The sequence below is a fragment of the Stegastes partitus genome, unplaced genomic scaffold, assembly GCF_000690725.1.
Source record: "Stegastes partitus isolate 25-593 unplaced genomic scaffold, Stegastes_partitus-1.0.2 Scaffold933, whole genome shotgun sequence".
In the NCBI taxonomy this organism is placed as follows: domain Eukaryota; kingdom Metazoa; phylum Chordata; class Actinopteri; family Pomacentridae; genus Stegastes; species Stegastes partitus.
Window position 1 is genome coordinate 1 of NW_007578664.1, and position 102,335 is coordinate 102,335.

Sequence of the window (102,335 nt, forward strand, 5' to 3'; positions counted from 1 at the left end):
CCAAGTTTTGGCCTTGTGAGCAAAAAGAACTAAAAGATTGATCCATGCAGAGGTGATGTAAATTAATGAAAAGTTTTAGTCTGGGCAAAGCTGAGGCTTGTAATGTAATGTAGTAGAGATAAGCAATTTTTATTCTCATGTCCTGTGAACTTACAGGGAGCACAAAGCCTGCAGTATGGATGTGTATACAACTACAGCATGTTTCATAGTCAAGGCTCTTGTATCAAAATATACTTATTGTAAAACATAAACTAAGTGTTACTATCAGCAGCATCGCAATGCTTTACAGAAAGTAATTGGGATTTTTACGGTGACTTCATGTAATGTGTTTGCACAAAATTCTCTCGTTCTGTTACAATAAGTCCACAACAAACTGGCACAAACATTGAATGGAAACAAAGAGGAAACTCAAGGATACGCAAAGGAATTGATATAAAGCAGCCTGCTGAACTTCATGTTAGATTCAGATCAGAACTTTGAAAGGTATTTTGCACGTAACGTAGACTGTGGATTGTCATCTCTGTTATATTTCATGGTTTCTACCTGTAGTCAGTATAAACAGGGGGAATGAATACTGAATACTGAAACGGACATTTTGTCTATACCTGTGCACCCTCCTTTCATCACTCCACAATGCTGTTCCTTCTTCGTCAGTGATGCTGTTAACTATTAGTTCCTCCTACACCTCTTTCTCTGCTCTCCTGCCTCCTCACCTCAGCTCGAAGTTCAGCTAGTTTCTTGTCCATACTAGTTCGAGCTCCCAGTTCATCCTCCAAATCTTCAGAAATGCGGCCGAGTTCATCCTGGTGCATCTCTTTCAGCAGGTTCAGCTAAATGGTGTCAGAGAGAGGGGGAGACAAAACGTGAAAGGCCTGGGTTTTCTCAATGTCTTTTATGTTTAGTGTTTCTGATTTTAAAAAAAAGGATACAGGAAAAAAATAACATTTACTAAGAAATAAGTTATACTTTAATGGGTGCAATAAACATACAAAATTTGATCACTTGATGTCCTAACAACAGCTACACTTTAAAGAGCTTGACATTTGGTGTTATCGATCACTTTGAAGGACAAAAAAGCCATTTCTGGATCAAACACCTCCTGTGATCTCGAGGCATCTGAAACAACAAGCATGTAGGTAAGAGTGACCCAATCTCCTTCACCATACCTCTTAATCCCTCCTCATTCTTATCTGATCATTGCATTTCTACCTGTGTCTCATCTGCCTCCTCTCAATCTTCAGCACTTCACAGTATCCTGCTTTCATCTAAATCCCTTCTTTCCTGCTTATCTTTAAAACATCCACCATCACCATCTACAAATTTCTCATATCTTCTGACCCACCTACCCCTCCTTTCTTTCCCTTTGCTGGCTTAAGCAGACTGATTTTGTCACCCAGTGAGTTTTTCCATGAGACGTGTGTTTACTGCATGCATCTCTTCCTTAACACTCTCCTCTCTGCAGGCCTGGACTGCCCCCGAGTGGTGTAACACTGTCATTAGCCATGTTTCAGTGCAGCTTTATGGGCTTATGCCTGAGCTCTACTCTTGGGATGCACTGCTTTGTTTGTCTAACACCCCGAAAACGTAGTGGTGCATTGAGATATTAAGAAGATTTATGATGATCTCCTCTTCCTCTCTCCATCTCTAAAAGGCAGATACCAAAGACTACAACAAAAGCAAACAGAAAATGAAAAGACGGGACACATGTTTCATATTTCATATGTCTATGTATGTTATGTCACAGATTTTTATAATAATGTATCACCAGACACAGATGCATTATACTACCCTGCATTCATTGTAATATCTTTCTGCATGCTATTATATTCTGTTGTAGTCCATTATCTCACATGCATTAGACATGTCTGAACTTACCACAAACATCTACAAACATCTTGACTTTGGACATTATTTGTAGACATCCCCAGACTACTTGATATTTTGTGCAGTTCACTAATTAATTGTCTGTTGTTGCTACTGAGCAGGTTATGTACCATGAGAGTGGTGAGACTGAACAGCTAAACGATCAGCTGCAACTCCCCACCTTACCAGTGCTTTCACACTATAGTTTCATATTATGTTACGATAAAATACCAGCTGTAGACAAAGAACAGAGGGCTTTGTTGTTGACAAATGTTTCACTATTGCAATTACTGGTATGTTTTTTTTCATCTTATAAAGTTCATGTGGGCTGGTCAGTTGAATGTCCATGACACATTAAACAACTATTTCATATTTATTCTTTTTTACTTTATGCTTATGCATTATGCCTTAGCCTAAATATATGTTAGCTATACTATGATCTGCACTTCTATGATGCCTTTCTAACTTAGTGGTACTTAAAGCGCTTTACAATGGGTTTCTCATTTAGCCATTCACACACACATTCACACATTGATGGCTGCAGAGCTGCAAGGTGCCTGTCTGCCATCAGGGGCAACTTGGAGTTCAGTGTCTTGCCCAAGGACACTTCGACATGTGGAGGGGCGGGGGAGCAAACCACTAACCTTGCAATCAGTGGACCACCCGCTCTCCCACCTGAGCCACAGCTGCCCACACACACACACACACATATATATACATATATGCTGCACTATTGGTTTTAAACATGTCTTGAATAATGTGTTGCATATTGTATTGATTATATTGCTTTCTAACTCGGTTTGGTTTGTTGTACTTATCCAAATCCAAATGAATGAAATGTATGCTGCAACCACCACTCCTCACACCACCTCTACCTCACTGGAAGATTGAAAGGGTTGAAATTCCTACAGCAAATCCAACACAGTGTATGTCCCTCAACAGCAAACCTGCATACTTTTACACAGACTGTGCTATTAATGATGATCACATTTAGCTGTGGAACATAAGTTGAAACTTTTTGATAATGAGCCATAATCTCTAATACACTCTAAATTTGACTGTATCAAATACTGGTAACTCAATAAAGCAAATAGAAAATCAAATCACTTTAATAACCAGTTGGTTGCACTTAATTTAACTAAAGCTAAAGTAAAAGATGAGAATTTGCAGTTAGGTTTGATTGAAAGTTCTCAGACATCAACCTGCCATCAATCCAACAATGGATTCAGTGATCCTCACAGACCCATGGAAAGCTGGATCATGTCTTTCTGTGCTGTATCATTCTTGAAGCAGAGAAAAGGAGGCTGACAGACAGCCTTCTGGGTTGAATAAGCTGCCTCCCTGCTGCCAGCTACAGTTTTAGGCTGAGACATGCAAGCACTAAAATCTGAAAAAAAAAAAAAGAAAAAAGAATCAAACCAAAGTTCAGCTGCTGATGGATGAAAACCATTTCCGTCCAACATCAAAGGTTTCAGTGCCTTTTTCCACAAATCACAAACAAAAGCACTGAGTGACATAGCATATGGCCAGAGTTGTACTCTGTGTTATATAAACATCTGATTTAGGCTGACTGAGCTCTGTTGCAGATTCTCTGTTCTCTGATTAAGGCTGATTACCGTAAATTCCGGACTACACGCTGCTATTTTTTTCACATGCTTTGAACACTGCGGCTCAAACAATGATGCGGCTAATTTATGGATCACTATGAGTTTTACAAATTTGCCTCGAGACGAAAGTGACATTGAGCGCGACAACGCAAGAGAGACTGAGGAAGTGTGTGACGAAGTAATTCTGAGGCTGTTCGATTCCTACACTGAAGAAGATGACTTTAGTGGTTTTAGTACGCAGGAGGAAGATGAAGATATGACTTTTCCTGGTAGGCTACTGTATTTTTAATTTTCTTAACCAGCTGTGTTACAGGCACTGCTCAGAAAAAAACATTTACGGTACGTATTTGTGTATGTTACTGGTACGTATTTTATTAAAAGTTTAAAAAATCTTTCTGTGTAGCATCTTTCTTTGTAAATATCTCATGTTACAACGTGGACACCTGCGGCTTATAGACAAGTGTGGCCTATATATGTACAAAATGTGTTTTCTTTTTAAGGTTAGTGGGTGCAGCTTATCTTCAGGTGTGCTCAATAGTCCGGAATTTACGGTAGACAGTTCCACATACTTTTAAAAATTTTGCAAACTTTGGGTACCACAAATTAACAAACTGCTTTTGATTCCTCTGAAACTCAACCGCTAACAATGGGAGTAAAGCTACCCAGGGTAATGAAACCTCTGTAATGAAGCTATTGGTCACTACTCACAGGAAATCTACCATGTGACAGTTCTGCTTTACATAATACTGTCAGTGCTCTCTCTTTAGATTTTGAATAAATATCTTCCTGTGAGATACCGGTGTAGCAGATTTGCGCTTTCAAAGAATGTTTATTAAAAATTTGTTTTATTCTGCTCTGGGTATGTTTAATTATTCATTTAAATCATGAATTGTGTTTCTATTGTTTGTGTTTTACAGTGACTGTTCATTGTGTTTGTCTTATGCTGTCCTTTTTTTGGTTTTGTTTGTAGGATTTGTTGTAGTTAGTCCACTCTGCCTTACAGGGCCCGTAGATGAAAAGATCTGGGGGTGCATCGTATGAGACTGGACTAACTCCTTTCATTTTTGTTACTTGTTTTGTTTGTTTTATTCAGCTCTCTGTTTTTGATCCATGGTGGGTAACTATCAGTCTTCAATCGCTGGAAGTACTGAGGCCCGACTTATGTGTGATGCTTAAAATCACGTGTGAAATGATTGTGGTGTCATTTTGATGTGCAGTGGAGTTTCAAGCATGCAGTGATTTTCACCTCTGGCTCACAGGTATCTTTAGGTATTAATAGTATATATGATTAGACCCCTTTTGGAAGAATAAGATGGTGATTTTATGATATGCACTGTGAATAATAAATATGAACATTTTTACGCATTCTTTGCCTGTCCTACGATTTATGCAGTGCTTGGCCTGTGGTGCCTGGTTCTACACACTACTGCTCTTTAGTCTCTGTGTGGCTGTACAGAAGATTCTTGAGGAGATTACAAAATGTTCATAGCATACAAATGTATTTATTTTATATATAAATGTATATGGACAAAGTTTACCCACGTGAGGCCAGTTCATGATTTATTAATTATGACTTACGATTTCAAAATCTATGTGCACAGACTGATGCAGACTTTGAAGTCAGCAGACTTTAAAGAGCAGACATGGTTCGATTCATACTTCAATAGATACGCGTCCGCCTGCAGACAGTTGCATTGCCTCTCATGTTGGAAATAAAAAGGAGAAAGAAAATTACAATAGGCTCCCGTGGATGTTTCTGGAAGGCTGGGACTCTGCCCTTTTTACAGGACATAACAGAAGGTTAATGATTTGTTTGTAGTACGCCTATATGGCCGTGCCCTCCGCATCGATCCCCTCTTCACTCGAAGCCAGCCATGAGTCAAGAACCTTACTGAGCCACATCACGCTGCCCTCCTCCGCCCACTGACTCCCTGATCACTCTTCCTCTTCCCACTGCCAGCTAAGTAGAGTAGCTCGTTCTCGAGCTTGTATTCCTGTTAGTATTAATGATAGAAAATGTGTGTTTGTGTTCTGGGTCTTTTCTGTGTTGCCACGTTGGCGTGTCGTAGTAGCGTGCTTTGTACTTCAGGTTACGCGTTCTTGTGTATACAGTGTGTGGTAGTTTACTCTATCTGTAAATCCCCTACTGTGCCTTGCCCTGAAGTACTCGGTTTTGGTCAATAATCCCCTTCCTCTGATATATTCTGGTGGTACTCAGTACTAGGGCTGGGCCATATCATACCATGCTTTGTAATACCAGTGTAATGTTAGGGGATAATATGAAATTGAAATATCGCAATAAAATTTAAGTGAAACATGCATGTGCAGTGCCGTTGTTTTCGTCCGGTCTAATGCACATAGAGCGAGAAGCATGGTGGCGACCGAGGAGGAGGGCGAATGCAGTGCATCGACTGACACAGTCAGGCTGGACCTGCATATCGGAATATTCAGTCGTTGTGGTGGCATCCGCATAGCATTTTGAGATCCGGATAGTCGCCCGCCACCACCGTCACCACCGCCACCACCACCACCAACTGTGACCGCTATCCTAAACTGGCATGAGAAGCCAAGTACTGCCTGTGCGTCCCGCCCACTTTTTTAAAAAGAATTTGCACCAATGAAGTTGTGCAGTTTTTAAGTATTCTGTCTAGCGTCAACTATATCGTCAGTTATATCGTTATCGCAAATTTTCTCATTTGTATCGTGATAAATATTTTTGGCCATATCACCCTGCCCTACTCAGTACTACCTAAAACTGGATCATTTTTGTAGACTCCGAGTTAGTTGGCTCACTTTGTCCACCTCTGTTGACGTTGTCATTTCAGACTTTCTTCTGTAGTCTAATTTCCCGTTTAGCAGTACTTAGTTCCCCTCCGGAGGTCGCTAAAGCCTGTCTTGTGCTACCATGACTAGTTGCCTTAGTCGTTATCCCCAATTTAGTCCTATTACCGTCCAACCACCCTATCCCTTCTCAATTCCCTCATCCAGTTCCCTGCACATTTCTTTGAGTTAAATAAAATAACAAATGAAACTCCAGAAATACACTGCTTACTTAACACAACATTAAATCCTTTACACAAGCAAAAAGCAACTTAAATCTGTAATCCTGGTCTGTTGTATCCTGTCTGAGCTTGGTCTTTGATACTCTGTGACACTCCTTTGTTTGGGCTCTGACTGAAAGCGTGTAGAAATCAAAGACCAGCAGCGACTACTATTACAACTCTGTTAATGATGATTTATAAGGGTGTGGATGACAGAATCTCTTCATGCAGGCTCTCCTCATAAGCACTTATTTAAAGTGGCATTTGTATTCCTGGTGCCTGTGCAGTCAGCATGCTTACAGTGCAGTCAGTCCACATGATCACACATTTTTGCCTGCATGCACAAGGGTTACACAGACCTTTTGTGGGCTTCAGTGGATGACAAAATTTATGTGACGCAAAATGCAGGGTTGGCCTCAACACAGGCCTTATACTTTCTGCATTTGCAAGTATGGGTCCAAGTGAATGTGCATGTGTGGAATATGTAAACACTGATCTACTCTGCATGTATGGAATGCATCTTTCGAACAAACGAGAAAGTCATATAATGGCAGCCATGCTAGGTCTGAGTCTGAACTGACACACAGCAATTATTTGGGCTAACTGCATTCAGCTCGTCACTGTCGGTATGCTATTACATAATGCTGAGTAGGTATATTGCTAACATTCACTGTCTTACTTTAGAGCAATAATAAGCTAACGTTTACCATTTCACGCTGGACACCAAACGCAGCTGAAATTACAAATAATACTGAAGTATTAGCAAAGTCAGTACAGAAACGTTAGAACATTTCATCCTGAAAGGGAACGTAAACGTCTGAACTGACTGTTATGGCAGTCTGCCTAAAAGTTTTTGAGAAATTTTACTCAGGATGACAAATGTCCACTACAATATAGCATCTGAGAATGAATGCCTCTCCCAAATGTCATGGTAATGCAATCAATACTGAGTTATTTCAGACTGGATCGGTGGTGGGCTGACCAACTAATGTACCATTGTCAGAGCTAAGGCCCAAACACCTTTCTCATATATTAGCCTGTTTCTCTAGTTAAAGTACATGCAGTCCCTGCCCACGATTGGACAATTTCCACTTGTCTATTACTATAAACTTGAAAGCACACTTACGTCATCAGACACTACTGATTTAAGTTGTATGTGAACCTTTTGTCAAGACACAAAGTAGAACCTTGACTGTCATGCAACCATGGTGACCAGATGCATTCACTAAAACAAGAGACCCATACAGATAGGCTGATGCAGCATGTGAGAATGCATAACTAAGAGGGTGTCTCACCTGTTTGAGGGCCTCCTGTTTGCTTTTGCTGAGCTCTTCATATTTAAGTTTCCATTGACTGAGTTCGGCCTCCAGCCTCTCAATGCTCTTACTCAGAGCAAGCTTGTCTCTAGAAAAGACACAACACGTATTAGTGATTTTCAACACTCAGACTTACTGCTTTGATGCCTGGGTGGGTTATGTGATTCAGAAAAATTGAATTTTCACATTTTACATTTCCACATTAACTCTTTTAACCCCCAAAACCTGGCAACAGGGTGGGAAGGCATATTGTATTGTCCTGTAAAATACCAATATTACACCATTTATCAGAGCCAGAAATTGCGAAAACAGATGATTGGATTTTCAACTTTCTGATGGTCCTCAAAATACTCATCTGTAAAAAAAATAAAAATAAAATTTCTGTGCTACTTGGTGAACCATAAGGCAACAAACTGTGACATGACAAAAATTCAGGAACTTTTTGGCTGAAGTGGGGTGAGCTGCAGATTGTGTTTACACATAGCACATATGAGACGAGTGTGGAAACAAATAAAAAATGTAAGTAATAAATTGCATGTAGCACGTACAGTCACCAGTTTTCAGTACTGGTGACACTAGTGGGCACTTATAAAAATAATCTACATGTTAATTCCAGGTTTAACTTTTTTTTTTTTTTGTAAAATAAATATTTAGAAATTCACGTCTGCCTTTTCTTTTCTACAATTAAAAACATTATCACTTTATTTTACAAAAAAAAAAATAGACATTGAGTTCTCTTTATGTCTAGCAATGGTTGTGCTGTTCACTAGAGGTACATGACTTTATATTGCAGTGAAAAATGAGCCCACAGTAAAGAAAAATAAGTTTATGGCAAAAATTTCCCAGAACCTGTTTGTACTTTAGAGGGTAAGAACTTTGAACTTCAAAAGAAAAGAAAGTCACTGGTCACCACAGAGTCTTCCTTTATGATTGTACTACATCACACTGCATAATGACAGCAATTGAAAAACACATTTTAACTCAAATGTCTCATTTTCACACTAAGAATATAAAAAAGTTAAGGATGTGTTTCGGGCCTTTGGTGCTGTGAAAGGTAAAAAAGTTGCCACCATGTAGGAGGTAAAGAAGTGCAAAAAATTATGTGCAAATTTGGTGGAGTGTTAGTAATATGTTCTTCAAAGTAAAACTACTTATCACGCAGATTTACATAATTTTTCATGCTATTAGATGTTGAGTCATTTTTACCAATGCCTGGGACGGAAAACAGCAGTTTAACATTATAGCAGGTAGCGGTGAAGCTAATTTCAACTATTAACACACTGTTGGGTGGTTTAAATTGTCAGAATATATTGCATTTTACATGACCTATAACAGGTTTTATTAGTAAATTACAGATTTGCAGAATAACCAGTAACTTTATGTTAGACTGTTTTACCAAAAGAAGCAAGTACTGTTTTCCCATAAAATGTGGCAGAATAAAAAGTAAACAGAATCCTCTAAAAGAAGTTACAAGTTCCTTCAGACTGTACTACAGACAGTTTGGGATTTTGTGACTCTTACTCTCTTTCTTTCAGCAGGACTTTCTGGGACTCATCCAGGCGAAGCTGCAGGGCATTGAGTTTGCTGGAGTCTTCTTCCACCGTGCTCATGTCTTCCCACAGTTGTCTGCTTCGTTCCTGCCGGCTCATAGCAGTGGATGAGCGAGAGCCAGCTGGGTTAACACCACCACTACCACTGCGACTGTCCCAGCTCTCTTGAGTGTCTGTGCCTGGGGTCCTGGAACGCAGGACGGATTCTAGCAGCTCCAGGTCCTGACAGAGCAGAAGAAAAAGACAAGGAAGAGAAAATGAGACTGCTTTGCTCATCAAAAGGAAATTCTGTACACTGGAATATTACTGAAGACCAGATATGCTGATGACGCAACAACAACAAAACAAGGACAAGACGAGAATCTTTTAATCATTTGATTTAACAGTTTCTGCTTTGAAATATAGGCACATCTTGGCACCTAAAGTGGTGATAGTTACATAAATATTGAACAATGAGCAAATAAAAGAGGAGAGACAATTCAAATAGGAAAATAAGCAAGACCTTAATGTACGATGCCTTGGAAAAGCTAATATATGGAATGGTTCAAATCCCGTGAAATTCATTGTCTCACTGCAATAAAGATGGTTATGTATGGGTCATTACTCTGATGTCAAAGCAATCAAAGTAAGTTTTGCATATCCACATATCCAACAATGTCTAATGTTTTGAAAGTTTGTGTGACTTTATTTAATCTGTTTGTTCCAAACTCCTGCCAAAGATTTCCAGCAGTTTTTGACACAAAGAGACATGTACAGTCAATGTGGATAAACAATGAGGGTCTGTGGGTGAAGTTTTCACTCTCAGCTGTATTTATCAGCAGTTTCCAACTGCATGTCCCCGCTTGAGAAACATTTATCCTCCATTCCATGACTCTCGACAAACATTAGCAGGGTTTCAGGCTTCCTTTCATTGTCAGTCCCAACACAAACTGCCCACACCTCTTGTATGTATTCATGCAAAGCAAAGCTGCCCTTTTTGTGAAGGGGGTTGTCAGGGTTCCAGGACTCTTTCGCAATATTTTGCTCTTCTGTCACTATTTTCCACTCCACCCTGTGTTCCACCCTAGCAAAGATGCAAATCATACTGTTTCATTCAACCGATTATCTGAGTTGCTGCCAACGTGCTCTCACAGCAGAACTTGGAGTAGTTTCTCATAACCAAACATTTTCATTTCATCTCATCTCATTTTATTTAATGGCTTTAACAGAAATTAAACTGGATATGTAGAGCTTTTCCTCCTCCCAACATAGTAAATCTGTCTGCTTTGGCACTAAAACAGTAAAACTTTGAATGTTTCTCCACCCTTTATCTTTCACAGCATCTGCCAGAAGTAAAATATTAGTGCTCTGTCTCCCACAGGCGTCATAACTCTGCATATTTCTCAAAGATATTCATCATGCTGCTTTTGAGTCTCTATAAAAAGTAATGCCATTCTAGTGAGAATGTCATGAGTTTTACAGGTAATTGTTCACAGAGTAATGTACTGAAAAGTTATGGGAATAACAAAGTCCTAAGCATTCAGTGTTTGGTAGCACCGTGTGTGTGTGTGTGTGTCTGCTGGTTGCATAAATGAAAAGGTAGGGAAATTGCCAAAATCTGTGGGATACATTTTCTGGAGAAAATTAATGTGAAAATTACATGGCAATCCTTCTTATAGTTTGTAAGATATTTCAGTCTGGATTTAAGTGCTGGATGAACCACCATACAGCAAAAATTTATATCACTTCAGAAAAAAACCTCCCACAATCTTTTTTTTTTTTTCTACATTTTTTCATTTAATCACTGCTGTTTTGTTGAGCTTACATACTTAGCTCAACAGCAGAAACCCCTTTCTGACATGCCTAATTACTTTCTAGAAGCAAGCAAAATGTGTCAAACCAGTTCAGCATCAGTTCTTAAGCAGCACCTTAAACGAAGCAGATGAACTGTGGCTGGCCTGGTTTACATCTGAGAACCAAAAGTGAAAAACTGGTGATGTTTCTATCCAAAATTTGACGGACACAAATCTGAATATGAACACTAAGTTTGGTAGTAGCATGATGATCGAACATTTAATAAAGAAAATACATATACAACACTATTGATAAATTTTAATTTAATATTTTGCTATAAATAGACAAAAGATTCTGAACTATTTCATATTTGTGATTCAAAGTCCAATAAATCACTTGACAATGACAATTTAACAACACACTTTTTGTTTTCCTCAAAGGCTGCTGATTTCTGGAAGATAATGCTTCCTTCAATAAATATGACGTCTGACGTACTGACACACAAATCTCAGACCAATTGAAATATGTTAGAAGCCAACCTGACACAATCAGACTTGGTTGGGTTTTTGTTTCTCAGGACTAAGAGGACCTGCGGCAACCTGTACTGTGGGGAGCACAACATCAGTAAAATACCTAGGACAAAGATAAATGAAAACCAGAGAGAGGCAACATCAGCTGTCCACAAACACCAGACCAAAACCGCTCACAGCATTGGCTTGTTAACAGGTGGACAGAGAAAGGTCGAAGAAGATATTCACAGTATGACACTGATGGACATGATCAGGCTGTTGGCCTAAAGCATGCTGGGCATCAATAATAAAATGAATGAAAACATTTAGCCATCCAAATTTTTGTGATTATTAGGTATCTTTAACACTACGGTATCATAGTAATACTAAACTACATCCTTTACCATTTGCAATATATAAAGTCGAGATGTGCCAAATGGAAAACAGAGATGTTATGCCGTCATTACAGGCAATTCCCAACAGAGGGACCTGGTGTGCAACAGATGTCTGTAAAATGAACCACACTGTTCCACATGTGGAAGTACTCAGTGCCTGTTAGAAGCAGAACAATGGAGGGAGACAGGAAACGGCACTGTGTTGTGTGTGAGAAACAGCTAGCCACCGTTCCGAGACCACCTCTGCTGCCACCACTGACAGAAACATAATCATGGCTGACTTGGAACTCTACAGGCCAAATGTATCTCTGTGTATGTTATCATGAAACACTGCTTAATCAAGATGAGTGTCTGATAGGAAACATGAGGGATCTTTCGCCACACCTATTTTAACACAGATGCCTTCATCAGGAGAATACAGCACATGTTCATTATGCATCTGTGTATACATAGGTCTATTTGCATGTATGTGTGCAGTGAAACAGATTACAATTGCTGAAACACAGAGGAACCCCCCCACTGCTAAAAAAACACATGCTGGAAGTCCAGTAAGATCCAGAGTAAGTGATGAACACAGGATGTCAAAGCAGTGCTATCAAATGTGACAAGAGGGCCAGTGTTAGTATGACTATAGCGACTGCTGACAGCTGGTAGTGGGACCACTACTACTCATGTCTGACACTATAGAGCCGAACATCTTTAAAGAAGTGAGCCTCCACTGGATTTACTACTACAGGTTGTATCCCATTTATGGCAATAGATGTTAAAAATGGGACCTGTATTACAAAACAGAACAAAGGAAAAGAGTTACATTGTCAGCTCCTGGATAAATCCTGACACATAGAGGGAGAACTAAGCAGGGCAAGGTCCCAGATTTCATTAAGACTGATATGAATAAAAGAGAAATAATGAATCTTGATTACAACGTATATACTCTGACTGCACATAAAATATTACAAATTTATGTATTTCCATATCTAATTATTATTGCACTTGCTGGTATTACACTCATTCATGGAAACAATACCAGCCGAGTGAACTGGTGCAGAAAGAAAGAGAGAGACAGAAGGACAGCTAGAGAAAGAGAAATCAGGTGTTCGTACAAAATTAAATGCACTCAAACCTACGCTGCAACAAAATTATTTAATTGTAGCCTGTCGTGACAATACATTTTTCAATGGTCAAGTCAAATTCAAGCTTAATGAACAAAAACCGAAGGTCTTTAGAAACTTAGAAAAAGTTATTTTTCTTTACTGCAGTCGGTGTTGATAGCAGACCAACAGGATACCTGGAGACACCTGGACATGGTGTTTCTCTACTATAAAGTCCTGCCCTTCCTTTGTCTGAGAAGAGCTCTCCTCTCCTTGGCATTTTTTTTTTTTTAAACTTAGTGAAATCAACATATCTACCACCAGAACTTAACTGATCCACACACACATGCATCCTCACTACTAATTACTCTGATTGCAACATGCCATGACATTTGTCATTTGTTTTGCTAAATTTATGTTGCTTTGGTAAGATGAATTTGTTATTTATCGATCTTCACCCCACGCCTCACTCTTTTGTCATGCTGCCTGAGTCAGGTCAGGACACAAAAGACAACCATGAAGCAGTAGGTTTAGGGCATGTAGAAGGTATGTGCAGCAAACCAGAGTGCTAAAGGGCTGGCAAAAGGTGACAATAAATCAGACAGTGTGATGAATATATATATGTTTACTGAAACTACCAAGTTGCATAGAATATTACTTAAATTATTGCAGTGTTGTAGTTATAGTAGTTATAGGCATGTTAGCATTAGCAAAAGCATATGTCAAAGTCAGCCCTTAACTCTGAAAAAAGATGCCAGAAATAGCCACTGCTCAGCCAAACTTCCTTGGGTACCCAGCAACAATTGCCAGGTTGGAAGCAGATTGGGGCAACACGTTCTCACTCCTCACTCATCACACATGGATACTTGGCCAGGCTCCCTCTGCGTCACATATTCACTCTCTCACTCATATTCACTCTCCATAACAGTTGGTCCCATGTCTTTAGCCCCTTTCATTCACAAAAGGAACCATGTAGAATGTTCATATTGACATATGTTATTCTCCAGACAAAGACCTTTGTATTTGGTTTGGTGAAAGCCAAAGTTTTTATATTTATCATTTCACTAACACAGATCTTTAAAGGCTCCGTTTGACAGAGGACATGCAAGACCCAGTAAACAGAGTTAAGCTTTTTGTTTTTTCCCTTGAATTTTTTGGTATCTTCCATAATGAGTAACCTATAGAGAGCGCTTGACCTTAGCTGTCATCTAATAACTCATATGTTATACCCACCAACTGGAGGTGCTGTCAAACATGGATTAAATATATAATCACACATTTAACAATTAGATTATTAAGATCTGAATCCCCAATTGCGTTCAGTGTCTCTTTAAACCCCCCAGTGTGTTGCTAATTCAATTCTCTGAATAATTCAGTAAGTCTATTGAAATGCATGCTATAAATGGCTACATCATGTTTTAATGTGCGGCAAACAGCCTTTACATAGAACATGAAACAACGCTTTTTCTGAAAAGGAAGGAGGCAGTTCCACACAGGGTTGATGAGATGCCATTATCTGATGTCTCCCATATGAAATATCAAGCTACAACAGACAAGTCTGATGTCTGATATAGCCATTGACAAAACCCAGGGTAAAAGGTCAGGACATTTGCATCATCCTATGACAATAAATTTGTTGTAATTAAAACTCTTAAACTACAGAACCTTCTGGACACATTAAAGTCACATTTGATTTTTCAGAAAATCTGCCATTGTTATTATAAACCTTGGTGGGCTAAAAACTACTGCTGCAGCATGTACAGGGACTGCTTAAAATAGCGTGGCTGGGGCATGAATAAAATGAGCAGCACGTTTCATAAATCAGCCCTGCAGCTGAAAGTTTGTAAACTAGGAAGAAGCCCCGCTTGAAATCTCTCTCTCGCTCTCTCTCTCTCTCTCGCTCTGTACTGTCCCCTCAAAATAACCCAATACACAGCCATTAATGTCTAAACCGCTGGCAACAAAAGTGAGTATACCCTAAATGAAAATGTCCAAATTGGGCCCAATTAGCCATTTTCCCTCCTCAGTGTCATGTGACTCTTTAGTGTTACAAGATCTCAGGGCTGAATGGGGAGCAGGTCTGTTAAATTTGGTGTTATCGCTCTCACTCTCTCTCATACTGGTCCCTGGAAGTTTAACATGGCACCTCATGGCAAAGAACTCTGAGGATTAAAAAAAAAAAAGAATTGTTGCTCTATATAAGATGGCCTAGGCTATAAGAAGATTGCCAACACCCTGTCAGACCCCTCTCTGATGGATCAAGTCCACTGTCACGGTGGAACTCCTCTGGAGACTTAAATCTCCATAACGGAAGATTATTTCTCTGGTGATAGAAGTACCAAGGAGTCCGCATCCCTCTGTCCAGAATGTCATCTGGTGGCTGACCTTGGGTGTCTACGATGTAACTAATGACATCGTAGTCTATGTGTGCCGGGTAAAGCATGCACCCCATGGCCAACTCTGCCGCTATGAGCCCAAGAGACCACATGTCAAAGGTCTCATTGAACGGGGCAGCGAGCATCATCTCTGGTGCCATGTACGAGGTGGTTCCTCTATGCTGACCCACTTGGATCTCTGACAGCAGACCTGCCTGACCAAAGTCAGTAATTTTGACCCTGACTGGCTACTGAGTTCTCAGGTTTAAGGTCCAAGTGTACAGCACTGACAGAGTGCAGGTGAGACAGAGCTGTAGCCAGCTGGTGTAACACTGGCCTAATCTCTGCGACAGGAAGACCTGGGTTTCCTCTCTCCTCCACGTATGTTTTCATTTTTGTTCATTTTATTTTGTCTTTACTTTATTTCAGTGTTGTTTATTTAATTTCATGTAATTGTTTCTTTTATTTCAGTGTTGTTTATTTTATTTCATTTTGTTTATTTGACTTCATTTTGTTGTTTATCTTATTTCATTTTTGCTTATTTTACTTTATTTTGTGGCTTATTTAATGTTAGTGCTGTTTATTTCATTTCATTTTGTTGTTTGCTTGATTTCAGTGTTTTTTGTTTTATTTCATGTCCTTGTTTATTTCATTTTTGTTTATTATTGTTTTCTATTCTATTGCATTTTATTCTATTCTTTTTTATTGTTCATTTAATTTCATTCAGTTGTTTAGCTTATTTCATTGTTATTTTTTTATTTCATTTTTTAAAATGTTGTTTTGTAATTTACTTGATTTCAGTGTTGTTTATGTTATTTCACTTCATTTACTTTATTTTTGTTTATTATACTTCATTGTTTACTTTATTTCAGTGTTTTTTATGTCATTTGATTTTGTTTACTTTATTTCATTTGGTTGTTCAGTTCATTTCATTTTTGTTTATTTTTGATTTTGTTGTTTACTTTGTTTCAGTGTTGCTTATTTTATTTCATTTTTTTAATTTTGTATTCTATTCTTTTCTACTATATTGTATCACATTCTTTTCTTTTCTATTCTATTATTTTCTATTCTATTATAAATATTAGCTGTTTATTCTATTCTATTGCATTGCATTATCTTCTTTTGTATTCTATTCTATTATAATATATTCTAATATATTATATTAGAATTATTAGTTGTTTTTTCGATTCTATTGTTTTGCATTCTATTCTATTCTATTCTATTCTATTCTATTCTATTCTATTCTATTCTATTCTATTCTATTCTAATATGATATGATATGCATGGTCTTCACAAGTGTATTTAAACTTTTGCTCACAACTACATGCTATGCCACCAGCAAGTTCTGGGTCTACCCCAGGGACTTCTTCCAGTTGATTCTGCCCAGAAAATTTCCAATGGAACACTATTAGGAGGTATCCTGATCAGATCCCTCAACCGTCTTAACTGGCTCCTTTAAACGCGAAAGAGCAGCAATTCTACTCTGAGCTCCCTCTGGTTGTCCGAAGTCCTCACCTAATTTTTAAGGCTGAGCCCAGCCACCTAATTGAGGATATCTATTTTTGGCTGCTTGTATTGGCAATGTCATTGTTTCGGTCACTTCCCAGAGTCCATAACCACAGGCAAGGGTGAGAACAAACATTGATTGCTCAAGCTTTTGAATGCAGAGTTTGGCCTTGTGGCTCAACCCCCCTTCACCACAGCGGCCCGGTGCAAAGCCCATACCACTGCTGACATTGCACCAATCTCACACTCAAATTTCCAGTCACTCGTTCACAAGCTCCTTAGATACTTCACTAACTCCGAACTTCTGAGATCCTTCACTTGGAGCAGCACCTCACCAAGAGGAAGCAGTCCATTAGAAACATCTGTGACGTTGGGCTACAAACAAATGCAAACATTGTAGTACTGTACATAGTGACAATGGCCCTGTCCATGTGCATCACATGGCATGCTGAAGACAAGGGTCATGTTGAGTACAATTTCAGTGATTTGAGTTCCACATGTTTTAGCTTCACTTTGGCTCTATTTTTTCCATCCAAAATGGCCTCCACGGAGCACTTTAGAGTGACTGAGAGTATGACACTTGACTTGCGATAGTAATTAATGCTAAAATTCCACACAAGTTTGAATTCCTAATGAGTGTCTTGTGTGCCAGTATGGGCAAGCAGAGGCAGAGGGAGGCATGGTCAGGTGTTAGCTATAGATTTAGTATAGTCTGCACAGAACAGGTTGATAGAGAAGAAGTACTGCAGTATCTGCAAGATCACTGAGCCCCTGGGGATAAACACGCATGATGAGTGTGTGCATGCCTGGGTAGTGGGTACCCAGAACTGATGGTGTTTCCCTAAATAGGACACCTCCTATGACACACACACACTTCTTGCAGCAAACTAACGGGGCTGTATTTTATAATCTTGGTGGGGAGATAGTGGCCAGTGTGACCTACATACACTGAGGCTCAGGTCATAGCAGCAGAGGACCTCAGGCAGCACATCAATATCAGGGAGACAACCACACTTTTCATGTCTACATGTCTCGATCTATCATGAGGCTGTTCTCATTGTGCACAATGCAATCCCGATTACAATTGCAAAAGTGAGTACTTTTGCTCAACTGTTCACTAATGTGGCGCACAACACCATGCAAATAAAAATGACCATATTACACATGCAAATAACAGGGCAACTAAAAGGGCAGTTAGATCTGATATTCATGGAATCCACAGCACCAACTTTTTTGTTATTAATTAATCTTTCAATGAAGACAACCTTGTTAGCTCTCTGATGTTTAGCATGTTCACCACCGTGGTTTAGCATGGTGGCTAGCATTTACTTAAGAACCCTAAATACATGCTGAAGAGAACTTTCACGTACGTACCAAATTTATTTGAAATTCCATAGTTGTTAAGAGTAGCCCTGCGATAGACTGGCGACCTGTCCAGGGTGTCTCCTGCCTTCACCCTAAGTCGGCTGGGATAGACTCCAGCCCCCCCACGACTCTAGTGAGGATTAAGCGGTGTATAGATAATGGATGGATGGATGGATAGTTGTTAAGACATTTCACTTAAAATCCCAAATATCAACCCAATTTTGGCACTAGAGGAAAAGTCAAGAGCTCTCCAAAGTATGAAGATTTGTTGGTAATCCATGATAAAAGCACGGACCATCCTCCAAAAGACAGATGTTACTTTTAGCACAATTTATAGTAAAACCAATTTATTTTCCATCATCTAATCAAATTTGTAAGCATCTTCTTTTCCTGTGGGCTACATGGTGGCTCAGTGGTTAGCACGGTCGCCTCACAGCTAGAAGATCCCTGGTGTGTCCTGGCCTAGGCCTGGGATCTTGCATTTGCCTGAATTTGCATGTTCATCTTGGGTAAACTGATTAAATCTGTGCCTGCGAGGGTTCCCAGTGGCTGCTCTGGCGTCCTCACACAGTCTAAAAACATGTTGAGGTTAATTGTTGATTCTAAATTGTCCATAGGTGTGAATGTGAGTGTGCTTGGTTGTCTGTCTCTAAGTGTAGCCCTGCAATGGACTGGCAACCTGCTCAGGGTATATATATATAGAGAGAGAGATTATGGACAGATGGATCTATGGATGTTTTGTCATCTGATCTGTGTAACCAACATTACATCTCAAAGAATTCAGCTGATGAAATGAAAAAAGTTATGGAATTATTTAAATGCACCTTTTGTTGACCCATCTTTTGTCCGTCCAAGTCCACGTCCCTCACTGGTTCTGGTTCTGGTTCTGGTTCTGGAGATCCTGGTGGTCCCTCCCCCACCATATCCAACTTGCCACCTGTGTGGACCTGAGAGGAGGAGGAGGAAGCAGGAGAGGAGGGAGGGATGGAGGGAGAGGAGGAGGAGGAAGCACCCCGAGGGTGTGCAGGGGAGGAAGAAGAAGAAGTGGCGGATGGAGGAAGAGCCGTGTGGTCACTGTGGAGACGTAGTGTCTCTTGCCGAAGCATCTCGTTCTCTGAGGCAAGTTCCTGCCGCTCTCGCCGAACACTGGTTAGCTCCTTGGTGAGTGTGTCCAGTCGCTGCCTCAGCTGACGGACCTCATCACGAGCTCGGTTACGCTCAGCACGGACCTGCGAAACAAACAATACTGACTGATACAAGACAACTTATCAGCCATAAGCCGAGTGAAGATGTAAATGTTCAAGTCATGACTCAACCCAGTTTCATGGCAATTAGTGAATCAGTCACGAAACTTAATCTATTGCCCAACTTTTTGTGTCCCCCACCACAAATTTCAAACCGATACATTTCAAATGGAATTATCTTTCATGTATGGGCCATGTTTTTTTCCCTATCAGACAGCACACATGCTGTGATGTTTTTGTCGTTCTTTTCTTCCGACAGTCAGGCATTAACCAGTTTTATTGTTATGGCCCGGCCACACTAATAACTATAGAGATCTCTATAAAGATGTGTGTGCTCATACTGATGAACGTTAACATTCTGTAAACACCGGCGCTGAGCAGCTACCATGTGTTCCAGCTGCGTACAAGCTCCGTAGCCATTCAAATAGAAAAGGCAGAAAATATCCAGGCAGAGAGAAGCTGTTCTGAGATCGCTCTGAGATCACGCTTACATCTTTATAGTGATCTCTATAGTTATTAGTGTGGCCGGGCCATAACAGTAAAATTGGTTAATGCCTGACTGTCGGAAGAAAAGAACAACAAAAACATCACAGTATATGCACTGTCTAATTGGAAAAAAAACGTGGCCCAGACATGAAAGATAAGTACAATTGAAATGCATTGGTTTGAAATTCATGGTGGGGGACACAAAAACAGTCCAATAAACCAAACTAAGTCATTCAGAATATCAATATAAACTCTGCCACTGCTAGATGTTTTCAGGAATTTTATGCACATTTTGTGGACATTTTGAGAAAGAGAATTGAGTCAGTGTTAGAGTAATTCTTTGTTTCCCAGCATGTTTTCTGGATTCAGTGAACAGCTGCTGCCCACCTTGCTCCACTTCTCTCTCCAGTTAGCTGTGCAGTCTGACCACCACCTCATGGTCTTCTCCATCTGAGCTGCTCTGGCCCGAGCCTCCTCCAGCTCTCTGAGCCTCAGCTCCTCCCTGCTCTCCCAATCGCCTCCAGCTCCCTCACTCATGGCCCCCAGAGAGCCCAGCCCGAGGCCTCCCAGCCCGGGCGACAGCAGCAGCGGGGGGCTGGAGCTGGGTGTTCCTCCGGTTGGGCTGGGAGTGTGGGTAAGGCTGTCTGGGGAACGGATCCCCCGATCAGATCCCAGACCCAGGCTGCATAGCAGGCCACCTCCAGCTGACTTAGCGCCTTCGGACAGGTGGGGGCTGGGAGTATGATTCATGGTCGAGACGATTGTGTAAACAAGAACAGAGAATGAAGGGGTGGAGGGTTGTGAGCAGACTCAAGAGAGCATCGTCCTCTTCAGTCACTGATCAGCCTGGAAACAGAAAGACAGCAACAAGATAAAGTATAAAGGAAACAACAAATGCATGTACATCTATTATTGGAATGTGTCTTGAAAATCAGACCTGTCTGAGAAGAAAACTATTTAAGATTGATCAGCAAAAAATAAAGAAAATAGCTTTAAAATACAGAAACAGTCCAGAGAAATTACTGGATGGATAGTTGGTACTGGCTAAATTTGAACATGACTGGCAAGAATCCTATGTTTGGATACTAGTGTCTGTTAAATTCACATGAAACTGTTTATTTCCATAAGCATGCTCAGAACACCAGTCTGTAAGGAGCACAGATTAATGACTGAGGACAAGACACCTGTGGGAAAACGATGACACTGTTTCTCCGTTAGTATATATACGTGTAAAAGAGCAATCGAATTAATTAGAAGCTTAGTAATTAATCTTGATTAATTGCATTTTTGTCAAATAGCATTATTTGACACAATAAGCAAAGTTTTTCAATTTAAACAAATTTGAGTTGAATAAAGTTGAATAAAAAAGTAGACATATATGTGAACTTAAACAACAAAAATGTTTATTTTTCAATATGTATCTGCATTTTTTTGTCTGTCTACTACAATCACAGATTAGTGCAAACTCAAAGTGTAATTCTAGCGATTATATTCCAACATTTTGAGACTTTTTGTCTTGAAACTCTCTGTTGCATGATTTGCACATAACCATGCTGTTATCCAGCTGCAGTCTGGAAGTTGAAAAAAAAGAAGAAAAAAGAACTTTCAGTCCAACAAGCCAAGCAATGCACTCTCCTCTTCTATTACTGTTCACCAACCTGGTGAAATAAAGGTCAAATAAAATAAATAAAATAAAAAGTAAACACGGATGTAACGGTGGAGCGTATCTGCCACTGTAGCTAGCTTTACAAAATGTGACATGCAGTCACATACTGACTTTCTATTCTACCTAATAAATCACATTTTTTTATTTGTAGTAGTTTATCAGCAGTTTAAAGTTGCTATATTACCTGTGGATTAGATGTGTAATCTGAAAATGTTCCCCCATAAAGCCAAACCCACAGAGAATTATCACTAATTCTGCAGTTCCTCTCAGCTCTACTTTGCAATTTTATGTCTCATTGTTTAGGTTTTGTGCCCATGCCTTTACTGTTTTGTTGAACCTCAGCACTCTGTCAACCTTGTCCCCAAGAAGATCCCCACAGCTGTCTCCAATACCTGCAATCAGGCAGGCTGAGCAGGGCTGGAGTGACAGAGGGTGAGCGAGGAGGAGAGAGAGAGGCAGAGAGGAGGGAGAAGAGAGGGAGACAGGCAAGGGCTGGTGCTGAGGCTGGGCGGTCATGACAGCTCTGCTGGCAGCGTCTCACAATCATTGTTAGTACACGAGTCAACACAACTAATTGTTTTTACATTAAATATGCATCATAATGCTCTGTATAACGAGTGCAAAGCCAGATCTGAATGCCATTCAATGAAAAAAAAAAAAAAAAAATCAGTTACTGTTTCATCATCGGAGAAATTTTCCAAAATTCAGAGTGAATTTGGCAGATAGTTTTAAAAAGCATGATAAATGTGCTGGATAAATGATAAGTAAAATCATTACACACCTATTTTTCTCTATTTTCCATCCTAAAACTGTTTGGAAAGATGCAAGGCTCAAGTTGAAACAGAGCTGTCACAAGTGGAATATTACGCTACAAAAAACTGGTAGTCCAGCTGAATAACAGAGCCCTACACGAGTCTGATCGTCCAAGAGGACTGAAAACTCGCTGTGAGCAAAATGGCATTTTTCCTGGTAATCACACAAGTGAGGACATGGCAGGGGAGCAAGACAGGCATAGGCTGTTTGGGGCCTAAATGAAAGCTGTCAAGTCTGTATAATAACAGACATCATAAAGGCTGCCACCCTGAACAAGAGACTAGACTGCAGTGCTTTGGCCTCAGACTGCATGTTGCAGTTAGTAAGTTATATGCATGCAAAATGTGCTAAGCTGGTTGTTTTTTTTTTGCACTACAATGTGTAGAAAAAATATTGCAATGTCCATTTTTTTTCCAATATAGTGCCCTTCCCCCCTTTCAGCCCTAATTTGCATTATTTATGACCAAGAATGTAATTGAAGTAATTAAGAAGCACCACTACAAAGCATCTGCAAGTTGATTTTTCAACTGTAAAGCATTTTGCTCAGCACCTTGCTCACTCTTTGAAAGCCTAAATTTGGTCTTAGCCATCACTGCTGATAGTGCACTATTCATTACATTATGTCCAAATACAAGTAAAACAGAGAAAAAACAAAAACAGTTACAGTTGCCAGCACACTGGCAAAAGTTAAATCAAATATTTCTATTTGAACCACAAAATAAACAAACAGCAAGGAGGCAGGAAAGCTGATCTGTGTTGTGTATCTTTATTCCACGAAAGCTCCATTTCAAACAAAATCCATTTGAAAAGCCAAAATCCCATAATGCGACTAATCCAACTATTTCAGTTCCAAATCTCATCCCCTAGTTTATCTCCCAGTCAAACACCAGGACAGCAACACGCATGCGCACACACACAAGAAAAATCCCAAATCTGGGTCAAAGCAGGCAGAAGAAAGAAAAATGAATTAAAAAAAAAAAAAAGAAAGAAAGAAAAGAAAAAAAGGAAAGTGAAAAACTGATTCATTTATCCTTTAACCCAATCAAGGCCAAGACAGCAGTGATATGGATGGCAAAGCAGAAATTACTCTAAAAGTAACATCAAAAGGACGCCTTAAGAAAACTTCCTCTTAAATCAGGAGAAAAACACATCATGTCAACATTGGTTTAAATCAAATGATGCTTCATGTGGAGAAACTGAAATAGAAAATGATACAAGTTGCCTTCCAAAGAGTAACAGTTTAAAAATCCTTGGCAGGAGCAGATTTGTTTGGCAGAAATTAAACCTTACGTTGTTTCTCTTTGTCAGTTTGTGTCTTTCAATGTCAGAATGAAACTGTGACTAGGAGTGGAGGTATACAAGTCAGATTTTCCCCAAACCACCATTAATCAGTTTCAGGAGATGACCTTCTCTACAAGATAAATTAGAACACAGACATCTCCAATCAAACACCCAACAAACGTGGTTGGGTTTAAAACCCAAGGACCTTTCATCAGTGTAACCGCTGCAACCACTGCACAAATATAATGGACACCAAGACATTTATGGATTTTACATTCAAAAATCACAACATTTTGTTTTCACCCATGGGCCTGAATGCCCCAGCAGAACAAAACGACAGCAGGAAAGGTTAGCAGAATACAAATGTGCTGTTTACATAAGGAATGTCAACCACCCTATGGCTAGACTATTTCGGGAGCCTTGTGGATTTATAAATTACAGGCTTCTTAACACCCATGTTAAAGTGAGGACCTAGATTTTAGTGCTTTTACTGCTGTCAAAATCATATGACTCACATATCAAAATAACATGACTTTATTTGTCCATGATGCTGTCTGAAATTGGGCCAGACTGGCAAGCCACGGTTTGTCTGGTCAGTGCCCAGAGCAACTAATTTGTACAACAAAGCAGCCAGTCCCCTGCTTCCTGTTTTCACTGATGCATGCTTGGCTATTGTGCACAAATGGTTATGGTCATTTGCTTTTACATGTGTTATTTCTGTAACTGTGCTGAAATGCCTGTCTGGATGGAGAGATTGTTTTTGTTACATTTACAACTGAAACATTAAGTGTGAATGTAGCCTCTGGCCACAACCCTTATGTTAATGGTCAAAAGAGCAGCTTCTGTTTTTTAACACCCATTGTCTCCAGCAATCATATTTATAGTTCCCCTGCAGAGCTTTTTCTCAAGTGGGGTTAACTTAGAAGATACCCATCACATGGTATCACAACATCTCAGCATAATTTCAATTTTTATCAAATCCCTGCAGCATTTGGTCTATTATGTCTGTTTAAGAGTTTAACTAAGGTCATCAGTATCAACCATGTAGAGCAAATCCAATGGGTGGCATTTGTTTTTAGGAAGTCAGAGTTCTAAAGTGAGAAATTCAGCTGCAGCCAAGGTCTTCTGTGGCTAAAGTACAAATGTCATGTTATAGTGAAAATGGCATAAGCACAGGAGTAATGCAAACTAACAACTATGAAGACGTAAAAAGAAGATAAAACCCGATCCCCAACCCTAAAGATCCGATAGCTTTGATAAGAGATTTGGGGAAAAATAATGTGTTTGGTGTGCACTGAAAAAAGACGGTAGTTATCAATGGTAAACATGGTGATTTCCTTCAGGAGGGAAGTCACGGACATGGTTTCTAAATGCTAAAGAGGCACTAAACTGAAATTCTATTTTAAATAACTAACCATATAATCAATTATGTCAATTATGTGCTGTAAGGGTTTATATAGCGCCAAAACAGTGTCTCACACACACACACACGCATGCACATGCACCTGACACACCTGATCTACAGTTAACTCCTCAGTCAAGGCAGTGGCAGATGAAGGGAGGAGAGCACAGGGAGAGTGTGCTTACACAGTTGTGTGTATAATTGACAGGAATGAGCACAGACAGATCCATTTACATCCACGTAGGAATGTGTATAACAGTGTCATTTACAGGTAGCCTGTAATAACTTGCACTGGAACACAATCTTTTCACCATCCTGCTACAAAAATTCACTAGCTGTGTGTGGTATGCTGTAGCAACAACCAACACTGAACTGAAGATGTGACAATCCTGATCTTCTTTTTGTCCGTCATATTTCAGTTCCAGGGCTGCCGGTGACTTAGTGGTTAGCACCGTTGCCTCGCAGCTGGAAGATCCCCGGTTTGCGTCCCGTCTACGAAGCCCGGGATATTTCTGCGTGGAGTTTGCATGGTCTCCCTCCCATGTCTCCCAGCGTGGTTCTTAACGAGTTCTCTGGCTTCCTCCCACAAGTCCAAAAACATACTGGTGATTCTAAATTGTCGGTAGGTGTAAATGTGAGTGTGCTTGGTTGTCTGTCTCTAAGTGTAGCCCTGTGATGGACTGGTGACCTGTCCAGGGTGTCGCCTGCCTTTGTCCTGAGTCGGGTGGGATAGGCTCCAGCCTCCCGCGACCGTAGAGAGGATTAGGCAGCAGTGTTGAGTTCAGTGAACGATCGTTCATGAATTCATTCATATCTTGCGTGAACGTGAACTGAACGTACTGCATTTCTGCCTGATGAACATTGTGAGCGCATTCATTCTGGTGATTGTGAATGGTGCTCACTCATAGTTTGACTTTGTTCAAGAGAGTGCCAGATTTCCATCGAGCCTTCCAGGTGAAAATCTTGCGGAAAACACACCGTAAACGGGCTTTAATATGTAGGGGGATAAAAACCCAATCTGGCAACAGCAGCTACCACAGATTTGCGCCGCCTCATGTGTCATCAACACGCAAAGCACTGAGGCAAAAACAAATGAAGGCAGCAGCACCACCTCAGACACTGCCTCTACAATTAATAGGGCATCTTTGTATGCTTACTTTACCTTTTTGTGTAAACTTTGCCCGCCGGGTTTCAAGAAGCAACTCCATACATCAACAACGTCAACAGCAAACCTAAAACGGCACATTGAACTAAAGCATCTGGCTAGCCTTTCAAGATTTGTGCGAGTGACGAAAAAAATCAAAAGACACAGCAACGACGAACCAAAACAGATCCTTTACCACCCAAATCGCTTAATTTGGCGTACATGAGTGGCTCTGTTGTCTTCCTCTCCCAGCTGCAGCTGAACAACCTGATTTTGCAGTATATTCTCAGAGACCTGCAGCCTTTGAGGAAAGTGGAAACCCCAGCTTCCATAAACTTAATTAACTTGATTAATTAACTTTTCTTTTTCTTTGGGCAAACAAATCAGGAAAAAAAACATTCACAAAAAATTGAAAAGTGACATAATGAAAAGACAAATGTTGTAAATGTTTTTCACTTTGAATATTGCACTTTGAGGTACATCCTTAGATTCCTGCCTCAGCCTGGTTCATACCTCAGACTGTGTTTGCATTCGTACAAGAATTTTGTCGACACGTCTTCTGGACTTTGTTGTCATCAGTATACCGCAGTTTAGAATGTACTCCTTCATGGTTTTACTATTTTTTACTAATTTGTATTTTTTTTGTAGAATCTGCCTGGTGTATTTTTCCAGTATTGCTTTCTTTAGGTTCCTTTCTAGTATGGACTGAAATGGAATTTGATGTAAAGTTTTTCCAGGTTTGGAAAATTATTGAAATGGAAAAACATTTGCACATTACGGACCACTGTCCTGTTTTTGTTTTAATAATTCCTCATTAAAAAAGACCATTCAAGCAGCAAGTTTTCCTCATGTTTTTGAGAGTATACTATAAGGATGAAAGCTGCAGCTGGCTACTAGTGTGGACTGAATGGGTGGCAACAATGGGGAAATGCCAGTATTCTCTTTTCCCCTTCGAAGTAATCCCCCTGGAGTCTAATGTAGCCTGTGCATGGCTACTATTTAGCACAGTAACATTTTAGGCTTGAATCAGAAGAGCCAAGTTCAGCTCTAGGAGAGGAGAGTAAGAGACTGTACACCAGAAGTTTAGGTTCAAGTGGCACCATATACCACAATACCACAATATATATATATATATATTGTGATGAAAGACAACAAACAAACATTACATAGAGCTCAATATACAATCATTTATAGTGCAATATCTAAATAAATCTATGCGTATTCAATGTGTTTCAAAACGCAAAGAGTACAACTTTTGCCCGTACTAAAAAAGTCACAAGAAGATAAATTTAGAAGAGACGCAGCTGCAAAAAGGAGCTTCCTACCAGCCCGACCAGAGCGGAGGAAGTTCAGTTCAGTTTGATCCCTAGGCAAGTCTTCAGGCTGGTAGCCCAGAATTCATAGGCTCTCTAGCTCACCATCACCTGGCCTGTACAAAGAACAGGACCAGTCAAGTTTCTAGTGCGCACAGGAAAATTCATACACAAAATACATCCAAAATATCAGTACTAAATAACACGGACTGCTTTATTAAGTAGCAGTATCAAATTCACATATTATACATTCATACGTTCATAATCAAAATGATTTCACTATCAAAAATAGAAACATCCATTGATAAAGTGCATAGCAGCCACTCTGCTTAAATGGACTGCATAAAGTGCATTGAGCTGCATAGCCAACAAACCATCAAAATTTTGCCTAAAAAGTGGCTTACATCACATCCAACAGCATAATCGATCAATACACAAGTAAACAAATTGTACACATTAATTATGCTGCATTAAATTAGTTATATTCAGAGAAAGACATGAAAGACAATGCTAAGTACTCCATGTAAATCATAGAAATGCATAGAGGCTGAACTAATGTTAGCGCAACTCAAATGTATAATCAAAACACACAGCTCCGTATGACGCTCGGTGGCTCCGGCTTTCAGCTCCTATAGTTTGAAATTTGTTGCAATCAGTTTTAGGAGTTTATACAATACAATAACTGACGCAAACCATAACCGTGCCTGCAGCAATGACTCCCCATGCATGACCCGCTTGCAGTTGCTGGTAACAAGCCACTACAGGTTTTATTGCCAACCTGATTGGCTGCGCTCAGTCACGTGACGCGATGACATAGTGATGCAGAGGCAACCTATGTAAGCACGCAAGGACAGCTTGGGACTGACGTGCGTGGAAGGATCCTGATATTAAACAGGGTTTTATCACCTGGGTTATCAACAGGCTACATATGTCAGGATGACATCAATCATTTCGAAGCCATTTCATGAAAATTAACGTGTAAAGTGCAATAGAACACCGAATTATAGAAGTGTACAGCTTCCCTGACAGTGCTAACATTACCTGTAACCCTTTTTCAAAACCACAAAGACACACAAAACAAGAAGCCTACCGCTTTAGTAAACCTAATCATTTATTAAGACAACAGCAGCACACACTAGCATCATTAAAATGTAAAATGTCAGTCGGCTTAAAAATGGTTGCAGTTAAGCCCAAGGTATCTGATTTTTCCTTAACTTTGCCTACCTAGCCTAGGTTTTTAGCTCTGTGGGTTGAAGCATCAGACTAGGCCTATATACTGTTTGGTAAGAAAAAATAAATACATAGCATGAATAAATAACATCATTCATTTGTAACATTGAAACCGTTAAATGGATTAATTCATTGAGGATGTACGTGCTGTGGTGTGGCAGCCTACATTTTGTGAGAACTAATTTAGCCCCATTTTCTGTTTGATTTTGCCATTTTAAAAATTCAAAGCAAAGACGAGTCGATGACTTTGTCCTGCAGAGAGGCGTGTGCACCCCTCTGCACTTTATTTTGTACAATGAAATTATTTTATTTATTTTGCTTTCTTTTTGAGCCAAATTCTGTATTGTTTGGATATGACAATACAGCAGACTTTGAATGTGTTAGAATAAACAAGAGAAAGCTGTTCAGCTTAAATTTCATATTCAACTGGTTCAGGAGTCATTCTTTTATTTTACTTAAGGACTTTATGTTGTGTTGTGACTGACTGGAAATCAGGGTGACATTCATGGGATGCAAATTTAGAGAGTGGGGTAAAGCTTGCACTGAAGCCTGTAAAAAAGAGCTGCGTCAACAGGAAGCACAGATGGTGGGCGTGACAGAAATAATCGTGACTAATCGACTAATCAAAAAAATAATGGACAGATTAGTCGACGACTAAAACAATCGTTAGTTGCAGTCCTTGATGATAGTAAAATTAGTGTCATTTTACTAATAGATAATAGAATAATAGAAGATAAACAGATAAACAACACAGTTGTGATTCAAATGAAATTAACTGTATGAAAAATCACAAAATTGAAAATTGGTAAAACATACATGTTAGCTACTCCTTTAGGTATTGTTGGTGATACAGGCATTGTGTCATCTGTATTTTTTAATTCCCTTTAGGTCTGTGATACCATACTGGGGCACACCAAGGAGTGCTTATCCTTCACTGACCATCTTGTCAGTGCCACCCGGCTGCAACGAGACAACTTTGAGGAATACAAGGCTGTGTTTCCTGAGGAAGCCCTGAGCAACGCTTTGTCTCATTTATAGCAAGGAGGAATTCAAAGCCTGTCGTGGTGCAGTGGATTTATTCCACCTGTTTATGGAGAACTGGAAGAGGTCTTTTCAGAGAGTTCATGGTTACTCTCCGAAAAATTTTGATCACCACCCCAATGACCACTGCAGTTGATAGGTGCTTCTCCACCCTAAAAAGAATAAAAACTTTCCTCCACAACACCATGACACAGAAGAGACTTAATGCATTGGCCATGCTGTCAATGAACAAAAGGCTGGTCACAGAGATGAGTGACTTCAACAAAAAGTGATAGAGAAGTTTGCAGAGCAGACTGTTTATGTCGTGTGTTTTCAGTTTGTACAGATCCTGTAAATACTGATGAAAGTTTGCAGAATAGTTTTGAAATGTAGTTCTGGTAAGTCTTAATAATGTTAAATTAGATGATGATTAGAACACCCTCCAAAGGTAGAAAATTAGCATTCCTGTAAATAGTTGTGCCTGATATTATTCATATTCTAATATCTGCCACCAGCTGAAACAGCCAAGGACACAAAGTTGTTCATTTTATACTACTTTCTAATTAATTTGAAGGCTGCTTAAGGACATACTCCACAGGTTTGGATTCTGCGTTTTTGCACTTTGAATGTAATTAAAATAACCCATTTTAGTTTTCCAGGATATGCACACTTGGTGCCCTGTAGCACAGTGGCCATGCAAAAATATTGGAGGGCATCTATGTCTGTACAGAGCCTTGCAAACACCCTTTGATGACTGATTGAATAATTATGATGACAAATGTATTTTTAAAAAAGGAAAAAGGGAGGTAGCAAAAGGGTAACATTTCCCCTCTTAACTGAATAATGGGAATGCATATGCTGCATTTCCTTCCTTGCTCAGGCTCCTGTGGTCAGAAAAATCAGTCAACATGTTCACAAATACATCAGAAAATGTGTGAACTGATTCAGTACAAAGATGAATTTGTCATTTTCTGTTGTTAGAAAACTTCAACAAAGATTAATATTGTACTAATACTTCTTTTGATACACCAAACAAAGCTTCAGCATTATATTAAAATTGGGTGTCACAGGAATTTTGTAGATTTAATGTAAGCCTAATCATTTTAGTTTTGGCTCCAAACTTCTACATAACTTCTACAAACATCTCTATCCAAGCTGCACAGGGTTTTTTTTTTCTTTTTTTCTGTTTTTTTTTTTTTTTTGGATGCTCCAGAATGCTGGGTGCAAGTAACAGCAGGTTGTTTTTGCAATCTGACCTCGTAATAATCAGACACAGTGATAAAGAAGCTTGTTATATTAGCTCTTTCTCACAGTAACATGATGGAGCTTCAGCTGGTTACAACAGCAGCTCTGCAGATGAAAATGAACCTGAGGCTGCTCATAATAATGGTGGATGGAGGATGTTTATTTTTATGTCATTCACCTATCGGATCATTTAAAAAAACAACAACAAAAAAAATAAACTGACAAAGTAAGTTTAGAAGATAAGTCCTTTGACTGGGGCAGCAGTCCAAGGTCCCAAGAGAGGTCACATGAGAAGAATTTCCTGATGAGGGAATCTCAGCTGCCCTGATCCTGGACATAGCTTTCTGGCCGGATTTCCAACTTGGGAACTTGGGAGACTAGACGATTTCACAAGTGACAGACTGTCCTATGCAACTCAACAATGACCCATCATACCATAAATATGATAAACCGACTCAGAAATAAAGACCCATCTTTGTGTCATGCTATATTATACAATTAAATATGATGTTATTTTTATTTTTACTTTATATACTTCAATAATGGTAGTAAGTCCACATGAGAGATAACAGTTGAAGTAGCTCTACTTTAAAAACAGACAATGACCTGACCGTTTCTTCTTACAGAAATACATTTTAATGCTTGATGGTTTGTTATCCACTACAGTGGATGTAGACAACAGTTGTGAAATCGTGCACTGTAAATAGTAAATGGTCTGCACTTACATTGGGCTTTTCTACCTCAGTGGTACTCAAAGCACTTCACAGTGTTTTCTCATTCACCCATTCACACCAACACGTTCTCACTCCGTACTCGTCATATATGGAAGCTTGGTCAGGCTCCCTCTGCTTCACATATTCATGCATCGGGTACCCCCCTCTCATCATTAATTGACTTCCAGGGTGCTCTCACTGAATGTAATAGAGCTCCCTAAATGTTGGTCATTGACGACATGAGAACGTGGAGGAGAGGAGCCTGTTATAGTGTTTTGGAACAGAATACAAAATGTGCTACGATCCTTTCACAGCTGATGTATTTATACATTTTTAACCTTTTTGTTTATTGGACTTCAGCCTTGACATATTTTGTCCTGCTTCTCCAAATACACGCAGTGATTTCACCATCCAGTTTGGACCACCAAGGTCTTTCTTCATATGCATTCATATAAAAAAAGATAATTCATAAAGGCATACAAACGCATACTGTATTATTCATTTATTAACATAAAGGCATCTAGTCTACGTCTACTGGATGCTTCGTTTTGTTTTTGTTGTTTTTTAATATCAAGTCAGTGTCACTGACGTCATCATACACAACTGCACCCACCCGATTCGGTCATTATCACTTGATTGAACTGACATTATCAGTTATGAGCCCACTCATATGGGACAATAGAACCCTACTCTGTCTCCTCGAAGGTCCAGTAGGTCGTTATCATCTTTTTACATCACTGATCAACAGCACTGATACATGAAGACTCCCGATCTAGTCCAACAGGAATCCACAGAATTTTTCTTTCTTTCTTTCTCCTGCTCTCTACGTGAATCTGACAAATCCTGTGGAAGCTGCAATTTACGAAATGCTGTGACTACAATATCTTAATCAAACCCACATATTTACTTTTTCTCACCACAGATGATTTAGTTAGTCCTCTCAAACGGAGCCTTTAAAGATCTGTGTCGATGCAATGAGAAATATAAAAACTTTGACTTTCACGAAACCAAACATCATTTAAAAGGTCTTCTGGAGAATAACATATGTCAATATGAACACTCTACATGGTTCCTTCTATGAAAAACTGACCTTTGAACCTTGACCTCAGTTCATATTAGAAGGTCTATAATTTAACAATGAAAGGGGCTAAAGACATGGGGCCAACTGTTATTGAGTTTACATGTAGTTTGATTGTACGTTCAGAGTTTTATGAGGGTAACTTGCCTACCTGAAAGACTGAAAACTACCAATGTTGACTTTTTAACTTTTTTTTTTTTTTACCTCTACATAGTGGTCAAAAAATGAAGGGAATCACCAAAGACAGTATCCTTTGCACTTTGGAGATCAAAATTCCATTTGTGTGCATTCAAACAACACAGGAGTAGGAGCTACATGTCATTTATTCCTTATCCATCCATCCATTATCTATACACCGCTTAATCCTCACTAGGGTCGTGGGGGAGCTGGAGCCTATCCCAGCCGACTGAGGGTGAAGGCAGGGGACACCCTGGACAGGTCACCAGTCTATCACAGGGCTACACTTAAAGACAAACAAACAAACACACTCACATTCACACCTACAGACAATTTAGAATCACCAATTTTTGGACCGTGGGAGGAAGCCGGAGAACCCGGAGAGAACCCATGCTACATATAACATAGACAGACTCTACACAGAAGGATCCCAGGCTCAGGTCAGATGTGAAGTAGCTAAGAGGTAACTGTGCCACCGTGCAGCCCTCATCTATTACACTTTAGACTAAAAGCATGTTTACTGCAACAGCACAATGGCTGAGATCAAGCCAGAAAAGGTGGGCTATTTGCCTGTGGCGCCATGTTTTGCTTTAGCTGGGAGCTCATTCCCCCACTGTGGAGTCAGAACAGAGAAGAGCCCTGACAGAGTGGAGTGACCACAGGGTCGCTGGAGTGATGAAAAGCCACCCCATCATTCATGAACCCTGTGGTCAATTGTTCAAGGAACACTGTGTTGGATTATTGGGGGCGTACAATGTGACCTTAGAGACCTTAAGAAGGGGCACCTCCCTTCACTGTTCACAGCCCTGGAATTTTTAACTGGATGTGAACAGCAACAAGAGGCTAGGTAGTGAGTAGAGATGTGGTGTTAGAAAAAGTTAGGATGGTGAAGTACCAAATAGGTAGTACAATTCTGGATTAGCAATGCAGAGACCTGGTGGCAGATACAGCAGCTACTGCATGGAAGGAGCTGCAGTAATCTAGATAGAACACAACAAGAAACAGAGAGAGCACCGAGGTCATTTGGACCAGTTTTGATGGAGCCAAAAACCAGACCTTTTACATACATAAAAAAGCTGCTATAGAATACACAGGAAAAAAAAGGAAAAACACAATAGCAGACTATAGGCTCCTCAATGCCCACTATGTCTGCACACTTTGTGGATAAAACAGCCATTCCATCTTTCTTGTGTCTGGGTAAAACTATCAGCCAAGAGAACTTCATGTCCATGGGGTCCCAGGTGTTACTGCAAAGGAGGCTCTACTTTAACAAATTATACAGTACATTCCCGAACCATGACTCAGCCCCTTTCTCCAGCGCACACACACACACACACACACACACAACCTGTGGTTCCACACAGTATACGCCCTACATGCCAACAGAAACAAACACAATCTCAAACATGAACTGTTCACATACAGACCATGCAGCTTGCCCCCAGCTTCACACAGGGTCAGCTTACAAATGCTACAAAGTTAGTGAATACACTCAGAGTAAAAGGCAACAAACACAAGTGCGTAAATGACTTCAAGGACAAGAGACAGAGTGGGAAAAAAAGTAAGTGTGTGTGTTGTCATTGTGCTTGGGTGTCCAGCTCAGCACAGTCTAGTGCATAAGTATCACATTGCCATCATTTTTTCAGCAGGACTGAGAAAGACATGATGAATGGAGCTGATGCGGGCTGATGGAGGAGGAGGATGATAGATATGAACACAAAAACAGGGAGACACGTTCTCTATGCCTGCTTCACAGTTCAGGGTAAGAGGCTTCAGGATTAGTTGCCATCAATAGCACTGTAGTCATCTATAACGTTTTAACCAGTAATTACATGGCAAAATGCATGAAAATAAACAAAATAGTAAAACAGTCGAAAGTAAACACCAAAAACAGTTAAGAGTAGGGATAAGGTCCAAATCTTAAAGCATTATTATTTATTGTTTTCCGGACTCTGCTTCAGGATAATTTGTGGCTACCTTCAAAATTAGCCGCGAGCCATTAGCATAGCCTTAGAAAGTGTGAAAACAGCTACTTTCCAGGTTTGTGGCATTGGTCATAAAAGATTCTAATCAAAAGCCAAATAAATCAACACATCATCAGTTCTCAGGTCCTTAGACAGATTGCACAAACGGCTAGAAGCAATAGAAACTAAAATCTGCGTCAGAGTTTTATTTTTTTTTAGAACTGTAAGACCCAACATGAGGACATGTGAGGGTCATTCTGGTTTGTACAGAGCAAAAGATAATGAAGTATTTAAGATGTCTACAATCATTGTGAAATGACTAGAGAGACAGACAACCAATGTAAGGACTGTAAAATAGGAGCATGTTCTGTTTTTTCTGGTCCTAGTCAGCATGCAGGGAGCAAGGTTGTCAATAAACTGGAACTGATTCACAAGGTTTTTGAGTTTGCTAGTAAACCTCCCCTGGTGGTGATGGTAAATGGTCTGTATTTATATAGCACTGTTCTATCTTAGTGGTATTCAAAGTGTTTTACAATGTTTCCCAATGACACAACAATGGCAACAAAGCTGCCATGCGAGGTACTTGCTTGCCCCAGTGCCGCCGCTCTCCCCCCCCTTTATTGTTGAAGACCTATAATAAGTCTATGAAAGAACCAAAATTCCTGATTGCTTTTTATGACAAAGCCTTGGAAAAACAATGATGGGTTTCAATTCCCAGGATTGGTCAAACCTTTATCTGTATACCACAAGTGTTACTAGAATTTTGACCTCTTACCAAAACTCCCACAGAAAACTGCTGCAGACAAAAGATGTTACAGTGGACTGAGTTGAATCGTCTTCAGAGGTATAAGCGCATTCTGTTGTGTGCCAGGTATGCAGTGTGTAAGGGCCCCCAGAAGTGCCATTAATTACATTCAGTGGCAACGGTCATTAGGTATTCAAGGCAGAAAGGTCAGATCTGAGTTGAACGTCCCAGGAAAGAACGCTTCTCCATTCCACCTACTGTTAACATCCACACTACATTCAGACCGTCAGCCAAATATGATTAAAGCTGGATATTCTGATCACAAATGTATACAAATATTTGCTTGCACACTAAACTATAATTTTGTTCCTTCACAAAATGCAGATCTCAGTACAGGTCACATTATGTCATACTACACTCTTGTAAAAGGGTCAGTAAGCACCTTGTCGAGCTTATTCCCTATCCACAGGGTTTCTCTGTAGTTTTTATTTTTTCTAATAAAATATTTCCACCTCTGAAACTCTCAGTTATTGCATAAAACCCTGTAAGTTCCATCTCTGCCTTTAGCGCCTATCTGTTTTGTTCATCACTGAAGAGAAAGAAAGTGAAGCATACATCAGCCACTATAAAACCTTTCAGTTGGCTGCATGTTCATGTAAAATGTACTACAATGTGAATATAACAATAATAATTTTCTCCCCCTGCAGCGTGGGTTCTCTCCGGGTTCTCCGGCGTCCTCCCACAGTCCAAAAACATGTTGAGGTTAATTGGTGATTCTAAATTGTCCGTAGGTGTGAATGTGAGTGTGTTTGGTTGTCTGTCTCTAAGTGTAGCCCTGTGATAGACTGGTGAACTGTCCAGGGTGTCCCCTGCCTTCACACTGAGTAGCCACAAACCCAACAATAGCTAAGTTTAAGCACTTATGAACTTCAGAATTAACATTAACTAGTGACATGATTTTGACAGTAAGCGTTGACTAAAATTACGAGCTGCAGCCTGAATGTTTTGTCCACTGGTCTTTGCTAAAGGTACTTAGTGTAGAAGACACTTTATTATAGCCAACACTGATGCATTTAAATGGGCTGCTTCCTGCTTGTCCTTGATCTTTGCATTAAAGTACTCAAAACTATGGAAATTCACATTTTTTATTTTAAGAAATATCGTCCATGTGGTACATTCTGAAAAGGAGTTTGGTGGTTGCTTAGCAGTAGCATCAAATAAATCTCTTCACCTGCATGCACATCTTATAGAAAAAGACATACATTGAAGATGTATGGATACTGTCAAAGGGAGTTGACCAATTTTACAGGCTCAGTTCCAACAGCAGGATCAGCCATGCTGGCACCAAATGTTAATTTCTGGTTGAGGCACAGGGCAAAGCTTGGCTGCTGAGTGGGAATGAATTCCAATAAATGTTCCAGAACTTTATTCATGTACAGTGCAGTACACATTTTTGATCATTTTTGAATCTGTATAAATTTAAAAGGAATGACTACAATGATACGGAAGAGTTCACATCTACCATAGCTGCTTGGTCACGAGTCTGAGGCTGTTCCTGGCTTGGCCAGATCAAACTGCAGATGAAACTGCTGGTCACAGGGGAAATGAAGACAGTGACAGGCAGGCAGAATCTTTTGGCTGGTAGAGCAGAGCCTGATTGACATTGGATTTTTGAGGCTATTGGTAAGTCAGAGCTCCAAAAACTTAAAAACAATATATCAAAATATATTCTTTTCATTATATAAAGACATAACATAAAGACACATGTTTTGAAATAGTTATTTTAAACGACTATGGCAAAGACATGTAGTGAGTTGGACATTTTACAGTTAAAAAAAAAAAAATGCCAACGCTCTCTTGGGAACAAATTATGAGCAACTGATCAAACAGTTTTCAAAGAACAACAAGAAAGTAAGCATTTAGAACTATTTTACATTTTTTGTTTAATTAATCAACAAAACCACAACAAAACAGTTGATTTTTATCACAGCTATACAGATTTTTTATTTATTGATCAATTTGTTTATTAAGCTTATATAATGTTGTGCAATATTTTAGCCACAAGATTAAATGTTAGTAAAGAAAACATCTGTTCTTTATAAATGTCCTCACAATTGAAAGTAAGAATCTGTCCCTTTGTGTTAAATTAGGCTTACCAAATAGGATGGCTGTGACACCCAACTGTAGGTGAGGGGAAGTCCCCTGACTCCACCCAGCATGGCCATCTGTTGCTCCAATTCACTACATCTGGAAGACAGATCACTGTAAAGGCCACCAGAAGCAGCCACTGACATCACCCGGCAGTTCCACCCAGAAAGGAAGCTTATGTGTGTTTATATGTTTATCATGTGTGAGGGTGTTCCAGGATAAGTTATGACTTCTTCCTGGTTAAAGCAGCCAGAACAGAGAATGTGTGCTCAAAAATTCAGAGGTCAACACTTGCATAGGCAATCTTAGACAGTTTAAAAATATGTCATGTGCACATACACACAGCTGTTTCCATCACTTCAGAGGACATTACATTCATTTCTTGAAGAGCTAAACTACTACAACTTGCCTAACTTGACATTTACCAGTAGCCCCAAGTCATCACACTAGAATTTTATGATTTATATTATAAGGACTTATTTTTGTACCAAAAAGGCAGGTGGGTAAAGAGATGTACGTCCCCACAACACAGCAATACAAGTACGAACACACACAAAGACCCACATAAGCAATCAAAAAAAATAATTAAATAAAAATACACACTCATGTAGGGATGTGTGATCTGGCCAAAAGTCGACAATCTTTTGGGGTAGATTCATTATCCACAATCTAAATAATAAATTACAACACAGATTTAGTTAAAATCCCATAATTAGTTTATGTCTGTGTAGATTGTCAGTCATCCAAGTCTGCACAATCCTATGGAGCTTCTGTAAAAAGCAGCTCGACTTCTCTTTTAGGCTTCTTGAAAACGTTTCATCTCTCATCCAAGAGGTTTCTTCAGTTCTACCTGACTGATGGGCAGTTTAATATGTTTCGGATGAGCTCTTTTAAAGGAACAATGCAAAGCTACTCGTTCAGATATGTGGACGACACCTGTGTCCAAATCAACGTCCAAGAGGTGGAACCCCTCACTGAGCACATTAACTTGTTGGACAGCAACATCAAGTTCACAAGGAAAGATCTGAGGGATAACGAACTGCCTTTTTCGGACACTGCTGTGGATGTTGAGGAGCATGGAAGCCTCAGCGTTGGAATCTAGAGAAATCCTACACACACGGACAAATATCTGTTTTATGATTCCCACCACCCACTGAAACATACAGTGCTGATAAAAACTATTCACCCCCTCTTGGATGTTTCACCCTTTTTTTTATACATGAAATCATGGTTGATATAAATTGGCTGTTTTGACTAGAATTTGCACAAAAACGTGAAAACAGATTTTTACATTCTAATTAATATTGATTAGAATATACAGTGGAAAATAAGTGTTTGCATAAATATTAACTCTTTTTAAAGTGACTGACCTAACTCAGCAGAGGTCCAGCTAGTTGATACCAGCAGTGTCACAATTAGTGAAATGGAGATCACCTTAGTGCAGCGGATAGTGATTGCAGTATATCAACACCTGTGTCTGGGAGGTCCAGTCTCTGGTTCATTAGTATTCTTGCTACAACTGCAACTTGAAGACTAAAGAACACTCCAAGCAACTCAGAGAAAAGACCATTGAAAAGTCATGAGATGGCTACAAAAACATTTCAAAACTCACTGGACATCCCACGGAGTTCAATTAAATCCATCATTAATCAGAATCAGAATCAGAATCAGAATCAGCTTTAATGGCCAAGTACGTACACAACATACAAGGAATTTGGTTTTGGCAGTTGGTGTCGCCCTAGGAATTTGCACGAATAATAGAAATAGAAAAATTAAAAAATAAAATAAAAATAAAGTAAAATAACTAAAGAAAGAAAAGAACAAAATACAATAAATATTAATAAAAAATAAAACAAGATAATAAGACAATATATACAGGAATTTACACATCCAGTAGAAAAAGGTATATTAGTGCAAAATGGAAGTGCAAATAGCAGTTAGGGTTAGGGTTAGGGTTAAGAGATGGAAGGAGTAAGGCACTTGTTTAAATCTGCCTGGAGCTGGCCATCCTCAAAAACTGAGCGACCCGGCATGAAGAAGACTGGTAAGGGAGGACACCAAGACACCTACAACCACTCTGAATGAGTTAAAAGCTTCAGACTGGAGAGACTGGGTTCTTGACCAGTCGAAGCTGTATGGGAAAGTGGTACAGAGAAAGTCACTCTTGGGGAAAAAAAACACTCATATGATATCTTGCCTGGAATATGCCCAAAGGCATGTGGGAGACTCAATTGGAGAGTCAATTGGAAGAAGGTTCTTTGGTCTGATGAGACAAAAACTGAGTTTTTTGGCCATCAAACTAGACGCTATGTTTGGCAACACCAAACACTGCACATCGCCATAAACACACCATTCCCACTGTGAAGCACGGTGGTGGCAGCATCATGATGAGGGGACGCTTCTCAGCAGCAGGCCTCGGAAGGCTTGTAAAGGTAGAGAGGAACATGAATGCTGAAAAATATTGCCAAATACTGGAGGATAATCTGATCCAGTCTGCAAGAGACCCACGACTTGGGAAAAGATTTATTTTCCAGCAAGACAACAACCCCAAGCATATAGCAAAAGCTACACAGAAATGGTTCAAAGGCAACAAGGTGAATGTTCTGGAGTGGTCAGGTCAAAGCCCACATCCCCCTTCAATTGAGAATTCGTGGCTGGACTTGAAAAGAACTGTTTACACCAGATCCCCGAGCAACCTTTCAGAGCTTGAGCTGTGTTGCAAGGAAGAATGGAGAATTGCAGCGTCCAGATGTGCCAGCCTGATTAAGTCATATCCACACAGACTCAGTGCAGCCAAAGGTGCATCTACTAAATACTGACCTGAAGGGGGTGAATATCTATACAATCTTTTACTTTACATGAGTTTTTTTTCTTTTTTTTAATTGGTTAACATTATTTTGTAAAAATCTGTTTTCACTTTGATATTAAAGACTTAGTTTTTGCAAATTCTTGTCAAAAAAGCCACATTTTATTGACTATGAATTCATGTATAAAAGCAACACAAGGATGAAACATCCAAGGGGGCTATCAGACTTAAGATTTTTTGTTTTTTCTGTACTTATTGTATCTAAATTAACACTACTGAGTAGCACTCTGCAAGGAAATAGTTTTGAACCAATCACCATTATATACGGTTCTACCCGTTTATTATCATACCCTCAGTCCAGGATGGAATTATGAGTATATCTGGTATATTCCAAAAAGCGGGCTTCAAGATGGTGCCGGTATGGGTGTGAAAACGAGCCTGTACCGGACCAGCACGATCTACATGGCCTATATTGGACATATTTAGCATGTATTTGGGAAATAATGTATTTAGGAAAGAAAATAAGACTTGTTTTAAACTGTTATGAAATATCAAAGTAGAAAAAAGTGTGTGAACAGAAAAAAAAGGTAAAACATTAAAACTGCCTACTTTTGACTTACGATCAATAAACGTATTTACAAGGAAGTAAAGGTATCTTTCCTCTAACGAACGAGATCGCACCTGTAGGTCTCACATGGAATATTTCAGCCTCTATAGCTCGAAATCAAACCTAACTAGCTGAGCAGTTCAGTTATGAGTGATGACATGCTCTGCAACAATGCCATTCTCTTTGATGTGCCCTAATTAATGTCAGACAATGTGTGAATAACTCAGTGAAGCAGATCTCAGGTGAGCAGATAACTGACAAACAAACACATTGCCTTCCACGACTGACCAGGGTGTGATAATCTGCCACGCATGACCGACGCTTGGCCTGTGAGCCGTAACGACTGGTCGAGCATGACTTCAAATGGGCAAAAGTTATTCCTGGAATCAATTTCAGGGTATTTCGTTATGACAAACATCAGGATTATGACATTATTCTATGACAATAAACGGGCTGTTTAACAATAGGTTATATAGGAAATTATTCAGGACGTGTATATTTTATGATTATAAACGGGATATTCTACAAAGCGGCATGACATTAAGTGGGCAGCACTGTACTATAATGTGATAATTGAAATGTAAAAGCAATCTTTTGACCAAATCATTTTAAAGACACTAATGTTGTTGTGATAGAATGATCAGGGCATTGTGGACAGTGCCACAGGTTTTACTTAAAAAATAAATTGTTCTGCAATGTGTTTCATTAATCTGTCCACCTCTACATCAGAATTAAAAGTTCCACCTTGAACAGATATTAAGTAAATGTCATTACATTGTCAGTATATTGAGCTGATAAAACCTCTTTTACTCTTCACACTTGAGTATAAAATTAATGCACTTTTTTACTGTTTGATATTAATACCTTTCGTTAAAAAAAAAACACTTGAATTACTCATTCTACCACTAATACCTGCGCACAGTTAGACAAAAAATAAAAATAAAGTAAGACAGAGTTTGTATGCATCCTTCAATACACTAAATCCTGTTGTGCTCTGAAAGTGGAAGTGAAATTCTGAATTCTGACTGAATTTACAAACACCACCACAGTTAAACAAACAGCTGAAGAATGCTTATTTTCAGTCATCAACCTGTGTTCGTATCGTTTAATTAACTCCGTGTGAGCTGGGTATTTTGTCAAAACACTGTTTTGGATTTGGAAAATGAAAATGCATCATTGACACATATCTGAGTGTACTGCAATACAATGTTGTTATTTTGTACTGAAGTACTGATAGCATAATTGTTAACATGAAGCTCATTGATCATCCAGTATTTAAAAAAATGTTGCCCTGGGGCTCATTTAATACCAAGGCTCGGTACCCATCCCTAGTAGCTGTAGTGTCTGAGAAACTCTTAAGGACTTTTTCCAAAGGCAACATACCAGTGCACTTCAGACCCAGCAGCTCTCTAAGACAAAAACTGGTTCACCCAAAGGATAAAACACAAACACACAAGTGGAGCAACGCTGTGTATGCAGTCGAATGTTGCGAGAAGTCCACGGACTTGTACAGAAGACTAAACAACAGCTCCACAAGTGCATGGCTCAACACAATACAGCAGCTCTTCAGGACAAGACTCAGCAGTTCACCTGCATCTGAAGGATAAGGGACACTCCCTTAAAGACAGCAATGTACACATTTTGGACAGAGAGGACGGATGGTTTGAGAGAGAAATGAAGGAAGTCATCTATGTCAAACTGGAACAGCATCTCTAAACAGAGGAGGGGAGCTACAACACCAGTTATCAAGCACCTATAACACAGTGACAAGGTCTCTCTCCAGAAGGTTTCACCATCATTAACATCATAAGTCATCCTAACATGGCAGACTCATATCCACTGATGTGTACACTGGCTGCTTCACAGTCATGAATGCTGTCATTGTTGGATTGTCTGGTTTCATAACCACTCACACCTTGAGATAAGTGAGTCCTGGGTCATTTTTGGGCCATTAGCCATGTGACCTGCAGTGACTATAAAGATCTGAAACCTTTCATCAGTCAATCAGAACTGAAGAACCCTCTGGGACACAAGGTGCAACATCTTCAAGAACCTAAAAAAAAGTCCTGTTGCTTTCCTCTGAAGCTCCTAAGATCACACGAATAGTTACACGTGGTTGTCTGAATACAAAATCTAAAGCCTCAACTCACAAATCTCTACATTCTGATTTTTCTCAGAATTTCTGATTTTCTGAAAGTTCTCATCAGAAGTAGTGATTGATATCTCTGCCACTGAGCATGTCACTCAGCTGCCTCTCTGGGGAGTGTCGCATCAGCTGGTGACAGTAGACGGCTATTTCATCACAAGAAGACCCGCGTCCTTGTGCTTTTGTTCTGCTCTGCAGCCTCTGTATACTTTGAGTAGCAGCCCATGAACCAGTTCTCCATCTGCTGCAGGTTGTGGCTGGGGTGACACTCCAGCTCCCAGTGGATCTCGAGAGATCTACGCTGTGCAAGACACTGAAGTCAGAGTCCTTTCACTTGATGAAAGACAAGAGAGCAGGCCTGCACAATATGAGCAAAATCTGCCATGTGTAATAACTTGTTCTGTATTACGATGACAGCATGACTTGTGAAACATAAATACATATTCAAATGCTTTAGCTATACTGTTGCTGTATTAATGGGTAAACTGCCAACATAGACTGTGGTCACTAAATGAAGAAATACTGAACTGACTACACATGTATACCAAACTATTTAAACAGAACAATCATTTAAGTTCGACATCATAACTGAAACAAGTTTAATTTCTTCTGCTCCTTTTAAAATTTTTTCCTCTAAACTGAACAATAACATCTCACAGCATTTCCCTCGAGATCCTTTCCTTCCTTAGCGATTGTGCTTGCTAACCTCACAGTTGCTTCATGTGTAAATAAAGGGATTTTTCTTATTCCTTACATTTCAGGCAGCCTTGCCACATGTTCATATTGCAATATTGCACTACTGGAGTGGCAGCTGAATGATATCAAAGACTTAGCTAAATAGCGACCTGGTCAGCCTGCAGGCAGAAAAACGTGACAGGCGACAGGTCAGGTTTACCTGATAAGCAGTGACTGAACGATCAAAATAAAACGCTTGCATATAGCATATATACACAATCGTACATTTCCTTTGAAAAGCAGATCATATGCCAAATGAGGATTGTCTTTGATTATCTGTGATATTGGATCGGCACATTGTCCAACTTTACACTCCAAAAATGTATACTTGTCATGGAAACATCTGCTCCACATGTGTGGAAAACCCCCCCAAAACAAAACAAATATTGTTACTGGCAACAGCTCAAGTAACAAAGAAAAACACATCTAAAACACACAAAATATGAAATGACAAAATGCACAGCCTGATATATAATAGCAACACAAACAAATGCTGGTGGAGTCATTTGAAAAGCTTACAGTTCAATTTCAATGACAGAAGCAAACCAAAGGCATTCCTATATATGCTCTAACTGAAACTCTGCTGCCAGCTGTAATTACCAAGCTCCAAACAAACACAGCTAAACATAGACACACACACACACAGACACACACAGACACACACACAGACACACACACACTTCCACTTAGATTGAAACACACTTCCTCCAAGAATAAAATACTGCCTACACTCACAAATCCGCTCTCCCTGCTGCTTCTGTTTGGAGTCTTAACCCTTTGTGCAGCCAGTCAGACCTCATATGCATCTATTCTGGGTAATTAACATTACACTACTCTGAGTGGTTACGGTGACTCATTAGCACTGTTGTGCCACTGATGGAGGATTCTAGTTGTTTAAGTAAAGTCCTGCTCTAGCTGCATGGCCGGTAGATGTTCTCTCCACCCACAATTTACAATTTACAACCACAGTCTTGACTTTAGCAGCTTCCTACTGAACTCTCACATTTTGGTGCACAAATACAAAGCAACAAAGCTAAATGTCATCATGCAATAGACAGATGAACGTTGGTCCAGTGTTGACTTCATCAGCAAAAACTATGAAGACAACTAAATTAAAAGTTACATTTGAAGAGTAGGCCAGTGAAGAAATGTTTAACATTTTTCATCAACAAATACAAATTAAATGATAAAGTTATAACCGACAAACAAACAAATTAATTACCGAGTTTAATGCAAAGTATTGAGTGATGTGCAGTATTTGTGGACTCAGGAATACAGCTCCTGACTAGGAAAACGGTTTCATTTTCTGCCTAAAATATTGGTTGCTAAGAAGTAGATTTATCAATTTAACCTATTGCACTGCTAATTAAAATGAAGTTCCTCACATTAAGTAACACTATGTGTCAGTGAGTAATGTTATCTGATGGAAGAAACTGATCAACAAGGCCACTGCCCTATGTTGCACTTTTAAAGGTTATCTAAATCTGCATGGAATTGAATGTGTTCTTTCTTTTTCCGAGCTTTACCTCCACTAAGCTAGTTCAAGGATAAATGATGGCTCTCCAGCTATATTGTCCTCTAGATGTTCACGAACTCATGCTGTGACTGTCCCTGAGGCTTTTGTACAAGTGTGTTACCTCAGGAGGTTTTCAATAATCTAAAAATGTACCTTGTTGTCCTGTTGGAGCCTTGGTATATTCATCTTGTAAGAAAAAAATCAAAAATGTTGTGGCAATTTCTCACCATTGTGTAAAAATGTTATCAACATGACTTGGAATTACATGATAAATCAGCTACAGACCTTGTGCTGACAATAACAGTTGCTGAGCTGCAGAAAAGAAAAAAAAAACTACAGAGGGAGGGAGAGGAGACCAAGTGATAAATTGCAGACAGAAAGGGCAGAACAAGTGACCTGAGAGTTAGAAAAAACACAAAAAAAGGAAAGCTGGGGTCTAAAGGAGATGCTGTGAGTAAAGTAAACAGTGTGAGGGGATTGGAATGTGTTGAAGCAGCCAGAGAGAATGAAGGCACACTGTCAGCCTGGTATACAAACTGTCAGGTACATACCAACTGCTTCTAACTACAGCCCTGAGAAGTAAGATTAAAAGATGTGCAGGACCCTTTTCAGACATGAACTCTGTTCCATTAAGATGTCAACTAAACGAGTCGGCTGCATGTCTGAATGCGAACACTGACCGCTTATCTGTAAAAGTCACACTAACAATTATACTGGGTCGGACCTGGTAAGCATAACTTCCAACATGGCACAAGTGTGCTCCACATGTGTATCGCCAAAGACAGAAAGTTGTGCACATTTACACGTGAACAAGAGAGAGCATGGAGAGCAGATCACTCCGTATCAGAATCAAAAAAGTCACACTGTGTAGAGCTACATGTCTTCACATCAGAGACGTGAGCTGTCACACACAGAATGTCAGTTTAGTTTACAGCTGTTTAGGACTATTTCTTCATAGTTTATTACAAACCTGCAGCATCAGACAGCGGTAGGATCCTCAACTGGCTCCAAAGAGATATACATGCTCACATTTATGCACGGCGCAACAGTAGCAACTTAGGTAATTAGGTAAGAATTAAATGATTCCGACATGGAGAAAAGGCTGATCACGATCCAACAGCAGATGTGATCTTTTCTCTACCTCAGACAGATGAACTATAGCACAGAGTCAGAGTTTATCAGCTGCAGTTTAATGTTTTGTCACATCGCAGTAGTCCTCAGGTTGATGCCTGAGCTTTCACGTTTCACTGTTTAGGACATCAGAGATAAACTGGGATGTCAGTGATTTGGACACTTTTATTTGCTGCTATTATTTTAGTCTGTTGTTGCATTATCATGCATTATACATCAGTTGGTGTATTCACTAGTCTCGTGTGAATGACAAATATCGTGAGCAGGCCGCAGACCTCTCTGGCACCGTGGTGGGTACGTCTGAATGCAATCATTAGGAACCGTAATGGAAAAGTGACCTACGTGTAAAAGGAGCTTGAATGAAAGAATGTCTTCACTTTAACAGATTGATGAAGCCAGCAATGATGATCCATGACCTGTCTCTGAAAGGGGCTTCAGAAGAAAAAGTTTGAGCTGACAGAGAGATGTGCTGCAGCAGATAAAGACTGAGGTAGCAGAAAGACTGTGCTGCTCTAATTTGGCCTGATGTCCAGTGGGTGGAGCAACAAATGAGAGGATGTTGATATTCCACACAGGAAGGCCGACAAGCAAAAACTCTACAGGACAGACACAGGCCACATATTGTAGAACCAAAGAAAAGGGGTTGGTGATTTGTCAATTGAAAAATATCAACAAAAAAAATGCAATCATTCACTATCAGACATCATTCAAAGGGGAACATGAATGTTTTAACCAAATGTTGTGCCACCAGGCTCTTTTACAGTAGACAATGAGACTTGTCATAGCCATGAGCAAGTGAATAGCAGGACCCACAATGATTTAATTTACAGTATTGGATTTTTGGGGCTGATGCAGACACTTCCTGTGCTGTTACTTCCTCCAGTTTTATGAAGTAGAAAACTCTGCTATCGTGTAACAAAAAATAGATTTGTGTGGCGGCGATTTTGAAGATATTTCAAGATGTTTTCTGTGACAGATACAGACCTACATAACAAGTATCTTAGTGAGGTGTTGGTCACCATATGCCACCAGAACAGCTTCAGTGCTCCTTGGAGGTGATTCCCTAAGCCTCTGGAGCTCCATTAACGGAACACCCCTCTTCCAGAAGATATTCATTCATTTTTGATGCTGGTGGTGGAGAGCTGTCTGACATGTCGGTCCAAAATCTCCCATAGGTGGTCATTTTGGTTGGGATCTGGTGAGTATGAAGGTCATAGCATATGATTCACATCTTTCTTATCCTCATAAAACAATTCAGTAACCCCTTGTGCACTATGAATAGGGTCAAAATCCTCAGAGAAGAGTGCACACCTGCAAGGATAGAAATATTTTATCATAGGCTAAAGGTGAGCAGCATTATCTATCACCACGAACAACTTTGTACTGATTTGCAATGAGCCTTAACTCTAAGGGGACAGGTAAACCCAAACCATGGCATCAGTTCTCACTATTTTCTACATCTCTATAAACCGATGCATATGGTTTTGACACCACTGAACAGTCAAATGTGTGTTCATGTTTGTAATGCACAGCAGCTCTACTAAAATGTCCCTCTGTTGATGAATACAAACTGCTCTTGCTGACAGTCAAGAAACTCCTGCCACCCATTCCCTACTAATGAACCCTCTTTCGAAGTCGCTTAGATCTCTAGATTTCCTCTGCTATACTGACACAAAATCACAATCAACTGTGCCTGCTCAGCATTACGCTACATAAAACAAAGCATGAATGGATGTTTATTGCTTAGCTGTACTATGAGATGCACTTGTGGGGAAACACCTGCATTCATTTTATTTCTCCAGTCATTCCTCTAAAGAGATCAGTTATCATATCTGAACCAAGAGCACATGGCACTCGTTCTTCCTTTTGTCTTAAGAAATTTTTCCGTGGCAACCACACACAGAAGTCATCCTTCAGGTTGCAGCCTGGTGCCTGTCACTGTATGTGTGGGCATGTGTTTGCAAGTGAGAAGGATGGATGCTGTTCTCAACACTCATGGCAAAGAAATCATACTGAACTAGCTTAAAAGGAGGGCAAGAGAATGTGGTAGAACTAAAGAGAACAGAGTGCAGACAGGCAGTGCTATTGCATAGACATAGCTGCTAGACAGATGGTGCTGTCTACTGTGTGAATCCTCAGGACACTTTGATGTCATGCAGTGAACGAAAGGCAGGGATACCCCATGATGCTCAACACATCACAATCAAATATTCAGTTTTAAACAGTCTAAAAGTCCATTTTAGAGCCACCTGCTACTCGTAAAATTGTCATTTGTTTCACTCTTCTTGATGCTGAACTGATTTTTAATTCCCTTCTGTGGTTTGAAAGTGATTTACTGACTCTTGGAAAGAAGTCAGAAGCAAGTTTAACCACTTCCAAAACAGAAGGGCTTTGGGTAATCTAAACTTCTGTGTCTGCACACCATGTGATGCAGGAAGCAGTTGGACTACAGCTGATTTCTCTCAGTCAGGACAAATATGTACACAGGATATACGGCAGACACTGTTAGCCTGATGAGCAAAGGAACCAGCAATTAAAAGTAGCAACAGTTTAGCTGACAAAACCAACACAGCAACCATCCTAATCTATGCTAAGTAACCAGACCAGAGACCACCCAGAATATTTCATGATCTAAATTAAAAACAAATCCTCCTGCTGCTGGAATGCAGCACACAAACATCACAAATCTATTCAGACAGGATTCTTTGGGTGGAGATCCTGTGACGTGGGATGCTAATAATTAGATTTATTATTTAGATTTAACAATTTATTCGATCTATGTAGCAGGAAAAGTGCAGGACATCCTGTAGCAGTTTCTCATTGTTTCCAGACATTTTCTGACCAACAGTTCAAAATGCAGATATTTAAATGACATACACAAGAAAAAGCTGCAAAAACTCACCAAAAAAACCCCAAATGTTCTGCCTATTGATCATTCAATTAATATACTCATAATTTGAGCACACTGTTGTGAGCTTTCTGATCACTACTTTACCTGTTTTTTATATATATATATATTCTCTTCACACTTTGTAGAATAGTCTACTATTCTGATGCACTAACAAAAGTTTGACAGCCTGTAATAAAATCCTTTCTCATCCCTAATCAAATTTACCAAATGTTTAACATTTCAAGTGACTAATGCTCCAACTAAAAAGAGCACCTTTGGTCTCAGAACAGCCACAAATAAAACAGTTTTTACTGCTGGCCAAAAATTGCTACATTAAATGCATGTGACAGTGAAATAACAGCTGTGTCCTACTTAATATACACCTTATTCTTCACAAGCAACCTGCTCCAAATACTGAAAATCCTCATGCAGAACTTACTGAGTTTATAAGCACTTTAATATGGCAATCATTATGTGACTATAGGCTTCTGGTCCCAGTTTGAGATACACATTCTTGCTAAATTTGTGCAACACATGTGCATTCCTACATATGAAAGTATGTACCATGAGTAATATGAAGTAGTCAAGATAATATAAATGAAAATTAGATTTTTATAAATATTCAACAAAGGAGGCAAGAACATATGTCACCCAGAAACCACCTCTGTTAAGATTAGGAAATAGAATCAGTGTAGACACAAGTTGAAAATCTTAAAAAGATTCAGATGCAAAAACTAATGTCTAAAGATATTGCAAATCGATTAAAAACTGCAGTGAGCATTCTAACATGACTTTCTTTGCTTTTCAAAGATCACTAGTGACTGTACTTCAAAAAAGTGCAACCTCTGTCACTATATGGTGCAAATCTCGAGCAGTGACCCCATGACCCACCTGACATAAAGCTGACCCCAGACCACCAAAACCCACAATACTTCTGATTGATCACTGAGATGGTTTATTCAGTAACAAAGTCTGAACCCATCCTCTGGTTAAAAATGACCACTGTTTAGATACTTTATGATGTCCGCTGGCTTTTTCACTTGGTCCATTCCTGCAGCTGTGGACAAGGCGTATAACTACAGTGGTGACAGGTATGGGAATCTGTGCAACAATGAGGTCAGGGTCAGGCTGCAGTGAACTTCCAGACAGGATCTGCTCAGGCTGCCGCTGTGTCGATTGAAGCAGCTCTAACATTCCTGTGTTTGTCATATTTCTGCCTTGCCTGCTCTCGGGTCCCCCTCTCTGAAGGGCTTGGCTACAAGCTGCTGTCTGGGAATCATCCTGCACTCAGTGCAGGTAGTCAGAAGTTAACAGCAAAGAAAAAAGCCGCCGTGTAAACTTAACTGTGGATTTAATAGTCACAAGTGCTTTCTCTTGATGGTACCAATGCATTTGACATACCTGGAGACACCACAAATCAACAACAAACTATACACCCCCTCACAACACACTACAGGTGTATTATCTGGAAATAAAATCCAGGAAAACCACATGCATGGAAGGAAAATAATAAGAAGAGCATGATTTGGTGTCATATGACACCTCAGTGTCAGAAAGCAATGGGCTCAGTCAAACTATCAGGCAGTGGTACAACAAAAGCAGAGAACGTACCGGAAAGGGAGCGTCGGTGAGGACAGCCGTTACCTCCTCCTCAAATACGTATTTTTCTCCCGGTGAAACAGTTTAGATTCTCCTTTTTGCTGCTAATCCTCCGTCCGGCTCTTCTTCTTTTTCTACCGTTTTTTTTTTTTCCTTCGGTCTGGATGGAAAACGACGTCCTCTCTGAGGAGAGACAAGGGGCGGGCCCGGAGCGCTACGGCTGCCCATCCGACCAATCGGCTATCGATATGACTTTTCAGCTTTGATCCAATCGGAACCTGTTTCCAGCACATAGCCGTGCGCTCATTGGTTTCCTGAGAAAAGACCTCCCAGTTGAAATTACTACAGAGCCGGGTGAAAAGCTGTGGGAATGTGGTCGCTCTCAGATCGGCTCAGAGAGCTGGCCAACGCAGCAGCTGAGGGCGTTCTGCTGGAGACACACTTCACAAGTTTCTGTCACTTTAAACAATCTACACCACAACAGAAATAACCATCTTTACGGCCATGATTCGGAATGATACAACTGACAATAGTTCTATAATTTTATTTCATTTGTGTTTTGTTTCCTTAACAAAGCAGCACGAAACACCGTATATAATATGCCATTTTTCTATGAATCTACATTCGACCTATAAGACTTAATCAGCCTAAATAAGTGCCATAAAATTCTATCAACTATGACAAGTTTGACAAATTCCTAACAACACAACACTGGCGCCCTCTGATGGCAAGCCAGTGAACTAATCTACACTAAAAACAATGACCTCAGAGGTAATACCATGGCGAAAAGGGGTCAGTGTTAACTCCCCAATCCTCCAGCTTTGTCAAATGTATAGTTTTCCCATGCTGAAGTACGATGTGCTTATTTCTCATACTGTTAACACAGATCTCAAGTGTGTATAAAGCTAGACTTTGGCAACATCAACAATTTCTCTGAGGTACCCTACCAAAGGGATCAATAAAGTTACATCTAATCTAATCTAATCTAACATACACCCTTTATGACAGTGTCTTATGTGTCCACTGACATTGTTTATTAGTGCTGCATGTTCAGAAACAAATGAGCACAAACTCAAACCAGTTGAAAAATGACACATGTATCGTTCTACAGACAGATGTGTGACCCCAGGGCCGTGCCAGGTTTTTAACTCAGCTTTAGTCCATAGTCACCATGTTTGAAAAACACTACGAAACATGTAGAAAGGTGTGTTGGTCCCCTTGAAGTAGAGCTTCTCTGATACGTTGAGATTTCAACAAAAGTGTGTTCTGGGCTATTGAAAACCCCTGGCATGTTTTAATATGCATATACAGTAAATTGCTTACAATTGTTTTGACCCTCTGAACATCAAAACCCACCAATGGATTTAGGAAGCATGCTATCTTTAAAACATCACATAAATTAGACAATTTATTAGCCAGAAAGAGTCAAACCAGAAAGAAGCATCTGATTTTCAACTAATCATGTGTGACATTAAAATGTAACCAAATTCAGTTTTGTTTAATTTATTTATCTCAAACTGCATGTATATATAAATACAGAATAAGCAATGCATATAAAATACATAAGCATTATTGAGAATTCAAGTACAATGCTCAATAAAGAGAAAGAAAAAAACAGTAAAGATCTAATATAAACATAATAATGCACATACATACATATGTCAACTTCTATCTAGTTTGAGAAGGAACAGAATGAAGCAAAAGCTCATCTAGTTCTGCCCCTTATTTACAAAAACAAAAGAAAACAAACAAGCTAATAAACAAAAAAACAAATAAACCAAGAAAAAAGAAAAAAGAAAAAAACAAGACAGAGAACAATTTTTTACATATTCACCCAAAGTGCTCATCATGAAAGCAATGCCACAAAACATCCCTAGTAACCTCATCCCAAATCACTACACAATATCCACCTAAAATAAATAACCAGCTATGTGCACAGTTCTTAACCCACATGTTCTACCTCTATATACAGTATATGCGTAAAAATGCTACATATATTTACAATAAATAAGAAAACAAAAACAGAAACGTGTGTATAATATTTCATTGTATTATTTATATAAACCTGATAACACTTGGTCTATATCCATCCATCCATCCATTATCTATACACCGCTTCATCCTCACCAGGGTCGCGGCACTTGTCTATAGTGAGATTTAATTGTTTTTATGTTATGGCACGTTTTTAGACTGATGTCCAGGCTGTTCCACAGTTTTACTCCACAAACAGAAATGCAAATTCTTTTGAGAGTTCTACGGACCACTCAGTATATGAAATTATGTTTCCCTCTAAAGTTATAGTAAATTTAAAGTTTGGTACTTATCAAAAGAAAAAAAAAATCTTAATAATTTTTTTTTTTTTTTTTAATTGTTTTCACAAACTTCATTCTGTAAAACACAAAAAATACTTGTCTCTCAGCACTAACATGAAGCTATTGACAGCTGCAACCTACAGTCATGTGATAAAAATTCAAGGATTTTTCTGTTGAACTACAGGCCATGTTTACACAAAGCAGGGAGGAGACAAGGACGGAAACAAATATGAAATATAAGTAGTACAGTATCGGTAGTAATGCTGAGCCACCATTTTCCCCCAGTGTTGATAGCACCTGTGGGCACATGGACAAATGCTGTACGTGTTATTTCTAGATTTTTTTCAATTTTTGTAAACTAAATAATCACATAAATTGGATTTTTCATTCTTTTCTTTTTTAAATTACATATCCAGTGATAACTCTACTGGACTACAGAACGGACATTTCTCTGTTCTCTTGACTTGTCGCCATGGTTGTGTTGTCTCCATAGAGGTGCAGGACTTTATATTACAGTAAAAAATGAGCCCACAGTTATGAAAAAATATGACAGGAGCAAAGAAACACCCCAAAACTGCTTGGGGTTTAGAGGATTAAGCAGAGAACTAAACCTGCAGATTTTTTTGAAGCTACTATACGAGTACATGAATGTTTTAACTCGCACAGCTGATCAAGCGTCCACACTACGCCTGCATTTTAGGACTCCTAAAACTGATTCTGTTTTTAGGCCTGTTAGTATGGAAAGAGATTATTTCTGAGTGCTAAAACACTCCCGGCCTGCCTTTCCATTCCCTCCTGCTCACTTACAGCAGCTTGAGCATACCAGCTCATAATACAACTCTGCTTAAACACTGTAAGGCTATTCCATGCTTCACAATGATAAGTTGTATTACTGGAATAATTTAGCCACACATGTTTAGATACCACTGTTGCCTCGCAGCAAGAAGGTCGCTGGTTCGCGTCCCGGTGAGGGCACTGGGATTTTTCTGTGTAGAGTTTGCATGTTGCATCTTCTCTTTGCGTTCTCCGGCTTCCTCCCATAAGGTCCAAAAACATGTTGAGGTTAATTGGTGATTCTAAATTGTCCGTAGGTGTGAGTGTGAGTGTTCTTGGTTGTCTGTCTCTAAGTTTCGTCCTGGTGACCTGTCCAGGGTGTCCCCTGCCTTCACCCTAAGTCAGCTGGGATAGACTCCAGCCCCCCTGTGACCCTAGTGAGGATTAAGTGTATAGATAATGAATGGATGGGTGGATATTTAGATACAGAAAGTATACAAATGTATAGATACAAAAAGCCCCACCCGGCAAGTTAACAAGATTGGTTCCTTATGGCCAATTCATGGAATCCACATGCAGATTTTGAAAGCAGACAACAGCTGCACACATTGATCTATTCATCGTACAAAAAGTACACATTGTGCTTTAGTGGGTGGACAAAGCACAGTGAGTAGACAGAACACAGGATTTCTGGAGAATTTAGAGCTTTGCACTGTGTTGATGGAAAACATGCACAAATCAAAGCACGTCCAAAGTCTGGCAGCAACAACTTAACTCAAAACTCATTCAATGATCAATACAAATTTGGATGATGGACAATCTCCTCATACAATCTGTCCACATTACAGGCTTCTGTTTTAAGCACCATTTGTTTTCGTGGCACATGTACATAGTCACAAACTCTGGGCTCCATGCAGATATCGGCAGAGGGATCTGTGTGTACACTTGCAAACGTGGGTGGTTAATGAAACTTACATCATGCACAACCCTGCAAACACATGGACATGCAAAGCATTAGTACGCTGCTGCTTCAAGTTAAAAATGCTCAGCCATGGTGCTGAATGCTTATTTCTCTCATGTGTCCTCCACCATATAAAAACACTGTATGGACAAGATATCAAGATTAAGAACTTTTTTTTTTATTGGAGGGAAATTTTATTACAGTAGTTCACTCCTGGTTTGGGCTTATTAACAAGTGTTTCATCAAGCTGTATCAGGCTTCAGATATGAAATTATGAAAGTTGTTAGGACGTCAAAAACATATGGTCTTTCTCTCGTTGGCTTCTTACTATTAGCAATAATGTGGTCACATTTTCAAAACATGATCCGTTTAAAATATCTATCTTTCAGGTAACATCACGGGACTAATCTTGGTCATGGTTTAGAGACTGTGTCACAAACTGGGATTGTGCAGAGTCTAAGGACAACATGCTTTTGGATAAAATATGGAATATATAGACCTCAGTGTGATTGAAGCCAAGAGACAGATTAACAGGTACAAGGAAAAAAAAAAAAAAGTTTGGATATGTCGACCTCTATTGTAAGTTTGACCAATGATTTTGGACCTGTCTATTGAGAGTCCCCAGACATCATAGAAGTGCAACACAAATCACTTAAATGGTACAGCTGCTTTGGAGTTTTAAATGTATTGTTGTCCTTTATTACATGTAGAAGTATTGTGACTACTGTCCACACCAAAACTGTTGTGATCCTTTGTAATCATGGCTGTGATCATTTAAGAATAAAGCGCATCTATAAAAGAAGGACAGAGACAAGCCCCTCAAAAAGAGTCAGTATTAAGCCTACATGCTGCTCTGAGTCACTTGTACTGTTTATATTTTCAGAATTATTTGCTAAAAATACCACTCATATGTCATGTTGTTCTTGATTATTAAATTACCAAATAGTAAAGTAGTATCTTACATATTTCTCGAGGGGGATGCTGCTTAGTATTAAAATTATTCTGGAAAATTCACACTGTCAATAACATTGCAGGGTTATTATTCAAATTTGGTATGTTAATTTGTAATGGCAATCATATTCTTTTCCACTGGAAAGCACTTTGGCGTAGCAGATGTCATTTTGATGTTGCTTTATAAGTAATAGTGACATGACTTGACTCTCTCAGAGTTTCATTTCTCTACGTTGGATCAAGAAAATTCATCTGTCTGTTGTCAAAGTCTTCTCGCCCTCCTTTCTATATTTGTTTTTGTTTGGCAAAAAAGGTCTTTATTCTCTGCATGCTGAATGTACTGTGTTTAAAATCTACTGGGTTAATTCAATGCACTTTCATGGGAAGAAAACAATAAGCAGAGCAGAAATTTGTGGACACTTCACACAATGCATTTCCCCTCCATCACACACCGTCTTTAGGAGGCAAACTAATCATGTCAGCATGAAAGGCTGCTGCTGGACCAAGAAGAAGGTTATTTTGTTCGGTGGTTTGGCATCCAGGTCTGGAATTTGTTGTAGGGACTGGTTGTTATGTAATTGTTGTTTCTCCTTCCTTGATATCCCGGGAACTCAAGCTTACAGGTTTTCGCTTTTGGTTTTGACTTCATCTGCATCAAGTTGAAACAGATTACGACCAGAAACACAAGAGTGCTTCCGTCCCTATCAAACTAAAATGTCATTGGCATGTTCAGAATGATGGGTCCGCATATTGTGAGACTGTACGTACTGTATTTGTTGTCATATTCAATCATTTAAAAAAGAATATTTGATTTAAGCTCACATACGTACTTCACATGCCACAAAAACAAGCAAACGAGCAAACTGATTACAGCACTTCTCATATAAACAGAATGTCATACAAAGTGTTTTACAGAACAAAAGGACTTACAAAAAACGTCAAAAACTATACACTCATATATAGATATACAGATATATAGATATATACACGTGTGTGTATAAATTGAACTTTGAACACGTTTGACCTGGATTATATTTTGAAAGGACTCGACCAGACGTTTTAGTCATTGTGTGACAGCTCTGGTACCTTGACAACTGTGTCCCGCTTTCATCCACAGTGAAAACACACAGGTAAACGTTCAATGTGTTTAAGCAAAATGATTGCTTTACTGGTGTTGTATCGTGCTGCTTTTACATACCGTCAGTGTAGTATGTGACCTGTCTTTAGTACCTGGACCGTGTAGCTTTTGCCTTCACGATGACACATTTGGTATATGCCGAAGTAAAGTTCACTAGTGTTAGCCAGCAGAGCTAGCCACCGACTAGCTGTTAGCACAGGATTAGACCTGCTAACAATAGCAAACTAATGTTCGCGTACATTAGAAATGTGGTTAGCATTTCCACGGTTTACTGGTGTTGGTTTGTCAGCTGAACTCTTTGCTATCCAGGGTAACATCTGTTTAAATGGACACACTTGTGTTAAGGGAAGCTAATTTACAACGATACATGCTGAAACGCTTACTGTGCGTTCGGCTAAGTAGCTAACATGACCAGGAACCCATACGCGCCGTTCTGTCCTGAGTCGATGGGACGTCACACCAGACTCCCTTTACAATCTCGAAGGTTTACAGTTACCTTGTGGATTCTTAGCACCACACTGCAGGTGCTACATTTTAGAGACAAATTTTAAATGCCGAATTGTGTACCCTTTAATTCGGTTTAAGTATTGTAGCGTAATCAGTGCATATTTCTGAACTTTGTGAAGTTGCGCAAGCTTAGCTTACAGCACTTACCAATGACACATTAGCTTACCAGAGATCAACAGAAATTGTCGACATAAAGTGTACCGTCGAATATCATATATTGTAAATCACGGGCATGTTGTTTGTGTTTCGGCTGTGTGATTATCAAAAACCATGTAGTCCTTAAGTTTCTCCTACATGTTCTTCGTGGGGGCAAGTAGCTGTGACACTACACGAGCCGACGGAGGTGTGGATTCTGCACACAAATTCATAAAGAATTTACTTAGTTTCAACCACCCACTTACATTCTGAACAGCAACACCTGTATAAAAAAACTTTACGAGTTGACAAGCTGACGTGAGTTGATGGTTTTAATGTAGAAGTTAGCATTGTTCCTGCTGTCTAGCTCTTGTCGTATACCAAGCAGGTAAGCTAGCTACAATGTGGTGACATTCCACGAGTTCCTTGTGTTGAAGCGTCACTATGCTGTTGAAAGGTTGTGTAGTGTGTAAAGCTGTACACTTAGCCCAATTGGTATCCTTTCATGTGAATGTTGTCGAGGCTTGTAAACTAACAATGTAGTAATTATAGTGGAGAGATTAAAAAGCCAACGTTTATGTGTGCTTGCCACCGACGACAGGTAGTGTAGTGAATCTGGGTTGACTTGACTTATTTTTGTGTGTGGCTGGGACAGCTAATCATGTCTATCCTAAAATCAGAGTGTAAATCATTGATTGTGGCTCCTCACGTTAAGGCATGCTGTGTGCACTGTTGGCATTTCACCGTGTCGGCCGGCGTGTTCAGGCTGCTGTTGCCCACACGTGGTTGACTTTTGCTGCCTGATGCTCAAAAAGTCGACCTGTATCGCTAAGACGGTACAAACGTGAAAGGCTTATTGCTCTCTGCCCGGTTTTGTCACGTAGCAACAGCCACCCTGAGTGTGAAAGCTAAGCACATTTCAGGAAAAGTTGAGCTTTTGACACTTGAGGCATGCCTGACCTGAGTGGGGATCTCCTTTATCTGTAGCTCTGGTGCTGTTAGCTTGTAATACATCAACAAGGAAGTGTGTTATCAAGGGTTTGTTTCCACAAATCAAATTTTGGGTCAGCTCTGAAGGAAACACAAAGGGAAGCTGATCTAGTTCAACGCAGCTGTGGATTTTGTTTTTGCGAACCTTATCTTGTTCTAGAATATTTTTCACTTTTAAGGCATGTTACATGTTAGGCATGGTACTTTGTGTACTCAGCGATAATTTCCCTACCCCTGTTTTGAGTAAGCCCTGGCTCACAAGGCTGTCATTTTAATCATATATATCATATCACATATGAGGAGAAACTTCACAGATGTTCTTAGCTCTCATATCACATATGCACACACTCCAACATTGGCAAATAATCACACTGCAGGATAATATTCATGTTATCCTGCCAGAGGAGCAATCAGAGAATAGAGCACCACCTCATGTGATCTCATGGAGAGTAGATGTAAATATCATGAAGACAGTACAGCAACAGCCTGCTGTCATGTAATACTTTGCAGTGAGAAAAAACAACAGCAGAAGGCGGAACAGTTCTGGATGTGAAAATGTTTTTGGAAGATGTGGTCAACATTCTGGAGGTGAGATTTTATGTATTGGGTTTAATATCACTAAGGGTAGCCTCAAGGGCGAAAATGTTTAGCGTCGATTTATAACAGCATCTGCTGCTGAGGATGCTTCATTGACAATAGTACTCATCTGGATTTTAACTTGTAAGTAACTAACATGGCCCTACGATAGACTGGTGACCTGTCAAGGGTGTCCCCTACCTTCACCCTAAGTCAGCTGGGACAGGCTCCAGCTCCCCGCGACCCCAGTGAGGATTAAGTGGTGTATAGACAATGGATGGATGGATGGATGGAAATATCTAACATGTTTGGTAATAATTGGGGTGGCCTCGATGACTATTTGAGCAGTTTGGGATGCTTAAGGATCTGTAAATCCCTCACATTACTAAATAATCTGCGCTATATATTGGTTCAGACCAAGGTTCCAGGCAACATTTCTCCTTCAGTAAATTGAGGTGAAAGCCTGGTTCAATGAAAGCTGATCTGATTGAATGCAGCTGTGGAATTTGTGTTTTTTTGTTAGTTTTTTAACATGTATTGGAATATTTGCACATGTGAGATAACACAGTAGGAGTGGTACTCTGCGTGCTCTGTCTAGAGTTTTACTTGTGTACAGTGTTTTGACCAACTCAGGCTTAATCTTAAATTGCTTTCTCCTGACCAGACTGAACCAAACTGGTACAACCAAATTTGAAACCCAAGCATAGCTAGGCATGCATGTGAAGCCACAGTTTTGCCTCATTAATGACCGTTAGCTTTTCACCCACACACTCTCCACGCTGTCCTCTTTCACTCTTCCCACTGGGCTTTGAGAATCTACTTGGAACACACAAATGCAGAGAATTGGCGCAGTCAGAGAGAGGGATGTTTCGAAATGAATTAGATATGAAAATAGTTCAACCTGAACCAGACGAAGTATAGCAAGATGTTGACTCGCAAGATTTGTGAAAACCTGTCTCATAGTATTAAAAACTACTCATGAAGTTGTTGCCTAATGAAGATATTATTTAAGTAGACTTTTTGGACAGTAAGTGCTATCCTGTACCACAAAGTGAGATTCGTAAGTTAGTGAGATATGTTGAGCTTAAAGTCAGAGTTTGCAGCGTCACAAAGGTGGCTCTCTTTTAACCTGCTAGATCTCCATGGTAACTGATGCTACAGAGCTAACCTGGTGGGGAGCAGGTTATATTCAGAGTTTAAATCAGCTGGAAGAAACATCTCCTATTTACCAAATCTTTTCCTGACTATTTTTAATGAGCGATACACATTCTCAGCTGAGAGCATATGTTTTATCTTTGTAGCTGTTTAGCTGTGCGCCATTAATGTCACTGAATGAAGCTGTGCAGTTACAGTCTCACACACTGTATGCATCGTGTTGCCATTGGACACGACATGGTGATGCAGAAATCGCATAAATGTGGTTTTGTCCTGACTTGCTGTCAAGTCCATTTACACTGCTGGTACTGCCGCTAATAAAACACAGATTAGAGCGTTTATTATTCTACTGGTATTTATTACACAGAATATTCAATCAGTAACATAAACTTCAGTTAATTTGGCCAAAAATAAAGGAATATCCTGTACACTTCAATACGATATCATGTTTGAATATATGAAGTTTAACAGCTCTGATGTGCAACTGTCCGCTAGAAATAATCGGCTGCATTACCAGCATTACTGTCTCACATCATTTGCAGTAGCAGCGCTTTGTAATGTCATAATTTTTAGTTTTTCTCATTGTTCTACCTCGTAACACCGTGTTGACTGAAGCAGCTGCACACAATCATTTCATTTTGTGCGGAACAAGAGTCACATGACACATTAAATGTCCCTTTTTATGTGAACGCGTGCAGAGTTTGAAGCAGATAGCCTGAATTAACAAAGAAAGTTGGTAACCACCTTCATGAGACCCATTATCTCTGTCTGGGGCTTTAGTTTTTGTCAAATGGACTTCCACAAACCAAGCCTTGCTTTGTCAAACTTGCATCATGATACAGCCCTCTGGTTGTTCATTTTGATGCCTGGTACCACTGAAGGTATATTACCTTAAGAATACAATGAACTCAATAAAAAATGCAGCTGATTACATAATACTTTATGTCCTATTTGACATCTTTAAGCTCAATTGTATTCCCAGAGTATATAAGAGGCCGTTTCATGTCATAAGCAGCACTGCACATGGAAAGGCCTACAGCAGTTTCTTGCTTACATTCTAGCAGTAGCACAACTCAGAAGTTGTCAGCTCTCCCATAATGCCTAAAACAAAAGAATTATGTGACGACACAAAGGCAGCCATCTTGGCACTGCTGGAAATTGGCGTGAGTGAGAGACAGGTAGCGAAAAAACTGAAGATCTCCAAGACAGCCGTTCATTACACCAAGAAGAAACAAAGCTCAACATTGTACTACCAAATTGTTAGTTGGTCGCGGCAGGAAACATCTTTCTACCCCACAAGATGACTATGTACTCATCTGTTCCTGTGTCAGGAATCGACCTTAAAAATGAGTGGGCACTGTCAAGAAATGTGGCTTGTTCAGCAAGGACAGTTTGAAACAGACTTCTTGAAGCTGGTCTGAAGTCACACAGGGCAGGAAGAAGCCCTTCATCAATGAAAGGCAGAGGAAAGTCCTGTTACTCTTTGCTGAGGATCACATGGATTGGACTGTTGATGATTGAGCTAAGGTTCTCTTCAGTGATGAATCCAATTTTCAGTTGATGCCCTCTTCAGCCAACTACCTGGTTAGGAGGAAGCCTGGAAAAGCCTACAAACCAGACTGTCTTGCCCCTACAGTAGAACATGGAGGTGGATCAGTGACGATCTGGGGTTGTTTCAGTATGAGTGGAACAGGGCAAATGCAATTGTTTGAAGGTGAATGAACCAAGTCATGTACAGGGCTACTCTTGAAAACAGTCCTCTTCCATCAGCTGGAAAACTCTTTCCTGCCTCAAATGACTGGATATTCTAACAAGACAATGCCCCTTGCCACACAGCAAGGTCAGTTAAAGCCTGGATGGAGAACCAGAACATTAGAACCATGCCTTGGCCTGTTCAATCACCAGATCTAAATCCAACTGAAAACCTGTGGAAAACCATCAAATGCAAAATGGAGAACCACAAGCCCAAAAACAAAGCACATTTGTTTGAATTTGTGCAACAGGAATGAGCTGCTGTGACAGCAGAACAATGTCAGAAGCTGGTGGAGAGCATGCCAAGACGCATCTCTGCAGTCATCAAAAACAATGGTTATGCAATCAAGTACTAACTATCAGACCTTAAATTAAACTCTTATGAGCTATTTTTGTTGTTGTCATTATATTTGTCCAAACAAATGTATCTTTAGTGGTACCAGGCATTAAAATGAACAAGAAATTGAAGAAAACAACGGTGGTCTGATGTTTTTCTCCATGACTGTATTTCTAGCTTGTGATCAACTCTAATGGAGACGACAGGAGTTCGTGAGATTGATGTGGCGAATAGAAGAATTGTGGGAGGCAGTGATTCCCCACCGGACCTGGACAGCCCATCTCAGGTAACCACTGTAAACATGTTATTTTTGTGTTAATGTTTCTTCATTTGTTTTGCCATCACAGGTATAATTCGGTTTCTTTAAAGTGGGGTTGCATGAGGTACGACAGGTGAGACTGCAAGGGACTACAGATGAAAATCATCTTGAAGCTATGATACAAAACATATACACTGCCTCTGTAGGGTCACGGCGGCGGGGCAAAAGCAGAGGATACCCTGGACAGGTCGCCTGTGCATCACAAAGCCATGCAGAGAGACAGACAACCAGCACACTCACATTCACACCTACGGACAATTTAGAATCACCATTTGATCTCAGCAGGTCTTTCAGACAGAAAGACACCAGGCCGAGATTCAAACCCAGCATCTTCGAGCTGTGAGGCGACAGTGCTATCTACTGTATCACTTTGCCACCCCTATTCCAAATATATATTTGTTAGTATTATGTAGATATTTAGTAAATATTTCAGAAAATGTATCTGTTTGAAATATCAGGCCAATTGAAAAATTTAAGGTGGGAATAAGTGAAGTGTAAGTATGAAGTGAGTAACATTTTCCTCCAGCCATGGTTGTGCTGTTTCCATAGAGGTGCTGAACTTTATATTGCAGTGAAAATCAGCCCACAGTTATCACAAACATGACCATCTAAACCTGCAGATTCTTTTAAGCTACCACACTAGTACATTAATGTTTTAAATGGCACAACTGACCAACCGTCCACACTACTCCTGCATTTTAGGACTCCTGAAACTGTTTTTAGGCCTGTTAGTATGGAAAGAGATTATTTCTAAGTGCTAAAACATTTGTTCGGAGGGAGATTGTTTTTGTTTGTGAAAGTGAAAAAGAATTGGGTGTGGATGAAACTCTAGTGGAAATACTCTTGTTGGTTCATGAAACATCCTGGTTAAAGGAACTATTAAGTGAAGATGTATAGCTGCTTGATATTCATATGGATGTGTATGTATGTTATCAGGAAGAGGTTGCAGAGTTTGGTTTGGAGTTGTGCTGCACTGAGGAGGAGAGAGGGGAAACGCCAGGCAGAGAGGACAGTCCCAGTGACCTCGGCGAGGCAGAGCTTGATCCTGGAGGAGACATGAAGACCAGAGAGGACAAAACCTTTGGTAGGGGCACCACAGTTTATCTCACAGGCACTCAACACATGTTCCTAGTTCCATAAATGTGATGGCAAATTCACATCTGATGGTTTTTTTTTTTTGTCTTTATTTCCTTTAAGGTACAGGAATTTCTAAAACATAATAATGAACAGCTGAAGTATGAATATATATTTCCAAATAAAAAAAAATGTGTCTTTATTTTGACCACAAAAATTGAAGAAATTTTTGAATTAACTTTCTGAAACAGGCCTTTTGCTAAGTATTGTATACAGGGCTGCAACTAATTATTATTTTGATAATCAATTAATCTGTCGATCATTTTTCCAAATATTTGGTAAATCATTTTTTTATACAAACATTTTTGTTTAGCCTTTATTACCCAGGTAAGTTATTAAGAACATATTTTCATGAAGAAAATGAAAAACTCAAGAGAGTTGTGCGTTATACAGCATTTTAACTAATTTCTATAAAACAGCTTGAATCCGAAGGAACACAATAATCTTTATACCTACCTTGTCAGTGTAAAGCTTTTTCAATTCAAAGCATCAAACACAAAAAATTGTTAAAACAAAACAATACAAAAAACTGTTAGTTTTTGCAAAGTTTGCAGGTCACTCGTCTTTTTTGTAGATTTCCTGTGAAGTGCTCCCACACTTTGGATGACTTTGTGAAGTTTTGTCTCCTGATTTATGTCTTCCCTTTTTTCTTCGAACTTTTGCCAGCCACCTCCGCACTCTGGCTGAATGCAGGACTGTGCTGTGGTGCATGTGACATAAAACAAGACCAACTATTGGCTGTTCACTACTTCTCCTGCTGTACTGGTAGATTACAGCCACCGGTAGCTCAATACTGCCACACTTTGGTAGCTGCTATAACAGATTGGTTAATAATTTGAAAAAAGAAGAACAAGCCACTTATGGTAAAAAAAAATATTATTAAGCAACTAATCGATGACTAAATTAGTTGACAGCTATTTAATTATCAATTTTAATCGATTAGTTGTTTCAGCCCCAATTGTTTAGCAAATTTTAAATAAAAGCTGGTATCATCATAGATAATATAGTAGTTGTCTGAAATTCTCAGTGCTCTTTTCTAGTTCGAGTAATCAGAAATGGAAAACCAGAAAAAAGCTCTGAGGCACTGCTGTTCAGAGTGTCCTTCCTAAGTTGCTGCTATGACTTTTTTATTGAGGGACATCTAAATCATCAATGGTTATATTCTGTCTAGTCTGACTCAGCGGATGTAGGTTGTGGGTATAAGCCTACAATTGGACGATCATTTCCGTCTGCATTCTCTCCCCTTCTGCTCTTCATGTGTTACCGCTTTCTTCTCCCATGAGAAATGACAACAGCAACATCTGGACATCAACCTAATTGCACTGAAAATGAAACTGTAGCTGAAAGTTTTGCCTAGGATTTGGATCGTTCAGTAAGGCAGCCCCGCTAGTTTTATCTGGTGGCTTATCCATTTTAATCACAGTGCTCGTCTCCCTGCATGCAGTTGTTCCACCACAACAATTCCACCTTCACTATTTTAAGGGAGCACCCCCACCCCTTAACAGACTTGTAGTGTGGCGCAGCCAGACTAGTACGTTGTACAGAATGGGCTGGCAAAGTGACACTATAGTCTGTCCATTTGATTTTTTATTTTTTTTGATTATTGTCTTTTGTTTTGGTTTATGTTCCAGGGAAGGAAGTTGTTCTTTTAATGCAAGCCCTTAACGCTCTAGCCACTCCAGAGGAGAAACTAGCAGCTCTGTGCAAGAAATATGCAGACCTGGTAAGCAGAATATCAAAATACCAGTATTTGATACAGAGAGCGTATCCTTTTCATTTCCAAATGACTATGATATGCCTTTTTATTTATGCAAGGAAGGTTAATGTTTGCCTGTAATGTGATCTTTCTTTTGGTGACTGTGTGGTGTTTTCAGCTGGAGGAGAGCCGCTGCATGCAGAAGCAGCTGAAAGCCCTGCAGAAGAAACAGTCTCAGATAGTAAAGGAGAAGATCCACCTACAGGGGGAACACAGCAAGGCCATCCTGGCTCGCAGCAAGCTGGAAAGTCTCTGTAGGGAGCTACAGAGACACAACAAAACACTGAAGGTACATCAGCCTACTGCAACTTGTACTAGCGTAAGGAGAGTAACCACTATTAAAACAAAGTATTTTCAGAACACAGTTCATGACTATTCCTTGAAGTGACATGGTGTTTCAATAGCATGGACTCTCCTTTAATTCTTATCAATGCTAGCTTTCATTTCTCATATGTTCTTCTGTCCCTTATATAATATCATTTGTTGCCAATGCTTAGAGAAGATTGTCCTTCTCTCATTCCCTCATCTGTCACCTGACAGGAGGAGAATGCCCAGCGGTCCAGGGAATACGAAGAGCAGCGGAAGGAGGCAATGCTGCATTTCCAGATGACCTTGGGTGATATTGAGGTTCAGATGGAACAGCACAGCTCCCACAACACCAAGCTGAGGCAGGAGAACATGGAGCTAGCTGAGAAGCTCAAAAAGCTCATTGAGCAGTATGAGCTCCGAGAGGAGGTAAGACTTAATTCACTTAATGATGATTCTTTCACTCACACCAGAGTCAGCTATGAAGTTCCACAGGATTCTGTGTTAGGACCAATAATATTTACTTTGTATATGCTCCCCGTAGGCAATATTATTAGGAAACACTGCATACATTTCAGTTGTTATGCAGATGACACCCAGTCATCTTTATCTATAAAGCCAAATGAAACCAATCCATTTGTCCAACACCAAGTATGTCTTACGGACATAAAGGCTTGGATGACTGGTAATTTTCTTCATGTAAATTAAACTGAAGTTACTTTATTTGGCCCTAAGCACCTCAAAAACACGCTATCTAACCAGATAGTTAATCTGAACGGCATTGCCTTGGCCTCCAGTTATACTGTGAGGAACTTTGGTTTTGTTTTCAACCAGGACATGTCCTTCAACAGACACATAAAGCAAATCTGTAGGACAGCCTTCTTTCACCTGCGTAATATAGTTAAAATCGGGAACATCCTGTCTCAGAGTGATGCTGAGAAACTAGTCCATGCATTTGTAACTTCTAGTCTGGACTACAGTAATTCTCTATAATCAGGATGTCCCAGTAATTATCTTAAAAACCTCCAGCTGATCCAAAATGCTGCAGCCAGAGTCCTGACAGGAACCAGTAAAAGAGATCATAGTTCTCCTGTATCAGCTTCTCTTAGTCTTAGTTAGTCTACTAAACTTGTGTCTTTTTGTGCATTTTCAGTCACACAGAGCTGTTCTGGGAAATGTGACCTTTGACCTCTGTAGCTGTCACCAATGCATGTATTGACCCCAAAATCTAATCACTCCGTGAAGGGACCATACCGAGGTCATATATTAAGTTTCAGGTTCAAACTCCTCTCCTGTAAAAAGCTAGAGTGTTAACAGACAAAGAAAAAAAAAAAATGCACGCATACACACAAAAACAAACACAGGCACAATTACTCTATAGTTGCCCATCGATGCGCAACTATAAAAATCAGAGCTTCAGGAGTCAATGAGTTCTGGACTGGAAGATAGAGGGTCAGATGAGTGACTGTCGAGAGGTGACTTATGTGTATGTTGTTCTGAGTTTTCCAATTCATGAGGATAGTTTTCTTGGGGATGGTTAGAGCTATGAGGAGAATTCTTGAATGTATTGTGTTTTTAGAAAGTGCATTGAGGTCCCCTAGCAGACAGAGGGAGGGGTTCAGTGGGGTGCAGCAGCCCAGGAGGTTGGATGGTGTTTGTGTAATGTTCGTCCAGAAGTTTTTAACTGGTGGGCAGTGCCATGTTGCATATATGTACAGTTTGTGTCTGGGCAATTTTGGGTGCAGTGTGAGCAGATTCCTGAAATGGACCCCATTTTGACCAGCTTTGCACCAGTTTGATGTGTTCTGTGAAGAATTTTGTATTGTATTTGTTGAAGGGTTGGCATTTATGGTCATAGAATAGATATTTTTACAAATTTTGGTCCAGAAGTTGGCATCGAGAGCAATTAAAATGTCGTTCTCCCACCTACCAGTTGGTAGGGCAATGGTTGTTTGTGGTAATGGGTTAGATATTACCTTGTACATTTTGGAGAGTAGTTTTTTGAGGAACTTATATAGCAAGCCAGAAACTGCTGTTGGTAGTTGGAGATTTGTGGTCGCAATGTTAATTTTTGAAGAGAGGGAGGATTTGAGTTGTAAGTATTTAAGAAATTCATTGCTCCCAATGCCATACCTCTGAACCAGATCAGAAAATTAAACCATTGGAGTGTAAAATGTGCTTGAAATGTGATATACCCCTTATAGCCCATGTGCAGAAATTCAGTGGGTTTTTTTGTTACTTAAAAAACACGCTGGCTTGTTCTTTGAAAGTGGCACGGGAGGAGAAGGGAAAAGGATGTGTGTCCTCTGTTTAAAAGGTTGCTCCTTCTGCTGGCCCAGTCGTGGAGCAGCAGTTCCTCCACATCCACCAATCAGAGAGCTCTACCTGTTCCAGCTTCATTTCCTCCTGCAGACACACACACACCCACACTGAGGGGAGGAGAGAGATGTCCGCCCTATTAACAAAACCCAGGGTCATAACATGTGCCCTCTGTGCTTACTAAGGTTGTATTAATGTGGAACTTGTGCCATTGCCAAAGGTAATGGGTGCTTTAACACGTGGCCCAGGATAAAATGCAATATTGATAATAATAGCTTAACTCTCTGAACCCCAAAACCTATCAGCAGGTTTAAAAGGTATGTTATCTTTCAAGAAAATCACCACCACAACACCATTTGCCAGCCAGAAACTGTAAAATGAAAAAAATCCTCAAATTTTCAACCTTCTGACAGTAATTGAACTCCTCCTCTATGACTCGTCATTCCTTTGAAAAATGCAACCTAATCTGAGCGTAAATTTGTGGCATTTCCTTAGTATCACTTTATTCGACGTGTTCCATAAAAAAATTGCCAAAAATAAACCGTTTGTACCAGATTCTGTAAAAAATCCTTTGAGCAACTGTGAAGCCATTTGTGAGCCGACTGTGACGAGCACTCAGGTGACAAAACTTCAGGGACTTCTTGGCTAAACTTTAGGCTGTGTTTACACGGAGCAGAGAGGAGACAAGTATGGAAGCAAATTAAAAATGTCATTCAACCTAATGGAAATGTGGTATGTGTCTCCCTTGCAGCACATAGACAAGGTGTTCAAGCACAAGGAACTGCAGCAGCAGCTGATGGATGCCAAGCTGCAGAGAATCACCGAGATGATGAAAGAAGTTGAGGAGAAGCAACAACGAGAGAGAGACTTTGTGAGAACATCTCCTTTGTCCGTGCTTTATATGAGTTTATGTTGTTTTTGTTTTGTTTTTTTATTGTACCATCAAAGCAGTAGTAAATAGTTAGTGAGTGAGCAGAAATCAAATCTTCAAACAGTACTGAGGATCATTGTTGGTACTGACGCTGTGCTGACGGTGCTGTGATACCTTAGCTGCTGAAAGATGCCACGGAGTCCAGACGCAAGTGTGAGCTGATGAGGGAGCAAGAAACACAGCTTAAACAACAGGTAAACACACACACACACACTTTTCTATGTGGATCAGAATATCTGTCAATACTGTAGTTCCTTACCTGGAATATAAAAGCCTCGTATTTACTTTTGATGTGTTCAATTCAGCTGAAAGGTTTGAAAGTGAGTTCTCTCTGCTCTCATCTCATCTCTCAGCTCTCCCTGTACATGGACAAGTTTGAGGAGTTTCAGAGCACTCTGGCTAAAAGCAATGAAGTCTTCACCACTTTTAGACAAGAGATGGAGAAGGTGAGGCCAAGAAACAGTCTTCCACCTGTTAGTGTCTCATTGGTTTCCCTTCCTGCTACTAAATCTGTGGATTTGCCTGCAGATGACCAAGAAGATCAAGAAGCTGGAAAAGGAAACGACACAGTGGAGGACCAAATGGGAGAGCAATAACCAGGCCCTGCTGCAGATGGCAGAGGAGGTGAGTTAAAGGAGAATCTATGTGCTTGAAAACAGACATTTTCTTGTCTGTCAACAGACAACCAAAGGTCATACGTCCTGAAGTGCTAAACAGAATGATTTTTACAGCATTTCATTTTAAAATTTTCCATTTTTCTTAATGGTAGAAAAAAAGCAGGAAACATGTATGATTGTAAGATCTTTGTAAACATATAACTGATATAACTTTGGACTTTTTATAATATCTTCATTTGATGCTGATTTGTGCCTCTGCTCTGCTTTTTTTTTTTTTAGAATAATAATTTTTAAAAAGCATAAATTACAAAATTCCATTTACAAACTACAAAAACACAAAGAATGGTCAGATTTTCAAGTTTCCATCAGTCCTAGAACTAATCATGTGTAACTTTTGGTTTAGTCAGGGAAAATAACAGAATTGAAACAAAAAATTGTGATATTTCATCAAAATCACTTTACATGTCTCCTTTAAAAAACAAAATCCAAAAGTAAACTGTTTTCAGTAACAAGATGCTTTAAAAATTGTAATGAAGTGTTCATGGCTCTTTTGGTTGTCTTCAGCTGACTTTGATGATCCTATGAATTTTCTTCCAGCTCTGCCATGAGGTTGACATTTTTGGTTTTAAATTTAAATGTAATCTTCACTTAACATTTGGTCAGTCTTGTTGCTTGACAGCTCAAATCAAATATTCTCATCTCTTCATTCATACTCATGAAACACTGTGTTGTGTTGTAGAAAACGCTGCGTGACGGCCACTTCAAGGCACTGCAAGGAAAACTGGAGCTGCTGGAGAGGCTATGCAGAGCTCTGCAGAAGGAGAGGAATGACTTGAACAACCGGCTCAGCCTCCTCCAGGAGCAGGGAGACAAAGGGACCACAGCACCTCCTGATGCCCAACCACGGGAGCCTTCAGCTGAGGAGGAGGATGAGGAGGAGGAGGAGGTGGTAGTGGTGGAGGAGGAGGGGGAGGAGGAGGAAGAGGAGGAGGAAGATTCTGAGGATTTGGCACAGGGTGATGGGCTGGAGACACAGGGGGTCCACCAAGCTTTGAGATCATCTGAAATGGATCTCACTGACAAAACCACTGCTGCTGTGCCAACAAGTAGCCAGTCTGCAGAGAGGCCAACCGTACAGCAGGACTGAATTAGTCGACATAACCCGTGTGGAGGTGAGAAGGGTGTGATAGGAAAGCTCTACGCATCTCCAGCCTTGTTCCATAACTAGCCAGAAAAACGATGGAGATTTCATTTCTTTTGTTCATTGTAGACTTGCCTCTCCAAATTTCTACACGGAAAATGAACCCATATCTTTTTGTGCGATAGATTAAGAACAATACGATGATTATATCAAGGATTCCGTTCTAAAACTTTGCCCACGTTTACATTGGTTTTAATAATTGGCTTTGTGGCGAGCACTTCGTACTCCCTGTTTTCTACCATAACTGTATTTTCATAGAAAACTTCCATGCAGTCAGTTTGAAGCTGTGTAGTCTAATTAGCCTTTTATTTCTCTCCACATGGTCTCTCCCTCCAGTGTCACATGTCTTGTGTTTGGAAATTCTACTTTGAATAAATTCAAACATAGGTACTTCACATGCATTCTGTCGCAGGTGGTTCTGTATTTATTCTGACCCAGTCCAGCCAGGCAAAAACGAAACAACCTAAAACCAGTTAGTGTTGGTGTAAGCCAGGGTATATATCGCCTAGCAATTTAACTGTTTTAACAAAGGAGGAAACACTGAACACAGGGTTGGGCATCTGGAACAGCCACAGGGTGTGAAATACTGTTGCATGGATATGGGGGTTTTTTTGTTGTTTTTTTGTTGTTTTTTTTCACAGCAAAGTTAATGTGCATGTCACTGAAAAAGGTGGTTCTGATTTGAATCTTGGGATTGTAACGACTAACCTACCAAATGCTAACTAGTGGGAAACATGCTGTGTAGTTAGCTGTGGTCAGCTGATCACAATGGCCCAACAAAGTAACCAGCTTGCTAATTACAAGTTAGCAAGATGATAATGGGGATGTCACTTGATCTAAGAAAAATAAATAAATGTGTTAAACTCAAAATTAGACATGCCAAATGCCAAACATGCAAAATCAGGGAAAGCCTTGTACTCCAGTGAGGGCCGTCCTAAACAGCTTTCAATATACTGTTGTTCACTTGTGCATGGTATCACTGAAAACAATGATGCCAAACCATTTGAAAAGCATTATGTGAAGGCATTTTGGATTGGACACCAAAGATGGCAAACTTGGGGGTAAAACTGAGCCTGACTGTGAAGTGCTGTTTGCATGTCAGTAAAGTGAAGTACCTGAGGCAGAGGGATCATACAGCAATTGTTCTGGAAGTGTAGGCTCAAGCTGCTTAGGTTCTCTTTAAAGGAAGTCAGAGAAATCATTTGATATTGACTTCTTGAANTTCATACTCATGAAACACTGTGTTGTGTCGTAGAAAACGCTGCGTGACGGCCACTTCAAGGCACTGCAAGGAAAACTGGAGCTGCTGGAGAGGCTATGCAGAGCTCTGCAGAAGGAGAGGAATGACTTGAACAACCGGCTCAGCCTCCTCCAGGAGCAGGGAGACAAAGGGACCACAGCACCTCCTGATGCCCAACCACGGGAGCCTTCAGCTGAGGAGGAGGATGAGGAGGAAGAGGAAGAGGTGGTAGTGGTGGAGGAGGAGGGGGAGGAGGAGGAAGAGGATGAGGAAGATTCTGAGGATTTGGCACAGGGTGATGGGCTGGAGACACAGGGGGTCCACCAAGATTTGAGATCATCTGAAATGGATCTCACTGACAAAACCACTGCTGCTGTGCCAACAAGTAGCCAGTCTGCAGAGAGGCCAACCATACAGCAGGACTGAATTAGTCGACATAACCCGTGTGGAGGTGAGAAGGGTGTGATAGGAAAGCTCTACGCATCTCCAGCCTTGTTCCATAACTAGCCAGAAAAACGATGGAGATTTCATTTCTTTTGTTCATTGTAGACTTGCCTCTCCAAATTTCTACACGGAAAATGAACCCATATCTTTTTGTGCGATAGATTAAGAACAATACAATGATTATATCAAGGATTCCGTTCTAAAACTTTGCCCACGTTTACATTGGTTTTAATAATTGGCTTTGTGGCGAGCACTTCGTACTCCCTGTTTTCTACCATAACTGTATTTTCATAGAAAACTTCCATGCAGTCAGTTTGAAGCTGTGTAGTCTAATTAGCCTTTTATTTCTCTCCACATGGTCTCTCCCTCCAGTGTCACATGTCTTGTGTTTGGAAATTCTACTTTGAATAAATTCAAACATAGGTACTTCACATGCATTCTGTCGCAGGTAGTTCTGTATTTATTCTGACCCAGTCCAGCCAGGCAAAAACGAAACAACCTAAAACCAGTTAGTGTTGGTGTAAGCCAGGGTATATATCGCCTAGCAATTTAACTGTTTTAACAAAGGAGGAAACACTGAACACAGGGTTGGGCATCTGGAACAGCCACAGGGTGTGAAATACTGTTGCATGGATATGGGGGTTTTTTTGTTGTTTTTTTGTTGTTTTTTTTCACAGCAAAGTTAATGTGCATGTCACTGAAAAAGGTGGTTCTGATTTGAATCTTGGGATTGTAACGACTAACCTACCAAATGCTAACTAGTGGGAAACATGCTGTGTAGTTAGCTGTGGTCAGCTGATCACAATGGCCCAACAAAGTAACCAGCTTGCTAATTACAAGTTAGCGAGATGATAATGGGGATGTCACTTGATCTAAGAAAAAATAAATAAATAAATGTGTTGAACTCAAAATTAGACATGCCAAATGCCAAACATGCAAAATCAGGGAAAGCCTTGTACTCCAGTGAGGGCCGTCCTAAACAGCTTTCAATATACTGTTGTTCACTTGTGCATGGTATCACTGAAAACAATGATGCCAAACCATTTGAAAAGCATTATGTGAAGGCATTTTGGATTGGACACCAAAGATGGCAAACTTGGGGGTAAAACTGAGAAATGCTGTTTGCATGTCAGTAAAGTGAAGTACCTGAGGCAGAGGGATTGTACAGCAATTATTCTGGAAGTGTAGGCTCAAGCTGCTTAGGTTCTCTTTAAAGGAAGTCAGAGAAATCATTTGATATTGACTTCTTGAAATAGTGACAGCTCTATTTGGTAGCTGAGTTGCTAACTGGACAGTTATGTGACGTATTCTATGAAGTCCTGTGAATCTGGTGGAGCAGGTTGTTAGCAGTGGAGGGTTGAAGAAAATTGATTTTATTTTTGTTTTTAATGGTTTCCTAAGTTGGCTAGATTTTCTTGACCATCAGCTCATTGATAGTTGAGCTCTAAAAAAAGACTGTTCAGCTTTTAGGTGATTATCTGTATGGCCGGTGAGTCTGACCAATCCTAGCTGTAGAAATAAGCCTGCTGTTGAACACATTTCCAGAAAGAGCTACATTCAAACCCTCCGTGGGTGCCGGCCCCCAACGAGCAGCTGCACTGTGACATTTTGAGAATTAATTTGTAATTTCATGAGAAAGTAAGGCCAAATTAGCCAGGTCTGACATCTTGAGGATTGGTACTTAAATTGCAGTTTGATCATTTTACCTCCCAATTTACATCTGTTATGTTGTCATCCACCCTTGAAATTGTTGTTGTGCAACAAAAATGATGTGAAGAGATGAAAGCTCAGTAGATATCCACATGTAAAACTGAACCATGTAACATATGGTGGGCCCAACAGGTTGTACATAGAAGAGCCAAGTCAGAAGTTATCGAGCACCTTTGTCCGTCGACCAATGATTCCCATGATGTGGGTTAGGTTTGAAAAATCACCGAATAATGAGCTTTGTTGTATTTGAAATTTATACTGGAAAATAATTGAATGTGATTTGCTTTTTTAATAACTCTAAATAAAAAGATGTTGACTTCTGTCAGTGATGCATATTCATAAGAACTATTACAGGAGGTGCATTATTGTACACGAGGAAACTCATCGCCGTGTACGTATAAACTTGATATGAAGAAAACAGCAGGGTCAAATGGAGTTCTGGATCTTGTTTCATATTGTGGGATTGTTGTACTCGTAATCATTTCTGTTTTGTTTTGTGGAAAAAAAAAAAAAAAAAAAGAATTCCTTTAAATCAAAGTCAGTTAACACACTTGCTTCTTTCGCACCTTTTCTCAGTTGGCAGTTTTTGTTTAGGGCACATTTGTCAAATTTTTTAACCCTGCTGGCTCCAACAGCTCATAGCTCAACTACTATTATGCAACATGGCCAATGTTAAGTTTAGCACTTAGTTCATAAAGGAGGTTCTGTAACCCCCTGTAACAGCGGCATCCTTATTTAAAAGCCCTTTTGAAAAAAACAAATACAAATCTGTGGGTATCAGACTGATCCAAGATCAGCATCTTTTGGTTTCTCAACATCTATTTCACAAATTTTTCTCACCTTTGAGATACTTTAATCTAAGTGTAGTGGTAACTAAACAAATCTCAGCATACTGTAAAGTCAGTGAGAATCACAACTGACTAGTAAGTGTGTACATGAACAGTTGCCTGTTGGACAACAGAGCGAGTACATGTGACTAGGTAGGTGAGATGTGATGTGTTATTTTTTTTCTCTGTAACCTCTCCTGGCCTTTCTAAACTGCTCCACTTCAAGCAATTGTGTTTATTTAAACTAAACAGATGTGAACATGTACAGGTGGTGGATGGTTGTAGCTGAGGGAGGACTTTGCTGCATCTACTTTCTTTGTTTGCCGTTGCCCCAGACTGACTCTCAGGTAATGTCAGAATCTACCTCTGTAGGTAAGACTGAAAGAAAAGGCCTGAGTCACCATAGCTTTGAAGAGCTTTATTTTTTACTAAAAAAAAAGATTAGCCCACCCCCCGCCCCTTGATTGTACAATGCTCTTATAGTCCTGTCTTGCCTTTAAATAAACATTTTGTAGAATTTGCAATTATGTTTTTTTTTTTCAGTGATTCCTGGGTTTCATGTCATTTGCTCTGAAGTGTCAGAGTGAAGTGGGTGGGGGGTGTCCTCCATGTGTGCAGCTTTTATGTTTCCTACAAAGATTGTTCAATCAGTCCTTGGTTGGAGGAAAGCTTGAAATTATTTGAAGAAACTGACTTTGACAATGACAAGCTTATTTTTTAAAAAAATACAAAAGCCTTGTTACAATTTGTAGTGCAGGAAACAGAACAGTGATTTTCCAACATGTAACAGGAAGAGAAAAAGAAATCTGTTTCCTTCAAGTGTACTCATTTAGTCCCACAATGTTCACACAAGCCAAATCCTGAAGTGTCGATGTACCTTCTGTATGGATGACAAACACAGTGAATGTTTGCTCAAAGGACAGCAGTAACATGCCAGTCAAATGCAATATTATCGAACAAACATAACAGAACAATGCTTAACAGGTGGAAACAAAGTATGAAACGCAGCTTCCCTGGGCACGACCAGCATGGCTCGCATTAAACTATGATCAGGTTTCCAAAAATACTTTTTGTGCTCCTGCAATCTTCTGTTGCTCAGGTTTCAGGGAAAGCCTACTATCTGAGGTCTTCTGCCTACTCATGAACTGTATAATGACTTTCATGTTTTCCTTAGCCTTTTGAAATTAACTGGTCATTAGAGTTTACAGTGATTGTATACACAAAGGCTTTCTGCTCTGAAAAGCCCTTCATCATAAAATGCCATTTCACCAACGCTGGATATTGGACCACCTGACCATGGGAGCATTTTAGAACTTAAACTATTTCAAGTGCTTCAGGGATTTTGGATACCTGGGACACAGTGATGTGTAAGCACAATGAGACTGAATCCAACTGTCTGTTAGCAAGACTGGAGTCTCAGCTGACTGAAACTCCACCCATAATTTTGCACTTCAGATAAGCCAGAGAGGAAAGGACAGGCTGGGCTGGGTCTGGAGCTCAGGGAATGGAGAAGGGGTTGTGCCTGGACAGACTCATACAGAGCGGGGTTATGATCCCTGAGCCTCCAGCTCTGATGCAGGGGTGTTATCTGGCTCCTCATCATTGTAGATATTCTCCGCCTGGATGAACAGGTAGAGAAAACAAAATAGGCAAGGATTAATGGTACATACTCACTTTCCTTCAAGCTCACAGTAACCTCCAGCCACTATATATGTGAAAGTCTGGTAAAGAAAAGCAGCAGGCACCTCTGTAATAATACTGACACATTTCTAGCTAAAGATGCTGTCTGTTTGGCCATTCTATCGCAAATCATTAGGGGTTTGAACAAAAATATTGCGAGCTAGCCTCATCCAATTAGAGCAGACTTCAGAAGTTTCAAAGTGTTTATGCAAATACAACTAAGAAAATGTAAATTTTTAGTATGAGTATACTTTTCATTTTCTGACCCCACTTTGTGGGTTGGAGAAACAGATTGAAATTTTGTTTTGCCAATTCTACTTGTTGAATTCATATAATCATTGAAAGAGATGCTTAAACAGAATCTTAAACAGTTACTATAAATATACATGTAGNCAATTTAGAATCACCAATTAACCTCAACATGTTTTTGGACTGTGTGGGAGGAAGCCGGAGAACCCGGAGAGAACCAGTGCTGCACAGGGAGAACATGCAAGCTCCACGCAGAAAGATCCCGGGTGTCCTCACCGGGACGCGAACCAGTGACCTTCTAGCTGTGAGGTGACCGTGCTAAACACCGATTCACCTTGCAGCCCTTTTTTAAATCAGAAACGATGCATATTTAAAATTATATTTGTGAAATTTTAGCTTGATATGTCAAATGCTTTATAATTATAAAAAAAACTAAAAACAAACAAAAAAACTACCTGCCGACCAACTTTGGGCACGTTTTTCTCATGCATTGAAATTAGAGGCTATGTTTGAACCACAATATCTCAGGAAATACTGTATTAAAGATATAAGCTAAACGTGAAGAAAGATAAAAAGTCATTTTCACTGCTCTAGCTCTTCATGCCATTGATTCAGAATCTGCAATATTATACAAGTAGATCAAACAGTCAGATTATGGTTGATTTGAAATATGAAAAAAAGTCAAGCAGTCAATAAAAGTCCCATCTTTACGTGCACATTAACAAAACAGTTGACAATGCAGAAGTTAGTGATATTTTCTGAACCATGTGTAGTTGCATGTTAATAATGAACTTTCCCAATTGATTGAATAGGTATGAAAAGTTGTACCACTAAAACAAAAATATTGCGAGCTAGCCTCATCCAATTAGAGCAGACTTCAGAAGTTTCAAAGTGTTTATGCAAATACAACTAAGAAAATGTACATTTTTAGTATGAGTATACTTTTCCATTTTCTGACCCCACTTTGTAGGTTGGAGAAACAGATTGACATTTTGTTTTGCCAATTCTACTTGTTGAATTAATCATTGAAAGAGATGCTTAAACAGAGTCTTAAACAGTTACTATAAATATACATGTAGTCACACTTTAACTTTCTGCACATAGTCCAGCTTGTGACATTTCAGTTCCTAATGGTACACGGAGCAAAAGAACCCAGTTTGATCCTATCAGTTTCCACAATGATCATGAGAGTAAGTTCACTACTGAAGTATTGCTTATACAAGTACATAATGATTACCATTAAATATATATCAGGACATGAACATTTCCCACTGGAAAAATCCCACTATCCCAGCAAATCAATGTGTTTGGTCATGGTTATATTATGCTGATGTCATCCTAATAAATTACTGCAGTGAAAATTCACAAAGAAATTACACAAAACTACACGACAGACATCCTCCAAACCAAGGATTATGCCTACAAAGTGAGGTCTAAAAATGTATTTTGTTCCTCTATAAATGTGCCAGAATACTGTTCTACTTGAATGAGGCTATCTAGCAATATTTTTGTTTTTGTCATACATCTTATGATACCTCAGTTATGAAAGTGAAAATAAACTTTTTCAGTTTTGCGATCAAATATTTAATAATAAAAAGTAAATATATTTCCATGATCATTGTACAAACTGATTAAAATGGTCAATCAAAATAGATTCTCTTGCTTTGTTTTCCATCGGGAATAAACCTGGCCTTTTAGACCAATGTCACAAGCTGGACTATGTGCAGAAAGTTACAGTTTAAGCATGTGCATGTTCATATTAACTGTTAAGAATTTTACCTTCAAGCATCTCCTCCAATCATTTATATGAATTCAGTAAGTATAACAAGTAAGGCAACAGTTCAAACTGTTTCTCCAGTCTACAAAGTGGGGTCTGAAAACTAAAAATATATCCAAATAAAAAAACAGATACAGTGCTCAACAAATTTATTCGCCCAATGTAAGGTATATGCCACAGCTGCCCTAAATGGACAGCATTGGTAATTACCAAGATCTTTTTCATGTTTCTTTAATGGTTAATACACCAGTAAAATATAATTACTATTCTTATCCATGAATTTTCAAAATGTATTGTTTTACAAATGAACAGACAAAATTGTAGAGCACATTATTATTTCTTGATTAAGATGTCAAATTATGTTTATTTACTTACATTTCTGAACAGAAATTAATGTTTTAGTGGCTGAATGTTGAGCATGATTAATTTCTGACTTGTCAGAGAAGCCCAGTGAGCCGGCTCAGATTTGGGAATAAAAAGATGAATTCAGTTTGAAATTCCTCATTCCTGTTCAAAGTGCTTAAAAGTTGAGAGCTCACTGAAAATGAAAGAGTCCGCATTAAAGAGCTTCATGATGCTGGACGGTCTCTGAGACAAACAGTTAAACACATCAAGTGTTCTCACAGTATGGTCAAATGTGCTTTGGAGTCAATTACCGAGACTGGTACCTACAAAATGCACCAAGGAAGAGGCAGGAAACAAAAGTTATCTGAAGCAGATACAGATACCTCAAGATTTTAAGTAACAGCGACAGAAGGAAGACCACTGCTGATCCATCCATCCATCATCTATACACCACTTAATACTCACTAGGGTCGCAAAGTCCAGATTTAAATCCTATTAAACAAATTTGGTATGTAGTACATTCCAAGATTGACTGCACACAAGTTTTATCTAAAGCAAGTCTGTGGGAACATCTAGAAACTATTTGGAACTCAGTAACAAGAGAGACTGTCAAAAAGTACATAAAAATAATGACAGAAAGAATGCAGGCTGTTATCAAGGCCAAAGGAGGCCATAAAAAACATTTAAAAAATTTATTATGTGTGAAAAAGAACTATTTAGTTGTTTCAGTTTGTTATTTGCCAAATAAAATAACATTTTTAGTTTTAAACAAGTTTTTGAAAGACTTCTAACATATTGATGTTTTCACATTTTTATGACAAGTGGTCTAATAAATTCGTAAAGCATTGTGTTTTCTTAGTTATATTTGGAGAATCACTCTGAAACTACAGAATTATGTTCTACTTGGATTAGGCAATATTTATGTTTTTGTGATCCACCATGCCGTACCTGCTCAATCAGTTATTAAAGTTCAATGACAATAACTTTGTAAAGTATTTTATATGAACAAGTAGTCTATATGTTTTGCTTTGTATTATTGTGACATGCAACTACATATGGGTCAGAAAATATCACTGGCTGACTTCTGCTTTATCAGCTTTTTTGTTCATGTGTGCTCATTCATTGGACTTCACTTTGACTTTACTTTCTTTTCATTTTTTTTAATTCACTCATAATCAGAGACTATTTGATTTGCTTTTTCAATATTGCAGATTCCGCATCAACGACGTGATGACAAATAACTTTCAAAAAATCTATTTCAATACATATCCAGCTTGTTCAACAAGGAGCCTGTTGATGCTTCTACCAAGCACTGCAATTTCTAAAAGAGATCTCACTAGCTATTCCATTGTGATTACCCACTCTCCCCTCACCTCAGTCTAAAATCCCACTGAATGTACCATGCATAATTTCACATTTAAAATATCTTCACATTGTGACATCACAAAAAGAAAAAGTGGGTGCAATGAGTTGCAGTTGTATTCACCATCTGCCAGACTTGCATGATATTGTCCTCAGATACTGAGCAGATGATCCATGGTTCATTGGGGTTCCAGGAGAAGTCGGAGATCTTGGCTGTGTGGCCACCATGGATGAACTGATGGGAAAAGATAAATACGTAAACTGACCAGCAGGATGCCATAACCATCCAGCCTATGAATCTAAAAGTTCAGTGCTTTAAACTTACTAGTAACATCTGAGAAACTGTCTCACTCTATTCTGTTCTTATGCAGGTAAAATCACAATGACCAACCAGCTGATGTGATGTATTATTAGATACATGCAGACAGGTGCACCCAGGGAAAACCATCTGACATTTACAGGCTCTTCCATCACATTACATGTAGAGCTGTTTGTGCTAAAGTATAGAATGGTTTTATGGCAACTGACATAATAAGAGCTTCAGTTGGTACTGAAAGGTCAAAAGCTGAATTTGACTAACACCATGCAATAACAGCACCTACCAGGAGCTCTGGTGGACCATCCTCAGCATCTTCTGCAGACTGCTCCTCCCCGATTTTACTAGAAAACAAAGACCAACAAATCCTGAGTCAATTTGACACAGATTATGAGTTGATGAACATCATGGTGCTTTTAGCAGATTTAGCCCCAGTGATTTCTCTCTGGAGGACGTAGAGACCAAAAAAAAACAAACCTAAAAGAGAGAGACTCTTGGACACAAACACCATTCCAAATGATGAACATGTTTCTTTGTAACTGCTGGATGTGGTAATGAGCTGCTGTTTGTTTACAAGTTTAACAGTTTAACTTAGAAGCTCATGCTGTGCCAATTGTTGCGTTTGCTACTTGTTTCTTCTTCATTAAAGGCTATTAACATTATTGATCTGTAATCTGAAAGCACCAGTTTAGTTCCAACATTTTGTTACGTGGCTAATATCAGAGTCAAAAACAGTTTATTTCCAGAAACAATTCTAAATGTTGAAATGGTGCAGCATTATTAGGTCATGTAATCAGTCTGCAACATAACAGTAAAAGCCTTTTCATCTTTCCAGAGCACAACAAAATATCAATACTTTCTAAGATTGCCTGCTGTGTTCTTAACCTATGCAGGAAACAAATATCTTCACACAAAAAAGCCAGTCCCTGTTTGTTTTTTTGTTTTTTGTAAATAAGTGTATTAAGGGATAAAGAGGTAAAGAGGACAGTTTTTACCTGAGATCCCACACATTGAGACGTCGGTCAGTGCCACTGGAGGCCAGGATTGTCTCATTGTGAGGAGACCATTGTACCTAATGAATAGAAAAGGTAGTCAATGGCGTTCAATGTAGTGCTTAGATTGCAGCATGGACTGACAGTAAAAATCTCCCCGGGCTTGGCAGCACTTCAGAAACGTATTGAATGATTTAAAGGTCCAATATTGTGTCCATTTTTTCCAATTATTTCCAGTCTTGTGTGTTCCCTGGATGTGTATTTCAAGTTTTAGCTCAAAATACTGCTAAGATGTTTCATTTCACTATGACTGTATAAGCCCTGGTTTCAGCCTTGTTCTGAGCATGATCTTAAAATCTCTGTAACTTTAAATGCTGCTGAGTTGCTGCCATCCCCACCCTGTTCAGTAAGAAGACTCTCTGCATCAGTGATTTACAGTGCAGAGCAAAGCAGTTGACGATGACTACTCGTTCCATTGTCTGACAACAGTAACAGGAACCTATACAGTTGAGAACAGCTTTATTGGAAACTAAACTGTACTAAAATGCAGTGTATGCAAACAAAAGTCTACATATACTTGTAAAGACCATGTATATTTTGGCAGTCTTGAGTTTCGATTGACTCCTATAGCTCTTAATTTTCCACAATGGAAACCCTGTCTTCAAGATGGCACCGTGGATGGCTGCCTCAGTGTATTGGTGCATTTTGTTTTGTCTTGTTTTGTTACACAGCTGTTTTGTTGCAGTACCTGCAGCTCTTTCACCAGGAAAGAGCTGCTAAACCGCAGGGAAATAACATCAGTGGATGTATTTCCAACTATTCTTGTTACTTTAATGGAAATATTGGACATGCTGGTCAAAGCTGCACCCACCTTTGCTCACTAGGTAAAACATCAGAGAGGTAATCGACTCAGTGCGTTTGCCCGTCTCGGCAAGAGTGGGCTCCGCACTGTGCTTTTGGGGGTATTTTTCTCCAGCGTGCATTTACTGTGCAACAAACTGAACGAACTTCAGCTACGAGTGGTTAAGAACAGAGACTTTCCTTCTGCTCCTACTTTATGCTTCACATGCTGTGTGGATCGATACCGGACTGCACTACACTTGGCGGGCTTCCAATTCTTCACAGCGGATCGTCACTCAGAACTCTCCAGTAAATGTAAGGACAGAGCAATCTGTTGTTATATCAACAGTGACTGGTGTAATGATATGACAGTGATTCAGGAATACTGCACTCCAAATCTGGAATCTTTTTTGATCAACTGCAAACCTTTCTTCTCCCTGTGTGAGTTTGCTTCATTCACACTGGTTGGAGTTTATGTTCTACTGCACGCCAACGTGCAGGGGGCACAGCACATGCTTGCCGACAAGATACTGTGTGTGGAGTGGACATACCTAGACTCCTTAGTTATTGTCCTTGGTGACTTTAACAAATGTAATCTCACCCTCAAACTTTATAAGTACATGTGGTTTATTAAAGGCCCCATGAGAGAGGAGAACATTTTGAATCCCTGGTGCACTACGGTGAGCAGGGCCTACCACGTTGTCCCTCGTACTACACTGGAACACTGACCACATCATGGTCCATCTGATTCCCATACAAAGGCAGAAATTAAAACTCGCGAAGCCTCTTGTGAGAACATGAAAGAAGTGGATCCATGAGGTTGTGGAAGTTCTTCAGGCATGTTTGGATTGGACTGACTGGGATGTATTCAGGACTGCTACCAACAGTCTGGATAAGAACACAGAGGCTGTGACACCTACATCAGCTTCTGTGAGGACTGCTGTGTGCTGTAATTACTTATATGTTACTTTGTCTCTTTTCATACAGAATAGAATAGAACAGAATAATTTATTGATCCCCATTGGGGGAAATTTACAATTTATGTATGGGAGCAGTATTAGAAGTACTGAGGTCAGTTGTCATTTCCATGGCCAGTTTTCATTGTATTAAATTATGTACATATTGGTGTTACAATATCAAAATCAAACTTCAGCTTTTGTAGGGTGGCCTAATATCCAGTGTTTGACAGACAGATTTGGTCCATGGGCTGCAATTTGTCACCACAGCCAGATTCTTAGTGCCCTACTGCCATCTAAAGTTTCTACTGAAAGTTCTAGTTGGTCACAGTCAGACTTTGACTACAAGTGGATCTATAAAGTCACTGCATTCACAGCATTATTATTGTATCTAATGTTCCCATTACATTTTTTTTTCACCATAACTAATTTTCCGCACCAAGCTGGGTGTTATATAGAACAATACTCGTACAGAGCTCCTCTGAACTAAAAAACTAACAACCTTAAAATTCTGTATAGAGAATGTTGTGTTTTTACAGCACTTCGGGTTCTTACCCACAATATAAATTCTTACCTGGAAAATTTCATCTTTATGGGACTCAAAGGAGTGGAGCTTTAGTTTAAGGTTCCTTAAATCCCACAATGCAACGGTCTGAGAGAAACAAAACAAACATTTTTCTTCAACTTTGTTAACGTTGTTATTATTAGCCTGAAAGGAGTATTTTTGACTCTTTCCTACCTTATCAGCAGAACCAGTGGCAAGAATAAACTCGCTGTAGGGGTTGAAGCTCAGACAATTAACCTCAGCAGTGTGAGCATCTACTGAGTGGCTGGCTTTCGATGTGTTGTTAGATCGAGTGTCCCATCTGGTGGAGCATGAAGGAGGGTTAGAGCCAGCATTTATTTGGTTACAAATAAAACTGAAACTGAACATTTTTTACTCAATTAATCTATCATTTCCATTTACAAAAAAAAGAAAGAAAGAAAAGAAAAAAGACTACCTACGTACATATGTTCTCACTTACATCATTAGTTTCTGATCGTCAGCAACTGAGCCAAACAGGGATTCATGGAGCAAATGCCAGGAAACATCTTCCACCACTGCTGTGTGGCCAGTGAAAATGGTCTTGGCATCCACTATCTTCCCTTCTTTTGGGCCGGCCCCAATGTCCCATAGACAGATGGTCTAGAGAGGATTAGAAGAAGGAACATAACCCATTATCTATCTTTGTGCAACACTGGTCTGAGCTCTGTCAGATTTATAACAGAGATGTTTAAAGTTGAGAGCAAAATTCAAAATATGTTGTCATCAGCAGCATTCGCATTAAAAAGTTATGCTAACATTTTGAAGTCAGGCCTCATTCAAGCATTTCCAAATTTCAGATTTTTTTTCCACCAAAGAAAGAAAACATTCAGTCCTTTTATGATATATCTAGCTTTGGAATTAACGATCAGACCACTGTGAGCCCTATTTTCTGCCTCGTCCTTTGTGGTTCTAGGTGAAGCCACACTGCATTATATTTTTAAAGTTTTCATGGACAGCTGTTTTGCTGATTAGTAATGATTCTCTATGTATACCTCTTTATACAGCAGCAAGGTTGTTGTCTTCTCGTCATCTCGCAATTCTCTTGTTTTAGGAACGAAGGGATAATTTAGTTTTGATTATCTGTCTGTACTTTTACATGTACAGATTATGCACAAAATAATTGTGGCTTAAAAATGTTTTCAGGTGGTCTAATAATTATTTCCAAAGCTGAATGAAAAACTGAATTTACAGTCTATTCCATTGTTTTTTGTCCAGTAGTCGTATTACATCCATCACACTGAGAAACCATATTTTGACTGCAACAAAATATTAAGATATTGCAGCTATTTGGCAGCATGTCCTGTTGACTCAGTGTATAATTAAAAAAAAGATTCACTACTCAAGATTGGGCTAACTGTCAAACAAACAAAATAGCAACTAGTGTGCTGAGATCAGCGTTCTAATGTATCTGTTATAGTCTTTGAACTCTCAACAGCAAAAAGTGTTCCAACAGTAGAAAATTTTGAGTGACCATAAATTCACACCATTTTGTAACACTGTTCCTTTTCCTCCTATAAACCAACGATGTGTTTTGTAACAAATCGTTATTTTAGATTTTATTTTTTATTTTTTTCAAATCAGCTGCTTCACAATGTTTCCATGTACCCCATGGCATCTGTACCCTTGTTTGAGAATTACTCCATACCGGGTAAGGGTCTAAAGCCTCAATCCAGACCAATTTCTACATAACTGGTAAAGTTAAAGTTACTAAAGAAGTAGCAAAAGAAATGGAATTGGCAGCTGCATGGAAAAATTATGATACTGATGCACAATAGTGAAAAATATCGCAATACATTTTCTTAGGTACTATACTTAAGTACTGCTACTTGACTTGAATACTTCCAGTTTATACTATTTAATATCTGTGTACATTTCAGAAGGAGAAATGCACTTTTTATGTCACAGCTGTGATCATGATCCTAAATATAAAACATCAGCAGCTAATACAATGTTGTGACACTACCTATAATGAAATGAAAACAAACATCCACTGGAACCTGGTAAAACATTAAAATGCTACTTATACAGTAATGCACATTTAAACTAATAATGTAGGAGCTAATCTGCTCAATGAATACTTATACTAAAGAAGCATTTATATTCAGCTGTAAAAATCTTTTGAATTCTACTTTACTACACATCTTCAGGACTTGTACAAGCTAGTATTAATACCTTGCTGAATAATTTCAAAACTTCATTCACCATTGCAGGAGTATGTTTGGGAAAAATGAAGGAAAAGCAATGCATACAAATTCATTCAGACTTTCAGCAAGTGTATGATAACTATGATCTATGGACCGCTTACGTCACAGACTGTGTATGTAATCACATCAGCTTTAAAATTTACTCTGCCTGCAGTCTGAATAAACCTTTGGGGCTTCCTTTCTGGCATCTTCTCCTATGCCAACTGGATAACCAGTAAATGACGGTCCTGCTGGGTTTCCGTTCTAGTCCCTTACATGGTCATCAGACGCACTAAGTAGGTTGCCGCTGCGGTTTAGGTTCCAGGAAAGGCCATATCCTTCTTTCTGGTGGCCTTTCAGCCTCAAGTCAGGACTACACTCCCCACTAGGATCTGAAACACACAAATACAAGCTGCATTTATTTTCTGATGTGTGTTACTGGAGTGTGCGTATCTGGATACTTGTCGTTATAAGTGAATCAGGAACAGCAGTGATCCAACCTGGCTTTGATGGGTGTTTAGTATAGTCGAAGACCAGCACGTCAGAGGTGGGAGTCTTGGTAGCAATGATGCAGGGATTCTGGGGCATGTAGCGTGCTCGGTTCACCTCTCCCTCATGGTTGATCTTGATCTCAATCTCTATCTTCCCACTGACTGAACCAAATCCACCAAACTCTGATGAAACAGGACAATCAGACTTCAAAACATCAAAAATTGCAAATGGACACAAGACATTTGACAACTGCAGTTTAAACCTTGCTTGTGACTGATAAATAAGCTGCTGAATAATCTGAAGTGATAAATAAAAGAAGTGTTGTTTTTGTTTTGATAATTTAACTTTATTTGATTATGTGGAGGCAGAATCAAAACACCACCTCCGTTATCAATGTGGATTTTTGCTTCTCTGCTACCTGTGATAGTTCCTGTTCGCACAATGGTCAAGCTAAGCTCCCCAAACACAGCAGATAGTAGTTCAGAACAGAGGCCACAGTTACAGTCACACTAAACAGACAACTGTTTTAAAAAAAAAAATCCATAACAGTGCATCTCTGTATTTTATATATCTGAGAAGTTACTGTTTGGGCATTCCTTTTTCAATCAGCGCTCATCAGGACTAACAGCTGATGAGGTTGGTATTCAATTCAATTCAATTCAATTCAATTTTATTTGTATCGCGCAGTTTACAACATATGCCATCGCATAGCGCTTAATGTATGGTGCTAAATGCTGTATTTTCTGAAAAAACAAACAAACAAAAACTTAATGTTTGTATACTAAAGCTAGTCACCAATTTGACAGTTGATCTCAGAGTGAGTGTTGAAGACAACTGTGTTTAAACAAACTTTAAGAGCAGGACAGCAGGAGAGAAGAGAAAGACGGACCAATATGTGGGAAACCATCACTTTACCACTTTACTCTAATATGTGTGTTACACGACTGATTTTTAGATTTGCACTGTACCTTAAAACTGTTCTGGGGCCATGTTAACATAGTAATACTACCTCTGGTAACAGATGAAGGGAGCAGTGAGCCTTCAGCACACCTACACACAGCCAGACACCTATCAACATACCTGCTGGAAGACAGCAGAAAAATGTTTAAGCATACAGACAGATATGAACATGACTTAGATGATCAACTCATTAAAAGGGCTGGATGAAAAGCAGCAAATAAAGAGACGGAAGATTTCAATGACCCCTAAAATCCTTAGCTTCATCTTTGCATTTGGCCTTTTCTCAGTAACCCATTCCCAAAACCATTACGTCTGTATACTAAAGCTAGCAACCAATTTGAAAGTTGATCTTGGAGTGAGGGTGTGCAGGCAGCTAAGTTCAAACACAATGTAAGAGCAGGACTTGTTCACCAGCAGAGGAGAGGAGAGACTCACTACATGTAGACTGTGGGTACAAACCTGCTATTGGCTGCATCCCCTTCGGCTATCTGTGTGCTACTATTTTGACAATCGTTTTTGCTTCGTTAAGTAACAACGTCAGCAACTTACACATTGACAATGGCAAGATTTAACAAAGATTTGGATCATGTGATAAGGCAGGCTACTTGGGTATTACAGTGACGAGATGTAAAGATCTACAAAGATGTTTACAACTTCTGTTCACAGCTAGTCTTTACGACTACGTTTACATTTATGAAGGGCTGCACGATGAAAATGTCATTATCACAGGGTATACCAGAGTCATGAGGCTCTGGTTTCATGTCCACACACATTACATTTTTTTGTTTTGCCACTACACTACAATTGCACAAACTTCGTATGTGCCAGAAAACCAAAATGTGCCAATTTGATGTGATTCCTAGTGTACATGCAAAGAATACATAGGATTTTCCATGCTAATTTTTGACCCTCCATCGAAGGCTGTCCAGTTTATTGGGCTGCTTAGCTGCTAAGCTACCTCCTCCTCTGGGATCTCCATGTACAAAAGCCAGCCCAGGGCAGAGTTGACATATCCAGCTGTCTAGGGTGCAAAATGTCTGGGGGCACCAGTTTGTTTTTCTATTCAAAAGTAATAATTATCCCTAATATTTCATGTATAATTAAAGATCAATCATGACCTAAGAGATGAGTGATTACTGAATCATTATTGTGGGCATAAAAGTTTCCCATACTATGTTGGAAGATTCATCTCTGATCAATAAGTAACTTAAGTAACAAAATATGGCAACAGATAGAGATTTTACTGGACCGTAAGTTTCTGTAGTTTGATAAATTCTCATAATACATAAACTGAAATTGTAATGTGTGGTAAATCGTGAATAGGGAGGAATAAATATTTTTGTTTATTAAATGTCCAGAAATACCAGAAAAATACATAGATTTTTTTTCAATAGGGTCACATACAGTCATGGTCTTTACTGCATATGGACCAATTGTGCCGATCATCATGCATAGCCACCCGCAAAGTCTATCGTGATCTACTGCATATCTATTGAACATGGCCTCTAAGTGGACTCCAAACGGACTAGAAAGTAGTATAATAAAAACAACAACACATCTGCTTTGTATGTAGCTGTCTGTTAGAGGATATAACCGTGGCCAGAAAGACATGTTCTTGCATGTTTGTCCATCATTTCCATGCAAGCTGCCCAATCACCATTTTGCAGGGGAACTGTTACTGAATCCTGGGATTATTGCCATCTAAGACAATTGTGACTAAATCATTGAAATCAAATTAGGAGATTGGTGGATCAGTGTTGATATCCAGCCCTATTAATAGAGTCCTGGCCATATAAAATGTCTTCACTTGTTTCTGACATGAACAATGCCTGCAAGAACAAGTGCCAAGTAAATTCAATTCCCTTCAAGGTTTCAGTATATTCTAAGAAATGTATTCTGCTCCATAACAACTGCAGGATGTATTTACCTCCTTTCTCACTGTCGTAGTGGGAGGCATCAAACTGGGCATCATCATTTGGTACCTGGACACTTGCAATCACAAGATGGTTCTGCTCATCTGATGTATGGGTCCCCAAAACCAGCCTGTGGACAGCGTAGTCCTTCCCCTCCGGCCTGCAGACAACATGGACAAAGGTTTAATGTATAGCCAACAGCAAAGATAATTTTATCTTTTCAGTTTAACATTTGAGTAGGTCTTGATGTAAAAATTGACTGGAATGCCTGTTTTTAAATTTCCAAGATGAATGACTTGCTTGTACTGGTCCCAGTCCAATAATCAGAGTCAGTTAAGTTAGGAAGTAAATTCAGTTAAAAAGTACCTTTTTTTTTTTTTTTTTTTTTAAGGTTCAGCTGCTTTCTCACTGGGCTGCAAGGTGGCTTGGTGGTTAGCACCGTCACCTTGCAACTAGATCCCCAGTTCACGTCCTGGTTAGGACACCTGGGATCTTTCTGCGTAGAGTTTGCATGTTCTCGCCGTAAAGTGTGGGTTCTCTCCAGGTTCTCCAGCTTCCTCCCAGAGTCCAAAAACATGTTGAGGTTAACTGGTGATTTTAAATTGCCCTCAGGTGTGGATGTGAGTGTGTTTGGTTGTCTGTCTCTAAGTGTAGCACTGTGATAGACTGGTGACCTGTCCAGGGTGTCCCCTGCCTTGACCCTAAGTCAGCTGGGATAGACTCCAGCCCCCCTGCGACCCTAGTGAGGATTAAGCAATGTTTTCGCACTCTTTTCTGCAGTGAGTGGTCAATGCAAAACAGCTTACAACAATGAAAATCAAGATAGCTTAAGTTTTCTAAAGTTGACCTGTATTAAGCTCAGCCACCAATTTTCTTCTACTTGCTTTTTTTTCTTTGCTTCACTTCGTTCAGATTTTTTATTTCAGCAAAAACTGAGCTTTTTGCAAAAGAAAGACCTGCCTAGTGATGGTAGGATGCTGTGGGTTCCTCATTCTAATCTCATATTTTCACTGTTAAAAGAAAAGGTAGGCCATGTTTTTGGCATAATTGGGGAAAAAAATCCCATATTAAACTTCACACATATTGTAATTTAAGTGGTTTGAAAGGAAACTACAGTTCTGCATCTCCTTCTGGCACCGTTTTCTTAAAATTTTAAATCTCGCCTGTAACTTGAGATTTTAGCCTATTACTGGTCTCTTCACCGATCAGATTAGTTAGTACAAACTGCAACAAAGTCTACGTTGAGAACAGAATGTGGTGGCATAATATATTAGACAGCAGACTGCTTCTCAGGAGTATATGGTGCAACGGCACTTGGTGTCAAAATTTTGAATAACACACACTTCCACACAGACCTTGGTTGAGTTCCCTTTGTTTATTTATGTTTTTACATATATTTATTAAAAATGGCATTTTTCAAAATTTGTTCCGCAGTATTGATAGACTCATGACATATAACTAATCAGAAAGTGCTACATTTGTCAGGTTTCTGCATTCTGTAGCTTTAATGCAACCAGCCACACAACAGAGCTCTTGGCATGAACCTGTAATAACAGATGTCTTGTGATGATCATAAAATAATGATGTGATGAGCACAGTAGCTTAAGAATGACTGCCTAGTAAGTATAGGAGGTGTAATGAACATTTTGTAGTAACAACAATAAGGAAATGAAAACATCAGTGTGATATCTGCGGTATCAAAATGAAGTATAGGCTGTCACAGAAAGCAGGAAGGAAAAGACACTTAACAGGCGGACAAAGTAATGGGCTGAGTCAAGAGTGAACCAAGAGAAATGAGGAGAGAAAGATTTCAGAAAAACTTTTGCAAAAAGAGTGGCAGGTTGTCAAGACATTAGGCTAGTTCTCTGAGTACTGTACAGCCACATGCAGTGGACAGCGGTCGCAGCCCCAAGACGTGCGGCTGTTAACATTGCTTATGGAACTTAAATCACATTTTATGAATAGTAAGACTGAGACATATACCTGTTGACATCCGGAAGCCACTGGACAGTAAGGCTGGGCCACTCCAGCGCATGAGTCATCACCAGGTCGTACAGAAAAGGTGTGTTTTTCTTCCAAATCTTGTATTCTTCATTGATGACCCTTTCCTCCACTGCATCATCATACACTTAAGCAGGGCAACATGGAATAAGTTACTGGTATAAGTGCAAATAATATTAGCAACTTCATATTTTTCTCCTCCACATTTTTACACAAGTCACTGAAGCACACGCAAATACGGTAACGCTACGGTAACGTACGGTAACTGCTGGCCAATGCACAGCCAGATTAGAGCAGTTCAAACATTGTGCTCTGCTCAGGGATTACTGTTTAAAAACATGCATACACGTGCTTGCATCAACGTAACATTATTTACATTCATTGATAAAACACTGATTAAGAAGTTGGAGAGCAGCTGGGATGTAGTTTGAATTATCCTCCGTTGGTTCTGACTGGGTTTCTTGCACGCTTAACACCTACTACGCCGTGTATTGGTGGAGGTAGGAGTAGCAGCGTAACAACAGACAGTTTATTAAGTTGAAATAAATGCTGTTTGGTGCATTGACTGTATGCTAAACCTAAATAACAGATGCTTGACGGAACGTTCTCTTCAAAATGTACAACAAAGAACAGTACACAGGCTGTATAGAACCAGTAAGTATCCTGACAGGACTTTACTTAGCTAGCATGCCATGCTAGTAGTGAACCCCATGACAGAGTTAAACGGCCTTACTGCGCACACAAAAAGCAGCACACGAGGGAAACATGCAACCGCTTTATACGTTAGGTAGTGTTATTACACCTACCCTCTTTGTCAGCCATGTTGCAAACTCTGCACTCTGCCACGAGGTGCGAAAGCAAAGCAACCAGGTGGATGTTGTTCTAGTTAATAGTATTGTTACCCAGGCGTACTGTTTCGATTATGTCGCTGCTAAACTGTGGTCCTTCCTTTTCAGCGCCGAATTACTCGGCGCGAACTGCGCACGCGTCATTCCAAGCATACTAACGAGGAACAACAATGCGCGCGGACTACGCAGACAGACGGTGACGTTCTCCAGCCGGAGCGCAGCAGAAAATAAAGAACAGCAATACAGCAAATGTTAGTGTGCTCATGCACATTACTTTTTGCCACTTGGACAAAAATAAGAAGAAGCTACATATTTAGAATACACAATAGAAATTACAAAAATAAAAGTAGCCAATTAGGTAGACACTATAACAGAAGTCAGTACAGCTCTGTGTAATCACTGTAATGTCAAATCTTACTAAACTGGATCATTTTACAATAATTGCATTGCTTCTAAGTTGAACACTATTTTCTTCTATGTAAATTTAAAAACTAACAGTCTCGATTTACTATCTTGAAAACGTTTTCTAACTTCTGTGTCATTGATCACAAGTGTACTCCCTTTTTTGCGTTGACTTTCTTCTTTGCAAACTGTACTTTCAACACAGTCTTTCTGAAGCATGTGTTTTTGATTGTTCATAAGAAGAAATGCTTTACTTGTCAACTTAGAGATTACAATTTTAAAGCATTTGACATTTAAGTGATATTGCGCAATGGTATACTCAGTTCTGTTTTGCACGCTATGTAACCACATTGTATTAATTGTGCTACATTATATTGTGCAGAACATGATATATATTTATACATTCATGCACTGTTTGGCATTATATTCTGAAGTTGATGATTTTGTCCCAGTAGTGCTCAGAATGTCACAGTGGGAACGTTTCTCGTACTATTTTTTGGTTGTTAGTTTTGTGGTGAGAATGTGTAATGAGCATTACAGTCTCGCTATGCATTCCAATGAGTATATTTTGTAAAAGTCTCGTTCATAAACAGTTAAAACGGTTTACAGTAAATTACAAACCTTGAAAATGCAAAACATTTTCCAAATACAAGCATAACAAAGATTTGAAGGAAATAAAACAAACAAACAAACAAAAAACGAGTGAACATACAGAAGGTGTGTCTTAATCAACTATCAATAAAAAATAAGTACTCTATATCTCATGACAAGAAGAGTGGAGGCAAATAAAGGCAACTGGCACAAAGTCAAAAGAATGAGCAGTGAGGAGTAAACGCAGGAGACAATGATAGATTTGGCATTTTCAAAAAGACTGATCACACTATAAAGTATGAAACCATTGTCACAGCTCTGTTTCTTTACAAAATTAATATGGTTTAGTTTAATTAGGGGTTTAGACATTTAGACAAGGCAACAGAGAAAAGTGGATTATGTATTAAATTCCTCCAACTCCACTGCATACCATCAAATATATGATTTTAAACTAAGATCCAATGGCCACTTTCATAAAATAATAATCTGAGTAAAACAGCAAAGCATGCCACTATAAAAAGCTTTGAAATATACAGTGATCTATTTCACAGATACACAGAAGAACAGATGTATCACTTTTCCATAAAAAGATGAGCTGTTATATAGAGCAGTCCTAGTAGAATAGTGGTCCTATATTCTACAACAAAAGTAAAATATACAGATATAGTTAATAATGAGTTACAATGTGTAACCCAGTTGTGCACAACACTCCATACATTTATCTATGTATTTCCATTCATCTTTTTTTGGTTACATAAAAGAGTAACATATAGTGTGATGGATAGTGTTTGACAGTTACTGATTTTTTCCATAAGTCACTCCCATAATTATCATTGTAAAAAAACTATTTCAAGCTACAACTAGAGTGATCAGTACACTGCAATACCCAACATATACCATGGATGGTAGTAGAGAATATATATGGAGGTCTTATCAAATGCATTTGTACACAGTGACAGGTGATAGTGAGTAATACAATACAGTTAGGTATGCACGGCCAGTATAAATACTGTTTGATGACTATCTACACTATGTGTGATTGTGAAGTACTAGGAAGAACACGAGTCACCCCAAACCCGTTTTATCTGGCCTAAATGTGACATGTAGTGACAGGATAGTATTACATCATGTCACATATTGAGTAGAGATGCACCAATACTGTATTTTTAATGTGACACAGATTCCACAAACTACTGTAAAACTTACGTTTAGAGTACATATAATAAGTCCCTTTTTGACAATAATTAAGGAGGCAGTAAGTAATTGTTTTTACTTTCCCATAACACAAATGCATAAAACATATGTAAGGTGGGAAGTGACAGGTTTGTGGATGAATACCAGTGACCTATTAAGCGAAGCAGGCATTTTACACCCTGTTTATGAATTATGGAGCTTGAATTATTACACCAAATAATGTAAGTGGCTAATTATTGTAAAGAAGTGTCCATGTTAATATGTTCAATTGACAGCTAGTGATGAGGCTGTTTTTCTACTAGCATTCGTCATTTGTGCCATTTCCTATCCTTTGCAGGGCTCCATACTAACTTTTTCACTGGTAGCACCGGTGCGAAAATCTTGTCACAGGCAAAACATATGACTTGCTGAACATGTTCTTGTCGATAGACTCTATAATTTACTGATGTTTCCTCAACGCTCCACTTTGCAGGCTGTGGTAGCTGCTGTTTGTATCTGTGGTGTGCTCAGACAGGTGCACTACCAAAAATTACTTTGTAAAAGATTAAACTAGGGCATTCTAATTGAATTTCCCTTCTGGGATAAATAAAGTATTTTTCATTTCATTTCATTTCATTTCTAATGTCAGATTTGTCCAAGATGAAATCAAGTGATTTTTTCAACATGGGGTCTTTTCTATGAGCACAAAAACAGCGCATGTAGATGCGCTCTGTAAATACGTAAAAACAGCAGTACACCAAAGTTCTAAAAGTTCTGCTTTCCACCACTGTGGTCAACACAGTAGCTGCCCGTGACGGTTACAGCGACACTAACGATGATCGATCACTCGCACAAATGTGCCAGCTTGAAATTTTAACTTTCACACTCAAAAAGAAATACAAAAAAAAAAAACGTCGCAAATACGACCATTTTGGTCACAGTCTGGAGCCCTGCTTTGTAAATGTGGTACTTTGTTATTTAAATAAAATAGCAAATCACTAAAAATAAATTAACACTGAATTGGACTGAACATGAGGAAACAGTGGTCCTGACATATGAGAATCTCCCCTCTTCTCTTTAATTCAGTTGGTTTGTTTGTTACACAGGTTAGCCTCGCATTACAATTTCGCTAGAATGCATTTACATTCATCATTTATAAAATATAAAATTACAGTATAAACACACTGGGTTTACAGTGTAGTAGGGTTGTGGCTGGTTAGCTAGAGCAGACTGAGCTTCCGGCCTGGTACAAATATACAAATACCAATATAATAATACCAGTGTTTCTACCAAAAAGCCTCATTTTCAGGCCAAAATAAATGTTAGTATTTGGCAAAATGAAATATCACTTATTTGAGGGCTTTAGCGCAAACAAATCATATCTCTCTCTATTGTCAAATTGTATTGGATGTTTTTTTTTTTTGAGTGAAATTATCCATTACATACTTTAGATTGAAATACTCCTATCTATTCCTATGTGACAACTGAACACACAGCTCCAATTGTTGGTGAAGACTGCAAGTTATTATAGATTGTTGTAGAGAAAGCAAAAACCAAGATAAATTGTTTAGCCAGAATATTAAATTAATGTTTTGGTAGAGTGCAAATTTTCTGTCCTTAGGCTAATCAGAAATACAATGTAAAGGCAAATTTTGAAAAAGATAGGCCATTTCACTGCCCTTCTTTCTGGTGAAGCAACAAATTTGGTTCGACTTTTACAAGTAAATGGAGAGAAGGAACCACCCACACCAACCACCAACTTGTTAACATCATCTTGATAACAGGTTATTAAAGGGGTACACCTTACAATTTCAAACCTTTTTTTTTTTTCATTCTGCTTGGGCTTTTAGTCCGAGACTAGTAGAAGAAAAGCTAAATATAAACACAACTAATGTTATCAAAGCTCCTAATGCTTTGCCAAAAGAACACGATTAAAGTCTTCAAGTACTTAATGCCCCTTTAAATATCCTATATTTTATATTTAATTAACAATATGAACTTACAAGCATTCAGAACAACAAGGGGAAATAAATAAAAATCTTTTGCTGTCTATTTTACAGAGCTCAAGTTCCTGACCACGGCTTTGATTTTACATTGTGTTTAAGAGCTGAAAAAAATGTGTGACATAATGCCCAGTCTGACCCTGGTATTCATTTGATAACAGTTTAAGTTGGGGTGCATCTGTCATACAAACACAAACTGGACATCCAACTGAGCATTGGAGGTGACAATGGGAGCCAGTAGATGGTGCTGATGAGAAATCATGTTGTAGATTCACCTTTCCAACATCACAGCTACAAAGAATGATTTCCCTTTCATGCCATTTTCCTTTAATGTTCTTCTATGAGCAGCTGGTTCTGCGGAGCACAATATTAAAGAAAAACAGTTATTATGAACATCATTGGTAGCACTATTAGTCATACGAGTGCTTTGTCAAAAAAATTCCAAATTACTGGTTTCAAACAGGTTACTTCAGCTCTCTTATTGGACTACTACTTTTCAGCAGTGCTTTCAGCTTTACAGCAGTGAACCCTCACAAAACGGCTTTGTCATATTTACATAGGGTACTAAACATCATATCATACAATTTAACAGAAAAATTGGAAAGGCATTCAAAAACAAAAATTCAAAGGAAGGGATTAGAAGACATCCTAAAATGCATACTGTTTCTGTGTACCCGTGTCAATTCAGCAGGAATAAGACAGAGAATTATATATGAATCCCACCTTACTGTCGGTGGTATTTTGGATAATGTCGTTGTCAGCATCTCCTTCCTCTGAGCCGCTCTTCTGGTCGTCATCTTTTCCATCCTTCTCCAGGTCATCCTCTCCAGACGAGATCCTCGACAGCTTTGAGGATTTCTGTCACAGACACACAAATCATAATGTGGACTAACTAATATCAGCAGCAGAGCTCATCCTTTTCCAGGAGACAAATCAAGAGTTTGTAACCAGTAATCATTCACATTGTTAAGCAATCTGAAACTGAAGTTAGAGTACCTGTATAGGTTAACATAATTTAACAATTCATGATGCCCATATCATTTAAAATGTTGTTTCACTACAATTTGAAACATATTATCTAAACCTGCTTTTAGTACTAATGTAATCAGCAGTTACTTGAAAGACTACTCCAGAGATTTAGCAATGCACTGGTATTACATTGACACTATTGTTGTGGACATGTTTAAAAATGATCAAAGTGAATGCAGCAGAACCAGAGACATTTTCTTTTACACATTCTTCCTTGTCGAAATCCATAGTCCACAATACCCATGGATCAAGCTTGCCTATTTCAAACTCTTCACTTATTACTTTTCAGCCAACCAACACTGATTCTACACAGCTCCTTTTGGAGATGCTTTTTCTCTACTTTTATTTAAATATAGTAAATGGTAAATGGTCTGCACTTACATAGCACCTTTCTACCTTAGTGGTACTCAAAGCGCTTTACAATGTGCTTCTCATTTACCCATTCAAACCCACATGCACACCAATGACAGAGCTGCCATGCAAGGTGCCTGCCTGCCATCGGGAGCACCTTGGGGTTCAGTGTCTTGCCCAGGGACACTTCGACATATGTAGGGGCCGGGGTTCAAACCACCAACCAGGGGACAACCCACTCTCCCACCTAAGCCACAGCTACCAACAGCAATAAGTGAAATTTTCCCTATAATACACAAAACACCACACTAGACCCTAACAGATAGTGGAGATTATACTCAATCTTTTAGTTGTTTGGCAGTAAGTTAATCTCCAGCCATCACTATTTAACTATAAAATAATCTTGACTAAGGTTAATTTGTTTCAGGGTAATAAGAACTTGATGACTGTATACACACTATCAGACTAGGGATCAAAACTAAACAACTAAAATGTCATCTTCCTCACCAGCTGATGATCCATGTAGAAGACATTGAAACAAAGAAATAGAACTTTTCTTGTAATGCAGGATAGAGCTAGTTAGGCCTTGTATTATAGCATAATATTAGCAAAAAATGTTTGACAAAGAAAGTAAGATCTGTTTGCTTTAATGTCTGTAATTTTAACAGATTTGTTGAAACAAATGCTATTTGATGTAACTAGTTTGGTTTCCCACACAGTCAATGTTCCAGTCTTAAGTGGACTTTATCCAAACAGCACATAACCTCACAAATCAGTATAATTGTGTTTGGTAGTAACAGTAGGCTGATACGGTGGACATAAAGTAGTTGACCTGGCATGCTTATAGTAGCAGCTTACATCACAGCAGACGTACTCACTGTTTAGTCTGTTCCTTACAATTGTGTTGCATTTTGTGAACTAAGTATCTCTTGTCTGGTGACTGACTGGACCTTTAACTATAAACAAAGTAGCAAGCACAGTGTCACAGTTATTCATTATGGCAGTAGTGTGAGCAATATCAGTACTATTAGTAGTACTAATAGCAATAATCATAGCAATCACATAACTCATTCACTAACAGCTTAGAAAGATCTAAATGTTTAGAGAGCTCCATGTTGAAATTAATTAATTTCACCACTTGCGTGTGTGTGTGTGTGTGTAGGTGTGTGTGTGTGTGTGTGTTAGGGGGTGTGGTCTAAAGGGGAGTGTGGGAAGGTTGCCCCTAACACGCCCACCCCCTCCACCATCCCATAGACACAGACAGCACATGTCATCTTTTCTCATATAAGATTCGAGTTATGTTGTGTAGCTCTTGTGTGTGCGCGCGCACACACTCACACACACACACACAATGTCAATGATGTGACAGATAGGACACACACACATCAACATTCTGCTCCCCAGCAACACCACATTCTTTCAGATACACCGCATGTGCCATGTGTAATGGACACCAGTTGCTAGGCAACTGTGGTTGCTAAGTGAGGAGCAGGATGCGTGTGACTTTTTCAACCTGCTTCCATTTCCAGCAACAGTGGCTTATACACTAATACAGTAACACACATTGACAGTGCTAGGCTCTGCAGCTCTCCATCTCTTCAAATCTTTTTGTTTCAGAATCAAGGAGAGGTCAAACAGAGAGGAACAACATAATAAATACAGTAAGATCATCAGGAACAGAAGCTGTTACAAGAAGCTAATGTTTAGAGGAATGAAATATGGTGAAATCCCACAAGTCTCGCTTAGCAGAAAAACGAACAAATCAGCAATGCTGTGCTCCTTAAAAAATCCTTAACTGGAGGCAGAAAAGCAATCGAACAAACTAACATAATGGGAAATATATGGATTTTTTAATATTACGATGCAAACCATTTGAAAACTGAAATGCAAAAAATGCAAAAAATGCAAACCACCAAATTGACTGAATGATTATTGTTGTTGTTGTGTGAAATATATGTTATATTGATTTTTTATTTTTATTTTTTTTAAAAGAGAGAAAGTGAGCTTTTACAAGATTGAATTTCCCTTCTGGGATAAATAAAGTATTTTTCATTTCATTTCATTTCATTTCATTTGCAGTTAATGACTGCCTTCAGTCTGGAACCAATAAACATCATAAAGTACAGCTGTGACTGTTAATCCGACACGAAATGTAAAACCTTCTTTTATGTCAGATAGCAAGGCTGTCGGATTATCAAGATGGAAGTTGAGATACAAGGAGGGCTTGATGCTTGAGGGGTCATGTGTTGTTAATATTTATTGTTTACAGCTGTTATTATAAACTATCTACTTATACGATATTGTTATGATTTATATGAAACACAATAAAAGACTCGTCATGAACTACATCGGTGGCTCCATGCCAGTGCACGACTTGGTCTGTGACTTCTTGAAAACTTGGTAGATGCAAATTTATGTGTGATGTCTGGCGTGTAACAGCATCGAAGCAATTTGTTTCGATGATTGATAAGCCTGATACAACCGCAGTGTTTATAGGTTCATAGAATTGTTCAGGTGTCAAAACGTGTCACATTGTTTAATACTTCAAAGAACTTCAAAGCACCAAACCTATCCTTCCTGTGTTCCAAACATGTAGAGTTGTTTGCTAACAAACTGATGCAAACTGATTTAATCAACTGGGCAAACTCACTCAATGAGTGGGACTAGTGTATTGGTAGAACACTACGCATCACTGGATTTCATACCTAACTGACCGCTGCGCTTGTGCACGGGCTCGTCGGTTGCCATCAAAGGTAAGCAAATCTGTCGGATTGTTAACTCCGGTAATACGCCGTTATCCTTATTTGTGACATAAAATGTCATGTCGGAGTCGGAATCCAAGGCTGTCGGTATGTTAAGGCTATTTTGTATGGGTTCCGTTCAGTTTTCCTAAAAACCTCTCGGATAGCAAGGTTTTCGGATTGTTAAGGGTCAGAATGCCAAGGCACGACTGTATTAACTTTCCTTGAGATGCTCCTCTAGGTCTTCTACGGTCACCTTCAGGTGCTGCTTGTTTGTGGGTCTTTGTGCCCTCAGCTTTGTCTTCAGTAAGTGAACAGAATCTCAGTTGCATTGAGATCAAGTGACTCGGTCATTTAGGAACATTTCATGTCTTTGCCTTAAGAAGCACTTGAGATACCTTCATGGTATGTTTGGGTCATTTTACATCAGTACTGTGAAACATCATCCTGACACTTTTGTAAAATTGGACTGAATCTGAGCAGAAGAAAAAGTTATGCACATTTCACAATAGATTCTGTGATTTCTTTCAGCAGTCACATCAGCAATTATCACCAGCCATAGATGCCCATAACACAAAACTCCACCATGTTTGAGAGACAACGTGGTCTGTCATAAGAATCTTGTTCCAGAGGTGGGAAGGCTGTTGTACATTTTTATTAGCT

At 39.3% G+C, this 102,335-nt stretch overlaps 4 protein-coding genes across 4 annotated transcripts in view; 1 reads left to right on the top strand and 3 right to left on the bottom strand.

Moving 5' to 3' along the window:
• Positions 1 to 683: 683 nt before the first annotated feature.
• LOC103366354 (coiled-coil domain-containing protein 102A-like) lies at positions 684 to 51,620 on the bottom strand (the record flags this gene model as incomplete). Its single annotated transcript, XM_008294053.1, has 6 exons — positions 51,503 to 51,620; positions 20,509 to 20,967; positions 19,216 to 19,620; positions 9,349 to 9,599; positions 7,807 to 7,915; positions 684 to 830 (listed from the first exon to the last, which is right to left on the bottom strand). Coding segments are annotated over exons 2-6 (1,275 nt in total), but the record flags the coding sequence as incomplete, so codon positions are not given.
• A 5,934-nt stretch (positions 51,621 to 57,554) lies between these two features.
• On the top strand, positions 57,555 to 73,782 carry txlng (taxilin gamma). The gene is made up of 11 exons (XM_008294049.1): positions 57,555 to 57,618; positions 63,256 to 63,364; positions 64,334 to 64,481; positions 66,163 to 66,254; positions 66,406 to 66,576; positions 66,828 to 67,022; positions 69,664 to 69,783; positions 69,963 to 70,037; positions 70,197 to 70,289; positions 70,372 to 70,467; positions 72,917 to 73,782. Exons 2-11 carry the CDS (start codon positions 63,272 to 63,274, stop codon positions 73,325 to 73,327), a joined length of 1,494 nt encoding a protein of 497 aa, XP_008292271.1. The 5' UTR covers positions 57,555 to 57,618; positions 63,256 to 63,271; the 3' UTR covers positions 73,328 to 73,782.
• A 1,774-nt stretch (positions 73,783 to 75,556) lies between these two features.
• rbbp7 (RB binding protein 7, chromatin remodeling factor) lies at positions 75,557 to 93,492 on the bottom strand. The gene is made up of 12 exons (XM_008294048.1): positions 93,341 to 93,492; positions 92,517 to 92,661; positions 90,548 to 90,693; positions 87,669 to 87,842; positions 87,445 to 87,560; positions 85,425 to 85,585; positions 85,139 to 85,265; positions 84,974 to 85,051; positions 82,607 to 82,683; positions 81,898 to 81,955; positions 81,420 to 81,530; positions 75,557 to 77,501 (listed from the first exon to the last, which is right to left on the bottom strand). Exons 1-12 carry the CDS (start codon positions 93,354 to 93,356, stop codon positions 77,430 to 77,432), a joined length of 1,281 nt encoding a protein of 426 aa, XP_008292270.1. The 5' UTR covers positions 93,357 to 93,492; the 3' UTR covers positions 75,557 to 77,429.
• Positions 93,493 to 97,878: 4,386 nt separating this feature from the next.
• The window catches only part of hdgfl3 (HDGF like 3), a 10,291-nt gene continuing 5,834 nt past the window's right edge, over positions 97,879 to 102,335 (bottom strand). Inside the window, exons 5-6 of the mRNA XM_008294050.1 lie at positions 98,275 to 98,409; positions 97,879 to 97,905 (exon numbers count right to left, since the gene is read on the bottom strand). Of these exons, the coding sequence (XP_008292272.1) occupies positions 97,879 to 97,905; positions 98,275 to 98,409 (162 nt within the window). The remainder of the gene's footprint in view (positions 97,906 to 98,274; positions 98,410 to 102,335) is intronic.

Excerpts from the sequence above, each read along its gene's own strand:
- txlng (XM_008294049.1), top strand. The coding sequence starts at position 63,272 with ATGGAGACGACAGGAGTTCGTGAGATTGATGTGGCGAATAGAAGAATT. Across the intron at positions 66,255-66,405 it reads GCAAGAAATATGCAGACCTG|CTGGAGGAGAGCCGCTGCAT; the intron begins GTAAGCAGAATA and ends TGGTGTTTTCAG. Across the intron at positions 70,038-70,196 it reads AAACACAGCTTAAACAACAG|CTCTCCCTGTACATGGACAA; the intron begins GTAAACACACAC and ends CTCATCTCTCAG.
- rbbp7 (XM_008294048.1), bottom strand. Across the intron at positions 90,694-92,516 it reads TGGCTTCCGGATGTCAACAG|GCCGGAGGGGAAGGACTACG; the intron begins GTATATGTCTCA and ends TGTTGTCTGCAG. Across the intron at positions 82,684-84,973 it reads ATAAAGATGAAATTTTCCAG|GTACAATGGTCTCCTCACAA; the intron begins GTAAGAATTTAT and ends TCTATTCATTAG.